Source organism: Hemitrygon akajei, chromosome 7 (genome assembly GCF_048418815.1).
Source record: "Hemitrygon akajei chromosome 7, sHemAka1.3, whole genome shotgun sequence".
Taxonomy (NCBI): domain Eukaryota; kingdom Metazoa; phylum Chordata; class Chondrichthyes; order Myliobatiformes; family Dasyatidae; genus Hemitrygon; species Hemitrygon akajei.
Window position 1 is genome coordinate 41,913,736 of NC_133130.1, and position 144,179 is coordinate 42,057,914.

Genomic DNA, 144,179 nt, shown 5'->3' on the forward strand with positions numbered 1-144,179 from the left:
GTCAATTAAGAACTGGCCTGATATTTTGGAACCTAGAAAGAGGTGAGTATTGTCTGGGGAGGAGTGGTATGGTAGGATGAGGAGATGTGGAATTTTGGAGGGAGAGAATTTTTTTTACTGCTATCTGCCTGTGTACAGCATAATTACCTTTATCTATTCGGATGTTGAGTAATGTAAGGTAGGAGGTCATGTTGCAGTTGTATAAAATATTTGTAGTATTGTAGGCAGTTCTGAGTGCCAAATTACAAGTTTTGATGAGGGTGTTCTCCAGATTAGTGAATATTAGTTATAAGGATCAGCTGGACAAAAGTGGATTGTTTTCACTGGAATATTGGAGGCTGATAAAGTTTATAAAATCATACAAGGCAGATAGTTAGTCTTTTACTCGGCGTATAAGTGTCAAACACTAGAGGGCATAGCTTTAAATTGAGAGGGCAAACTTATGAGGCGTGTTTTGTTTTACATCGCGTGAGGTGGGTGCTTGGAACGTGCTGCCAGAGGAAGTGGTCAGAACAGATATGACAGTAACATTTAAGAAGCATTTAGGCAGACACACAAGCAAGGAGATAATGTTAAAAAATAGACCATGTGCAGACTGATGGGATTAGTTTGGATCGGCATAGAACATAGAAAAGTACAGCACAATAAAGCTCATTCGTAAAACATAGAACGTAGAGATCTACAGCACATTACAGGCCCTTCTGCCCACGATGTTGTGCCGACCATGTAACGTACTCTAGAAACTGCTTAGAATTTCCCTAGTGCATATTCAGCCCACGATGTTGTGCCAACCCTTTAACTTACACCAGGATCAATGTAATCCCCTTCCCTCCCACATAGCCCTCTATGTTTCTTTGATCCATGTGCCTATCAAAGAGCATCTAAAATCTCCCTAGTGTATCCGTCTCTACCATCATACCTGACGGCACATTCCATGCACTTGCCACTCTCTGTATCAAAAGCATACCTCAGATATCCTGCCTATACCTTCCTCCAATCATCATAAAATAATGTCTCTCTCATATTAGCCATTTAAACCCTTTGGATTAAAATAACAATAATAATGATAATGGAATTGGCTCATTCATTCGCCCTCAGCAGCCTCTTGTGATCCTGTGGAGCTTCCATATCCTGGCATGATGCAACCGGTCTGAATGCTCTCCATTCTATAAATACAGGAGTTTACAAGAATCTCTTCAAACTCCTAATGAACTTTTGTCCTCTCCTCTCAGATTTCCCCCTTAGAAACATAGAAACATAGAAATCCTACAGCACAATACAGGCCCTTCGGCCCACAAAGTTGTGCCGAACAAGTTCTCCCTTCTCCAGCCCATTATCTCTTCCACCAGTCAATTTCCTGCCCTGTCCCTCTCTTGATTTCACCTATCACCAGCCACCTTTTACTTCTTCCTCTCCTCCCCCCACTTTCTTATTCTGACATCGTCACCCTTCCTCTCCAGTCCTGACAAAGGATCTCGGCCTGAAATGTCGACTGTTTATTCCCATCCATAGATGTTGCTTGACGTGCTGAGTTCCTCGAGCAGATTGTGTGTATTGCTCTAGATTTCTAGCATCTGCAGTACCTCTTGTGTCATAATGAATATGCCTTGTTTGTCGTTGCATCAATGTGTTGGGCCAAGAATAGATCCTCTACAATATTGACACGTTGGATCTTGAAGCTGCTCATTTTTTCCACCGCTGACACCTCAATGGGCGTTCTCCCAACTTCACTTTCCTGAAGACTACAATCAATTCTTTTGTCTTGCAGATATTGCACGCCAGGTTGTTATTGCAACACCACTGAATTAACAGATCTATATTATTTTTGTGCATCTCCTCATCACCATCTGAGATTTTACCAACAACAGTGGTGTCACCTATGAATTTACGTGTCATCTGAGCTGTGCTTAGCTCCATAGTCATGAGTGTAGAGAGAGTAGAGCAGTAGTCGAGGCACACATCCTTGAGGTGTATCAGTGTTGACTGTCAGCAAGGAGGAGATGTTGTCACCGATCTGTACTGGTTGTGGTCTCTATTGAATGCCGAGCTATAGTTAATAAACAGCAGCCTAATGCATGGTCTACTGTTGTTGAGGTGCTCCAAAGGGGAGTGGAGAGCCAGTAAGACCGGTTGCAGAGTAGGTGAATTGCAAAGGGTTTGGGGCCTTGATCAGGTTGGAGTTAATTCTAGCTATAACCAACCTCTTGAAACACTTCATAATAGAGACTGTGATTGCCACTGGACACTAGTCATTGTGACAGCTTATGTTCAAAAGCTTGAGAACATTATTTATGTTCTCAGTCCTCTATACAGGGTTTATGACCAATGACTTTCATATTCTTGAGGTGAGAGTGACTCAGAAATCTGTGAAATGTGGGCCATCCAGTAATTTCATTGTGCAAGTTATTGCAAAACAACCAGTAAGTTGCTTGCACAAAATGGTCCTCACATGGGGAGAGGTGAGAGTACTGGCCAGGTGGCGAGTGTTGTGATGTTATGGGATGGGGGGATAGAGTAAGCATGGTTCTAGATTATGTATGTGGCGCTTGATAGGTCTCATCCATGCAGGATGATATTGAACACCTACGCATTTTATCAGGGATAGAAAATTAATTAGAAAATAAACCAGATTGTTAGACAGCTCCATTTTATTGTAGGTGTTCGAACATACACAACTCATTGTATTCATAACCTATTTAATCTTTGCCGTACAATATTAGACAAGCACACATGATACTAAATACATATCAATCCCGGAGCCTTTCTTGAGTTTGAAAGAAATTCATGTGCTAATGGCCAACAAAGTTTCCAAGTTAAACTTCAGGGAAGGAATTCTGTTCAATCATTTTCTTGGCCTAAAGGACAAGGACTAAAGAATGATTCAAAATAATTCTGCCCAACATGCTGTGATAAAATAATAGTACATCCCAAATCTGTACATGTGTTTCCTTGACAATGTTAACTCATCGTGCTTCTGCAGTAAATGCAGTATTTCCAAACATGCCTGCCTTCAGATGGTATGGCACAAGCTAAACTATTCAACAGCATTTGCTTCTCCACACCTCAAAAAAGAATTGTTACTGTGGTGAACTACATATACCTGTCTGGACACGCCCCCTGATGACTGCTCCTGTGGCTCCTCCCACAGACCCCTGTATAAAGGTGATGGAGGTCTGAGCCCGGCCTCTCAGTCTCCAGGATGTAGTGTGGTGGTCACTCACTGCTTGTTCCTTCTTCCAGTCAATAAAAGCCGATACCTCGCTTTTACGTCTCAGAGTGAGTTATTGATGGTGCATCAATTTTATTGACTGGAAGTTTTAAAACATGGAAAGTGTTTTACATCCGGAAAGATTGGATTTGGACCCCCAAGGCCCTGAAGCAGCTCTTGCCTTTGAACTCTGGCTTGCATGCTTCCAATCATACTTGGAGGAGGTTAGTGCAACTGACCCCGCTGTTATGCATCGAATTCTCCTCTCGAGGGTCACCCCAAAAGTTTATTCACTTATCAGGGGCCTGTCGACCTATGAAGGGGCACTGGACGCCCTCAAAAGACAGTACCTGCGGCCGGTGAACACCATCTACGCAAAACATCGTTTAGCTACGCGATGACAGCAGCCTGCGGAGTCGTGCGCCCAGTTTCTCCGAGCTCTGCAGACACTCGTGCGGACTTGTGACTGCAAAACACTCACGGCGGAACAGCTTGCGGAGCTGCTTGTACGAGACGCCTTTGTGACAGGAATGAGGCCAGTAGCATTCTTTTCTCATACCCTTCAAGGCTCTGAAATTCGGCACTCCGCGGTGGAGAAAGAAGCCCGGGCCATAGTGGAAGCTATTAGGCACTGGAGGCACTATCTCGCCGGCAAAAGGTTCACCTTGCTGACCGACCAGCGCTCGGTTGCGTTCATGTTCAGCAACCAACAGCGGGGCAAAATCAAAAATGATAAAATTTTGAGGTGGAGAATAGAACTCTCCACCTACAACTATGATATCCTGGCAGACTCAATGAGCTCCCTGATGCCCTATCCCGGGGAACGTGTGCTAGTGCACAACTCGACCAGCTATACGCCCTTCATGTACATCTTTGCCATCCGGGGGTCACCCGATTTTACCATTTCATGAAAGCCCGGAACCTGCCGTACTCCCTGGAGGACATCAGGACGATGACCAGGGACTGCCAAATCTGCGCTGAGTGCAAACCGCACTTCTACCGTCCTGAAACGGCGCAACTTGTCAAGGCCACCCGCCCTTTTGAGCGACTGAGTGTTGACTTTAAGGGCCCCCTTCCCTCCACCGACCGCAATGTCTATTTTCTCAATATTATCGATGAGTACTCGCGGTTCCCCTTTGCCATTCCCTGCCCTGACACCACTGCCACGTCCATCATAAAAGCCCTGCACCAGCTCTTCACTCTGTTCAGATATCCCTGCTATATCCACAGTGATAGAGGGTCCTCCTTTATGAGTGACGAGCTGCGCCGGTACCTGCTAGCTAGGGGCATTGCTACTAGTTGAACCACGAGTTATAATCCCTGGGGAAATGGACAGGTGGAGAGGGAGAATGCCACAGTGTGGAAGGCCACACTTTTAGCCCTTAAGTCAAAAGGGTTGCTGGTCTCTCGATGGCAGGAGGTCCTCCCTGAGGCACTCCACTCTATCCGCTCCCTGTTATGTACGTCCACCAATGCCACCCCTCACGAACGCCTATTCTCTTTTCCCAGGAAGTCTGTCACTGGGACCACCCTACCAGTTTGGCTGACGTCCCCAGGGCCAGTGCTGCTCCAGAAACATGTGAGGAATAATAAATACTCCCCGCTGGTCGAGAGGGTTCACCTTCTACATGCGAAACCCCAGCATGCCTACGTGGTCTTACCTGATGGGCGGGAGGACACGGTCTCCGTCCGCGACCTGGCGCCCGCAGGAGCAGCAGACCACTACCCTGAACACTCCATGGTAACTATGAACCCTGTACCCGAGGTGACACCGCGCACACCAAGCCCTACACAGACTCCTCACGACACTCATATACCGGGAGTCTCGTACGCGTATATTCCAGGCGCCTCGCACACGCGTGAGGGATCACTGACGCCTAGAGGACTGACACCTCCAGTTAGGCTGGAACCAGCACAACCTCCGTCTCCGGTGCAAGCACCACCAGCACCTGTGCAATCACCACCACCGGCATCTGTGCAATCACCACCACCAGCATCTGTGCAATCACCACCACCGGCACCTGTGCAATCACAGCCGGTGCTACGTAGATCGCAGCGACAGATTCGACCACCTGATAGACTTAACCTGTAAATATACTTGTAAGAAACTTCACCACATGGGGACTCTTTTTAAAACAAAGGGGGGGTGAATGTGGTGAACTACATATACCTGCCTGGACATGCCCCCTGATGACTGCTCCTGTGGCTCCTCCCACAGACCCCTGTATAAAGGTGATGGAGGTTCGAGCCTGGCCTCTCAGTCTCCAGGATGTAGTATGGTGGTCACTCACTGCTTGTTCCTTCTTCCAGTCAATAAAAGCCGATACCTCGCTTTTACGTCTCAGAGTGAGTTATTGATGGTGCATCAGTTACTAATATTTATGAGGAATCAATATCTTGACAAATTGTCTGGATTCTAGACTTCAGAAGCAGTTTTTTTGTGAAGTATATATTACTCAAGCACTACCTGGAAACTGGAGGACAATCCCATTATTTACATTGCCTATAAAAATTATTCTCCCCCTTGGAAGTTTTCATGTTTTATTGTTTTACAACATTGAATCACAATGGATCTACTTTGGCTCTTTTTGAGATTGATCAACAGAAAGAAAATCTTGTATTTCAAATTGAAAACAGACCCCTACAAGAGATCATACAAGAAGGGGTCTAGTGCAGGAGGCCACCAAGATACCTATGCCAACCCTGGAGGAGCTGTAAGCTTCAATGCCTAATATGAGAGAGAATATGCATACAACAGATGCCTGGGTGCTTCACCAGTTGTAGCTTTCTGGGAGAGTGGCAAAGAGAAAGGCATTGTTGAAAAAAACTCACATGAAAGTTTGCCAGAAGGCATATGGGGAACTCTAAGGTCAGCTGGTTGGAAGAAGGTTTTATGGCCTGAAGAAACTAAAATGGAGCTTTTTAACCATCAGACTAAACATTATGTTTGGGGCAAGTCAAGCACTGCACATCATCAAAACCACACCATTCCTACTGTGAAGCATAGTGGTGGCTGCATCATTCTGTGGGGATGCTTCATTGCAGCAGGCTCTGGAAGACTTGTGAAAGTAGAGTCAAATGAATGCAACAAAATACAGAGAATTCCTGGAGGAAAACCTGATGCAGTCCGCAAGAGAACTGCGACCTGGGAGAAGATTTGTATTCCAACAAGACAATAGCCCCAAGTATAAAGCCAATGTTACACAGGATTGGCTTAAAAACAACAAAGTTAATGTCCTGGAGTGGCCAAGTCGGAGTCCAGACCTCAATCCAATTGGGAATTTGTGGCTGGATTTGAAAAGGGTTGTTCACTCACGATCCCCATGCAATCTGGCAAAGCTTGAGCAGTTTTGTAAAGAAGAATGGAGAAAAATTGCAGTGTCCAGATGTGCAAAGCTAATAGAGACCTATCCACACAGACTCAAGGATATAATTGCTGCCAAAGGTGCATCTACTAAATACTGTCTTGAAGAGGGTAAATACTTATGCAATCAGTTATTTTCTGTATTATGTTTGTAATTAATTTAAGTCACTTTGTAGAGACCTGTTTTCACTTTAACTTCATCTTTTTCAAATAAAGCCAAATTGAATCCACTGTTGTAAAACAATAAAACATGAAAAATTCCAAGTAGGGTGAATACTTTTTATAGACGCTCTGTTCACTGCTCTTACTGGCCTTCTGATCATCCTACTATGTCGGGAAACTTCATTAGCTTCCTCAACAGGAATCATGGCTTCACTTGCCTGAAATGAGTCGCAATAATCATTAGTCAATTGTTAATACAGCTCTTGCACTAATAGTAAATCAGGGTTGTTGACTTCAATTCAAGATGGTCTGCCTGATTCACATGCTTCTTCACTTCACATCCAATGACACCACCTTGAAAGAAATATACAAAAGAAGGTAGACAACAGAGAAAAAAATCAACTATATTTGAAAATACATTAAAACAAAATGCCAGAGAACATGACAATTAACATGACTCTGGCATTTAAAAGCTGAGGTAGAATAGATGAGAGGACCTACTTTCAGAGAAAGATTAAGATAATAGGGTCCTTTCTCTGAGATAAAAATATGGAAATCAATGCAGATTCAAGTTTGACCAAAAGTGAAATCTTGAAAGGGATGGTTAATAGTTGATAAACCATATTTAAATTTCTTAAAAGCTCTGATAAGTTACTGTTTCCTAAGCTAATCATAAACTCAGAACACATGGAAACAGGGATTAATTAAGTAGCAGAAAGGATAACAAGCTTCCCACAAAATAAAGAGTAGTTTTACTCGAACTTGGAAAAAGATGAGGAATTGCAATTTACAAGATTGAGTGCCAAGATCTTTGATGTTTGCCAATGACATAAGCAATCTGGATATTGGAACAACACTCTTGAAGTTTAAAGATGAAGGAAATCAGAAGAAATAGCTAATACTGAGCACTGCAACAAAGCACAGGAAGTCATAATTTATCTTGCAGATTGGATGCGTCATTTGCAAATTAGTTTCCACACTGACATACCTGATGTGGTGAAACTGTAATATACCTGAGCAAATGTAATAAGCCCACACATATAACTGAGGTAGGAAAAAAGTGCAATTTAGTACAATACAAATCGTTGATACACGTGAATGTAGCAAAAAAAAATCAGAAAAAAATACTCTATATTTCCAGAAGAATAAAACCAAAACCAGAGAAGTTATATTAAATATAATAAATACATAGTATATTGATTTTTAAAATTGATTTAATCTCATATAAAGGTCACAGAGGCATTGGGAAAACAGATAAAACATAATAGAAAGATAATAGACTTAAAAGATTACAAATATCAAGAAAAAGTAGACAGGAGCCCTTTTCCCCAAAAAAAGAGATGCCTGAAGATTAGTCTGATAGAAACCGTTACGTTTAGCTTGTGTAGGCAGAAAATGTTTTCATTTGCAGTTCTAAAGAATATAAAAATAAAATTGTCATTATTAAATCCGTTAGAACTATATGAAAAATGTATTTTCCAGAGAGTAGGTAAAATAATATAACTTTCTATTTTATTGTATTCCATCCATGTTTACGTTGTATACAGTATAAAGTATAATTAATTCTTACTATTATTCCATTTTAAACTCTCTTTCTAAAACCTATTGCTATACCCCATTTCAGCAGTTATCACTTTTGTTATTTTAATCCAAAATCCATTATTCCAGCATACAAGAATAAAGCTGCAATTAAAGTGACCAAGTGTGCATACCACACTGAATATCTTACGACAGTTAAAAGAAAGAAGCGATCTAACAGGTGAGAAAAGCCAAGGCGAAATTGGCAAGCATGCAAGTTCTGATCTGCGATCTCTTGAATTGCACCTATTTGTGTTTTGGCATGTCAGGTTGATAAGAATTTAGAAACAGAAACATAGAAAACCTACAGCACAATACAGGCCCTTCAGCCCACGAGGTTGTGTCGAACAAGTCCCTACCCTAGAAATTACTAGTCTTACCCTCTGTTTTTCTAAGCTCCATGTACCTATCCAAAAGTCTCTTAAAAGACCCTATCATATCTGCCTCCACCACCTATGCCAGCAGCCCAATCCGTGCACTCACCACTCTCTGAGTAAAAAACATCCCTGACATCTCCTCTGTACCTGCTCCCCAGCACTTAAACCTGTGTCCTCTTGAGCAACCCAGTTCTGGAGAAGAAGATTATCATTATAATGCATAACTGAAGTTTGGTTCTTGAAAATCTAGCAACCATCTGGATTAAAGTCTAATCGGGCTGCTGCACAAAAGGGGGCAAGGGGGCAAGACTGACGATCCACTAGAACTGATTGCGATTGGCCCTCTCAGCTTTATCCTTCATTATCTCTCCACTACTCCCCCAACCCTCCACTAACCACTGTTATTTACAGGAAAGGGTTAGATAGAAATTTTGACATATGGTTAGATGGAAAGACAATGCTATGAACTCTTCATCCAGGATGAACTGAACTGCCTGGCTGTTACTCTGAAAACTCAGTAAGGAAGTAAGACTGAGTGTTCATCATTCAATTCATCACGAGTCCATCATTTTGGATATCACCCTGCTCCATACAGTTCAACCACACCCACAGCTATTGAGGTCAGCATATTAGAAAACTGGGGGGGGGTGGGGCGATAACTTTCTGTTAATGGTCATCTCCAATTTTACATCCTGAGCCAAAGCTAAATTTTTCCATTTATAATCTGAAGGAAGTACAGATCCCAAATTATATAGATACTATTCTGTGAAATGAAAAACAATTGCATTATTTTCCTAATTTGAGATTAAAAATTGGATGCTGTGGATGACCTTGTTATTGTATAGTAAAGGCAATATACTGTATAATCTTTAAAAGTAATCTTCTAACAATTGCATTGCCAAAACTTGCTCTGTAAATGATTTGAATTTTGAGTTAAAATACATTGCAATTGTCCTAAATGTTCAGAATCAGTAGTAGTCATACCATCGTCGTGCACTGCTGAGTAAAAATAAATGCAGGGAACTTAGGTGAAGAAATCTAGGCTGCCAGTTCAGTGCTGTACTTAAGGAGAGCTGCATTCTTGGAAGAGCTAACTTCTGGGTGAAATCAATTTAGAGTCAGCTTTCAATATACTTTATCTGTTTTAACATTGCCAGTGATATGGTTCTTTTATGAAAATAATGGTGCATTCATGTTGATGTCTGTAAATGGGTGTACTGCTATATTGGTATGTAACTTAGAGTAAAGTGAAAACAGTTTTCTTCTCAAAAGTGCCCTGTTTTTCTAACCATTCAAGTTGTTCTCTTTTCTGTTATTTTGCGTATGTGCCATTATGAAGATGAGCACCTTTTAGATGTTTTGGAAGATTTTGCATGTTTCAGCTTATTTCATCATGTCTTCAGCCTGCTCTGTGCACCTTCAACCCACAATAAAGCTGCTTATGCTGATAAGAAACAGCTGACAGTATGCATCGGTGGGAAAGAAGGCAGACTTTCTTTTCTAGAACTTGAGGCTGGAGGTTGGTGGGTGACGCAGATTGTGTGTGCTGTTTGTATTAACACAGATCCGCCGGGTACAGCCATGGTTGACTTGTGGTTCAATGTTCCATCAGATACCTTTTGTGAGGATGTAGTGATAAAAACATAAAAGGCAATGTTCCATTTGCACCTGAAAGCAGCAAGGTCTTAGTATATATAATATTCCTCTCTGCTACATTTTTTCCTTGCACTTATCTGAAAGAACTAGCAAAACGAAAAGCATTAATTGCAGGCAGATGACAATATAGTCTGGTGCATGCTGTTACAATTAGATGCTGGAAATTTGAGTTAAAGATTCTGTGTTTGCAAGATTAGTGCTCTGGATGTGAGCCTTTAGCAGAAACCAGTACCTTGTTGAATTGCAACACCTATTCTGGCTAGTAGTTATTCATGCTATTACTTGCTCTGTGCATCCTGATGTACAGACCTTAAGCAGTGCAGCAAAAATTGAACCTCATGCTCTTCAAGTGTAAAGATCACTATGAAATTATTGTTCATATAAAAAGTATTCAACCACACCCCTCCCCCTAGAGGTTTTCATGTTTTATTGTTTTACAACATTGAATCACAGTGGATTTAATTTGGCTTTTTTTACACGAATCAACAGAAAAAGACTTCCGTGTCAAAGTGAAAACCGATCTCTACAAAGTGATCTAAATTAATTACAAATATAAAACACAAAGTAATTGATTGCATAAGTATTCACCCTCTTCAAGTCAGTATTTAGTAGATTCACCTTTGGCAGTAATTACTTGAGTCTGTTTGGATAGGTATCCCTCAGCTTTGCACATCTGGACACTACAATTTTTCTCTATTCTTCTTTACAAAACAGCTTAAACTCTATCAGATTGCATGGGGATCATGCGTCAAAGCCCTTTTCAAGTCCAGCCAACATTTCTCAATTTGATTCAGGTCTGGACTCTGACATGGCCATTCTGGGACATTAACTTAGTTGTTTTAAGCCGTTAGCCATTCCTGCATAGCTTTGGCTTTATGCTTGGGTTCATTACATTGCTGAAAAACAAATCTTCTCCAAATTCGCTGTTCCCTTGCAAACTGCATCAGGTTTAATTCCAGGATTTCCCTGTATTTTGTGGCATTCATTTTACCCTCTACCTTCACAAGCCTTCCAGGGCCTGCTGCAGTGAAACATCCCCACAGCATGATGCAGCCACTGCCATGCTGGCTGGTATCGTTCTGAGGATGTGTGGTGTTTTGCTTATGCCAAAAATAGCATTTAGTCTGATAGTCAAGAAGCTCAATTTTGGTTTCATCGGACTGTAGAACCTTCTTCCAGCTGATTTCAGAGTCTCCCTCATGCCTTCTGGCAAACCTTCAGTTGAGTTTAGTTTTAACAGTGGCTTTCTCTTTGCCACTCTCCCATAAAGCTGCGACTGGTGAAGCACCTGGGCAACAGTTGTCATATGGGCAGTTTCTCCCATCTCAGCCACTGAAGCTTGTTACTCCTCCAGGGTTGTCATAGCTCTCGTGGTGGCCTCCCTCACTAGTCCCCTTCTTGCACGGTCACTCAGTTTTTGAGGACGGCCTGCATTAGGCAGATTTACAGCTGTGCTATATTCTTTCCATTTCTTGATGATTGACCTAACTGTACTCCAAGGGATATCCAGTGACTTGGAAATTTTCTTGTATCCATCTCCTGACTTGTGCTTTTCAATAACCTTTTTGCAGAGTGGCTTGGAGTGTTCTTTTGTCTTCATGGTGTAGATTTTGCCAGGATACTGACTCAACCAGTAGTTGGACCTTCCAGATACAGGTGTATTTTTACTACAGTCAATGGAAACACCTTGACTGTACATGGTGATCTCCATTTAACTAATTAAATGACTTCTAAAATGAATTGGCTGCACCAGTGATGATTTGGTATGTCATATTAAAGGGGCCGAATACTTATGCAATCAATTATTTTGTGTTTGATATTTGTAATTAATTTAGATTACTTTGTAGGGATCTGTTTTCACTTTGACACGAAAGAGTCTCTTTCTGTTGATCAATGTCAAAAAAAAAGAATTAAATCCACTGTGATTCAATGTTGTAAAGCAATAAAACATGAAAACCTTCCAAGGGGGGTGAGGTCTTTTTATAGGCATTGGAATTGATCCTCTAAGCAAAGGAGATGCAATTACACATTTAGGAACAACCTGAATTGTAAGATTTGAATTATTTAGAGCTGATTATCTTTGTTTGTTCCTTTGCTTACAGGGTAAAAGCATTGACTTTAAATGTACCGTAGATTCCGGACTACAGAGCGCACCTGATTAAAAGCCGCTGGCTCTAATTTTAGAAATAAAATCAATTTTTTAATTGTAAAGGCCGCACCGGATTTTAGGCCGCACCGGATTTTCGGCCGCAGGTGTCCCACGTTGTAATATGAGATATTTACACAGAAAGATATTACACGTGAGGATTTTTTAACTTTTAATTAAATCCATATGGTAACAAAAACAAATACATATTGCAAATGCTTTTTTTCGAACCGTGCCCGTAACGCGGCTACTTTTAAATATACGTTGCGTATACTTCTTTACTGAACAACATTCCAATATCTCCTAACGACTGGTAAAAAATATATATACTGCAGCCTACCAGGAAAAGTTATTGATCGCCTTTAACTTAAAAGCAGCGTTCGCTCAGATCCAAAGCCGCTCGCGTAATGCGCTCCCTCCCTCCGTCCTGTTTCATCGCAAACCGGCGTTTTCCCACAAGACACCGCGAAACCGGGTGTGACGTCATAGCATCCCGCGATGTAGTACAGAAAACAAATATAGTTAAAACTCTTCTAACCTTAACTAGAAAATGAATTACTAAGCGAAAATATTATAAACTAAGTAACTGCCATAAGGCAGCACAATGCTTCGAGTGTTTTCCATGTTGATGAGGGTGAGTACAAATGACTGATTTACAATAATTTAATTGTGAAAGTGCGCTTGATTTATCGTACAATTTCATTGGACCTCTGTGAACTACTCATCAATTTTATTGGTCTACTGTTATGAGGCAAAATGTTTACGAGGCGGCATGAAAAAAATCACGTATTAGCCGCTCCGGATTAAAGGCCGCAAAGTTCAAAGCTGTTCAAAATGTGGGAAAAAAGTAGCGGCTTAAAATCCGGAATCTATGGTAGTTGTTTTAAGACATTTCAGCACCTGCTAAGTCGGTTAATCATTTTGCTTTATATTCTTATTACAAGAAAGACACCAAAGTTAAATAGTATGTTTGATTTTGTTCAGATGTTGTTGAGATATACAGGGTTTCTGTGTTTCATTCTACATAACAGGATACATAAAGAGCAGTAGATGTGGTGTATATGGACTTTGGCAAGGCATCTGATAAGGTACCCCATATAAGGCTTATTGAGAAAGTAAGAAGGCATGGGATCCAAGGGGACATAGCTTTGTGGATCCAGAACTGGCTTGCCCACAGAAAGCAAAGAGTGGTAGTAGACAGGTGATATTCTGCATGGAGGCCAGTGACCAGTGGTGTGCCTCTGGGATCTGTTCTGGGACCCTTACTCTTGGTGATTTTTCTAAATGACCTGGATGAGGAAGTGGATGGATGGGTTAGTAAATTTGCTGATGACACAAAGGTTGGGGGTGTTGTGGATAGTGTGGAAGGCTGTCAGAGGTTACAGCTGGACATTGATAAGATGCAAAACTGGACTGAGAAGTGGCAGATGGAGTTCAACCCAGATAAGTGTGAGGGGGTTCATTTTGGTAGGTCAAATATGATGGTAAGACTCTTGGCAGTGTGGAGGATCAGAGGGACCTTGGGGTCCAAGTCCATAGGACACTCAAAGCTGCTGTGCAGGTTGACTCTGTGGTTAAGAAAGCATATGGTGCATTGGTCTTCATCAATTGTAGGATTGAGTTTAAAAGCTGAGAGGTAACATTGCAGTTATGTAGGACCTTGGTCAGGTCTACTTGGAGTACCATGCTCAGTTCTGGTCACCTCACTATAGGAAGGATATGAAACCATAGAAAGGGTGCAGAGGAGATTTACAAGGATGTTGCCTGGATTGGGAAGCATGCCTTATGAGAATAGGTTGAGTGAACTTGGCTTTTTCTCCTTGGGGCGACGGAGGATGAGAGGTGACCTGATAGAGGTGTATAAGATGATGAGAGGCATTGATAGTGTGGATAGTCAGAGGCTTTTTCACAGGGCTGAAATGACTAACACGAGAGGACACAGTTTTAAGGTGCTTGAAAAAAGTTTTTTACGCAGAGTGGTGAGCGCGTGGAATGGGCTGTCGGCAATGATGGTGGAGGTGGATACAATAGGGTCTTTTAAGAGTTTCCTGGATAGGTGCATGGAGCTTAGAAAAATAGAGGGCTATGGGTAACCTGAGGTAATTTCTAAAGTAAATACATGTTCGGCACAGTATTGTGGGCTGAAGGGCCTGAATTGTGTTGTAGGTTTTCCTATGTTTCGTTCTATGTTTCTATACAGGTGGTACCTTTTGGAGAAACTACTTATTTCACTGATCCAATGCAGTGCAAGATGATAGTGATATATTAGAACAATGCAACATGATTAGTGTTACTTATTGAGCTGAATTATACTGATAATATTGATGCAGTTACAAAGAAGGCACGTCAGCAGCTATATTTCATTAGGAGTTTGTGGAGATTAGGTATGTCACCAAAGACACTTGCAAATTTCTACAGATGTACTGTGGATAGCATTCTAACTGGCTGTATCACCATCTGGTATTGAGGGTTGGGGGGGAGGGGTGGTTGGGAATCACTGCACAGGCCTGATAGAAGCTGCAGAAAGTTGTAAACTCAGTCAGCTCCATCATGGGCACTAGCCTTCTCAGCATTCAGGGCATCTTGAAGGAGTGTTGTCTTAAAAAGGTGGCATCCATTGTTAAGAAGCTCTGTCACCCAGAACTTGCCCTCTTCTCATTGCTACCATCAGGGAGGAGGTACAGGTGCCTTAAAGCACACAGTCAATGATTCAGGAACAGGTGTATAAATATATATAGTGAACTTCAATTCATAGCATAGAGGAGACATGAAGAATTGAAATTCTATAAGCATATGGGGTGAAATTTGTGAATGTGAGCTGCAGGAATTTGGTTCAGAGTATCTACAATGCTCTATGCTGCTGAATTCTTTGGAAGAGAATGCAGTTAAACAATTGCTATTCAATACCATTCCAGAATATCATTAAAGATAAGTGCAGGACATGATGTTAAATGAAAGTATTTTCATTTTAGTAATTGAAAATACTTGGTGCTGTGCGTGAAAGCATTTGTAAGGAATGCAGAACTGGTTTTTATGACTTGAATTGAGAAATTACTGTAAGACAATATATTTGTGTTTTGCTGTCAGTATTTTAATTTAAAACTTTAACTCAAAAGCACCTTTTGCAAAATTGATTTAATGGAAAAAGAGGAATTTTAGAGGCTAGATTTTTTGCCTCCATTGCCAGTTATAATGGATTATCCAGTAGTTGCAGAGTCCTTGCTTGTTTGTATAGCCTGTCTGATTTTCATCCCATTGTATTCAATGAAGTAAAAATTGGATGGGTTCTAAGATGGATGTATGGACAAACTGTTCTGACAGCTGACCATCCATGTAATGAACATGGCCCATTATATCCACTAGGTATTCAGCTCTTGCTAAATTTGTGACTGAGTTTGTCTTTGATGTGAGCTCCCTAGACTTCATTGGTATTTAGCTACATGTTTGATTTTTTTTTTATTAGAGTTCTCTTCTACCAGACTTGTTTCTAGCCAGGTTAAGATTCAAAAGACATTGGTATCTATAACCTTATTCAGTTGACCATTCCCTTACAGGCCCCTAGACTCTGAATGATACTTGGCACAAAGGGCTCCAGAAGCAAGCTCAATCTCTCTTCATCTGAGCATTTCCAACAGTAATCAATGATTACCAATCCAAATCAGAAATTCCTGTCTGGCAACTCTGCTATAAGCACTCTCAATTCCTGAATTGAAATTAAGGAATCTCTTTTGGACCCCAGTGCACATCAACCGACATGAAGAAAAGGTGATGAATCACACTGGAAAAGATTCATCTTAGAGTAAGGTGCTGGGCCATATAAACCATTTCCTCACTAAAAGAAAACTGGATTATGTGTTTACAAAGAGAACATCTTCAGATGCTGGAGGGGCTCGGCCCAAAATGTCGAATGTACTCTTTTCCATAGATACTACCTGGCCTGCTGATTTCCTCCAGCATTTTGTGTGTTTTGCTTGGAATTTGTGTTCTTCTGGTTGAAGATAAGTCTGCTCCTCAGAGATTCCATTTTTGAAGAGAAGACACCATATACATATTGGTTACCAGATAATGTACAATTTCACAACGTACTTGCGTTCTCCACATAAAGCTTACCCAAGTTGACATTATCCAAGTTTTGTTCGCAGGTGTGCTTGGCTCACTTTTTATGTTATATATGGTGGTGCTTCTTCATGTTATATGTTACAAAGTGATTTTCTGAAGTTTGTTTTCATTTCACCGATCAACAAAGATAATGTAGCATTTGAAATAAGTACTTTTCATTTTAAAAAATTGACATACTGTTTCAGTGATTACTTTAGATAGGCTGAAATTGAGAATAATTATGTTCCTCACTGGTTACTTGACACTTACTATATGCATACCATACCATCTGTGGAACTATAGTCTAAATAGCAGATTAGTAATTGCCATTGTCTAGAGTTCACTGGTCTATAAAAATGTTCCAGAGTTCCAGTTGTTGCCACGTTAAAGTGCTTTGGGTAATAGGCACAATGGGGCTATGGAAAGTTGTGGGGGCATAAGTAATTACAGATTAGTTACTCCTTATCTGATCCAAAACACCTTAAGAATGGGCTATGGTTGCACAGTCAAGCTGCTTTGCTATCCCGCCAATGATAGTCATTGCCCAGGAGATCATGTGACTCAGAGCCGTCAGAAGCAGGAGAGAACACAGGAGAACAGCTGCCATTGAATGTAATTTCCCTATTTGAAAATGACTAAAGTCTGTTGATTGTCCGAAAAGCTTATTAAAAGAGAACAGCACCACGAAAGCCAGTTCCAGCCAGACCATTTGCTCTAAGTGCTCTATCTCTATGTTCAGTGGTGATAGGACAGCAAAGCTAGTGATATGAATTTAATCCTGGAGGTCCTCAGAGATATTACACAGGTTTTCTCCGAAGATCTTAAAGATCACTTTTGCTCATTTACCAAGGTAACACAGATGAAAGACCTAAAACATGAACTTTATTTACTAGATGTACATTGAACCATACAGTGAAATTCGGTGTTTGCGTCAAATCAAATTAGCAAGGATTGTGCTGGGCACACTTCCGGTGCCATTCAGAGCATGCCCACAATTCACTAACCCTAGCCATAGGTCTATAAGTGTGGGAGGAAACCTGAGTACCTGGAGGCAACACACTCAAGGCAATGATCAAAGCATCCTTGTTGAATGATCAATTTGCTCTGGAGACTCTTTCACAAAGCAAAATAACTCTTTGAGGTGGTCTCCAGTACCACACATGAGTCTGATTATTATTCAGTTCTCTGTCATTTTAGAGGGGCTCATCTGAATCCATTCACCCTGGAGTTCTGCAGATATGCCACTGCAGGACCCCATTTCATTTGTGATTCCTCCAGTACCCATTGTGTTGTCTCGCCACTTGGTCTTATCAGGAAGATTAGCAGGTCACTTTCTTTGAATTGTTAAGTAGGAAGAAAAGACATTGTGGAAAATATCAGATGAGCAAAGGGAGAACTTTGATCATCTCTCTATTTCCACTTCCTTTCCTTCTCAACAGTAAGCTGAATTGAGTTTTCTGAATCTGTTATAAAATTGTGAAGCCTCTGTAATCGAACCGTAATATTCCCACAGGATCGGACATGAGACAAGTGACTTCACTCTCCCACAAAGATTTATCGTTGTGTGAGGTAAGATGGCTGGAGGGTGGAAATGTCGGCCACTGACGATGAAAGGGAAGGGGCTGAGGGCAAGTGAGTTGTGCTGATCATTGGAAGGTGATGGGTAGGAGTGGGGCTTGAGGAGGATAGAAGGGATTTACAGGACTTGTAAATCCCAAATCCATAATCACATTAGGCACATTAGGTGAAGTCCTGTTCAAATCGTTACAGATTGGGTTTGCAGAATAAACACTCTTCTCACTAAATACAATGTTATAAATTCCTTCAAAAATGTTTTGTAAATATACATATCAAGATTCCAAAGGAAAGGACATTGAGAACTCTTTTCCTATCACAGATGCTCTCCAGTGTGTTGAACACTTCCAACATGTTGTGCTTCATGTATTTTTAAATTTGTAATTTTGTTGTTTTTCATATTAAAACAGCTTTTCCCTTGTGTTGATGTAGAAGTCGTTCGAATGGCTTACTGGTTAGTATGTTGCAAACAGAACACACAGAACCTGCAGGGATGTATTTTGTATCCACGTTCATGCTTTTCATTATGAATGGCTAATGACTTAGACTGAAATCAATTTGAGGAGTCCAAACGCTGGGTGTTTGAATTGCTATGAAGTTGGTTAAGAAGCAGTGTAAGTATCGAGACATCCTGAAACTAGGGCGAAACTTCCATTTCCTCCTCACGTTACTAGGCAACTCTAACCAGAATGAGGGTGTGAAGCTGAATTCTAGAATGTTTTGCATTAATAACTACGTTTCTGTAATTTTCTGTACAAATGAATACAATATGTATTGAGCAAATCAGAGTTCATGTAGACGCCAAACTAAATATTCCATTTACTTCTACAATGGCCTAGCATCGTATCTGACGCCTCTGTAACCAGAATTTTCGATTGCAGCTTCAAAATTCTCACCAGCAGCATCAGTGCTTTTCATGTAGAACCTTTGTTGTGTCATCTACTCACACATTAATATTAAAAGTTTGAAAATGGAAGCTTCAATTGCATTGCTCTACATTGCATTGTATTACAGCTGCTCCTACTTCTATCAGAAAAAACATGACAATTCCATATTAATCCAAATGGCAAAAGGTGATGAGGCTGCACTTGAGAACACACAATTTTGGGTTTAGTATTTTGTTTTGTTAATTTGAAATATTTTATACAAGTGTAATCTCAATTGATTAACACATTAATGGGCCCCCAAATTGCTGGATGACAATGCATTGTTACCTGATCAACTAGCCGGTGTCTTTGTTAGAGTAGCTATCAGTTGCAGTTGAAACACCATCAGCTCAATCAAAAACTTCATTGGGATTAATCTAGAAGCTGCTGGTTTTCCAGCTGAAGGATCTACCCATGACTAAATGTTGCTGAGTAGCATATTCCAAGCTCCAGAAGTATTTTCTGCAAGGTATTTTCTAGTTGCCCCACTATAGGAAGGATGTTGAGGCTTTGGAGAGGGTGCCGAAAAGGCTTGCCAGGAACCTGTCTGGATTAGAGGGCATGTGCTAAAAGGAGAAACAAATCTGGGTTGTTTTCTCTAGAGTGGCAGAGGCTGAGGTGAAGACTGAAGGAAGCTACAAAAAGTTGTAAAATTAGTCAGCCCCATCTTGGGTACTAGCCTCTGTAGTATCCTGAGCAGTGCCTCAGAAAGGCGATGTCCGTTATTAAGGACCCCCATCACTGAGGGCATGCCCTCTTCTCATTGTTACCATCAGGTAGGAGATACAGAAGCCTGAAGGCACACACTCAGTGATCCAGGAACAGCTTCTTCCCCTCTGGCATATGATATCTGAATGGACATTGAACCCATGAGCACTATCTCACTTTTAAAAAAATGTTTTATTTCCGATTTTGCACTTAATTTAGTCTATGTAATATACATGTGTATACTTATTTGCTTATTTATCTATATAATCATGTTTTGCATTGAACTGCTGCTGCTAAGTTAACAAATTTCACGTCACATGCCGGTGATAATAAACCTGATTCTGATTCTGATAGAGGTTTTTAAGATTATGAGAGGCATAGATAGACTAGGCAGACAGTATCTTTTTTTATTCCCCACGGTTGAAATGTCTAATGCCAGAGGGCATAAACTTTAAGATAAGAGAGGTTAATTTCAAAGGAGATGTGATGAGCAAGTTATTTTTCCACAAAGAGTGGTGGGTGCTGGAATGCATTGCTTGGTGTAAGGGTAGAGGCAGATAGGGTAGAGGTAGAGGTACCTCTACAGGGTAGAGGTAAAGGTAGAGGGTCTTTTGTGAGGTTTAAATAGGCACATGAATGTGAGAAAAATGGAAGGATAGAGACTTTGTGCAGGCAGAAGGGATTAGTATAGTTAGTCATTTGATGACTAATTTAATTGGTCTGACACAACATTGTGGGCTAAAGGGCCTGTTCCTCTACTGTTCTACATTCTAAGATCAGGAAAATCAAGATGCAGCTTGCTCTGAGGATCTATGATGGATGTCTTCTGAGTAATTCACCTGCATCAAATCTTCTCTGTGTGATGCATTCTTAAAAAGCAATTAGGATTTCTCACTGTAGGGTATTACCTGTAACCCCCTGCGTTAACCCTGTAGATTCATGTTTCTTGACACAAGCACGGTTGGCACAGCTTTGCATTATGGAAAATCATCATGTGGCCCATTTTCTAGGAGTGTATTCCCTGCCCCCTCCCCCCAATAATATAGAGATCCCAGTAACATATAGAAGTTTGACTGAAAGTAGGTAAATTATTGCCATTGTTTTTATGACTTTTTTGTCATAAATTTTATGGAGCTTTTCAATCAATTAAAGTACATGAAATATATCCAGTAAGTATCATAATAGATAACTATTCATTAGTTTTCAGGATTGCTTAGGACTAGAAATCCAAGCTTGAAATTGTCTAATGTATGTGAAACCTCGCAAACTAGAAAGTATTTTAAAAGAAATCTGAGTCATTTGATTTGTGTGAAAATCTCGTGGCTTGAACTTGTCTCGGTTGGTGCAGGTGCAAGGCAACAACAGACAATTAAAAAGGAACATTCAGCATTTTATGCTGGCATTTTTAGGTCTTGTCAGAAACTAATTCAACTGTTACACTTGGACAAAAGTTAAATTCAGAAGTATGAGAATGAGAATGGTCTGTAATGCCAGCAACACAAACAAAATGCTGGAGGAGCTCAGCAGGCCGGGCAGCATTGATGGAAAAAAGTACAGTCGACGATTTGGGCCGAGACCCTTCGCCTGAAACATTGACTGTACTTTTTTCCATCGATACTGCCTGACCTGCTGAGTTCCTCCAGCATTTTGTGTGTGTTGCTTGGGTTTGAGCATCTGCAGATTTTTTCTTGTTTATAGTCTGTAACTTGGCTCTTTTACTGCTCAGTGTATGTAATACAAATGAATGGAAATTAATTAACCACATATGATTTTGTCCTGTAAGTAAGGTTCAAATGGTGTGTCCTGGGAGGGGTAACACCTCTGATGAAGGGGCTTGTCCTGTCCATTCTGGGGCAGCTTACTCACCTTTGGTGCCCACTATACTCTCAGCTCTCACCCATGGCTCCAAGTAGCTGCTTGCACATGGCAGTGGCCATTTCAACAGGTGGGCTGAACCAAAGGAGGGTAGTCTGAAGCCTCATACCCTGGTGAGATAGGGACATATCTGTCCTAGCACGCAAAGTCAGCTCCTGTGGGTCGAGCAGATGAGAATGAAATCCAATGGCCAGGAACATGGCTCTGCAATGCTCCATGGAGAGACAAGGTACAGAAGATGTCATGGTCATCCACTGCAAGCAAGGAAGACCCCAATTTGTGACACTTGTCCATACCATTGGATCTGGAATTCCGAGGTTGATAGAGTGGAACTGGCCCAGTGCAATAGCTTTTCCACTTCAACAGTTCTTCCTGTCGTCATCAGATATGGTGGACAACCTCCACCATCAGATGCTGATAAGTTATGTTACCAGAAAAATCTGGCAAAATTCTACTTCCACCAAGTGCTTAATTGCAATGGTGAAAAGTTCAACCAACCCCTCAAAGATAAGATATGCTAAAGCCATGATAGAATAATGAGCAGTCGATAGAATATACTCCAAGTGCAGATTGTCCAAGAGCAGAGAAAATTCCAACAATAGCACAGAGCAGAAAGATCAGTGTTTGACAGTGAGGATTATTGTTAATTGCTGCTCTTTGCAACAGAGTAGAAAGATTGGTTCAAATCTACAAATAACTTGAAACAGATTCCAGCTTATGAATGGGGAGGAGATGGTACAATGGTGATTGTTAGAGGCAACTATAAAGATCAAAAATGACTAGTAATAACCTACTGTTTTAAGCGGAAATTCATATTATGCAGGAGTATCTGAAGAAAGGAAAACGTCAGCAGATTGATGGAAGATAAAAAAGGCTGTAAACAAATAATTATCTTCATCTCTTGCATATGAGCAATAAGTATAGTGTTGACTTGCGCTGGTGAGATGATGCTATACAAGAATACCAACGTTACAATACCAGTGGCTAAGATCCATCTGAGATTATAATTTACGAACACGCTCACTGAATCCTTCAAGCAACAGGGATTTCCTTTTAGACTGGAGGCATTCTTGGATAATATTCAATTAATTATCACAAGGAAGAAGATCACCTTTTTCCCAGCCCACATTCTTTTGTTGCCTTCATTTGAAGTCCTTGTATTTTTGTCCAAGTGTAACATTTAATTGTTCCCTTCCACTTCTGCCCACCACTTAAGAGTTATTTTGTGCCGGGCAGCTGACAGGATCCATGGACCAGGATGTGTGTTCTGCAACCTCTGATTTTTCTTTGCAGCCTGTACCACCACACTGAAGGCAGGGCCGTTGAACTTCGACTGGAAACCCACCACATGGAGAGATCACAGGCACTCAGTTGTACTGCACTGCAGCACCAGATCTTGAAGTTCTGATATGTTGTGTTTGCATACCCGTTTCTGTTCAATGAATTCCCATTTCAAAAACGTAAATGGCAGGAGAGGCGGTCCTGACATCACATAACACAAATAAAGGGCCTGTAATTACTGTACTGCGCAGAAATTTTCAATCCATTTATTGAAATCGTGCTTGTTCTTCTCTGAGAATGAAGATACTGCTAGTACAATTATAGGAAGTGGAAGCTATGGTTAAAATACAACCAACCAGTTAGTTGCAAATGTGGAAGTCCTATTTCATGCAAAGTAAGCTATGCAGTAGGAAAGAGAGGCCACAGGTTGCTTTCAACCACAAGTTTGTTCTGTCCTTATCAAATTTTCACTTTTCTTTCACTATAACTTGTTCCCCATAGGAGATCAATTTAAATTTAGCCACACGTGGCTTTGAAACACTAGAAGTCTGTATTTTAATTTTGAAGAATGAACTTTTTGTGCAGAAATAAAATCAATAAATACATTTTTTAAATATTTTACTTTTTATTTTTAATAAAATTAAAATAAAATGCTGGAAAAACAGTGTAGGTCAGGTGAAAGATCTTGGAGCTAAATCATTATCTCTGTTGCCCGTTCTGCAGATGCTCCCTGAACTACTGTTTCCGATATTTTCTGTTTTCATTTCAGATTTCCAGCAAAGGCAGCTTTTTCTTGTTCTTTCGTTTTTATGCAGGGTAACATTTACACATATTTAATGCCCATGTGCCAGATTCCCCGCTCAGCAAAAGAGAAACTTAATCAGAACAGGAATTTATGGAAAGGAGTGGGAATTAATGTTCCCTTTTAAAAATAATGATAATTGTCCTGTTTCCTGGTCCATCAAAAGCACTCAATCCATGCTTATTATTTAGCTTCATAAAATAGGATCATATATTTAAAATATGTGTACTGAAGATTTGCATTCTATGTTTGGAAAGCTGGCTGGTGTAGAAGCCCAAATTTCCAGAAATCTTAGGGTAGAAGTCTCTGCGAGGGTCTTGGCTATATACTGTAATTTCATTCCTAGTAAAGGGTCTCAGCCAGAAATATTGACTGTTTATTCCTCACCATGGATGATGCCTGACTTGCTGAGCTCCACCTGCATTTTGTGTGTGTGCTGCTCAAGATTTCCAGTATCTGCATAATCTCTTGTGTCTATTACACCTTCAAATGGTAAGCACACTAAATTTAGTTTGATACATGTTATGTTAACAGAGAACTTGTGAGTGACTCTTGCATACTTTAGGCCTACTGGCCAATGGACTTAGATGGAAATCAACTGTAAATTTATGACTAGAAAGGGGAAGATACTGGAAACACTCAGAAGGTCTTTCAGCATTTGTGGAGGAAGCAACTGAACTAATATTTCAGGTCACTAACCTTTCATCAGAACTCGGCAAATCATCCGGAAAGCTGTTTATCTGAAACTGTTGAATTTAAGCTTGTGCCCTGAGAGCTGTAATTACTGAGTCAGAAGATGAAAAGCTTATGTTGGGCTTCTTAGGAACAATGGAAGAGGAAAAATGAGAGAGGATAGAGTGGGAGGGGAACTAAGATAAAAGATGACATAAAATGGTTCAATTTAATGTCAGAATGCATACAATACAATTGAAAAGTCAGCATCAACCATGTAGGCGTTAAGCAATCTGCAGGTTATCGATTCTAGGTCATAGATCATAGATATGATTAACACAGAAATGAGTCTTTCAGCCTCTGCGGATCAGGGTGCCTAACCATGTTAATTCCGTTTGCCTCATTAGACCTATGCCTCTCTACTCCTTTCCTATCCAAATGCTTTTTAAATATTGTAATGAAATTCATCTCCAGTGTCTCCTTTGACTGTTCATTCCAAATATTGGCTATCTTGGATTTGAAAAATTTACCCCTCAGATCTTTAAATTTATGCGCTTCATAATTTTGTAAAGCTCTGTATAATCACCACTCATCATCTTATGTTCCAGTGAGAATAAGCCCAGTTTACTCAGTTTCTACTTATAACTCCAGCTGTTTATTTCAGGCACACATTGGTAAAACTGCTCTGCACTCTCCATACTGTTACCACATTTTAATGTGCCAACCAGAAATATACACAATATTCTAAATGTTTTCCAGTGCTGCAAAATGCAACAATGCTTTAGCATTACTCCATTGCCCTATCCACCTGTAAGTCCACTTTCAGGGAGCCGTGAACTTCCACTCCAAGGTCTTTCTATGCATCAATGCTCCTAAGGCCCCTGACTTTCACCTCATGCTTGTCTACATTAAGTTCTGCCTGGTACTGCTCCACCCAGTTTTCCAGCTGATCTGTTTCCCATTGTATCATTATACAACTTTCTTTGCTATCTACAACTCCATCAACTTTTGAGCTGAGTCCAATCTTATTAATCATATTTGCTACATTCTTATCCAGGTCATTTAAATATATTACAAATAACAAAGATCTTAACACTAATGTGGCGATAAACCACTTGTTGCAGGTTTGCACTAACAGGGATACCCATCCACCACTATCCTCTGCCTCCTATCACAAATCCAACTTTGAACCCAGTTCAGCAACCTGCCTGGGATCAGCGTACGTTGACTTTCTGAGGCATCCTTTCATGCAGGGCCTTGTCAAAAGCCTTACTAAAGTTGATGTAGACAACATCTGCTGCCCTGGGCTCATTATTGTCCTTAGTTACCTTTCTGAGGTGCAATCTTCCCTGCAAAGAACCCTGCTGACTCTTTCTAATCCTGTCAGCCAGCCAAAGCAGGGAATGTAGAACATAAAACACTACAGTACAGGAGCAGGCCCTTCAGCCCACAATATTGTGCTGAAATAATTAAATTAGTAACCAAATGCCTACTATATTTCATTAGGAGTTTGAGGAGATTTGGTATGTTGCCAGAAACACTCAAAAATGTCTAAGTTGCACTGTGGAGAGTATTCTCCATCGCTGTCTGGTGTGCAGGGGGTGGGGGTGGCGGTGGGAGAGGTACCTACTGCACAGGATTGAAGTAAGGTGCAAAGAGTTGTAAACTTAGTCATCTCCATCATGGGTACCAGGACATCTTCAAGGAGCGATGCCTCAAAAAGGTGGCATCCATCACCCAGGTCATGCCTTGTTGTTATTGCTGCCATCAGGAAGGAGGTACAGAAGTGTGAAGACACATACTCAATGATTCAGGAAAAGCTTCTTCCCCTCCAATTTCTGAATGGACATTGAACCCATGAACACTACCTCACTACTTTATTATTTGTATTTTTGCACTACTTATTTAAATTGACTATTATATTTATTTATTTACTTATTTCTCAGTGTTTGTGTATTTGTGTGTGTGTGTCTGTATGTGTGCGTGTGTGTATATATATATATACACACACACACTAATGTAATTCACAGTTTTTCCTCTATAATTATGTATTGTATTGTACTGCTGCCACAAAGCCAACAAATTTCACACCGTATGCCAGTGATATTCTGACTCTGATGTCTCTGTCACGTTTGTCTCTGCCATTGCTCCAGGCAGCCCCACTCTGCGTAAAAAAACTGGCATCGCACAATTCCAATTGAAATGACCCCCTCTCACCCTAAATCATGTTCTCTGATATTAGACATAGATAGACTCTATCTATGCTTTTCATAATCTTATAAACCTCTGTAGATCTCCTCTCAACCTCTGCCGTTCCAGAGAAAATACACATGCTATCCAAACCAGGCAGTGTCCAGGAAACCTCTTCTACACCCTCTCCAAAGCCTCAACATCATTCCCATAATGACCGAGATGACCAAAATGCAATATTCCATTTGCAGCCTAACTAGAGTTTTATAAAGCTGAAACATAACCTCAGAACTTTTGATTCCAGTCCCTCAACTAACAAACCAAGCATCCCATACACCTTCTTTACCACTCTATCAATCTGTATAACCACTTTTAGGGAGCTATGAACTTGGACCCCAAGATCCCTCTGCTTACCTATACTGTTAAGTGTCTTTCCATAAACATCGTAATGTCTCTTTACATTTGATCTTCCAAAGTGCAACACTTCACATTTGGCTGAGTTAAATACCATCTGCTTTTTGTCATCCCATATCTGCTACTGATCTATATCCTGCTGCATATCTTTCAAAGGTTCAAATGGTCCCGTTTATTATCAGAGAATGTATACAGTATATAACCTTAAAACTTGTCTTTGCAGACATTTATGAAAGATAGAACCCCAAAAATGTCAGAACATCTTCCAAGAGGGTGATGGTGTACCTGGTAGGGCTCTGAAAACCCGTGCCAACAAACTGGCAGATGTGTTGAAGGACATCTTCAAATTCTCACTACTGCAGTCAAAGGTTCCCACCTGCTTCAAAAGGGTGACAATAATACCAGTGCCCAACAAGAGAAGGGTGAGCTGCCTCAATAACACAGTAATGCTTCCATCTATTGTGATGACGGACTTTGAGAGGTTGGTCATGGCTAGAGTCAACTCCTGCCTAAGCACAGACCTGCGGCTGCTGCAATTTGCCTTTTGCCACAGTAGGTCTACAGCAGATGCAATGTTTTTGGTACTCCATTCATCCTTGGATCGCCAGGACAATAGCAGTGCCTATGTCAAGCTTTTGTTTATTGATTACAACTCAGCATTCAACACAATCATACCCTCAGTTTTAAGCAACAGGCTCCAACACCTGGGCTTCTGTACCTCCCTCTGCCACTGGATTCTTGCCTTCCTCTCTGGGAGTCCATAATCTGTGTAGGTCGCAAATATTATCTCCTCCTTGCTGACTCTCAACACTGGCGCATCTCAAGGATGTGTGCTTAGCCCACTGCTCTACTCTCCCTACATCCAAGATTGTGTAGCTTGGGGCAGCTCAAATGCTATCTATAAATTTACTGACAACAAAACTATTGTTGGCAGAATTTCAGATGCTGATGAGGAGGTGTACAGGAATGAAGTAGATCAGCTGGTTGAGTGGTGCTGAAGCAACAACTATGTGCTCAACATCAGTAAGACCAAGCAATTTATTCTGCAGTTCAGGAAGGGGAAGCTGAGGGAACACACACCAATCCTCACTGAGCGATCAGAAGTGGAAAGGGAGAAAGGTTTCAAATTCCTCTGAAGATCTATCCTGGGCCCAACATGTTGATGCAATTACAAAGAAGGCATGACAGTGGCTGTATTTCATTAGGAGTTTGTTATGTCTCCAAAGACACTGGCAAATTCCTACAGATGTACTATGGAGAGTTTTCTAACTGGTTGCATCACTGTCTGGTATGGAGTGGTCACTGCACAGGACTGGAAAAAGCTGCAGAAAATTATAAATTTAGCCAGCTCCTTCATGGGTACAAGCATCCCCAGCATTCAGCACACCTTCAAAAGGCAATGCCTCAAAAAGGTGGCATCCATCATTAAATACCCCTGTCACCCAGGACATGGGCAGTGATGGTGAACAGCAATCTTGTGAGAGATGTTTATTCAGGCCACTCAAGGACATTAATTTTCTTCATTTAAAGCCACTCCATGGTTGCTCTAGGAGTGCGCTTTGGGTCGTTGTCCTGCTGAAAGACAAACTTCCTCCCCAGTTTAAGCTTTCTGGCTGAGGCAAGCAGGCTTTTATCCAGGATCTCTCTGTATTTAGCAGTATTTCATGTTCCCATCAATCCTGACCAGATTTTCAGTCCCTGTTGCTGCCTCCACCATACTTTACCGTGGGGATGGTGTTTCCTGGCTGATGTGCTGTATTAGATTTAAGCCACAAGTACCGCTTAATGCTGAGGCCAAAAGTCCCACTTTAGTCAGAGCGTCTTCCTTGCCACTCTTCCATAAATACTATTTTTGTCCAAGGCCTTAGAGATTGTGGAACCCTGAACTTCATCTCCAGTTGCAGCCACTGACTTCTGCAGCTCACTGAGAGTGACTGTTGGTGTCACAGTGCCTTCTCTATTAAATGTCATTCTTCTCTGGCAATTAAGTTTAGAGGGGCGGCCTGACCTAGACAGTGTGGTTGTGCTTTCATATTTTTTGTACTTTTTCACAATGGCCTGCACTGAGATCTGAGGTACACCCAGTGCCTTTGAGACAGCCTTGCATCCTTCCCCAGATTTGTGTTTCTTTATCATCATTTCCCTATCTTGTTTTGAATGCTCTTTTGTCTTCATTTTCGTTTGGTCTGTTGATAATCTACCATAATGTTGGACGTTACAGAGAGAGGGGGGGATTTCTTCTGTGAATTCATTGAAACAGGTTATCCTCCAACTTTCTACATCAATAAATTAGGTGAGTTGGTAAGACAATACAGTATATTCCACCAGAGGAAAGTTAGTTTAGTAATTACAATTGGGATGAATACTTTATTAGCATTGCAATTTTGATTTTTAATTTTTAGTAAATTACTCCCAGGTTTTGGATTGCTTTTTTGATTTGACATGATGCACAATGTTTTGAAGATCAGGTACAATATTCCTTCTTCAATATATTTTAAATTTATAAAATGAGGCATAAATAAATTTTAAATTTATGAAAATAGTTGTGGGGGTTGAATACTTTTTCAAGGCTCTGTACAGCGTTAGTTGCACAGTTCCTCCATTTCCAAGATATTGTTGAATTAAATTCAGTGGAGGGGAATTTCAGAACTGGAATACAATTTGGTTATGCTAATATTTTGTGTATTTAATACACATGACCCTGGATGCATTTTTACCCTCATAATTCTACAGTTCAGAAATACTCCCGTTGCAAATGTAGGACCCTAACATATTCCCATGAAGCTCTCTTCAATGAGCTATATGTTGTTGATGCAGCAACTCATTCCTTAAAGCAGTCTCCTGCTTCAAATAGCTGTGCAGTGCAGAGCCTCCCTGCCATAGTTGGTAACTCTATCCCCAGATGTGTACCACCTGACAGTCCTATTAGTTTGAAGGAATGCAATAGAACAGTAATGAAAGTATTAACTATGTAATGTAAGAATAAAAGAGATTGTGTGGTTTATTCTTGTAAATTTTTCATTATGAATAAAGTTTATTTTGATTTTTTTTTAAATCCCCTGACCTGCTGGGAAGGTCATGCACCAATCACAAACAAGAGAAATTCATGAGATGCTGAAAATTCAAGCAACACACACAAAATGCTAGATGAATTCAGCAGGCTATACAGCATCCATAGAAAAGAGTACCATTGATGTTTTGGGCTGAGACCCTTCGGCAGGACTGGAGACAAAAAAGTTGAGGAGTAGATTTAAAAGGTGGGGGGAGGAGAGAGAGAAACAAAAGATGATAGGTGGCACCTGAAGGGGGAGGGATCAAGTAAAGAGCTGGGAAGTTGACTGGTGAAAGAGATACAGGGCTGGAGAAGGGTTAGTCTGATAGAAGACAGAATGCTATGGAAGAAAGAAAAGGGTGGAGGAACAGCAGAAGGAGGTGATGGGTGGGCAAGGAGATAAGGTGCAAGAGGGAAAAGAGTATGGGGAATGGTGAAGGGGGGGGTGGCAATACCAGAAGTTTGAGAAATTGATGTTCATGCCATCAGGTTGGAGGCTATCCAGATGGAATGCAAGGTGTTGTTTTTTCAACCTAAGTGTACCCTCATCACGATAGTGGAGGAGACCATGGATGGAAATATCAGAATGGGAATGGGAAGTGAAATTAAAATAAATGGTCACTGGGAGATCCCACATTTTTTGGCGTAGATGCCTATTGAAGCGGTCCCCCAATCTACTCATGTCTCACCGATATACAGGAGGCCACACCAGGAGCACTGGACACAGTAGATGACCCCAACAGACTCGTAGGTGAAGTGTCACCTCACCTGGGAGGACTGTTTGGGGCCCTGAATGGTAGTGATGGAGGAAGTGTAGGGGCAGGTGTAACATTTGTTCCACTTGCAAGGTTAGGTGCCGGGAGGGAGATCAGTGGGGAGGGACAAATGGACAAGGGAGTCGCGTAGGGAGCGATCACTGCGGAAAGAGGGGAAGATGTGCTTGGTGGTGGGAATTATGTGCTGGACACGAAGGCTAGTGGGGTGGTAGGTGAGGACAAGAGGAATCGTATGTCTGGTAGGGTGGCGGGAGGATGGGGTGAGGGGAGACATGCGTGAAATGGAAGAGATGTGGTTGAGGGCAGCATTGATGGTGGGGGAAGGGAAATCCCTTTATTTGAAGAATGAGGACATCTCCTTCATTCTGAAATGAAAAGCCTCATCCAGAAAGCAGATATGGCAGGTCCGGAGGAATTGAGAGAAGGGGATGTCATTTTTACAAGTAGCAGGGTGGGAGGAGGTATAGTCCAGGTAGCTGTGAGAGTCCATGGGTTTGTAATAGACATCAGTAGATAAGCTGACTCCAGAGAAGCACACTCACTGCAAAAACTATCCATCAGCTATGGATATCTGTGATAAACAATCAATATGCTGGAGCAACTCAGTAGTTCGAGCAGCATCAATGGGAAGAAAGAAATGGTTGACATTTTAGCTCAATACCCTGCATCAGGGCCAGAATCTACAGTCTCTTGTGTCTTGGATGAATGTGATATTCATAAATATTTAAATAATCCAAATGGTGGAGTTTCCAGGGCGCAGGCCTGGGCAGGGTTGTATGGGAGACCGGCAGTTGCCCAAGCCACCGATGTTGTCCAAGGGAAGGGCACTAGGACCCATGCAGCTTGGCACCAGTGATGTCGCAGAGCAATGTGTTGTTAAGTGCCTTCCCTTGCTCAAGGACACAAACACGCTGCCTCAGCTGAGGCTCGAACCAGTGACCTTCAGGTTACTAGTCTGTTGCCTTGCCCACTAGGCCACACGCCAACACATAAAAAAATCCAAAAATGATGCAAGATTACAAATGTTATGTTATACTCCCAAATTTGAAAAATCAAATGCATAAAAACAAGCAAACGTTTAAGCATATTTGTTAACAATTAAAAGAACGCAGTTATTTAATAAAAAATATCAATGAGCTGAAACACTTTTTTCCCACAGACCCGCTGGTGCCCATGAAATGAACAGGTTCACTGAATGTGGTGCAGGTGCAACGGCAGACTTTCCCAGTGTGACTGTTAGAAAACTGAAGCAAGTTTTTTTCTGCTGCCAGGCTCCTTGAGGAGTCAAACTTCGGACTGCAGTCAGTGTAACAACAGCAAGGACTGCCCAGGAGGTCCAGAGCAAAATGTCATCGACTGCAGTTATTTCAGGTCTTCTTCACAGTGGAGCATTGCTCACTGACAAAACTAAAGGAGTTTCTGTCTCCCACTTCTAGTGACCTGGGTTCAATTCTGACCTCTGGTGCTGTATGTGTGGAGTTTGCACATTCTCCCTGTGAGCATGTACTATCACACACCCCAAAGATGTGCTGGTAGGCAAGTATTTGGTTACTGTCAATTGCCATTGTGTAGGTGAGTGGCAGAATAAGGGATCATTGGGAAAATTTGCAGGAGCTCTGTGAGCTCCTTCAGTGTCTGGAGATAGGTAATTGCAATCTTTGGATTTCAAATCATCACAGCAAACTTACCAACATGCAGTATCTCTCAGTAATCTCTTGATCTTTCAAATCCACCTCAACTCAAGGGTTACTCATATAGTGGAGCAACTGCCTGAAAGAGACTTTGTTCAATCCTGAACCTGGGTGGCATCTTCATGGAGTTTGAATGATTCTGCTTTGACTGCCTGGGTGTCCTCCAGGTAATATCGACTCCTCCCATATTGTAACAAAGTGAAGGTTGGTAGTGAATTGCACTAGTGTGTAAGTGTGTGAGTAGGTCAGACTGAGACAGAATTTTTTGGTTGTTTTATGTTAACCATTTCTTTCTTCCCACTGATGCTGCTCAGACTATTGAGTTCCTCCTGCAGATTGTTTATCATAGATATCCATAGTTGTTTGATGGTTTTTGCAGTCAGTATGCTTGGTTCATGGCCTTCCCAGCATGCCTGGGGATTTTTAAAAATGTGTTCCCTTCTCATTGTTGTTGCTTTGTGTTGTTCTGCTGAACACTGTGAGTGTGGAATGTTGGTATGGAATGCAGGCACCTGTGTTGGTTGTTAACACACATTACATTGTATATAATAGAGTCACAGAACACTACAGTACAGAAACATGCCCTTCAGCCCATCTAGTTGGTGCTGAGCCATTAATCTGCTTAGTCCCATAGACCTACACTGGGACAATAGCCCTCCATACCCCTCTCATCCACGCGCCTATCCAAATTTCTCTTAAATGTTGAAATCAAGCACACATGCTCCACTTGTACTGGCAGCTCGTTCCACACTCTCAGAACCCTCTGAGAGAAGAAGCTCCCCTTCATGTTCTCCTGAAACTTTTCATCTTTCAGTCTTACCCATGACCTCTGGTTGTTATCCCACCTAGCCTAAGTGGAAAAAGTCTGCTTGAATTTATCCTATTTATACCCCTCATAATTTTGTATACCGCTATCAAATCTCCCCTCAATCTTCTACATTCCAAAAAATAAAGACCTAAACTAATTAACCTTTCCTTATAACTCAGGTCCTCCAGACCCAGCAACAACCCTGTGAATGTCCTCCATACCCTGTCAACCATATTTACATCTTTCCTGTAGGTAGGTGACCAAAACTGCACACAGTACTCCAAATTAGGCCTTACCAATGTCTTATACAACTTCAACATAACATCCCATCTCCTGTATGATGCACCATCTATAACTCTCGGAGACAGGAGGTGAACGATAGGCTTTTATTAGCAGCAAAACGGAGCACGGCATATCGGAGACTGAAGGAGGAGCAGTGCCTCCAATCGCCTTTATACAGGGGTCTGTGGGAGGAGCCACAGGAGCAGTCAGTGGGGGGGCATGTCCAGACAGGTATACATAGTTTACCACATTCACCCCCCCTTTGTTTTAAAAGAGAGTCCCCACGGAGCGAAGTTTCTTACAAGTATATTTACAGGTTAAGTCTATCAGGCGGTCGAGTCTGTCGCTGTGATCTACGTAGCATTGGTGGTGACTGCACCAGTGATGGTTGTTGTGCTGGCTCTGGCCTGACTTGAGGTGCCAGCCCGTTAGGCATCAGTAATCCCTCATGCGTGTGCGTGGCGCCCGGTATGGGAGTGTCGTGAGGAGTCTGTGTAGGGCTTGGTGTGCGCGGTGTCTCGTGGGTATACACCTCGGCGGGTATATTCATCGTCACCGTGGAGTGTTCGGGGTAGGGGTCTGGTGCTCCTGCGGGTGCCAGGTCGCAGACGGAGACCGTGTCCTCCTGCCCAACAGGTAAGACCACATAAGCATACTGGGGGTTCGCATGTAGAAGATGAACCCTCTCGACCAGCGGGGAGTATTTATTACTCCTCACATGTTTCTGGAGCAGCACTGGCCCTGGGGACGTCAGCCAAACTGGTAGGGTGGTCCCAGTGACAGACTTCTTGGGAAAAGAAAAGAGTCGCTCATGAGGGGTGGCATTGATGGACGTGCATAACAGGGAGCGGATGGAGTGGAGTGCCTCGGGGAGGACCTCCTGCCAGCGAGAGACCGGCAATCCCTTTGACCTAAGGGCTAAGAGTGTGGCCTTCCACACCGTGGCATTCTCCCTCTCCACCTGTCCATTCCCCTGGGGATTATAGCTCGTGGTCCTACTAGTAGCAATACCCCTAGCCAGCAGGTACTGGTGCAGCTTGTCTCTCATAAACGAGGACCCTCTATCACTGTGGATATAGCAGGGATATCCGAACAGAGTGAAGAGCTGGCGCAGGGCTTTTATAACGGACGTGGAAGTGGTATCGGGGCAGGGGATGGCAAAGGGGAACCGCGAGTACTCGTTGATTATGTGGTCGGTGGAGGGAAGGGGGCCCGTAATGTCGACACTCAGTCGCTCAAAAGGGCGGGTGGCCTTGATAAATTGTGCCTTTTCAGGATGGTAGAAGTGCGGTTTGCACTCAGCGCAGACTTGACAGTCCCTGGTCATCATCCTGGTTTCCTCAAGAGTAAGGCAGGTTCTGGGCTTTCACAAACTGGTAAAGTTGGGTGACCCCTGGGTGGCAAAGATGTGCATGGAGGGCGTATAGCTGGTCGAGCTGTGCGCTGGCACACGCTCCCCGGGATAGGGCATCAGGGGGCTCATTGAGCCTTCCAGGCTGGTACAGGATATCATAGTTGTAGGTGAAGAGTTCTATTCTCCACCTCAAAATTTTATCATTTTTGATTTTGCCCCGCTGTTGATCGCTAAACATGAACGCAACTGAGCGCTGGTCGGTCAGCAAAGTGAACCTTTTGCCGGTGAGATAGTGTCTCCAGTGCCTAATAGCTTCCACTATGGCCTGGGCTTCTTTCTCCACCGCGGAGTGCCAAATTTCAGGGCCTTGAAGGGTACGAGAGAAGAATGCTACCGGCCTTTCTGCCTGATTGAGGGTAGCAGCCAGCGCGAAGTTGGTGGCGTCACTCTCTACTTGGAAGGGAATGGTCTCATCCACTGCGTGCATCGTTGCTTTGGCAATGTCCCCTTTAATGATGCTGAAGGCCATGCGGGCCTCGGCTGAGAGGGGAAATGCAGTGGACTTGATCAGGAGGCGGGCCTTGTCTGCGTAGAGAGGGACCAATTGGGCGTAATAGAAAAAGAAGCCCAGGCACCGTTTGAGGGCTCTGAGGGTGGTGGGAAGAGGGAGTTCCCCGTTCTCCACGACATACCCAAGGATAGCAAGTCGGGTGGTTCCGAACACACACTTGTCCCTGTTATAGGTAAGGTTCAGGGCTTTGGCCACTTGGAGAAATCATTGGAGGTTGGTGTCGTGATCCTGCCAGTCGTGACCGCAGATGGTGATGTTATCCAGATATGGGAATGTGGCCTTCAGTTGGCACTGGTCCACCATCCGGTCCATTTCCCTCTGGAAGACAGAGAAACCATTCGTGACACCGAAGGGGACGCGCAGGAAGTGATAGAGCCTGCCACCCGCCTCGAAGGCGGTGTAGGGGCAGTCCTCCGGGCGGATGGGGAGCTGATGGTAAGCGGATTTCAGGTCTATGGTCCAGTACACCTTGTACTGAGCTATCTGATTGACCATATCCGCGATGCAGGGTAGGGGGTACGCGTCAAGCTGCGTGAACCTATTGATGGTCTGGCTATAGTCCACGACCATCCTATTTTTCTGCCCGGTCCGAACAATAACCACCTGGGCCCTCCAAGGACTTGTGCTTGGCTCAGTGATCCCCTCCCTGAGCAGCCGCTGCACCTCCGACTTAATGAAGGCCCTGTCCCCTGCGCTGTACCTCCTGCTTTTAGTTGCCACAGGTTTACAGTCGGGGGTCAGGTTGGCGAACAGCGGTGGGGGAGGGATCTTGAGGGTGGAGAGGCTGCAAGTGGTGTCAGTAGCGCGGCTGTTGGCATGGTGCTGGGTGGGATGTGTGGGTCGGTGTGTGTGTGTGTGGTCAGTAGCGGGGTATTTGACGAAGTCCTACAGAACTGAGGATTTCTGACAGTGATTGGTGGGTGGTCATACTCCATTGTCACACTTTTAAGGTGGCTCTAGAAGTCGAGCCCCAGTAGCACAGGGGCACACAGTTGAGGCATGACCAGTAATGTAAAGTCCCGATATTCTGTGCCCTGCACCACTAGTGTTGCTACTCAACCCCCCCGGATGTCTGTGGAATATGATCCAGAAGCCATGGTGACCTTCTGGCTTACCGGGTGTGTCACGAGTCCGCAGCATTGCACCGTGTCCGGGTGAATAAAACTCTCAGTGCTGCTCATGTCAAACAGGCAGCTAGTCCTGTGCCCCTCCACCAGGATGTCCATCATTGACCTTGCAAGCTGGTGTGGAGCGCTTTGGTCGAGGGTCACAGAGGCCAGAGTTGCATCGCCGTCTTGGTGCCCGGTAAGCACCCGAGGATCGGAGGCGGGGCGAGTTGGTGCCGACAAAGATGGCCGCCCCCATGCCTCGCACGCGGCGGGGAGGCAAGATGGCGGCGACCAAGAAGGCCGCCCCATGCCTCGCACGTGGCGCTGCTCGATCCCGCTCGTGGTTTAGACTTACAGGCCTTGGCGAAGTGGCCCTTCTTTCTGCAGCTGGATCAGGTAGCTTCTCAGGCTGGGCAGTGTTTTCGGGGGTGCTTTTCGAGTCCGCAGAGGTAACACTGCGTGGACTTGCGACTGGCAGCAGCTGTGGTCGACTCGCCGGCGGGTTGCAGGGTCTGCGGCGTCCATGAGGCCGGCGGGAGATCGCGCACCTGGACAGCGTCAGCGTTGTGCAGAGCGACCTCCAGCGTGTCGGCCAGCTCAATCGCCGAATGTAAGGTGAGATCGGCGTGTTCCAGCAGCCGCTGGCGCACGTACACTGACCTGATCCCCGTAATGAAGGTGTCTCTTACTAACAGCTCCACATGCTGTTCCGCCGTCAGTCCTCTGCAGTCGCAGGCCCGCACAAGTGTCTGTAGGGCTCGGACAAACTCAGCGCTCGACTCTCCGGCACGCTGCCGCCGTGTCGCTAAGCGATGTCTTGCGTAGATGGTGTTCACCAGATGGTATTGTCTTTTGAGGGCATCCATCGCACCCTGGTAGTCCGTTTGGTCTCTGATCATGGAGTAGACCCTTGCACTGACTCTGGGGAGGAGAACCCTACTCATCGTGGCAGGATTGCTCACATGAATCTCCTCCAGGTACGATTCGAAGCATGCTAGCCAGAGTTCGAAAGCATCGCCGGCTTCCTGGGATTGAGGGTCGAGATCCAGTCTGTCGGGTCGTAAAATGCTCTCCATGTTTTAAAATTGATGCACCATCAATAACTCTCGGAGACGGGAGGTGAAGGAGGCTTTTATTAGCAGCAAAACGGAGCACGACATCTCGGAGACTGAGAGAGGAGCAGTGCCTCCAATCGCCTTTATACAGGGGTCTGTGGGAGGAGCCACAGGAGCAGTCAGCAAAGGGACGTGTCCAGACAGGTAAACATAGTTTACCACACTGTACTCAATACTTTGATTTATGAAGGCCAACGTGCCAACAGCTTTCATTACAACTCTATTTGACCGTGCAGGGTCTATCAGCAGTGGCAAATCAGCTCGACAGATGAGTGCTTCTCACAGGTTAAAGTCGGTGATTTAAAATGAGAGCATCGCAGGCATTAGTCCATTGTGTGGGGCCTATCAGTGGTGGCAACTGAGCTTGATGAACTAAATAAAAGTACAGAAGGGATAGTGGAGCAGCCATTGTCGGGAGTAGGCCAGTGGCAAGAGTAGAAACGACAGTCTTTTCCTCATTCAGGCTTCGATGAAAGTGGGCTTCAGTGAGGTAAGTAGGTAAGTGGACTTCGTTTTTGGTTTTTCTTTGCATTTTTTTGAGGAATAGTGAGCATGTCGGTAGGGTTAGTATTCTGCTCTGGGCATCGGATGTAGGAATCCTGGGAATCTTCCAGTCTCCCAGATGGCCACATCTGCGTCAGGTGCACCGAGATGCAGCTCCTGAGAGACCGTGTTAGGGATCTGGAGCTGCGACTCAATGACCTACAGCTTATTAGGTTGAGTGAACAGGAGATAGAGAGGAGCTACAGGGAGTGAGTCACTCTGTGGCTGCAGAAGTTAGATAAATGGGTGATGGTCAGGGATGGGAAGGGGAGAGCTCAGCTAGTAGAGAGCACCCCTGTGGCCATCCCCTTCAGTTATTGTTATCTCATTTTGGATGCTGTTGAGGGGGGTGACCTGACAGAGGATGACCACGGCAATCGGGTCTCTGGCACGGAGCCTGGTTCCGTGGTGCAGAAGGGGAAGAGGAAGATGAGGAATGTGGTAGTCATAGGGGATTCCACAATGAGGGGAACAGACAGGAGGTTCTGTCAGCCTGATAGAGATACCCGCATGGAGTGTTGCCTGCCAGCTGCCAGGGTACGGGATGTCTTGGATCGGGTGTGGATTATTCTGAAGGGAGAGGGTAAACAGATAGAAGTCTTGGTACACGTTGGTACCAATGATAAGGTAGAAAAAGGGAGGAAGTCCTGAAGGGAGAATTCAGGGAGTTGGGTAGGAAGCTGAAAGGCAGGACCTCTAGGGTAGTAATCTCAGGATTGCTGCTTGTGCCACGTGCTAACGAGCGCAAGGATAGCATGATCAGGCGTATTAATGTGTGGCTGAGAGACTGGTGTCGGGGACAGGGATTCAGATTCCTGGATCACTGGGGCCTCTTCTGGGGGAGGTATGACCTGTACAATAAGGACGGGTTACACCTGAACCCAAAGGGGTCCAATATCCTAGCGGGCACATTTAATAGAGCTGTTAGTGAGGATTTAAACTAATTTGGTAGGGGGATGGGAACCGGAGTGATAGGGCTGAGAAAAGGGAAAACAGAAATAAATCAAAGATTGTGTGCAACAGAGATGATAGAAAGAACAGGCTGGGGATGAGGTTTAATCAAAGCCAGTGGGATGAGTTACAGAGTAATAGGGGCGTGGTGTAGTTAAAATTGAAAGTAACAAATATTGGACTGAGAGTGTTGTATTAGAATGCACGCAGCATTAGGAATGAAATGGATGATCTTGAAATTCAGCTACAGATTGGCAAATATGACATTGTGGCCATCTCTGAAACTTGGCTAAAGAATGGTTGCCATTGGGAGCTGAACGTCCAAGGATACCCGATATATCAGAAAGATAGGTTAGTAGGCAGAGGGGGTGGTGTGGCCCTGTGTATAAGAAATAATATTAAATCATTAGAAAGGGATGACATAGGATCGGAAGGTGTAGAGACTCTATGGGTTGAGTTAAGAAATGGCAAGGGTAAAAGGACCCTAATGGCAGTTCTATACAGGCCTCCAAACAGCAGCCGGGAGGTGGATTACAAATTACAGCAGGAGATAGAAATGCGGTATCAGAAAGGCAATGTCATGACAATCGTTGGGGATTTTAACATGAAAGTGGATTGGGAAAACCAGTACAGCACTGAACCTCAAGAGGGAGAATTTGTAGAATGTCTAAGGGACGGCTTTTTTGAACAGCTTGGAGCTGAGCCCTCTCGGGGATCGGCTGGACTGGATTGGGTGTTGAGCAATGATCCGGAGGTGATAGGAGAGCTTAAGGTTAAGGAACCCTTAGGGAACAGTGATCACAATATGATCAAGCTCACATTGAAAACTGAGAGGGAGAAAATAAAATCCAATGTGTCAATACTTCAGTGGAACAAAGGAAATTACAATGACATGAGAGGGGAACTGGCCAAAGTTGACTGGAAAGGGACATTTGCAGGAAGGACAGCAGAGCAGCAATGGCTGAAGTTTCTGTGAAAAAAGAGGGTAGTGCAAGACATTTATATTCCAAATAAGAAGAAATTTTCAAAGGGAAGAAGGACACTACTGTGGCTGACAAGTGAAGTCAGAGCCAAAGTAAAAGCAAAAGAGAGGGCATACAAGGAAGCCAGAGCTAGTGGGAAGATAAAGGATTAAGAAGCTTTTAAAAACTTGCTGAAGGAAACTAAGATGGTCATCAGGAAGGAAAAGATGAATTATGAAAAAAAGCTGGCGACTAACATTAAAGAATAGACTAAACACTTTTTTAAGTATATAAAGAGTAAAAGAGAGTTAAGGGTAGATATAGGACCAATACAAAATGATGCTGGAGATATTGTTATGAGAGATGCAGAGATGGCAGAGGAACTGAATGTGTATTTTGCATCAGTCTTCACAGTGGAAGACATCTACAGTATACCGGACATTCAAGAGTGTCAGGGAAGTGAAGTTTGTGCAGTGAAAATTATGATTGAGAAGGTGCCGAGGAAGCTTAATGGTCTGAGGGAGGATAAATCTCCTGGACCTGATGGAATGCACCCTTGGGTTCTGAAGGAAGTGGCTGGAGAGACTGCGGGAGGCATTAACGATGATCTTTAAAGAATTGATAGATTCTGGAATTGTACCGGATGACTGGAAAATTGCAAATGTTACTCCACTATTTAAGAAGGGTGGGAGGCAGCAGAAAGGAAACTATAGACCTGTTATCCTGACATCAGTGGTTGGGAAGTTGTTGGAATCAATAATTAGGGATGAGATTACGGAGTACCTGGAGACACATGACAAGATAGACCAAAGGCAGCATGGTTTCCTGAAAGGAAAACCCTGCCTGACAAACCTACTGCAATTCTTTGAGGAAATTACAAGCAGGGTAGACAAAGGAGATGCAGTAGACGTGGTGTACTTGGATTTTCAGAAGGCCTTTGACAAGGTGCCGCACATGAGGCTGCTTAGCAAGATAAGAGCCCATGGAATTACAGGAAAGTTACTAGCGTGAGTGGAGCATTGGTTGGTCGGCAGAAAACAGAGAGTGGGAATAAAAGGATCCTATTCTGGCTGGCCGCCAGTTATCACTGGAGTTCCACAGGGTTTGGTGTTGGGACTGCTGCTTTTTACAATGTATGTCAGTGATTTGGACTATGGTACAGGCAGTCCCCGGGTTACGAACGAGTTCCGTTTCTGAGACGTCTTTAAGTTGGATTTGTACGTAAGTTGGAACAAGAATATCTGGTATTACAGTATTTAGCGTCAGTTAGTCAAATGTTTGTCTTAGTACACAGTATATATTTTGCCTTTCTATGCATATAAAACACTTAAGAAAGGTATGTATTCCAATAATTAAACCACTGCATTGCTTAGTAATAATTGTAGCTTTCATCGGGGCAGGGCCTTTCACATACTCCATTATTCTCGCTTTATCCTTTATACTTTAAAATTGTTCCGATCGTTGACCGACTGTAGCCTAACGCTTTTCCAATGACCTCTTTCCAAACGCTTCATTATTTCCACTTTATTTTCAATCATGATCGCTTCCCATCAATGGAACAGAAACACTGCGGGTGGCGGGTCCTGACCTCCGCCGGCTCCCGAACTCCGCTGGGTCCTAAGGACCACAGCACTGAAAACCCCGGGTCCTAAAGTTCACCACACTGAGACAGGTTAAATGGGACAAGTGGGGGTGGTGCTGGGTTTGGGTATATGATCCTCCTCAATATTCTGTGTGGGAATTTAAACTGGAGGTAGCAGTATTTTTTTTTACGAGGTCGAGTTGCGAGCTCGACATCAACCTGGTGCGCTCAGGAGCGTCTGTCACTATATCAAACTCGGGAACCTCCATTCTCGAGCCTGGCTCTGATCTCGCTGTGCCACCAGCCGACCAGAAAAGTTGGGGGGGGGGGGGGGGGGGTCAGGGTGAGTCTTGCTAAGAAAAATTTAAGCCAAATACAAAGTTACACACTCAACACAGTATCAACGGCAACGACTTAAAATGCTGTAGGCGTCACAATCCGACATAAAGTGGCGGATGCCGTTCTCCTTCCTCGGTTCGTAAGTACAAGTTGTTCATAAGTCGGTCGTTCATAACTCAGGGACTACCTTTATTAATGGATTTATGGCTAAATTTGATGATGATACAAAGTTAGGTGGAGGAGCAGGTAGTGTTGAGGAAACAGAGACCCTGCAGAGAGACTTAAATAGTTTAAGGGAATGGGCAAAGAAGTGGCAAATGAAATACAATGTTGGAAAGTGTATGGTCACACACTTTGATGGAAAAAATAAACGGGCAGACTATTATTTAGATGGGGAGAGAATTCAAAATGCAAAGATGCAAAGGGAGTCCTTGTGCAAGATACCCTAAAGGTTAACCTCCAGGTTGAGTCGGTTGTGAAGAAGGCAAATGCAATGTTGGCATTCATTTCTAGAGGTATAGAATATAAGAATAGGGATGTGAAGTTGAGGCTCTATAAGGCACTCGTGAGATCACACTTGGAGTATTGTGTGTGGTTTTTGGGCTCCTTATTTTAGAAAGGATACACTGACATTGGAGAGGGCTCAGAGAAGATTCACGAGAATGATTCCAGGAATGAAAGGGTTACCATATGAGGAACATCTGGCAGCTCTTGGACCGTATTCCCTGGAGTTCAGGAGAATGCGGGGGGGGGGGGGGGGGAGGGGAGTGGTCTCATTAGAAACTTTCAGAATGTTAAAGGCCCTGAACAGATTAGGTATGGCAAAGTTATTTCCCATGGTAGGGGATTCTAGGACAAGAGGGCAAGACTTCAGGACTGAAGGACATCTTTTGAGAACTGAGATGTGGAGAAATTACTTCAGTCAGAGGGTGGTAAATCTGTGGAATTTGTTGTCACGAGCAGCTGTGGAGGCCAAGTCATTGGGTGTATTTAAGGCAGAGATAGATAGGTTCTTGATTAGCCAGGGCATCAAAGGGTATGGGGAGAAAGCAGGGGAATGGGGATGACTGGAAGAATTGGATCAGCCCATGATTGAATGGCAGAGCATACTCAATGGGCTGAATGGCCTACTTCTGCTCCTATATCTTATGTTCTTATGGACTGTGACACCACTTTCAATGAATTATGGACCTGCATTCGCAGATCCCTTTGTTCTGCAATACCCCCTTGGTATGCCCACAAGTAAGTGAATCTTAGGGCTGTATATGGTGACATATATGAACTTTGATAATAAATTTACATTGTGCTTTGAACTTCCTGGCCTCACTAGCATGTGGCACAGGTGGAAATGCTGAGATCATAATCCTAAGGTCCTGTCCTTTAACTTAGCACCTAACTTCCTGAATTCACATTGCAGGAGCTCATCACTCATCCTACCCATATGATTGGTACTGACATGGTTCACGAACTCTGGCTGCTCACAGCCCCATTTAAGAACGCTGTAGATTTGATCTGTGATATCTCTGGCACCCAGGAGGCAACAAACCATCTGAAAATCTCGTTCTTGTCCACAGAACCTAGTTCTGCTCCCCTAACCGATGAATCCTCTAACATTCTCGCTCTCCACTTACCTTCTGAGCCACAGACCCAGACTCATTGCTGGAGGTCTTCGTTTCAATGTGGAGCTGATAAGTAAATGAATCTGAATCTGTGGAGAGATGATGAGGATGAAAGAAGAATAAAAAGTGAGATTAATGTAGGTTCAGTGTAAATGAGTGGTTGATGATCAGTGTGGGCTTGATTGGCTGAAGGACCTATTTCCGTCTTGTATGTCTTTATGACTCTAGAATTTGCAAATATCATCTCACTTCCAGCAATATACAGAGAAGCAACAGATCAGAACACTAACCTGAACATCTTTAATGGAGATTTTCAGGAACCTTCCACTTGAGGAAGTCTCCAGAAACCCTGTTAGTCACAAATCCATCACCTGACCCTCCACAAGAGTGAAGAATCCTGGTGGAAAGCTCGAAGAGAAAACAGCTTTGTGGACAAATACCACGTAACAAACCCAACAAACTCAATGACGGCATTTGAACCAGCCACAGAATGTGTGGTCAGTCCTAAGCAAGATTAAGACTGGTCACAGTCCATGTGGCCACTTGGTGTTTGACACCTGACAAGCTTGTTTGGTTTCAACAGTAGAAACATAAGTGAACATAGGGCGTAATTGTAACATTTTGGCCCCAATGTGAGTTTCATGTCAATATCTTCTCGCTAAACTTGTCCTCCTGGAAGGTAAGAAAATAACTAGCAGTGCATCAAACTAGTTGAGGAGCTTGCAATTAAATCAATGATTGAAAAAGCTGCTGAATTCTGTAGCTGCTGCTGTGATTTTAGAGGTGGGATTTTGTCCGCTCAAGAACATTCGCAACACAAAGCATCCTTGGTTAATTTAGAAATACTTGTGGGGATGACTTCTCAGGAGAGCAGCGTGGGGTAGGGAAGGGGGGGAATCACTTCAGATCACAGATCAGAAGCGATGTTTCAAAATGTGCATTTTTAGACTGGGAAAGACACTGCTTGGCAGCAAACCTTGAAAGGTATCTAGCAATCCGGGAATGATAGCTTCATAAAATATTTACAGCATATAAGGAATGCATTCAGCCACTAGTATCTGTATGAATGGGGAAAAAAAATGTTAGTGAAACTAGTTCCAATTTCCAGCAATTGTTCTGTTGCATTGTAGTGTGCAGTATTTAGAGTGTTTAACTATAGTAACGGTTTCTGTCTTAACCACCTGTTCATACAGTGAGTTCCAGATGCTCAACTGTCTTGTTGCAGTCCTTTTGCCTTATTTCCCCTCTAATGTTTCTGAGCCTTATTCAAAGGTTGTTTTCATTTCGTACGTCTCTTGACTTAATGAAAGAGAGCTTCAAGTTGTCAGAATCAGAACCAGAGCCAGGTTTATCATCACTCACATAATGTCGTGAAATTTTGAAGTCATTGGGTTACATTTTGCAGTCAGTGGTGGATGGATGGTGCTCCGTAGTCATTGGTTCCCAAAGGCTTTTTCATGGCTACTTAAAGTGATTGGGTGCCGGTGCATCATCACATACTCAATGAACAAAATTAGAATGGTACCTACATTAGTCTAGCCAAGAATTTGACAAGTGGCAGACAAACTGTCCTATGGTATCAAACTGCGCTAAGCACCGGTGAGGGCAGTGCAAACTTTGTTTGGGTTAGAACTGAACAGGAACAGGCCCTGTGGCCCAAGATGGGTCAAGCTTCTGTCTATGAATGGTCTATATCCCTCCATTCCCTGCATATTCATGTGTCTTTCCAGGAGCCCCTTACTTGCTTCCATCATATCAGTTTTCACCACCAATTCTGGATTATTCAGACACTGGAGAATCTTTCTGCAGAGCCTGAGACTCAGGGCGTTGAGCTGTTATAGACCTCCCTCTTGGAACGCATGACTAACCAGCTCAGGAAAGTAAAATATAAGAAACTCATGACCATAGTTTGGATGTTGGGTTACAGGAAAGTGTGGACCAGTAATTAGAGGTCATTACCTAGCTACAGGTAATGGTTGATTTTGGTGATGGATTGGAGATATGATTGGGGTCTTGGATGGATATTGGGTTCAAAGTCGGGAGGCATGGTGGATAGTGGGGGACAAAGTTGAGGGAGGCAGTCAATGGGTGGGAGAAGAGTACTATTAGAGAAGGGTCACTGAAGGAGAATAGATATGAAAACCTATTTGCGGGATCCTCTCTGTTCTCAGCTGGGACCAACTCAGAGAGACATCCAATTAAAACATGGTAACTGGACCATGTACCTGGGGTTATTATCATTTTATTCCAAGTAATTATTTTGTAAATTTTCCTGATTTAGAAGTTGCTCAGTATTGGACATGCTCCAGAACAAGGTGAGATTACTTGCCTGGCAACATGTTAAATGAACATTGCACAGGAAGTGATGACACACCATTCATGACCGGTACAGAAATCACCTAGTGGCTACAGGCCCAATTTGTGACTGGTAGTGGCTACTTGAATTTTCAGAGCAGTGAGAGAGTCCGCTCTGATACCAGCGTGATTGTGTTCCTTGTGAAAATGACCGGGGCTGCAGGTACAAACAATACCAGGTGGCCAAGGACTCATCTATTAATCAGACGTGCAAAGGCTCATGTTCTGCTGAGCGGATCAGCAAAGGGATGGCAAACCATTTCGTGAGGTGCTGGGATCACACCTGCTGCCCGTGGCCAACTAAAAATGTCCACAATGCCCCTGCCCGTGACACTAACAGTTCCATAAGACATTGAAGCAGAAATAGGCCATGCATCCCATTGAGTCTGCTCTGCCTTTTCAACATGACTGATACATTTCCCACTCATCTCCAATCTCCTGCCTTCCACCCGTAACCTTTTACGCCCTGCCACATCAAGAACTTTTCAACCTCTGCCTTAAATACACCCAATGGTCAGGCCTCCACAGCCATCTGGGCAACAAATCCCATAGATCTACCACCCTCAGGATGAAGAAATTCACCCTAATCTCTGTTCTAAATGTATAGCCCTCTTTTCTGAGGCTGTGCTCTCTGGCCCTAGACTGTCCCACCAGAGAAAAGATCCTCTCCGCACTCACACTGTCCATATCTTTCTACATTCAAAAGGATTCAATGAGATCCCCCCTCATTCTTCTAAACTCAAGCGAGTCCAGGCCCAGAACCACCACACGCTCCTCATATGATAAGCCTTTCATTCATGGAATTATTCTTGTGAGCATCTTCTGAACCATATCCAATGTCAGCACATCCTTTCTAAGATAATGGGGCCTAAAACAGCTCACAATCTTCCAGGTGAGGCCCTCATTAGTAATACCAATATTTCATTTGCCTTTCTCATCACTGACTCAACTTGCAAATTAACCATCCACAAACTTAACCATAAAGTCATTAATTCCATCATCCATATCATTGACATAAAACGTAAAAAGAAGCACAACATAGGGCCCTGTGGAACACCAATGGCAGCCAATGGCAGGGTGAGTATCAGTGCATTAGTAACGCAGAATCAAAAAGGATCACAAATACAGTACTCAAAGTGTTATATCTCAATGCACAAAGTATAAGAAATAAGGTTGATGATCTTGTTGCACAATTACAGATTGTCAGGTATCATGGATCATTGGAGTTGGGAGCTGAATATCCAAGGTTGCACATTATATTGAAGGGATAGGAATGTTAAGCAGAGGGGATGGTGTGGGTCTACTGGTGAAGAATGGAATCAAATCAGCAGGAAGATGTGACATAGGATCAGAAAATGTTGAATCATTGTGGGTTGAGTTAAGAAATTGCAAGGGTAAAAGGACCCTGATGACAGTTATATACTGGCCTCCAAACAGTAGCTGGGATTTGGACCACAGATTACAACAGAAAATAGAAAAGGTGTGTGAAAAAGGTCAATGTTATGATAGTCATGGAAAATCTCAACACGCAGGTCAGTTGGGAAAATCAGGTTGGAAATGGATCTCAAGAGAGTGAGTTTGTTGAATGCCTACAAGATGGCTTTTTAGAACAGTTTGTCATTGAGCCTACAAGGAGATCAGCTATATTGGATTGGGTGTTACATAATGAACCAGAGGTGATTAGAGAGCTTAAGGTAAAAGGACGCTTCGGAGGCAGCAATCACAATATCATTGAGTTCAACTTGAAATTTAATAGGGAGAGAGCAAAGTCTGACATGGCAGTATTTCAGTGGAATAAAAGAAATTACAGTGGTATGAGAGAGGAGTTGGGCAAAGTAAATTGGAAGGAGCTGCTGGAAGGGATGTCAGCAGAGCAGCAATGGCTTGAGTTTCTAGGGAAAATGAGGAAGGTGCAGGATAGGTGTATTCCAAAAATAAAGAAATATTCAAATGGAAAAATAGTACAACCATGGCTGACAGGGGAAGTCAAAGCTAATGTAAAAGCAGAAGAGAGAACATATAACAAAGCAAAAATTAGCAGGATGTTTTTAAAATCCTCCAGAGAGCAAGTAAAAGAATCATTAGGATGGAAAAGATGAAATATGAGAGTAAGCTAGCAAATAATATTAAAGTGGATATTAGAAGATTTTTCAAATATGTAAAAAATAAGAGATTTGAGTGAATATGGGACTGCTAGAAAAATGAGGCCAGAGAGAAAATAACAGGGAATGAGGAGACGGCAAGTGAACTAAATAAGTATATTGCATCAGTCTTCACTGTAGAAGACACCATGTGCCAAATGTTGACGGGGCATGTGGAAAGAGAAGAAAATGCAAATATTATCACCAGGGAGAAGGTGCTCAAAAAGCTGAAAGAACTAATGGTACATAAGTCACCTGGACCAGATGAAATGCACCCTAGGGTTCTGAAAGAGGTAGTGGTAGGGATTGTGGAGGCCTTAGTAATGACTTTTCAAAAATCATTGGAGTCTGGCATAGAGCCAGAGGACTGGAAATTTACAAATGTCACTCCACTCTTTAAGAAAGGAGGAAGGCAGTAGAAAGAAAATTATTGACCGGTTAGCCTGACCACAGTGGTTGGGAAGATGTTGGAACCAATGGTTAAGGATGAGGTAATGGAATACTTGGTGACACTGTACAAGATAGGACAAAGTCGGCATGGTTTTCTTAAGGGAAAACCTCGCCTGCCAAACCTGTTGGAATTCTTTGAGGAGATTACAAGTAGGATAGATAAAGGGGATGCAGTGGGTATTGTATATTTGGACTTTCAGGAGCCTTTGACAAGGTGTCACTCCTGTGGCTGCTTACCAAGTTAAGAACCCATTTTATTACAGGAAAGTTACTGGGATGGTTAGAGCATTGACTGATTGATAGGATGCAGTGAGTGGGAATAAAAACATCCTTTTCTGGTTGGTTGCCAGTGACTAGTGGTGTTCTGCAGGGGTCGGTGTAGGGACCACTTCTTTTTATGCTGTATATGAATGATGGAGTAAATAGCTTTGTTGCCAAGATTTCAGATGATATGAAGATTGGTGGAAGGGCAGGTAAAGTTAAGGAAACAGGTAAGCTGCAGAAGGACTTAGACAGTTTAGAAGAATGGGCAAGAAATTGGCAAATCAAGTACAATGTTGAAAAATGCATGGTCATACACTTTGGTAGTAGAAATAATTGTGCAGACTATTTTCTAAATTGGGAGAAAATCCAAAAATCTGAGATATAAAGGGACTTGGGAGTCCTTGTGCAGAACACCCTGAAGATTAACTTGCAGGTTGAGTCGGTGGTGAGGAAGGCAAATGCAATGTTAGCATTCATTTCAGGAGGTCTAGAATACAAGAGCAGGGATGTGATGCTGAGGCTTTATAAGGCACTGGTGAGGCCTCACCTTGAGTATTGTGAACAGTTTTGGGATCCTCATCTAAGAAAAGATGTGCTGGAATTAGAGTGGGTTCAGAGGAGGTTCAGAAGAATGATTCCAGGAATGAAAGGTTTATCATACGAGGAATCATTGATGGCTCTGTGTCTGTACTCACTGGAACTTAGAATGATGGAAGGGGATATTATTGAAACCCTTCGAATGTTGAAAGGCCTAGACAGAGCAGATATGGAAGGACATTTCCATGGTGCGGGTATCTAGGACAAGAGGGCACAGCCTTAGGGTAGAAGATCATCCATTTAGAACAGAGATGCAGAGAATTTTCTTTTGACAGAGAGAATTTGTTGCCATAGGCTGCCATGGAGGCCAGGTAGTGGGTATATTTAAGGCATAACTTGATAGGTTCTTGACTGGACATGGCATTAAAGGTTATGCGGAGAAGGCTGGGGAGTGGGACTGAGGAGGGGTAAAAAAGCTCAGCCATGATTGAATGGCGGAGAAAACTTGATTGGCCAAATTGCCTAATTCTGCTCTTGTGTCTTATTGGCTTATATTTCATCCTTTACCTCTGTATGACTTTTTTAGTTGCCTTCTGATAGTTTTTAAAAGCTTCCCAATCCTCTAACTTCCCATCAATTTTTGCCCTATTATATGCCCTACCTTTTGCATCTATGTTGGCTTTAACTTCTCTTGTCAATCAATCATGGTTGCCTTTAAAATACTTCTTTGGGATGTATCTATCCTGTACCTTCTGAATTGCTCCCAGAAACCAGCCATTGCCATTCTTCCATCATCCTAGCTAGTATTCCCTTCCAGTCAACTTTGGCCAGCTCCTCTCTCATGCCTCTGTAAATCCCTTTATTCCACTGTAGTTTTGTTACATCTGACTTTAGCTTCTCCCTCTCAAATTGTAGGGTGTATCTGAACATTTATGATCACTGCCTCCTAAGGGTTCCTTTACCTTAAGTTCCTGCTTCCCTTTTCCTGCAGATTGTACATGGAGCCAACCATCAGAAGAAGTCATTGAGGCAGGTAGAGTTGTACTATTTAAGAAACACTTGGATAATATATTGAGGGATATGGGCCAAGCACAGGAATTTGTGATTAGCAGTGTGTGTATTCTGGTCGCATAGACTCATTGGCTGAAGGGCATATATTGGTGTTATATTTCTCTATGACTCCTAACAATATAGTAGAACACTCAACTCATCTGTAAAAATTTAATTGGTTTCCTAATTGCACATTGGGATTTGGATTCAGCTGCAATAATGAAATATTTCATATTGTTTCACACTGTGCCTCAAAACTCACCAATGCCAAAATGATAAAGTGGGCATTCATAACAAGTTGGAGGCATGTTCCCTGTGCTTTTGAACTTGGAGGGAGGATTACTTTAATGTTGATGCCACTGGTTCATTTTAAATATTTCAACAACAGCAGAATGGTTTCAGATGTCATGAGCTTTTAAAGTAGAAATGCCAGTCAATGGCTCAGGCAATGTTACAGGTAAGTACATTGCCTGTACTTACCACAGTCAAAGGCTTCCGTACTCCTGATAGTCAGAGATAGTTCAATGTATAGAAATAATTTTTAAAAATTAAAATTATGAAGCATGATTTAAAATTTCAAATGATACATTTAATTAAAGCACCAATCGTATTGATAAAAATCAATTGAAATAAAACAAAGCTGAGGAGTCGGATATGAAGTGCACATGCATCCTCACTTCTGTGAGCATCGCTCCACCACAGAGCAGGTGGCTTGATGATCCAGTTGCAACATGCTTAACTCGGCTCTTCCTTTGTAAGTAACGAGTAAAATCAGGCACAGCACTACAATTTCATTCTCTTACTTTCTTCAACTGCACAGCCCACAATGCTTTGCTGTGAGTAATAACGCACCTTTCTTGTCTCAAAGAGAGCACTTCTGTCTCTCTTTTTAACATCTGCAACATCCCATGCCTATAGATTGGGGAGTAAAAGGACAGAAGAATCAGAATCAGGTCTATTATCACTGGCATGGGATGTGAGATTTGTTAACTTAACAGCAGCGGTTCAATGCAATACATAATGTGGAAGAGAGAAACAAATAATACTAAATAAAATAAGAATAAAAAATAAGTAAATCAATTACAGTATACGTATATTAAATAGATTTTTAAAATGTGCAAAAAATAGAAATACTGTATATTTCAAAAAAGTGAGGTAGTGTCCAAGGGTTTAATGTCCATTTAGGAATTGGATGGCAGAGGGGAAGAAGCTGTTTCTGATCACCAAGTGTGTGCCTTCAGGCTTCTATACCTCCTACCTGATGGTAACAGTGAGAAAAGGGCATGCTCTGGGTGCTGGAGGTTCTTAATAATGGATGCTGCCTTTCTGAGACATCGCTCCCTGAAGATGTCCTGGGTACTTTGTAGGCTAGTGCCCAAAATGGAGCTAACTAGATTTACAACCTTCTGCAGCTTCTTTCGGTCCTGTGCAGTAGCTCCCCACACCCCTATACCAGACAGTGATGCAGCCTGTCAGAATGTTCTCCATGGTACATCTATAGAAGTTTTTGACTGTATTTATTGACATGCCAAATCTCTTCAAACTCCTAATAAAGTATAGCCGCTGTCTTGCCTTCTTTATAACTACATTGATATGTTGGGACCAAGTTAGATCCTCAGAGATCTTGACACCCAGGAACTTGAAACTGCTCACTCTCTCCACTTCTGATTCCTCTGATTCGTCTTACCCTTCCTGAAGTCTTTTGTCTTACTGACATTGAGTGCCAGGTTGTTGCTGCGGTACCACTCCACTAGTTGGCATATCTCCACCATTAAGGACTTATAGAAAAGGATATCAACCTTGTGAAAGACAGTAAAAAAACATATTCCCTGCTTTATTCCTCTGTATCACAATGTTCACATCCTGATTATTATTAGAAACAATAGATGTAACTGGACAGCAAGGATCTCTACCAGAAAACAAACAGGGTCAAAAAGATTAGAAAAGATTAGAAACGCTTATAAGACAATTAAAAGAAAGACCATGACAAAAAACTTGGAGTTTAAAGGTATGAAACATAAGGAAGGAGGGGAATAATATGCTTGGAGGCACTTTCCTCTATAGGAACAATATAGAGTGGAATAACATGATTAGAGCTTTGATGGCAACCCATGGTTTAGAAAGATGCAGGAAAGAAATTCACTGGACAATGGATCCAATAGCAGGTCCGGACACAAAACTTTAAAGGAACCATTACAATTAATTAATTGAACCATTACAAGTGATTCTACGAATGCTAGAAATCTTGAGTAACATACACCAAATTCAAGACAGGCAGCATCAATGGAGGGAAATAACCAGTCAACGTTTTGGGCAAAGAGCATTGCAATGATTCAACCAGTGAAAGGCTAGAGATCTTGTAGCTCTCTAGTAAAGTTACTGATGCTCTCTGCCTCCAATCCTTTAATGAGGACTGGCTTGTGGATGTCCAGTTTTCTCCTCCGATACTCAAAAATCTGCTCTTTGGATTTGCCTAGTCCAGAGGTTGTGGGAACGGTTCAGTGATGGGTTGAGTGAAGTTGAGGGAAGTTATCCCCTTTTGATGGCAGCAGTGAGAGGAGAGCATGACCTGGGAGATGGTGTCCTTGATGATGAATGCTGCTTTCCTGCTACAATGCTCCATGCAGATGTGCTCAATAGTGGGAAGGGTTTCACTCATGATGGACTGGGCTGTATCCACCTCTGATTTTAAGTTCAAGGGCAGTGGTAATGCAGGCAGTCAATATATTCTCTACTACATGTCTATAGAAGTTTGTCAAAGTTTTAGATATCATGCTGTATCTTCACAATCTACTAAGGAAGTAGAGGTGCTGTGGTACCTTCTTCATTACTGTACACGTGCTGGGCCTAAGACAGTCAATAGACAATAGGTGCAGGAGTAGGCCATTCGGCCCTTCTAGCCAGCACCGCCATTCACTGTGATCATGGCTGATCATACACAATCAGTACCCCGTTCCTGCCCTCTCCCCATATCCCTTGACCCTGCTATCTATAAGAGCTCTATCTAACTCAAAATAGTCCATAAAATGACAACACCAAGGAATTTAAAGTTGCTGATCCTCCGAAGAGGAATGGCCCATGGACCTTGATTGCTTCCTCCTAAAGTCAATAATCAGCTCCTTTGTCTTGCTGACAAAGAGTGGGAAGTTGTTGTTGTGGCATTGGTCAGCCAGATTTTCTATCTTCCTCCTACATGCTGATTCATCACCACTTTGATTTGGCCAACAACAGAGGGAAACTTAAATATGGCATTGGAGCTGTACTTAGCCTTATAGTCATAAGAATAAAATAAGTAGAGCAGGGGACTAAACACACAGCCTTGTGGCTATGGTATGAATTGACTACTCTGGTTGGCTGCATATACAGCTGCCTGTTCCTTTCACACACTCCTCATAAACCATGAAATATAACTTGCAATCTTGTGTAAGCTTGGATGATGACGATGATCTGAATTTCTCTGAATATATTTCTCACCCCTAAGATGTGCTCTTGAAGTGTTTAACACCCACAAGCTTGCCAAGGGTTACTGAACTGGCAGACTGCGTAATATTTCCTCAGCTGGATTTCTGATACACGAATACCTATCTTGTGTAAAGCAGATTTCACACAAGTGAGTCAACCGAGGAAGAAGAACATTTTGAAGGGCACTTCTCAAAATGAGAGGAAATGCAGGCTGCTGAGTTTTTTCAATGATCAGATGGAACAGGTCAATTTTCTTTACCTCAAAGTTGAGATTGCAACAAGCTGTCCAAGCGCTCGTGCAAGATGGGGCTGATACAATATTATTTGGTCAAGCAATTTGGAATAAAAGAATCAACATGATGTTGAAAGCCATATTTGTCTCTGCATAGATGTACAACTCAGTTTAAAATTGACTGAGTGGGTAATAGGTCATGTAGAATTGTTCAATAACTGTTTGCTTCTGTCATTGTTGCAGAAGGACAGAATGGTCCCTGTGATAAATCATTGCTCCTATTTTCATAGTGGCACAGCTGCCTGACAGTACCAGGAGCCCAGGTTCAATTCTAACCCTGAGTGTTGTCTATGTTTGTGCATCTCCGTGTCCATGTGGGTTTCCTGCTGGTGCGATGGTTTCCTCCCATGCCCCAAAGAAGTGCAAGTTGGAAGGTTAATTAGATGTTGTAGATTGTCATGGTGTGAAGGTAAGTGTTGGAGCCTGGGGCAGGTTGGGGAGAATGAAAAGTGATAGAAATACAGGATTATTGTAAAAAAGTGGCTGATGGTTGGTGTTGACTCAGTGGGTTGAAGGACCTGTTTGTGTGCTCTATCTGCCTATGACGCTTCACTTGCACCAGCCGGGTGGGGCGTATTAACCTGATTTCAACGCTTAAGAGAAGTTTGGATAGTAGGGGTAAAGAGTGCTGTGGGGCCGGGACAGTTCGATGGAAGTAGGCAGTTTAAATGGTACAACACAGACTAGATGGGCTGAAGGGCCTGTTTCTGTGCTGTACTTTTCTATGACTATTTAGTAACAGCATATTTGTTATAAAAACTATGATTTTTGTGTTCTGAACTTGGCTTGATTTTGAACAGTTTGGTAGCTTCAAGGTTATGACTCCTGAGACTAGTTTTAATTTCAGTTTCAGATACATTTAATTAGTTGAATTGAAATTCCCATCTGCCCTGGGGGATTTGAACTTTTGTCTCTGGTCTGGATCTATGTCTGTTAATTTAGTAACCTAAACAATATTATAGTACTAGAAAACAAATAGAACTGCTGATGCTGGAATCTGAAACAGGAACAGAAACGCAACAGGGAATCAGACTGTCAACCAGCATCTGTGGAGAGAGGAAGCAAGTCAATGTTTCAGGGTGGAGAGGCCCTTCTTCTGAACTGCAGAGTATCACTGTAACCCTGATGAATGGCCTGTGACATCTTAATGCCCAGAAGCTCGCCTGAATCAGGATCAATCAAAGTCAGGTTTATTATCACTGAAGATGGCTTTGGGAGACACAGCAATGCTTTGCAAGTGGCAAACAAAGCTACTAGTAATTTTACTAAGTACATTTCTACAGGATTATGATCACTGCAATCACAGCCTGTAGTTTCTTGCTTGGAAGTGTGCCTCATTCTCAAACCCGGGCCCTGCCACTTCGACATGCTCTCGGGCCTGGGCCTCGCCACCTCGATTCAGCCCACACACAACCTTTGCAATCTGGTCCAACATTTACATCGGTCAAGTATCGTCTCATTGTTCACTCTTTGGTCCATTAGAGATAATTATCAGGAGCGCTTTATATGCAGGGCCCTTAGCCTTGTCAGTCATCTCTCCCATCTTTGATCCTCTACCATCAGGAATGGGGTACTGTATGCATATGTACAGTTGAATGACAATAAATTTGAACTTGAATTTGAACCTCCCAGCTTCTTACTTCATCCCCTTAATCTGGTTTCACCTATTACCTTCTAGCTTGGATTCATTCCCCTCCCCTCCACCGCCTTCTGTATAAGCCTTTATGTGTATTTAAGGCAGAGGTTGATAGGTTCTTGATTGGTCAGAGCATGAAGGGATACGGGGAGAAGGCAGGAGATTGGGGCTGAGAGGAAAATTGGATCAACCACGATGAAATGGTGGAGCAGACTCGATGGGCCAAATGGCCCAATTCTGCTCCTATATCTATAATCCTATAGTCTTATTCCAGCTTCTTCCCCCTTGCTTGATGAAGGGTCTGGACCCGCAATGTTGACTGCCTATTCATCTCCTTGGATGCTGTCTGACCTGCTGAGTTCCTCCAGTATTTCGTGTGTCTTGCCAGTGTTATTAAAACTGATGTTGTTCCTGATTCTGAGACTGGGGGTGAGGGGTTGGTTAGTAGGGGGCTGCAGAGGCTAAACTCAATAGCTCCCGCACCATCACCTGAATGAAAATTTTGATGTGGGATTAGCCAGCAGGCCTAGTTTAACATGAAGCCAGCACGAAGCATTGTCAAGTGATTCATCAACATACCATTCAAAGCCATCTTGCACTACTGCTCCTCTTGAATGGAAAGTATATTGAGGTTGCCAAAAGTGGTGGAGTTTTTTGTTCCAAAGTCAATCAGGCCTGGGATTTTTTTTTTGAGCAGAGCCATTGTGTGGGGAAGAAGGATTCGTGGGATGTGAAGTTCAGTGCCCTTGCATAAGAGTTATGATTGTTCAAAGCATTATGAAATACCATATTCCACCTTCTGAGCCTCTATTCTTAGAAACTGCACAATTAACCATGCAGTCCTCTAATTCTGCCAACAATCTCCTTCAAAACATGGGAAAGTCTGCAGATGCTGGAAATCTAAATCAACACATGCAAAATGCTGAAGGAATTCAGCAGGTCGGGCAGCATCTATAGAAAAGAGTTAACAGCCATTGTTTTGGGCCGAGACCCTTCTTCAGGACTGGAAAGGAAGGGGAAAGATGCCTGGATAAAAAGATGGAGGGAGGGAAAAGAGGCTCACTGGAAGGTGATAGGTGAAACCAGGTGGGTAGAAAAGGTTGTGGGCAGGAAAGGTCATGGGCAGGAAAAGTCAATGGCAGGAAAAGAACAATCTGAAAGGAGAGGAGAGTGGATGATAGGAAAAAGGGAATGAGGAGGGGTCCCATAGGGAACTAATTGGCAGGTGAGAAAAAGGGAAAGGTCAGAATGGGGAACAGAGGAAAGGAGTAGAATTTGTTCACTGAAAGGAGAAATCACTACTCCTTTCCAGACTGAAAGGAGGCTACCCAGACTGAATATAAGGTGTTGCTCCTCCACCCTGAGGGTGGTCTCATCTTGGCACAAGAGGAGGCCATGGATCGACATGTCAGAAGAAGAATGGGAATGGAAATTAATATGTTTATCCATCAGGAAGTGACGCTTGTGATGGATGGTGTGGAGGTGCTCGATAAAGCAGTTCCCCATGATTTACAGTGGGTCTCACCAATGCAGAGGAGGCCACTTTAGGAGCACTGAACACAATAGATGACACTAGCAGATTCGTAGGTGAAGTGTTGCCTCACCTGGAAGGACTGCTTGGGGCATTGAATGGAGGTGAGGGAGGAAGTGTATGGGGAGGTATATAACACTTAGGCCAATAGCAGGGATAAGCGCCTGGAAGGAGATAAGAGGGGAGGGATGAACGGACAAGGGAGTCACAGAGGGAGTGCGGAAAGCTGAAGGGGGGGGGGTTGAAGTAAAGATATATTTAGTAGTAGAATCCCTTTGTTGTTGGCAGAAATTGTGGAGGATAATGTGTTGGATGCGAAGGCTGATAGGGTGGTAGGTAAGGGCAAGAAGGGCTATCACTATTATGGTGGCAGGAAGAAAGGGTGAGTGCAAATGTATGGGAAATGGAGGAGATGTGGGTGAGAGCATCTCTGATGTTGTGAAATGGAAAGTCACATCCTGAGAATAGATGCAGCTGAGGTGAAGAAACGGAGAAAAGGGAATAGCATTTTTATAGGAGCGAGGGTGGGAAGAGGTATAGTTGAGGTAACCATGGTAGTCAGTAGCTTGTAAAAGACATGGGTTGACAGTTTGTCTCCAAAGAGATCAAGAAATAGGAAGGAGATATCGGAGGTGGACCAAGTGAACTTAAGAGCAGGGTGGAAGTTAGAGGCAAAATTGATAATTTGAATCCTTCAATCAGGATTCTCACCTTATGTTCACTGGGTAGTCCAGGCACCAGTGGATATGGTTGCTCAGGAATGAGTAGAGGGCCTGCTCTCCTCTGTCCATTTGCAAAATGCCAGTGGGACAGACATTGGAACGGAAGGCACAACAAAGCAGCTTCTGTTGTGGATGGGATACCCTGAGTAAAAGAGATCTAAAATTCCCTAGGTTCTAACAAAGCCATATTACAGCATTTATTCTCTTCGGTGAGAAATATTGCTTAGCAGTAAAAAAAAGTTATTCATCTCTAACCTACTAGGCTGCTCAACAATCGAAGAGGAAGCAGACTCCAGTTACTTGTAATCTCTCGGCATCCTTTCTGGAATCACTGCCCAGTGTGCGCTCAGAGCCCACCAACAGGACCTGAACAAGAAATGCTGGTTGAAAGCCACCAAGCAGCAACAGTAAATCCTTTGATGTAATCCCATGCACAAATGAGCCTTTTGAGTTGAAGCAATTACTGAGTTGTTAATGCTGAAGGTGTCTTTTAACCCACAAATCTGTGACTATGGCCTGTGGAGTGCAGCCTGATCGCCATAGGTGGGTGCAGCTGCACAGATGTTAAATAATGCCGATTGCTGCCCCAGCAATGAGAGGAAATGTGAGGAGGGCCCAATTGAACTCTCATAATCTCCCTGTCAGCTTTGTTTTATGGTGGCACAAATGCTATCAGCTGCTAACTAGCCTGTGACAGACACAAACAGGAAATTAGCACCCTGCTGGTGTACAGTCTGAGCCTTGAGGGGTTTGTGCTGTTGTTTATCTATAAATGTAATCACTTAGCCTAGTTATACACAAGCATACAGACACACATTGGCAGAGAAAAAGAGAAGAGACTGATAGATAAAGTAAACTGAATTCTGTAATAGAGCTGATGCTTATTTGTAGTCCGTTAATGCAGTCAACGAATAGATTTACTGTCGTTTCATTACTTCCTTGACAATTATTTTCTGTCACTATATCTCTTGTTCAATTTTCTAATCATATTTTCCCTTTTCCTTGTGCTGTAATTGCTTTCCTACTATTGTTCTTTGAGTTATGTACATGCTGCTAAAGTGCAGACAATTACTTAATGCCTTTTGTAAATAGTGTTCTGGGACTAATAATCATTTATTTTGTATTTAAATTCATTTGTATGCAAATGACTTGTGTGTTTGTAAGTGGCCTGTATGTTTGTACAGGTAGGAGTAATAATATGAGAGACAAACTAGTACTTAGCAATTCTCCACAGATGTTACCAATGAAACCAACACTTCTGAAGGATTGCACCTTGCTTCTTCAATGATAGTCACTGTGTTTTTGAACATATAAGAGTACAGCACAGGAACAGGCCCTTTGCCCCTTGATGTTTATGATGCCAAATTAAACTGAATCACTTCTATCATCATATCATTCCCTGAACATTCACCTGCCTATCTAAAAGTTTCTTAAATGTCCTTGAACTTTCCAGGATCCTTCCACTCTGTGTGAAAAAAACTGGCTCCATCTCTTTTATACCTTTCCCCTCTTACTTTAAATAATAACCTGTAGTATTTTAACATTTCTATCCTGTGAAAAGGTACTGACTGCACATGCTATCTAGGCCTATAATAATTTTATAAACTTCTTTCAGGCTGCCAGCCTCCAGCACTCCAGAGAAAACAAATCAAATTTGTCCATCCTCTCCTCTCCTTGGTGCTTATACATTCGAATCCAGTTGGCATCCTGGTAGGCCCCTTCCCTATTCTTTCCAAAACCTTCACATCCTTCCTGTAATGGGGCAAACAAATTGCACTCAGTACTCCAAGTGATATCCTTACTGTTATATGGGATGCTGCAGGAGCTCAGCAGGTCAGGCAGAATCAACAGTGATGTGCAGAGGAGAATCTCTGAATGTACAATATGTCGAACCTTGAAATGGATGGACTACAACAGCAGAGTGCCACAGACGTAGGTTCAGTAGTCACTTTATTAGGTATAGGAGGTATCTAATAAAATAACCACTGAGTGTAAATACACTAAATCAGCTTTCTATAAATCAACTGTTTCATTTAACCCTCTATCTCTACACTGAGATCAGACAATTGTCTCTGCCTAATCCAATGTAGCCATACATGGATTAAGGTGCTTGATTGTAATTTGTAGCTGAAATTTCAGTTGTTTAATTGTGCAACACCTCAACAATCTAACTAGATAGAAGTTTAAGATTTAAAATATGCTGGGATTAAACTATCTTTCCCTAAATACCACCAGAGGCAAAAGAGGATCTTGAATGGGCTTGGTCGTATTCAAGCATAGTCTGGGAGCAGCAGAGAATATTAATAACTTTAAAACGGAGATGGAATACATCATCAGGTTCCTGCAGAAGTTTCAAAGATGAATAGTTGCATTCCACTGTCCTTTCTTGGTACACAGAAACCATAGATTATTTTTTTTTGAATGACTTTTGCTGGATATTTTGACATCTCTTTCAAGATTGCTTCGTTTTTCAAGCAGCTATTTTCCCTAAGTTGATGAAGAAGATCCTGATATTGTTATTTCCTCCTGGAGGTTATTAATTAATGAATGCATTTATTGAATGACATAAAGCAGAAAAAACAGCAAGTAAGCCCTATGCAGCACCAGCATGAGAAATTTCCTTCATGCATATCTCTGAAAAGTCCTCAGAATATCTGAAGATCTATTGATGCAGAGCTTTGGTTACATAAATAAGTGGGGAAGTTCCCAGATCTGTCCGCCTCCCACTACCCCCATATTCCAAAATAGCACAGCATCTATCTCAGGTTATGTCACGAGGACCTTGTTCCACGAGGTCATTGTTACTCATTTGCAGAGAGTTTGCAATGGCTGCTCAGCAAACCTTCACAAAGATCTGACCTGTTCTATGCATCCACTCAAATGCATGAAACTCCACCTCCCATATATTCAGTTTCCCATATTGCTAAGAATCACCCTTTGTTAACTTCCCTTTAAGATGATTTTAACACCCTAAGGTAATTGGCAAGGGTTGATGAATGCAAGTATTTAGAGTTCATTACAAAACAAACTAATCTGTTCTGGCAGTGCCAGATGTTTATGGTTTCAGAACTGGTCCTTTTCTTCCTCCGCACCTCCTTCCTCGCTTCCAGCTTCTGCCGAGATAAGAAGAATGAGAACATAATGAGTTGCCTGCCATTGATTTATACCTTCCTGTAAGGGCTGTGTAAGAGTTCCGTCTCAGTAAGAGCCTCAAGGAAGAGAAGTAATTGGAAATCCTTCACCACAAACATGAACCAAACCATCTGTGGGTGCAGGCCTCCCAGACTTTCTTCTAGTGCTAATGGAGTGTTGCCAGAATTTTTCAAGGCCTTACTTCAGATGTCCTGGATGAAATCCATGCCTGTAGTGCCACATGCCACATTCATGTTTTGAATGCCTTCTGCAACTTGTCCGCCTAGACTTTCCACTGCTGATCATATATCCTCACTTCCACCTCGGCTTTGTAACAGACAGCTGAACCATCAATACAAAGTGCAGTAGCATCACTGTATCATAAACCCTAGAAACATAAAGAGTGCAATTATGACCTGGAATATAATATGACCAACAAGGTAATGACCTTAGGAATGACCAAAGAACTTGAGAAACATTGAAAAACAATGCAAAATCTTAAAGGTAACATGGGGATGTTGAAGGAAAGCTCTGCAGTGAGAAGTGATATGAGAACAATGAATAGGGTGGAATACCCAACATAGCTCAATAATGCTGAGAAGCGGGCAGCAAAATTGAAAGAAAAAGCTGAACTTCAGTCATTCATGTCAGATTATGAGAAAGATAAATGAGAGCTGAAAACAAATTTCAGAATGACTATTGTTTTAAAGATAAAAAGCATAAGATATAGGAGCAGAATCAAGCCACTCGGCCTATCGAGTATGCTCATCCATTCAATCATGACTGATTTGCTATCCCTCTCAACCCGATTCTCCTGCCCTTTCACTGCAATCTTTGATGCCCTGAATAATCAAGAACCTATCAACTTCCATTTTAAATACACTCAGTGACTTGACCTCTATAGCCATCCATGGCACTGAATTCAATAGATTCACCACCTTCTGACTAAAGAAATTACTTTTCATCTCTATTTTAAGTGGACATCCCTGTATTCTAAGGCTGTGTTCTCTGGTCCTAGACAACTACTACAGGAAACATCCTCTCCACATCCATTCTATCTTGGCCTTTCAATGTTCAATAGGTTTCAGTGAGATCCTCCCCATCATTCTTCTAAGCTCCAGCAAGTACAGGCCCAGAGCCATCAAAAGCTCCTCATACATTAACCCTTTAATTCCTAGGCTCATTCTAGTGAGCCTCCTCTGGACCCTCTCCAATGGCAGAACAACTTTGCTTACATAAGGGGTCCAAAATTGCTCAAAGTGTTTGATGTGCTGTCTGACCAATGCGTTATAAAGCCTTATATTCTTATATTCTAGTTCTTTTGAAAGAAATGCTAACATTGCATTTGCTTTCCTTACAACCTACTCAACCTGTAAGTTCACCTTTAGGATTCCCAAGTCCCTTTGTATCTCTGATTTTTAAATTTTGTCTCTGCTTAAAAAATAGTCTATGCCATTATTCCTTCTACAAAAGTGCATGACCACACTACACTATATTTCATCTACCACTTCTTTGCTTATAATCCCAGTCTGTTCTTCTGTAGACGACCTGCTTTCCTGTCCCTCCACCTATCTACAAAGTTGGCCACAAAGCCATCATTTTGTCATCTATATTGTTAACATAAAATGTGAAAAGAATTGGTCCCGACACTGACCCCTGCAGAACACCACTAGTCACTGGCAGCAAACAGAATAGGCCCCTTTTATTCTCACTTGATATCTCCTGCTAGTCAGCCAATCTACTCTCCATGCTGGTACCTTTACTGTAATACCATGGGCTCTCATTTTGTTAAGCAGCCTCACTTTGTCAAAGCCTTCTGAAAATCCAAGTAAACAACATCCAATGACGGTCCTTTTTATGATTCTGCTTGTTATTTCTTCAAAGAATTCCAACAGTTGTGTCAGACAAGATTTCCCCTTAAGGTAACTATGCTGACTTTGGCCTACTTTATCATGTGCCCCCAAGTATTCCAAATCTTTATCCTTAATAATGGACTCCAACATCTTCCCAACCACTGAGGTCAAGCTAACTGGCCTAAATTTCCTTTCTTCTGCTTCCCTCCCTTTGAAAGAGGTGGGTGACATTTGCAATTTTTCAGTCCGCTGGAACCATTGCAGAATCTACTGATCATTACTCTTCCCTCCACAATCTTCTTCAGAATCTCACATATGAACCATTTGTTGAATTTAAGTTAATTTTTTTCCAATGACTATAATGCAAGAAACATCATTGTATGGGAAAAGCTGTTATAGAGAGGATCTTGATTGCGCTTGTTCTTAGATCTTGGTAAAGTGCATTACAAAAGATTAGGAAAGCCGTTTAACACTCATATTTTAGCCCTTTTGAGTGCAGGAGTTTGCAAATGCATTTTCAACAGCAAAACAACACTTTGCATTAAAGCTGTGAAACCACTAGGAGAAAATCAGCTTCTCGTCTTGCATCAGCTATGCTATGGCACTTCCTGCTGAGCATAAACGTGTGAAAGATACTAATACTTCACAGAGCCAGTAAATTTTTGAGAATACAGTTGATATATTTATGCCAAAAATTGTTATTCTTAATACAAGTAAAATATGAGATTACTGGACAGCAACTAAATGTACAAATAACCACAGAAAATAGCATTGACTTTTCAAGAGAGAAATAACTTGGCCCAGGGGTCCATCTCTGGTCAGCACCATTCTAACATGAATTCAAAAACTCAGTTCCTTTAAAGTCTGGAAATAGGCTGAATGCACAGCCAATGCTGTTCATTTTGAGTGTTGAACAGAATAATTCTATTTAGGACATTTCACAGTTTTAGAACATCTAAGACACTTAACAGCCAATTATATATTTTTGAAGTGTAGTCACTAGTAAGTGTTGTTGAACATCTCCTCACAGCAATCCTCCAGGAATGGCAATTCAGATGCTGTTGTGGATTCAAATTTACAAAATATTAAAACTATTCCACCGTGCATTGAGATTTTCTTTTGGAGGAATCTCTGTGACTGTTTAAACTGGTCATAATGTCTTGTGGTGTCAAATGGAACAAAACAAATCGATGATACTACTTTTTCAATGAAACCCACATATTGAAAAAGATAAAAGTGGATAAATGGACAATTACATTTTGTGAGGACAAAACTGACTTTGCACCTCCTCAATGAATCATGCAATTCACTTTCTGTCCCTGTGTACCCCAGACATTAGATACAACACTGAGTCATATCATCTGCTGAAATTCTCTGAAGACTCAGCAATAGTTTTGTGTACAAAGGGAGGACAGGAGGATGAATACAGGGCCCCGGTGGAGGACTTTGTCAAATGGTACAAACCGAATCACCTGCAGCTCAACATCAGTAAGACAAAGGAGATGATGATGGACTTTCGGAAGACTAAGCCTGCCCTGCTTCCTGTTACTATTGATGGGGAGGACGTGGATGTGGTGAGGGCCTACAAGTACCCGGGAGTCACCTGGATGACAGACTTGAGTGGAACGCCAGCACAGAGGCTGTGTACAGGAAGGGCCAGAGTCCCCTCTGCTTCCTGAGGGGACTGAGATCATTTGGAGTACGCAGGCCTCTCCTTCACATGTTCTACCAGTCTCTTGTCACCAGTACAATCTTCTATGCAGTGGTGTGCTGGGGCAATGGCATCAACACGGGTGATGCCAACAGGCTGAATAAACTGATTAGAAAGGCTGGCTCTGTTATAGGAGTCAAACTGAACACACTGGAGGTTGTGATAGAACAAAGTACCCCACGGAAAATCCTGGCAATTCTGGATAACATTTCTCACCCTCTGCATGTCTACTTAGTAATAGACTAAGACTACAGTACTACTCCAAAGAGTGCTGTATGAGGTCATTCTTACCCACGGCCATTAGGCTCTATAATGAGTCAACCTTCTGTTAGACTTTGAGATAACTTGTTTTTTATTATTTCTTACTTCTTTTCAAATATTTGTGTATTTGCTTATCTGTGTACTTGTAATATTACTGTGACACTGTAATTTCTTTTGAGATTGATAAGGTATCTATCCATCCATCTTTCTATCTATCTAATATCATCTGCATCTTTAAAACTAGTTAGAAAATGAGAACGATGGATGCCATATATATATATACACACTCTCATTGTCGATTGATCTATAAAAAATACAGATACGAGTACAATGAGCAAATTAAATCATCAAATTAAGTTACTAAAATGATGAGAAGGTATCAGGGTGATCACTCAAACATCCTGGTAATGAAGCATCAGATGGCAATTCAACATCCTCACTCAGGGTAGATCGATTCTGTCACATTTCTCAGAGATGAGAAACAATTCAAGAAAAGTCATGTTCGAAAAAAGATGAGAAAAAAAGCTTTCCACCCCAGAGTTTTGAATTTTCCCTTCATTTAGAAAATAGTTTACCCTTTTATTTCTTCTGGCATTTCTACTACCTCGTTTTTTTTAATATACAGTATTTCTGTTTTTGCACATATTTTAGAATCTATTCAATATACGTAATTGATTTACTTGTTTATTTATTACAATGTTTTATTTTTTTTATTATTTTTTTTCTCTCTCACTCTCTGCTAGATTATGTATTGCATTGAACTGCTGCTGTTAAGTTAACAAATTTCACGTCACATGCCGGTGATAATAAACCTGATTCTGATTCTGATACCAAAGTGCATGCCCATACACTTCTTGACACTGTATTCTACCTGTTATTTCTTTCCGTCATCCAAATCATTGACTTATAACATAAAAAGAATCGGTCCCAACACAGATGCCTGTGGAACACCACTAGTCACCAGCAGCCAGCCAGAAAAGGCTCCCTTTATTCCCACTCTATGCCCCCTGCCAATCAGCCAATGCTTTATTCATGCTGGTATCTTTCCTGTAATACCATAGGCTTTCATTTTGTTAAGCAACCTTATGTGCAGCACCTTGTCAAAGCCTTCTGAAAATCTAAGTAAGCAACATCCACTGACTGTCCATTTTTTCTATCCTGTTTGTTATTTCCTCAAAGAATTCCAAACTTGTGTCAGACAAGATTTCCCCTTAAGGAAACAAAGTCGACTTTGATGTATTTTATCATGTGCTTCCAGGTATTCAGAAACCACATCCTTAATAATCGACTCCAACATCTTCCCAACCACTGAAGTCAGACTAACTGGCCTATAGCTTCTTTTCTTCTGCTTCTCTCCCTTCTTGGAATGACACTTGCAATTTTCCATTCTTCTGGAAACATGCCAAGATTATTTGATTCTTGGAAAATCATTTCTAATGCCTCCAGAATCTCTTTAGCCTCCTTTTTCAGAAAACTGGGGTGTATACCAACAGATTCAGGTGACTTACCTATCTTCAGACCTTTCAGTCTCCCAAGAACCATCTCCCTAGTGATGGTAACTTCACATACTTCTGCCCCCAACACTCTCGAACTTCCAGAATACTGCTAGTGTTGTTCACAGTGAAAACTGAACTCAAAACACAAAAAATTCCACCAGCATTTTGTGTGTGTTGTTGTCTCAAAACACTTATTCAGTTCATCCGCCATTTCCTTGCCACCTCTCCAGCATCACTTTTCAGTGGTCCAAAATCCACCCTCGCCTCTCTTTACCACTTTACTTATCTGAAGAAACTTTTGGTATCCTCATTAACATTAATTGCTAGCTTACCTTCTTATTCCACATTTTCCTTCTTAATGACTTTTTTTATTTGCCTTCTGTTAGTTTTTAAATCTCCCCAATATTCTAACTTCCCACTAATTTTTACACTATAATATGCCCTCTCTTAAAAGAATTTAGAAATATTTATTTAAATTTTATATCTATCCCGTAACATGAGGGATTAAAAATCTTTGTGTTATGACTCTGCTGCAATGTACGGACATGTGAATTTAAAGGTCTAATGGATTGTGGAAAGTATCTGCCCCATAGCTTGTTGGTCCTGGCTTTAATGCTACAAAACCATTTGCCAGATGAAAGGAGCTGAAACAGTTAATGGTTGGGGTGACTGTTGGTGCCAATGGTCTTCGAGGCCTTCTTTCTGTCCTCAGTGGTAGGAAGTTCACATTGTTGTAAAAAAATACTACTTATAATGATGATTAGTGAGGCACAGAGAGATCTGTATTTACTGACAAGTTCCTTTATTGTTTAAACTAGTGTAACCCTCAGGCTAGGCCCGCACATGTTCGTCTAGGGGAAGACAACTTCTGGCCCTGCCAAAATGAGAAATCTCATTCGTGTGGACGCTGCGTGATATATTGACTGGTTACAAATCCGCGCCGCAAAATATCAGACAGTACATCATATGCAATTAACTGATTGAACTAAATAAATCTTAATCTGAATACAGGGTTAGTAAAGAAAATAAAAATATAAAGGGCTCAGTTTTGGAGAAAAGTCAAAAGTACACGTTGGAGCTCACAAGTACGGCCATCCATCCTCCGAGCGTTGCTGACCTTTGGACACTTGCTCCTGGTCCTCTCTGTCCGGATGTCTACCAGCTCTCTCCACATACGTCTTCCTTCTTCTCCTCTTACCGACCAAAGACTGCGAAAATCTCTCTTCCAGACTCACAGGAAACAGCAACATTTCTCTCATTGGATAGGCCCCCCATTCCAAGCCCTGTTATCTCCAGTCATAACCCAGACATTGCTGCTACAAAGAAACCATTACATTAGCAGTGGAACATTACAGAGAGGCCATTACATTAGCAGTGAAACCTTACAGCACGTTACACTAACAAGTATGTGAATTCATACACTTAATATCTTGTGTGCACACCCGCTAAGTATCCCTGACTCTCCTGAATAGTCAAAGAATAACAAAGGTATTACCCGGACAAAGGAGTTTACACTGGCCAGACGTTCCTCATTATCCCGATTCACTCGCCACGTGTTTCACGCAGGGTTGCTTACACTTGTATCTGCAATGGTTATTCTTCGAAGTTACCATTATCAGCACACACAAAGCATCCACTTTTATATCCATTCCTTATCAATTCAAATATCTCATTCTAGTGTCATAGGCCATTAGTTATGTGACTGTCCTTGAACACCTTGTTATTGGCTCTACTTCAAGCCAGCATCCATTTATTGCCCTTTTCCCATCAAGTGACAGTGGATAATTTATGGCGCTTTGTTCTTAATCAGCAATGAGCTCGAATTACTCCAGGCAGGCATCAACCCCAACATTCACAAACCTGCATGTTATAGCCAATCAAAGAACATCTCACAAATAACTTCTTATTTGAAAATGATCTCCAATTCAGCAGATTACCTGAAGAATCATTGTCTCTTCTTTAAAACAATGATCAAGCCCAGCATGTCAAGCTCACAAAATGGAGAACAGAGCGTCTTCACAAAATGGCAGCCTCCATCCCCAAGCATGTGGCAAGAACAAAGACTGCTTTGACTGTTGTTGATTCATTTGAATTCACTGATTTGTGGATTGTCATTCTTTCTGGCCAACAACATCCACAGATGTGTTGGGCTCTCTGTACCACTCTCTGCAGTGCCCAGCAATCAAGGATGGTGCAGTTTCTGTACCAGGTGGTGATATAGCCAGTCAGGATGCTCTCAATAGTGCCCCTGTAGAAGGTCTTGACTATTTGGGGGCTCATGCCAAACTTCTTCAGTCATCTGAAGTGGAAGAGGTGCCATTGTGCTTTTTTTGGCACAAACTTTGTGTGTACAGTCTAGGTGAGATCATCAGTGATGTGTATACTGAGGAACCTGGAACTACTCACTCTCTCAACTGCAGACCCATTGATGTTGATTGGGGCGAGCTTGTCTTCGTTCCTCCTGTAATCCACAATCAGCTCTTTAGGTGTTTGGATTTTGAGGGAGAGGTTGTTATCTTGGCCTGACTGTGTCAGGGTGTCAACCTCTCTCTGTAGGCTGTCTCATCACTGCTAGAAATAAGGCTGATAAAAGTCATGTCATCTGTGAATTTGATCAGCAGATTAGAGCTGTGTGTGGCAGCACAGTCATGGGTGTAAAGAGATTATAGAAAGGGACTCAGAACACAACCATAGAGGGCACCTGTGTTGAGGGGCAGAGGGGCAGAGGTGTGTAAGCCCATTCTTATCACCTGTCGGCAAGCGGATAGAAAGTCGAGGATCCAGCTGCACAAGGTGAGGTGCAGGCCGAGGTCTCTGAGTTTCCTGTCAAGTTTGGAGGGAATTATGGTGTTAAATGCTGAACAGTAGTCCAAGAATAGCATTCTAACGTGCGCATCCCTCTTCTCCAGGTGAATGAGGATGGTGTGTCGTACTGTGGCTATGGCGTCATCAGTAGACTGGTTCCGTCGGTAGCTGAATTCTAAGGGGCTCAGTGTGTGTGGTAGCAAGCTGCAGATGTAGTCCTTAACCAGCCTCTCAAAGCATTTGCTTATAATTGAGGTGAGTGCCAATCATTCAGGCATGCCCTGTTGGTTTTCTTATGTGCAGGGATAATGATAGACAATTTGAAACAGGAGGGCACTACACACCGGGAGAGGGAGAGACTAAAAACATCCGTAAACACACCAGGCAGCTGTTCAGCACACGCATTGAGGACACGCTCTGGGATGCCGTCTGGCCCTGCTGCCTTACGGCTGTTGACACGTTGGAAAGCTCTATGTACCTCAGCCTCAGAGATGACCAAGGTGCAGGTCTTGTCCGCAGCTCTCCTCCGGGATTCAGTCCTATCAATGAACGTAAAAAAACATTTAGCTCATCTAGGAGAAAGGTGGCGTGTTGGCTGTACTGCTACATTTCCTCTTGACGTCCGTGATGGTATGCAGTTGTTGCCTTATGCTGCGTGCATCACTGTCAGAGTTGTGACTGGATTTTGTCCCTGTGTTGCCATTTTACCACCTTGATGGCTCTTTGGCTTATATGTTTGATTTGAATTCTCTTGTTAGCCATGGTCGTGCCATCTTCCCTTTAGAATACTTCTTCCTCATTGGGATGTATATATCCTATGTATTGCTGCTTGACATCCCAGTCATTGCTGTTCTGCTGTCATCACTGCCAGTGTTTCTTACCAATCAATTCCAGCCAATTCTTCTCTCATGCCTCTGTAATTCCCTTTACTCCACTGTAATATTGATACTTCTGACTTTAGCTCTCCTTTTCAAATTGTAGAGTGAATTATATCTTATTATGATCACTGGTCCCTAATGGTTCCTTTTCCTTAAGCACTCTAATCAACTCCAGTTCATCGCATGACACCCAATCCAGAATAGCTGATCCCCCAAGTTGGCTCAACCACAAACTTCTCTAAAAAACCATCTTGTAGGCATTCTAGAAATCCCACTCTTGGGATCCAGCACCAACCTAATTTTCCCAATCAACTTGCATTTTGAAATCCCCCATGAATATTGCAACACTTGCCTCCCATTGTAATTTGTAGACCACATCTTTACTACTGTTTGGGGGTCTGTATAGAGCTCTTTGTTGAGGGTTGTTTAACCCTTGCAATTCCTTTGTTGTACCCACAGCAATTCAACACCTTCCAACTCTATGTCACCTCTTTCTAATGATTTGATTTAGTTTTTTACCAACAGAGCCATGCTACCTCCTTGATCTATTCGCCTGTCCTTTCGATACAATGTGTATCCATGGATGTTAAGCTCCCAGTTAAAATCTTCTTTCAGCCATGATTCAGTGATGCCTACCACATCATACATGCCAATATGTAACGATACTAGAAGTTCATCTACCTCATTCCGTATACTGCACACATTCAAATATAGCACAGTCAGTCCTATGACCTTTCCAATTTTGTTCATCTTTTACATTGCAATTCACCCTGTTGATTGGAGTTTTGCCCTATCATCAGCCTTTCCTTACTAGGAGTCTCACTACACACTCTGTTTGCAAACCAACTATCTCATCCTCGGCACTATCACTCCAGATCCCACTCCCCTGCCAAATTAGCTTAAATCCTCCCGAACAACTCTAGCAAATCTGCCCCAAGGAGATTGGTTCCCCTCAGGTTCATGAGAAACCCATCCCTTTCATACAGGTTATACCTTCCACAGAAGAGATCCTAATGATCCATAAATCTGAACCCTCGCCGCCTGAACTAGTTCCTCATCCATGCATTCACCTTCCAAATCATTCTATTCTTACCCTCACTGATGCATGGTACGTGGACCATTCCAGAGATTACTACTCTGGAGGTCCTGTTTTTCAGTTTACTACCTAGCTCACTAAAACCTTTCTTCAGTGCCTCCTTACCTTTCCTGCTTATGCCATTGATACCAGTAAATACCGAGTCTCCTGGCTGCTCACCCTCTCCCTGAGAATGCAATTGACCTGATCTGAGACATCCCGGACCCTGAAACCTGGGAGGCAAAATACCTTCCAGGTGTCTTTATCACAACCACAGCATTTCATCTTTGTTCCTTTGACAATGGAATTGCCTATCACTACTGCAGCCATCTCTACCTCTCTTCTCTTCTGTCACAGCATGAGACTCAGTGCCAGAGACCCGGACATTGCAGCACCCCCCAGGTTGTTTTACCCCTGTAAATGCTTTATTTCCCTACCTCTCTGGCCCGACATTCTGCATCTCTTTCAATTTCCCATCTCGGCAGATATGTAAATGTATTGGTCACTGAGTAAGTACCAATGCAAGTTATAGATTGTTACAGGAAATGCACTTAATATCTACACAAGAAGGTAATAATGAAATTGGAAGAAAATGTCATTAATGTAATAACCTTAGACAATCCCTTGATAGCTTGAGCAAGGCTGGGAAATGGAAAGAAAACATATTTAAAGTCCCAGGAACACAGGAACTGGCCTTTCAGGCAGCTGGATTTGTTCTGCTTGGTTTAGTAGTGGTTGATCTCATTTAACTTAACTCTTTCATCCAAGCCAAACTTTCTTTGTGTCAACTTACAGACTAATGCATCAACGGTGGTTGATTTGCTGGTTGAAGCTAGGCTGAAGTGGGCAGTCATGGAGTGGGTATTTTTGGCATTGATTACATTCGTTTGTTTTGTCAGAAACGAGAATGAAGAGATTTGTAAATGGATCTAGCAACTGTACCCCTAAAGAATTTGAAGAAGAGAAAGAAACTTGTGATAGTGCAGCATTTCACAAGGACAAATGTTTGAAGAGCAGGAGAGGAGCGGTGAAAGTAGACATGAAAAGGAGCAGGAATTGTCAGTAATATCATTGAGCATTGGAGCCAGGAATAAAACCTGGGACACCAGCAGTTTACTGAATATATGGTCAAGAAAATGGAAGTGAGTTTCATGGATAATGTGAACTTGAAAGAGGTATGTGAGACAGTGGGAAAGAAAATAGTGTAAGTGTTATGTTTTGTAATTCCAGGAATCGATTGAAAGAAAAATGCAGGAGCCTGGGTGACAACTCATGTACACTTCACTTTTACTTTATTGAGGTGTGCAAAGTGGCGTAATGACATAAGCCATTCACGTATTTTACCTATAAACTTAATGAATGATGTGAACAACAAATAATGTTAATAATAGTTTCTTTCCCCAAACTATCAGACTCCTCAATACCCAGAGCCTGGACTGACACCAACTTACTGCACTTTACTGTACCTATTGTCTTGCTTATTACTTATTGTAATGCCTGCACTGTTTTGTGCACTTTATGCAGTCCTGGGTAGGTCTGTAGTCTAGTGTAGTTTTTTTTTCTGTGTTGTTTTTTACGTAGTTCAGTCTAGTTTTTGTACTGTGTCATGTAACACCATGGTCCTGGAAAAACGTCTCATTTTTACTATGTACTGTACCAGCAGTTATGGTCGAAATGACAATAAAAGTGATTTGACTTGATTTGACTTGAAAATAATACTCCTCCCTGCTTAGCTATAAACTCAACTCAATGTAGAATGCATATCAACTTACACTGTTCTGTAGTTGTGGAGGATTTCTTACTCTTGTGGAATGATGGTTTTCCTGACAAGGTGGGACATTCTGCTTGGCAGCTGAGTCTTGCGGCTGTGAAACAATCTCATGTCCGAATAGAAGAAACCTTTATCGTCATTGTTGAAGACGATGTTTCTGGAGTCTCCTCTGTGGTGGGCGTAGCAGTTGACTCTGGGAGTGCAGGAAGTGGTTCTGATGGCTCCGGACACCTTTCTTCCGGACGTGTTGGCAAGCTGCATGCTCCGCTCATCTATCCCAGGCCACCAGACAATGCTTCAAGTCCACGTTTTCATTTTGACCACACCTAGATGATTGGCACCTAGATCCTCCAACCCTTTAGCTCTCAGCTTGGATGGTACAACAACTTTCAATCTCAACAAAAGCAAACCCCATCAAGAGCAAGTTCATCCTGGCACTGGTAAAAATGGGGGGACTAGAGTTTCTGTTGGACATCCCAGCCATTTTGAGCTGCCACGTAGAGCTGAGACAGTGCGGGGTCTTCTCCAGTTTTGCTTTGTATCATCTCTGCTGCAATTTGCATTAGTGAGAGTACTTTGAGGAGTGCCTCTCTTGTAAATTTTTTAGGCGTTTCCTTTTCCAAGAGTAAATTGACAACACATTAGCATTTCCATGATTAGTTGTCCTCTTGAATTCAATCTTGTAATTGCATCTTCCAAGAAAGAGAGCCCATCTCTGTTGCCATTAGTGGAACACCTTTCCGTGGATTGAAAATGGACACTAGTAGTTGCTGAGGGTAAACAAGTACATATTGAAGCTTTTTTACACCCCACACCAGACCCAAGGATCTCTGTCAATATGTGCATGATTTTTCTCTGTGGTAAGGGAATGTGGTGAAAAGGATATCGGGTGTTCATATGTGACGTGACTGCTGTTATACCATAAGGAAAAGGCAAGCTTCACTGGACGCTGTGGATCACAATGGATGAGTACGGTGTCTGATGTCACCATTTCCTTTGGGAAAGCCACGTCACCCTACTTTGTCGATTGCCATTTCTTCCTGATCTGTAGGAATGAGTTCAGGGGGTGGAGCACAGCAGCTAGGTTTGGCAGGAACCTGTTACAGTAATTGACAACTCCTAAAAAGGACTGCAACTGAGACACGTCATTTAGCCTTGGGGCATCCACCACTGCTCGAATTTTCTCAGCAGAATTGTGTTATGCTTGTGTGTCATTGGCGTGACCACAGTAAGTGATGCTCGGTTTAAAAAATTCACACTTGTTACATGTGATCTGAGCCCATGATCTTCTAATCTTTAATGCTGTCTTGAGATTTTGGAGATGCTCCTCGTCATCCTCACCAGTAGCAATGATGTCACTCAGCTTACATGGAGTGCCTAGACAGCTTTACATCACCTGGTCCACAGCTTTCTGCCAGAGTGTGGGTGCAGATGCAACTTCAAAAATGAGCCTATTACAGCAATATAGTTCTTTGTGAGTGTTTATGGTGAATGCTTTGGACTCTACTTCATTTCCATCTATAGGTAGGCCTCAGCTAAAATGTTTCCCTCCAGAATGGTTTGCGAATATATCCTCAATACAGGGCAGAGCATATTGATCTACTTTTAATACTAGGTTGATGGCGACCGTAAAATCACCACAGATCCAGACAGACCAATCCATATCGGCTACTGGAACCACTGGCATTGTCCATGGGCTCCACTCAACCTTGGAAAGAATTTCTTCAGCCTGTATGTGATCTAGCTCATTGGTCACCTTATCACGAATAGTATAAGAAACTGGATGGGCTTTGTAAGACTTGGGCATGGCATTTCGATTTAATATGGCTTTACCCTCGATATGTTTGAGTTTTCCAAAGCTATTCTTAAACTGCTGTGGCATCATCCAATAATTTACTTTCAGTTGACTCTATTGCAGGGGATGTGGCATACAGATGGTGAATAGATCTCCAAGCAAGTTGTAGTTTTTCAACCAATCACAACCCCACAAAGCTGAACTTCTTGTTTTTACAACATACAAGTCCAATTTGGCTTGTTGGTTGTTGCATTTCACTGTTACAAATATCATTCCTACAGGAGTTATATTTTCTCCAGTATAAGTTCTTACTTGGATATCTGCAGGCTTTAGTTCAGTATCTTTGAGATGCCGTTCCAACTCATTTTGTGGAGTGACTGCATCTGCGAAGCCGGAGTCCAATCTCATTTGATTAATTTGCCATTCAGTCTGGTGTAAGCCATATTGCTTGTCTCCTGTTAGCCAACAGGGTATCAGAGTCTTTCATCTGCTGTGACCAGCCACAGCGAGAAGACATCCTGCAGATAAACCACCTCCAGGTAGCCGTTTGTCAACTTTAGCAAGGAGTAAGCCAGAGTTGTCGGGAGAACAATTTGGTCACTCTGTGGATCTGGTGTATCTTCCAACCCCAGAGAGATTCAACGGCGACCCAGGCTCAAGCTGTGGCTTCCTCATTCAATGCTCATTAGTGAGCTTTGGCTCACTTTGGCTGTCCCGGTTCCCTTTGGAGCACGGAAAGTTGGCCTTCATTATCTCTCTTCTAACTGGAAGAGTCCTGGCCTGGACCACCCACGTTGGAAATGAAGGAAGAGGTTTGCTCGGATTTGGAGGAATTCATGACCGCCACAAGGAAGGTGTTCTATCACCCAGCTGGAGCCAGCTGAGCCTTAGACCATCTGATAAAGATTCGACAGGGCGGATGGTCTGCAGCTGACTACATTATCCAGTTTTGGACCTTGTCCCAAGAGAATGGCTAGAACAGGGAAAGCTAAGCCACTCCATACCACAGACTCTGAGATGAACTGAACAATCCCTCGCCTTGGGAGAACCAGCAAAGGACTTAGAGGTAATCATCAACCAATCCATTTATTTCGATAGTCGTCGGGCAGCGCGTAAGTAGAACCACATCAAGAGATCAAAGGGGCCTAACCTAAACCTGGCCTCAATGCATCACAGTTCCACCGCCCAGTCTTAGACCATCACCAGCCCATCTCCTGCTCAGGAACTTGTCGACCCTATGCAAATCAGTCGCATAAGAATCTCCACCAATGAGAGATTCCGCCGTCAGAATCGAGGTTGCTGCTATTACTGTGAGGAAGCAGGTCATTTGTGGGACATATATCCAAAGCTGCAGCTTTCAGGAGAATTCTGAAGACTGTGATGGACTGTGACGGTAGCAGCCAGTGCCCCCAACCTCACGGATTTTGGTGTCACACTTAGGGTGGAGACTTCTTGGTGTATGAACCGACAAGAGGTGAATGCTTATTTTGGACTCTGGGTCAGCTGGAAATTTCCTGGACCTGGGGATGGTCTGTTGGCTCAATATGTCACTTCAGGAGTTAAGCCAGTCCATGCCAGCAAGTGTCCTGGATGGCTGTCTGCGTGGTTCCAGGCAGATCCAGCAGTAGACGTTGCGGATGAGGATAGAGGACCATGTGGAGGACATTAGTTCTATATCATGGAGTCTCCTCACATACCCCTGATCCTTGGGCACCCTTTGGATATCCCAGCATAACCCTTCTGTGAACTGGAAGGAAGGGCGGATCATTGCATTGTGTAGTTGCTGCCAGAAGGTATTTTTCAGCTTGGTATTCTATCCCCAGACTCTCCCAAGACCAACGGCTGACGAGGGGGACAGACTTCTGTTCGGGGTAACCTGGAGCCTTCAGGAAACTCAGTCCTACTTTCAAAGGCAGACAAGCCAGCTCCAGCCAACAGGCATGTGCAAATTTCAACCCTGTCCAGTCAGGGGTGCGCTGAAACTACATCTCTAGTACAGGGGCAAGCCAAGGAGGTGCCCAAGCAGTCTGGAACTCTAGCAGCTAAGCCAAAGGGCTCCAGTTGTCAGGTCCCATCTCAGGGGAAGGCTCCATAATGGAGAACATTGGAGCCTCGTTCCAGCAGCACAGTGACCATTTATCATGCCTCACCGCCGATGTCTGAGGAGTTGGACTCTGATTTGGCCTTTGTTTTCACAAAAGGGTCTTGTGAACCTATTAAGGAGACACTGGGTTCTGCCAAATCAACTCTGCTACTAAAGAAGCCTCAGGAGTCGCCCTCTGAAGAAAATTTGGGATAATAGCAGAACCCAAGCTGGTAGAAATCCCTTCCATCAACAAGGATATGGAAGAGGTCTTCAGAAAGGGAAAGGCCTCGACTCTTCCACCGCACTGACACTACAACTGCGCTATAGATCTACTTGTCGTCTGCAGGGTCGATTATACACGCTTAGGCCCAGAGAGCAGCATTATGGGGAGTATATAAAGGAAATTCTAGCCCTGGGATTCTTTCAGCCCTCCACTTCTCCAGCTGGTGCTGTTTTCTTCTTCGTACAGAGAAAGGACGGGAGACTGTGGCCATGCATTGATTATAGAGGGCTGAATTGTATAACGGTCAAGAATCATTACCTTCTTCCACTCATGAACACTGCTTTTGATATTCTCCGAGGGGCAAGAGTATTCTCAAAGCTAGACTTGCGAAGTGCATACTATCTGGATTGAATAAAAGAGGACGACAAGTGGAAGACGGCATCAAACACATCGACCAGGCATGAAGGGTACCTGATCACGCCCTTTGGCCTTGTGAATGCACCAGCAGTTTTCCAGCTCTTTATAAATGACGTGTTCTGGGATGCACTCTATAAGTACGCCTTTGTCTGCTTGGAAAAAATCCTAATTTTCTCGGTCCATTGAGGACCACTTTCCTCACCTCAGAGATATCCTAAAGATCACAGATTTTATGTCAAGCTGGAGAAGTCTGAATTTCACGCAACCACCATTTCATTTTTGGGCTTCCAATGGCAATCTCAAGGTGGACCCTAGTAACGTGCAGGAAGTCAGAGATTGGGCACAACCATCCAGTGTGAAACAAGTCCAACGATTCCTGGGATTTGCCAGCTTTTACTAAAAGTTCAGTAAAACTTCAGCTCAGTGGCTGCTCCACTGACAGCACCAACCATGAGATCCTCAGGCCGTTCTGTTTGGACTACCAATGTGGAGGCTGCTTTCACAGAGCTCAAGCAGTGGTTGATGACAGCTCCAGTTTTGGTTGCACTTAAGCTGGACCTTCCCTTCCTCATGGAGGTGAACACCTTGGACATCGGAGAGGGTGCACTGTTGTCTCAGTGGTCACCTTCAGACGGTAAACTGCACCCGTGTGTGTTCGTTTCCAGGTGCCTATCCCCGGCAGAGGTGAACTATGACATCGGAGACAGAGCTCCCCGTGGTCAGGTTGTCTCTGGAGGAATGGCATCACTGGCTTGAGGGGGACCAGAACCCTTTTATCGTATGGACAGACCACAAGAACCTGGCTTACATTCAGGAAACCAAGAGACTGAATTCCAGGCAGGCCAGGTGGTCTCTTCTTTAACCACTTTCATTTCATCCTGATCTATTGTCTGGGGTCAAAGAACCAGAAGCCAGATGCCTTGTCCCACCAGTTCGATGAGCCTGAACTAGTGGAGCAGCCTACCACTATTTTACCCCAAGCCAAGGTGACAGTGACAATTCATTGGGGAATCGACACACTTCTTCACAAGGCCCAGGCATGAGGGTAGATTCCGCAGAACATTCCTCTGGGTCAACTATTCATTCCTAGTTCCATCCATTCTCAGGTTTTTCAATGGGGCTGTGCATCAAGAATGAGTGTTCACCCAGGGATTGTCAAGACCTTTAAGTTCATTAAGAAAAATTGTTGCAGGCCTGGAATGACTAAGGAGGTCCAACAATACATGCAGGACAGAACATGGGTGAACATTTCCTGACTGCAACTCAATCGCATCCCTGTCTGCTCTTTCCGTAGATACAGCAATTTCAACCGCTCTTTTAACTGTGAGTTGTGCTTCAGTTAGGAACCATTTTTGAACGCTTTCTTGCAAGGTTCCACAAACTAAATGAGCTCTCAGTGCATCAATAAGCCCTTCACTGAACTGACAATGCTCAAGTTCTTCAATTCAGCTATGTACACTGAAATTGACTCCCCTTCCTTTTGATTCCAATCAAGAAACCTAATGTGTTCTGCAATCAACAGTGGTTTTGGCTCTAAATGTTCCTGCATTATGTTCACAATATCAGCAAAGCTCATTTCAGCTGGATTGTTTGGAGCAGTCAAACTTCTGAGCGAACTGTATTCTTTTCCATCAATTTCACTCAGCAAAACTGGCACTCATTTCTCATTGACTATTCTATTTCCTTTAAAATACTGCTCAAATTGTCCAGTATATAAAACCCAATTATGGTGTGTCTTGTGCAATTGAATGTATCTGTTTTTCTGATGTAGACATTCATTTCTGCTTCTTTTTTAAAATTTCCTATTTTTATCACCCTGTACTCATTGCTTATGAACTTGTAAATTTTGTTCGTTTTCTGTCTTTTTTTTAAGTCAAACACTTCTCTCCACTTGTGAAGAAAAAAAAGCTTACTGCATTTTTTTGAAACTCAAAAGTCTCACGGAGAGAAAACTTCTGTAGGTACTTTGATTTTACTTCAGTGAGATGCACACTTATGACCGGTGGTGTGATGACATCCACCATTCACATACTTTTACATATAACCAGAAATCTAAACAGAATGCTTAATGAAACAATATATTTACAATATTACTCAAATATTACTGACATATTAAATACACAACAGTAAGTTCAATGCCAAGTCGAGTATTTGTTCTTATCAGCAGTCCTTGGTCCTGTTGAATGCATCATTGTGTGTTAGCCCCTTTAACTTGTCCATCCTAGTCAGTGTGTCAGTCTTTATGCTGGTACTTATCTGTGAAGAAGCAGTGGGTTTGTGCTTCATCAGAGCACTCTCTTTCAATGAATGGACACCTCTGAGATGAACTCACTGTTGTAAAGGGCTCAGAGATAAGAGAGTGGATTCCAGTTACATAGTTGGGGGACATTGAGACCAATGCATATTGCCCCAATTAAACAGCAGCCTCAATTAGCCGATGTTTCAGGGAAATACTTTAAAAGGTCTAAAAAATTATAAACTACCATTTAACTGAGTAACAAATTATGCATTTAAATGAAATGTATTAGTTCCTGAATGGTTTTTGACAGAGGAATTCATCTAGTGTACATGTTCTTTTGATAGACCATAAATGAACAAAATCAATACAGACACCTGGTGCAGATAATGCACTGTCTTTATATTATGCAGTTGATTATACCTTCAAGTGTTTCATAGTTCCTAATTTATTGAAGTAGTGAAGTTGTTTCATTTTCACTCCCATCAATTCCCAAGCCTGGATGCTTGAAACAGCAGTGAGCAAAACAATTCTGACTTGTCTCACTGCTTATTTCTCGCTAACTGTCAGTGACAAAAATCACTGCTTAAAACAGAAATACATGCAACTATTGCTATTTCAAAACTGTTTGTTCTAAGCACAGTATAGTGTCTAACAGCCATACAAATGCACCTGACTGGTGCTAGTTAGAAGCTGTTCGGCAACAGTCTCCTCTCCCAATTAAGTGGCATAGTGTCCCAAATTAATGAAGGAAAATCCGGCAATGTTCTCGATTAGTTTTTGTTCTTTAAGAGTTGGCCCAAACAAGTGCTGCCCTGATTAACTGATGGCCCAGTTAACCAAAATCCACTCTATACAGACATCTGTGCATTTCACTGAGTGATTTTGGAGCAAAATCCATAAATGTGAAAGATATCCAATCTGAAGCTTGCTTTATGGAAGTTAACATGGATACAGAAATAATAATCACATGCTGTTCAATGGATAGTTTGATTAAAATAAAAATGACTAGTGTTTATTATAGAACCGCCACAGATCTTTATATGGTTTGCTATTCCACCTCACTTAGGCCATCTTTGATTGAATTCTTACTGATACCAGCATTTCAGTCACATTGCTTGGCCTGTGATAAATAACGTGTGCCATTTTTCAGCAAAGATCAATGAATGGCAACTTAAAAGAGTGCCAATATGTTTTGTTTAACCTGTTCTGCTGAAAGGAAAAAGAAGCAGGACTCAACGAAGGTGCCGTGGTGTTGAGTTCAGCACCCTCATCCCGAGTGCGGTCTACCTCTCATCTCAGGCAGCACTTGAGTAACTAAGTACTGTAATCAACAAGATACGCCTTCTCCTCCCACCCCCTCCCACCTTTTTATATTGGTTTCTGCCCCCTTCCTGTCCAGTCCTGATATAGTGTCTCAGCCCCCAGTGTAGGTACTGCCTGACCTGCTGAGTTCCTCCAGCGTTCTGTGTGTGTTTCTCAAGATTTCCTGCATCTTCAGAATCTCTTGAGTTTATGAAGGTCTGTGCTGGTGATGCTGCCGTCAGTGAGTTTTTCATTGCATGCATGTAATTGCACGTATGACAATAAACTTATCGTACACTTTAAAAGAAAAAAGTGAACAAAGTGCCCAGAGGGTAGTTAATTTCCAAAAAGCTTCCAAATGATTGCAGGATGGTGCTGTTTCCTGACGTGAGGTAAACAAAGAAGGGATAAGTATGATTTTTGAATGGTTTAGTCTCCCTTTATGCTGGGAAAGGTATTGAAGGACTGCTACAATATGTTCAAGTTAGCTTTTCTGTCTCATGAGTTTATTGAAGCTGGTGTGAACTGCATTCAGGTCTTGGGGTTAACACTTGTGGAACTAACAGCCACTGTTTTCTCTCGTCGTATCCTGTGTGTGTGTCATTTCAAAGTTAGAAACATAGAAAATCTACAGCGCAATACAGGCCCTTCAGCCCACAAAGTTGTGCCGAACACGTCCCTACCTTAGAAATTACCTATAGCCCTCTATTTTACTAAGTTCCATGTACCTATCAAAAAGCCTCTTAAAAGACCCTATCGTATCCAACTCCTCCACTGTTGCCGGCAGCCCATTCCACACACTCGCCACTCTCTGAGTAAAAAACTTACCCCTGACATCTCTGCTGTAGCTACTCCCCAGCACCTTAAACCTGTGTCCTCTTGTGGCAACCATTTCAGCCCTGGGAAAAAGCCTCTGACTATCCACATGATCAATGACTCTCATCATCTTGTACACTTCTATCAGGTCACCTCTCATCCTCCATTGCTTCAAGGAGAAAAGGCTGAGTTCACTCAACCTATTCTCACAAGGCATGCTCCCCAATCCAGGCAACATCCTTGTAAATTTCCTCTGCACCCTTTCTATGGTTTCCACGTCCAGAACTGAGCACAGTACTCCAAGTGAGGTCTGACCAGTGTCCTATATAGCTATAGTTCTTGTCATTCTTTCAACAATTCAACATAAAATAATGGAAAAAATACAAAAGTTCTAAAATTTGATGTCAACATCTCAGAGGGAATGGTCAATGATTGACCTACAAAATCCAAAGGACTGAGGAAGACTTTATGCCTGCAACAGGATTTTCTGCTTCATGTTATACTTGGATCAGGAAATTTACACAATAGGAGTGAACGGAAGGTGCATGGCTGACTAGAATTCCATGCTTGGATCAGAGTTATTCTTGGACCAGGCGCATGTTTATCTATATTCAGGTGAAGCAGAGTTTTCCTGCTGGAACACAAATGAGAACGAGGTAATGAAGACTCTTTTTCTGGATGCTCACAAGGGTTTTGCTGTGTTTTCTCAATTGGCTTTTAACACTTATGTTTTATTTGCAACTGCATTTCTACTGGTGACTCTGAAAGAAGATAGGGTTCTGGATGTTGTGAGACCTACTTTTGTTTCTTTGTGAGAAGCCCTTAGAAATACCGACAAGAAAACAAACGATCCTAAGTTATTCAAACAGGAGAGAAAGTTTAATATTTGGTTTGTGGAGCTTTGCCAATGTAAGGTCAGAATTACTAGGACAAAGGTGTCCTGTGGCTGAGTTAGCCACTTTTGCTTTGCCACTAGTGGGATAGTGTGAAATGAACCAAGTCCCTGTTGAGGTACATATATACTGACGTCAAAGACAAGTATAGTATTAATAGAAATGGACTGCAATTTGCAGTAACACACACAAAATGCTGGTGGAACACAGCAGGCCAGGCAGCATCTATAGGGAGAAGCACTGTCGACGTTTCGGGCCGATACCGTTCGTCAGGACTAACTGAAAGGAAAGATAGTAAGAGATTTGAAAGTAGGAGGGGGAAGGGGAAATGCGAAATGATAGGAGAAGACCGGAGGGGGTGGGGTGAAGCTGAGAGCCAGAAAGGTGATTGGCAAAAGGGATACAGAGCTGGAGAAGGGAAAGGATCATGGAACAGGAGGCCTAGGGAGAAAGAAAGGGGGAGGGGAGCACCAGTGGGAGATGGAGAACTGGCAGAGTGATGGGCAGAGAGAGAGAGAGAAAAAGGGGGGGGAACTAAATATATCAGGGATAGGGTAAGAAGGGGAGTGGGTCATTAACGGAAGTTAGAGAAGTCAATGTTCATGCCATCAGGTTGGAGGATACCCAGATGGAATATAAGGTGTTGTTCCTCCAACCTGAGTGTGGCTTCACCTTGACAGTAGAGGAGGTCTTGGATAGACATATCAGAATGGGAATGGGACGTGGAATTAAAATGTGTGGCCACTGGGAGATCCTGCTTCCTCTGGCAGACAGAGCGTAGGTGTTCAGCGAAACGGTCTCCCAGTCTGCGTCAGGTCTCACCAATGGGAGATCGTCCTGAAAAACGTCTTGTTTTTACTATGTACTGTACCAGCAGTTATTGTCGAAATAACAATAAAAAGTGAATTGATTTGACTTGACTTGAACATCTATGGGGGAGGGGGAATAAAGAGTCAATGTTTTGGCTGAGATCCTTTATTAAGATTCTTCATCAATTAACATTTGCAGGCTCTCTTTCAAAACAGTCGATGACCAAACGGCTGATCAATAACATTACATGTTAAAAAGACCAAACTGGAGTAGTACGTGAAAATAAATCTAACACCAATATGTATCATGAGTCATTAGGAGAACTGACCAGAAATTTCATCAAAGTGGTAAATCCTTAAACACAGGTGCAAGGGTGGAGGAGTTTATTGGGGGAATTCCAGTGTTAACGGCTTGACAGCTGATGATGCAGCTGCCAAGAAGGGGTAGATGAAGATCAGTGATGTGCAAGGAGGAGGATTTTGAGAGGTGCAGAAATCTCAAAGGGTTTTAGGTCTGAAATACTCCATCAAAAGCTAGCAAATCCTGAAGAAAATGATAAGACAGCTTGAGAGTGACCCAATGTTATCAAAGATAGAAATAGATGTTGGGTTGGAAATCAGTCTAGAAATGGCAACAGTGCCATCAAAGCTGCAGATACATGGAACAATAGAGTGCATGGGGTGTCCAGGAAGGGGTACCACCTCCAGTGGAGGGTCTTGACATGTCCATCAGACACTCAGCTCTCACTTGCGTCTCCAAGTAGTTGTTTACCTGTGACGGTGTTCACGCCGTGGTACATCGCTTTGACAGGTGGGCTAAATCAGGTGATGGTAGCCAGCATCATCATGTCCTGGTGTGATAGGGACATGCCTGTCCTTCCATGCAAAGTCAACTGCAGCAGATTGGGCAGATGAGATCTACAGTGAGATCCAGCGACCAGGAAGGCAATACTGCAACGCTCCATGGAGCGCGACAGGCACGACGCAGCACAGCAGACATTCTGGTCTTCGACTGCAACCAAGGAAGACCCCAGTTTGTAACGTTTGTTCATACCACTGGATCCAGCCTTCTGAGGTTGGGAGAGTGGAATTGCCCCAGTGCAACTGCTTTGCCACTTTAAAAATTCTCCCGCACAGGTTTCCTGTCATTGTTGGACATAAACAACAGAAAAAAATATTGGTATGGTGAGCTCTGAAGTTTCAGAAGAATTACGCAATGATATTTGTTCCTTAGTCATGGATCTTTGCATAGCCCTAGGTCAGGCTTGATGTTTTTAAACCATATTTCAACATTTGCTCTTACTGCAAATCTGTCTTTCAAGCCAAACCTAAGCTATCCTGGGGACATTACAGTTATTTAAAATATGAACGAAGTATAAGCAACATAGTGGAAGGTTTATTACTTCCTGTTAAAGATTAAGATACATCATACTAATACAGGAACCGTAAGTTACCATCCCAACTAAAATAAATCTGATTCAGAAGCCAAACCACAATCCAGATTCCAATGTATTACACATAGTCATAGTGCTGTTCGCTTTTGTGGATGCCATATTTCAGATGAAACATTGAACTATCATAAAGATCAAGTTCAAGTTTAATTGTCATTAAACCATGAGCGTGTATACGATGAAATGAAACATTGTTCCTCCAGGACCAAGCTGCAAAGCACAGTACATACAGTCACATACAGTACATATAATCACACATCACCCTCTCATGCAGAGTTTTAAGTTCCTTTTGTGGTTTTTGAAGAAGAGAATGGAAATTCACTGCTAGCATACATTTCATTAAAACTTGAACTGCGCTGTTAGGGGTATGCTGCTTGGTCCTGGTGTGTACTTTGGTCATAAACCTGCCCTTGCAAAGTTTTGGGGAGCCTTGGGCTTAGCAGGGACTATGAATCCTTCACAAAGGAAAAGATTCATGGCGATTTCACTAGGACTGAGTTATAAGGGGAGGCTAGGTAGGCTGGGACATTTTTCCCTAGAGTGTTGGAGGTTTAGAGTGACTTTATAGGAAACTTGCGGGTATACATTTAAGGTAACAGGGGAACTGTTTAAAAAGGACTTGCTGAAAGTTGTTTCACACATAGCGTATCAAGCAAACTGCCAGAGGAAGCTGAAAAGGTTGGTACATTTACAATGTTCAAAAGATATTTAGGTGTATTTATAGGTTGATAAGCTGAGAGGGATATGGGCCGAAGACAGACCAATGGGACCAGATCTGATTGACATCTTGGTCTTCTGTGCTGGATGACTGTAAAAATAGGACATTTGAGGTCAAGGACAAGTGCAAATTGGTTGGGTGTGAAGGGGGGGCAAACTTCTATAGATGTGTGGTAGTTGGCATCCGTCTGTCTTGAAGGACAATGGATGATGATCATCATCATCATCACAAGCCTGAGCAGAGAGTATGGAGATCCCGGGATGTCCAGTCGTCAAGATCTCCCTCTTGGCCTCATCAGTCTAGTCCAAAGGAAAGCTTATGAAGCAATATATTTGGTACCAGTTAGCCGCAGGAGCTGCTGGAAGGATGTCCAATGATGTCCAGCCACCTTAGGGGGTCTACTTGTGATTTTCTGTCCGGGTTTACTCCCATAGCCTTCATCTCTCCCCAGGCTGCCCACAAGACAGTGGGGCTATTTACCCATAGCTGGGGGTCTGGTTCACAAGCACCAGGGTGTGTCCAGACACTGGTGGGCCTCCGTGCTATGTGTGCAGGGGCTAGACCTCCTCCTCGTCCTCTGTCATTCAGGCTGAGTCTGAAAGGACTCCGTGTAACTGGCAGGGAGTGACTTACACTTTAGGCTCTCCTTTTCACAGGACTGCTAGCCACCGGTGGAAGCTGAAAGTCAGAGCAACAGGCCCTACCCACTACACCACCATACTAGATGCATCACAACAACCATTTTGACATAGATGTATAGTGCAGAGTATATTGACTGGTTGCATCCTAGCTTGGTATGGAAACACCAATGCCCTTAAATGGAAAATCCTACAAAAAGTAGTAGATATGGTTGAGTCCATCACAGGTAAAGCAGTTCAAACCACTGAGCACATCTATACAAAACGTTGTCAGAAGAAAGCATCATCCATCTTCGGACACCCTCACCACCCAGGACATGCTCTTCTCGCTGCTGCCATCAGGAAGAAGATACAGGAGCCTCAGGACTCACACCAGCAGGTTCAAGAACAGTTATTACCCCTTAACCATTAGGCTCTTGGATCAAAAGGGGTAACTTTACTCAACTTCACTTGCCCCATCATTGAAATGTTCACACAATCTATTGACTCACTTTCAAGGATTCTTCATCTCATATTCTAGATATTTATTTCTTATTTCTTTATCATTAGTGTTTATTTATTTTGTATTTGCACAGTTTGTTGTCTTTTGCCCAAGTTGGTAGGATATTTCACTAATTCTATTATGGTTATTATTTCATTATGGATTTATTGAGTATGCGCTTAAGAAAATGAATCTCAGGGTTGTATATGGTGACATATATGTATTTTGATGATAAATTTACTTTGAACTTTGGAAATCAGAAGACAATCACATTAAGAAGAGTTATGACTCAGTGTAGTAAATAGGATTGGGATGTAGGAATGGATGAGTATTGGGGCCATGGATTTGGTGGATCAGAGTCCAGGCATGAGGGGAGCCAAATCCAGGGACATTTGAGAGTGTTGTGGGATTAGAGTCTTGGCAGGTTGTGACCTAGTCAAATTGGTTGGATGGGACCAAAGTCCATGGTTGATCTGAGTATTGGGGGAGATGCATAGGTGGGGTGAAATTGGCCCAATACCCTGGAGAACAAGCCTAAAAGTCTGAAGGCAACTAGAAAGTTGCCATGGCTGAGCAAAGCAAAAACATGATTGTCCCTGGAGTGACCGATTGCTTCAGGATTACAAATTTTCACAGCCATATACTAGATATTTGTTGATGGTGGAACAATGCCATTTTACTTCCATCTGTTGCTGAAATTGTTTCAGATGTGTGATTATAATACTATCAAATTTGGCAACAACATGAAACATGCCATCAGCAGTTTGTGGCATCTGTGGTGGTGCTACTATCTCCCAGCTCCAGCATTCAGGATTCAGCCCTGACATCCTGTGCTGTCTGGGAATAGTTTTCACGTTCTCCCTTTGACTGTGTGGGTGTCCTCCACATGATCCAGTTTCGTCCCATATCCAAAAACAACATGCACAGACATCAAAGATGCAGATGCTGAAACCTGGAGCAATGCACAAATCACTGGAGGAACTCAGCAGGCCAGGCATCATCTGTAGAAGGAAATGGGCTTTCAATGTACAGATCTAGACTCTTCTTCTGGCCTGCAGTGAAGGTAGCCAGTGTTCTAGATGAAGGGTCTTGATCTAGAAAGTTGACCGTCTCTCTGAAGAAATGCTGCCTGACCTGTTGAGTTCTTCCAATGTTCTGTGTGTTGCCAAGGATGTGAAGATTGGTTGATTAATTAGCCCATAGTGTGTAGGTAAGTGTAGGAATCTGGGGTGTGTTAATGGGAATGTGGTGAAATTGCAATGGGATGAGTGTAGGATTAATTTAATTGTGTTTTTGGTTGGGCATAGATATGGACTGCTAAGAGATTTGTGTCCACGTTGTGCAACTCTATGACTATGAACATGGACATGGTCATTATTGTATTTCACAATATACAATTTTACTGCCAATTATTTGAGATCAAATAAAACCAGGAGATTTCATTTCTGGGCCTTAAAAATGTTGCGGGGCCACGTCTGTGGTTCTACAGGGTGGTTGTAGAGATCACCTTTGTGGCTTTCATGCCCTGATTTTGGCCAAGGCAAGGGTCACTAAAATAACTTAACAACATCTACCTTCAACTTCTTCCATTCTTTTCCTATTCACAAGAAGATTGTTTTACCTTGGAAAGATGTCTGTCAATCATAGCATGGCTGAGAATGGAAACCAATAAAGAAAAGTAAAAACCAATAGAGAAGTAAAGGAAAGTGAATTCTGTCCCATCCCCTGCTGCCATTGCTTGGAATTCCAGAATTCAGGACAATTTACTTTGACTCAGAGATGCATGAAAGGGGACCAAATGGTATTGAGAGTCTGATACTGGGTTGTTAATGTATCTGCTTCAACTACTTCCTTTGGAAGAAGCACCCTTTACATGAAAAGACTGCCCCTCAGAACCCTATTAAGTTTCTCCCCTCTCTCCTTAAGCCAATGCCCTCATGTTCTTGATTCCCCAACCCTGGGAAAAAAAAGAATATGTGTATTCACCTTATCTATGCCCCCCATGATTTTATACACTTCTATAAGATCACTCGCTTAAACTTTTTCATTCCAATGGATAAAGTAATAGTCTGCTCAGTCTCTCTCTATAGCTCAGTCCCTAAGCCCTAATAACATCCTCATACTTTTTTTTCTACACACTTTCCAATTTAATAGCATCTTTTATATCGTAAGGTGGCCAACACAGAACATTCCATTCCAAATGTAGCCAAACAAACATCTTGTACAACTGCAACATAACATCTTAATTTCTATACTCATTTCCCTACTGATCAAGGTCAGCCTGCCAAAAGCCTTCTACTCCACCCTATCTACATATGGCACCACTTTCAGGAAACTATGTACTTGGAATCCTCAGTTCATCTGTTCTAAGGCGTACTCCAGGCCCTGCCAAACACTGTCTTACTCTGATTTGCCTTCCTAAAAATGTACTTGCATTTCAATCTGAATTAAACTCCTTTGTGATCTCTTGGCCTATTTACTTAGCTGATCAAGATCTTGCTGTGATTCTTGATAATTTCATTCATTGTCTATGACACCTCTTATTTTAGTATCATCTACTTATGCTTTATATGTGCTGATCGAAGTCATTGACTTAAATAACAATCTTAAATTGGTGTTAAGTTCCTCGAGTATGGTAACTGGGACTGACAAATATTTTATGAAGCATGACAGTGAATTCAGTGTCTACAGGATGCATCTTTGGTTCCACACAATTCTTCCAATCCTATGGTAAGAAAATGGGCAAACCTTAGAACACAGGTGGAAATGATCAACTGAAGGTTATTCAATTTTTCTCAAGCTGAAGTGAAGTCACAATGAGATCGAGTGACATAGCCTGGCAGTTAGCGCAATGTTATTACAGCTTGGTGCGCCGGAATTTGGAGTTCAGTCTCTCCATTCTCTGTAAGGAGACTCTGTCCATCCTCCCTGTTGAACACCTGGATCTTCTCTGGGTCCTTCAGCTTGCTCCCACAGTCCGAAGATGTACCAGTTAGGTTAATTAGTCATTGTAAATTGATCTGTGATTATGGTAGGGTTAAATCTGGGTTATTGGAGGCTGCTGGGTGGTGGGGCTTAGAGGACCAGAAGAGCCTATTCTGCACTGTATCTCTAAATAAAAATAAATAAACAATAAACTTCTTGACTTAGTGCTAGCCTAGACATGATAGTCCATCGCAGAACTGTTCATATCTGTTAATCAGAATTAGCTATGAATCAGCCCTCTATCACTTCCGGCCAGCTTTGCCAAGGAATCACAGGTGAGCTAAGCTGTGATGAAGCACTCATGTGGTAGCCTCACAGTTTAATGTGGTTAGAACTTGAGGTCATATCTGGAATGAATCCTGGTCAGATGAGTTCATGTTCCAGCTGTTCCACCCTGTTGCGGGTAATCAGTGTAAAAATAACTGCTTATTCATGAGTTCAAACCAGCATCGATGAAGCAACTGTAATAGTGCCCTGTGCCACATGGTAAAGAAAATGCAAACATAGGAAAAAGAAAAACCATTTTTCCTCTCTGGCTTCTTTCATCTTTCAATGAAATGAAGGGAAATCCGTAATCCAACCATATATATTTGCTATTTCTTAATGCTTCTGATTATTAAAAATATCTATCAAGCTCAGACTTAACATTAACAATTGAAACAAAGCTATTCAAAGTTTCTACCACCTTCTGAATATTAAAATGCTTTCAAACTTTACTCCTGAAATGGTTTCAGTAAAGAAGTTTGCAGTGGGAATGGCCTTATTTACAGACCATGCTCCTGCTCCTAGATTTCCTAGTTGGAGGCAATAGTTTCCTTATATCCATCTTGTTTTTTTTTACCTTATTCTCTTAAATACTTCAATCATATCACCCTTTAAATTTCTAAATTACAGAGAATATAACCTTTGTTTCAAAACTTGCTTCTAATTTAACCGTGTGGGCCCAGATATCATTCTGATACACCTATGTTGTGCTCTTTCCTTCCTAAAGTGTAGTAACCAGAATGCTCATGGCTTCATGTGCGATCCATTGGTATTAGCAGTCTTATGCCAAATTCATCTCCCTACTGAACTGAAAGATTAACTATAACATGCTCAAAAACAGTCCAAGTGCAGAAGCTTCAGAGGAAATTGTTTCTGCTCTCTAGTGGCTGCTCTGTAACCTAGCTCCCTCTGAGGAAAACCACAGAGAAACAAAATAATGTGGATGCTGGATTGTCTTCTATTTACAGGCATTCGCATGTGTAAGAAGGAATGCTAGATAAATAATAAGAGCAGGGAAAGAGTTAATTTAAGGAATAATAGCTTGTATTTATATAGTTATGTAGTTATACAATTTTGAATACAGTAAAACAGACCAAACTAAAATAAAAATAAGACATTTTGCTGATGAAGCAGCATTTGCGAAAAGAGAAATAGTTAATATTCTGAGTTTGCTCATTCCTCCCCCCCCCCCCCCCGTTCACTCAGTGTTTCCAGCATTTTCTGTTTATATTTCAGTTTTCCAGCATCTACAATGTCCCAAGATATTAATGCTGAATATCCCAAGGTGCTTCATTGGACGTCATCAAGCCCCTTCTCATATTAGGAGAAGCGACCAAAATTTTGAACAAAAGATTTTAAGCAGTGAATTGGGTTGTGGAACAAGCTGAGATTTGGATGATTTGAGTGCTGAGCCAGATTGAAATGGTCAGGGTGCGGGCAAGTAACGGACTGTTTCAGCCCACTATGCCATGAGACTTGCTTGCCTTTGTGCTGAACTGAGGCACAAACTGTGTCATACAACTAATGGGTGAATGAATCAGCTGCGGACTCACATTCATGAATTTCAATTCTGAATGTTATTTGCTTACTTTTATTGTTCGCAAGACTTGTTTTTTTTCTGCACATTGGGTATACAGTGATTTTTTTTTAATGGGTTCTATTGGGCTTCTTTGTTTTGTGGCTGCCTGTAAGGAGATGGATCTCAAGGTTGTATATAGTACATGTTGATAATAAATGTACTTTGAACTTCAAACTTTTTGAAAGAGAAGGTTAATAGGGTAAGTGTATGTGTATGGTGGGGTGGGGGGTGGAATTCCAGGGTTTACAGTCTTGACAGCAGAAGGCTACCAATGATAAAATGAAAAAATTGGGATGGACTTTTTGGTCAGAATTGGAGATATTCTGGGCATAGCTATAGATAGGGAATTGTAGAGAGAATGGTGCTCTGGAAGGGAAGAAATGTCAGTAAAAAGAGATAATTTGAAATAATATTTCCTTGTTCCTCATGTTCTTGGTATTGGCCATAAATCCCATCATTGATCACTCAACTTGAGTGATATGTTTGTGGTCTTCAGTTGACATCAGTACCTTTTGCTAATAAAAAGATCTTGAAGGTAGAAGAAAGGGACAGATCTTATCCTTAATTTCTCACATACATTCTGCACATTGCCACATTGACCCGAAATGTTGACTGTACTCTTTTCCATAGATGCTGCCTGGTATGCTAAGTTCCTCCAGTATTTTGTATGTGTTGAAGGTAGTAAGTTAGTAAATGATAAGGCACTGTGCAGAAAGTATGTGAGAAATTAATGATAAGATCTGTCCCTTTGTCCTATCCCAAAATAGATAGGAAGGGAATTTTTTCATTGGACTGAGAGCTGGCTCCTATTGCTGAAGAACTTTGCTTTTATAGTTGGTTGTCTCTCAGCTGAGAGAATCCTTAACATCCATTGGGGACATTCATCAGGAGTGCTGTATACACAGGGGCCTTAGTATTATCAAGGATCCTCCCCATCCATCCATTATCCTCTTTGACTTTCTACCATCAGACAGGAGACTACAATGCATAGAAACAAGAATGGTTAGAATGAGAAACAGTTTCTTCCCCTAGGCCATTAGGCTTCTGAACAACCTGCCACATCGTATTCGAAGCGGCACTGGTTAATCTGTTCTGTACCTTAAAATATTTAATATTAATGCACTTTAATTTGTTAGTTATGTGTGATTCATCCATAGATTTTATCCTTAACTTCATAAGTTATCAGGTGCTATGTGTGTTAAGTCTGCTACTGTGCTTTACACCCTGGTTCGAAGAAAGTCTCATTTTATACACATTATATGATTATATACATGTATATAGTTAAATGACAATACACTTGACTCGACCTTTTCTTTCAAGCAGTCTAATCAAATATGTCAATTATGAGTCCTTAAAACCATAAAATATGTTGTTCCATTTGGCACCTCATCGTATTGCCCTGCCAATAAGTCATTGGCCGAATGAATTCTGAGAAAATGACTAAGCAAAACACATAGCAGACGCACTGTTAATGTCAACCTTGAAAGTGCAATGCATTGATAAATAATGGCATAAATTGGAAGTATAGTGGATGGGTCACAGAAGTGATGTGGATCACATAGACCAGAATATGTCCTTAGTTTCTGAAGAATCGTGTTGTGAAAGAGTCCTATGGACCTGACAATTGCCTGAAGCTATCAACCAAAAGTCTTGTTCTTTAAAAATGACAAGTAATCATTGTCATATAACTGTTGGAATGGCAAAGGAATTCAGCTCAGAAAATGTACAATTTCTTTGAGATAAGGGTGCTTTTCTGACTGGAAGTCCATGACCAGTGATATACTACAGGGATCAGTGTTGGGCCCCTTGCCATTTGTGATATATATTAATAACCTGTATCAGAACGTAGGAGATGTGATTAGCAAGTGTGCAGATAATATGAAAGTTGTGGTGTTGTGGGTATTGATGAAGGTTGTCTTAGGCTAAAACAGGTATTGATCAGATGGAAACTTGGGCAGAGTCGGAATTTATTCCCATCAAGTGTGAGGTAATGCAATTTGGGAAGTTAAATTGTGGTAGGACATATATGGTGGTATATGGTAGGGTGCTAAGGAATGTTGAAGAATAGGGGTTCAAGTTTATAGTTCCCTGAAAGTGGCAACACAGTTAAATAGAGTGCTGAAGAAGGTCAGAGTATAGGTGGGATGTATTGTTGTAACTTTACAAAACACTGGTTTGATGCGCATGGAGTATTCTTTGTAGTTCTGCATAATAAGAAGGATATGGTTGTGCTGGAGGAAATGCAGAGAAGATTTGCAAGGATGTTGCTTCCACTGGAGCCCCTCAGTTTGAGGAGAGATTGGACAGACCAGACTATTAGTCCCTAGAACATAGGAGGCTAACTGGTGACCTGACTGAGGTGTACAAAATTATAGGAAGCATAGACAGGGTAGATAATCATAATCTCTTTTGCATAGTAGGGGTATGAAAGGCACCTGAGGCATAGAATGAAATGCAACTAATGCAGACAAATCAGATTAATGAAAATGATTAAAAAAGGTTGGTGTGGAAGTGATGGGCAAAAGGACCTGTTGACAAATCAGAGGTAGTCCTTCATATTTCCACTGTGATCTGTTATGCTATTTATTGTGCTAGAATTGCACAGGGTATCAGAATGGCTCATGCCATACTTCAGTATCGGATGCATCTGCCTGAATTATTTCCTAGTCTACTGAAGTGTGAGACAAAATTGTTAGCCACTTTGAGGAGTCAGGGAATACAAAGATGGATTTGTGGTAGCTTATTGCATCAAGGTTTAAGTGAGAAGTTTAAAAACAATTTTATATTTCATGTCATGGAAGTGCTATCTCCATATCTTTCAAAAAAAACTACAGTTCACTATTTGAGTTTTGGAATCCTTCCTTAATGTTAATACCGTGATTGATCCTGATCCATTAGGTGGTTTGATTTAGTAGCTGGCCTTCAGGATTTCAGTGAGCTGCAATGGGATCTACTAAGTGTGGAGTTTACTGGCTACACTCGGATGAGGCCTGGCAGTTTCATATCTCTTATTCCCACATTTTGCAGCTCCTATTTTACATGTGGCTTTCATTTTAGATGCTGGTTTTGGCCTGTAGACAGGTTATTTTCCACATCCTGGAAAAGCAATGATATCCACACTGGAGAATTAACAACACTGATGAATTTACTGCAGGGCTATTGACTAAGTGTCTGAAGTTGATTAGTGGGATTTTCTGAGTGCAATAAACATTGCAACATGTGTACTTATTTTCATTTCAATTCGTGGTTCATGAGGAGGTAATTTAGATAAAAGATATCAATCTATTCTCTCCTTTTTTGATGTTTCAAAGGATGGTAATGTAGTCTCACAAAGTTATACTACTTTACTTGAGGGTGCTGGTTCGTGCTGAAGCTTGTATCCCTGTGTGCTGGTACCCTTCAAAGCTGAACCCCCAAAATGTCTTTCCTAGACTTCTTTTGTGAATGAAGGCATCACTCAATGATGTTTACCTTTTACAGGTCTGCGCAATATTACCTTTCCATCACTGAGGTTCACCAAGCCTCAACAAGCTAGTGATAGAGTCCTTGGCCTGCAGTCATTTGATTAACTGAGCTATAGTGAACCTTCTTTATTTCTGTGAGAGGCAGGGAAGTGAGATGGTGGAAAGTGATAGTTGTGCATTCTTCCAAAATTCATCCCTAACATCAGTAAGGAAAATATTTTCTCGCTCAGTAAAGCCATTCCAATAGCAGAAGCATTTCCAGTAAGGAGTCTCCTCCTCATATTACGGTAACTTATTTGCTTCAGAAGAGTCAAGCTGATTAGGTAGAGAAACCTGCACAGCCCAAAATGTATTCTGCACATCATACTCTAGACTTAAATACTTATAAGGCAAGGCAAACAGAAAAAAAATATAGAACTGCTTTGAAAAAAATAGACCCAGGAAGGTTCTTGCTTTCTAAAAAAAACTGAACTGCTTTCTGCTGTGAAAAAATAGACCTAAGAAGGCAATTGCTTTTTTAAAAAAGAACTGCTTTGAAAAACATAGACTCAGGAAGGCAGCTACTTCTAAAAATGCTTACAGAAGATAGTCAAAGAAGGTGTAAAACTAAGAGATTGCAGAGATGAAGTGTTTTTCAGAGTGAGATTTATGGCGTGGTGCTAAAGAAGGATACTGCTTCAGCTTCTGCAATAATTTGCAGTAGAACTATTCAGAAGTCTGTAGACTGCTCAAAGGCCCCAAACACGACTTGCTGATAGGCAGTTAAAATTTGACAATATTGGCCATCCCTGGGTTAAATTTTGATAGTTGTCAGAAGATACACAAAAAAAACTCAATGCGGTGAACGTAGCTCTGCTGTATTGTCACAAATGGCGTCAAAAGCAGGTAAGGCTGATAAGAAAGAGGAAACTAGTTCTGCCATTTGTAGGAACAAACATATGTGCATCAGACCTTTGAATTCAATGTTGTTATGAGAGCTTGTCTGCATGTATGGGTGGTTCATTAGTCAAGTGATTGTAACTTGGGGATGATCTTCAGGTATAATCATATTTGTAAGATCTGATGGTCTATTCCTATTTCTTTTATTTTGTGTTCGTGTTGCTGTGGCTCAGTAATAGTTATAGTAATGGCCTCCGCTGTTTTATTTGCAACACTCTACAAAAGGACTGAAATTTTATTAATAAAATTTAGTACCGAAAATTCAGTAATTGTATTAAAAGCCTGACATTCAAAATCTCGTATGTATGACCTAATTCCAGTGCAGCACTGAGGGAAGGCTGCATACTCCGTGATGCTATTATTTCACATTGGATGGTTATCCAAGATATTGACAATCCACAGAAGTAGGCATAATTGATGTGGAGGATTGTTGATAGTTAGCTTGATGAAAAATCAATGTCTTTATAAGAAGAAGGGAAACTGATAAAGAAAAATTATTAATGCATTGCATTGCATTTTTCAAACCATTAACAGCTTCTTCTGGCTGACATCTTTTGTTCTCAATAAACTTGAGATTATCGGAACCTACTTCTGATGCAGCTTTGTGTTAGAGAGTTATTGAGTAATGGAGTTATACAGTATGGAAAAAAGGCCCTTTGGCCCATCTCATCTATGTCAACCTAACCAGTCGCCATTTGCCTGCATTTGGTCCATATTCCTCTAAACTTTTCCTATACTGTTTAGATGTCTTTTAAATATTGTATTTGTTCCTGCCTTTACCAATTGTTCTGGCAGCTCATTCCATATACTCACCTCTGTGTGAAAAACCTATCCCTCGGGTTTCCTTGGAAGAGAGTCCTACCTAGAGATTTTGGCCTGAAATGTCGACTGTACTCTTTTCCATAGATGTTGCCTGGCCTGCAGAGTTCCTCCAGCATTTTGTGTTTATTCCTCGGGTTTCCTTTAAATCTTTCTTTTCTCACTTTAAGTTTATTTTCTCTATATTTTAGACTGTCTTATCTAGGGAAAATACAGTGGACATTCATCTTATCTATGCCCCTCATAATCTTATATACCTTAGTCTCCAAACACTCTAAGGAGAAAAGCCCGAATCTATCCAGTCACTCTTTATAAAACAAGCTCTCCAGCTCAGATGACTTGGGCTTTGGGTTTACCTCACATAATTTGATGTATTGTTCAAAATGTGATCCATGACCTTGCCTTACACTTTTAGCAATCTTCTCCAACTCCCTAATCCTTTGGAATGTATGTTTCCTTTGTTTCTCGAAATTTAAGTATCAGCACGTTTCATTTCTTTGTCATAGGCTGCCATGCTTACAGCTGTCATTCTCACAGGTTCTAAAATTCCCGTCTTTAACCAGAGTCATAGGCACAGAAACAAGCCCTTCAGCCCACCAATTCCATGCTAACCGCCAAGCATCCATCCTACCAATCCAACTTAATTCCCAACATCTTCCAATCAGGTGCATCCCCTCCCCTAAGAATCTACCTCTCAATTACACAATCAGGCTAAATTACATTAGCCAAATAACCTTACAACTCACATGACTCTGGAATGAGGGAGGAAACAAGAACGGCCCAAGGAAACCATGTGGTGGCAGAGAAGACAATGCAAGCTCCACCCAGACGGCACCAGAAGTCAGGATAGAGCCTAGGTTACTGAAACTGTGAAGTAGCAGCTCTACCAGATGGACCATTATGCCAACCAACTCTGTCCCTCCACCTTTTTTCTAAACAAAGATTGGTCTTAACATGTATCTTTTTAATCAGGCTTTTGATTATCAGCCTCAGTATCTCCTTAAGCGGCTTACTGTCAAACATAGCTAATGCTCCTGCTTTGGGATGTTTAGCTACGCTAAATACCCTGTGTAAACACAAAAACTGCTGTTGTTTTCCTAGAATTGTGAACAGTAGCTGTCTTTTAACCACATACAATAATAATTATGCAAAAAACAAGGATTAGTTACTGAAGATTTGGGTAGGATGTGCTGAGGCTATAAATTGATGGCTAATAATTAAACAGAAAAATAATTCTTTGAAATGCTGAAAACAATCTTGTTAATTGAAGAATAGGTGCTGTATTTTCTTCAATTAACAATACTATCTTCAGTATTTCAGCACATTTGATTATTACCGTATTGCCATCACTTCATTCCACTGTTATCTGACAATGACAGACAGATTTGTGCAGTTCTTCAAGTGCATGATAAAATCTGTGCGGGAGAGTTTTTCAAGTTGCAAACCTGCTGCACTGGGGCAGTTTTCCTCTCGGCCTGAGATGTGCAGGTCCAGGGGTACGTTCATCACAGCTGGTTGCAGCGAATGACCATAACCTCTTCTGCGCTTTGCCGTGCCCTTCACTCTTCACAGAATATTGCAGATTCGTCTTTACGGCCATTGGATCACTGCCCAGTCGACTGGAACTGACTTCGCATGCTAGGACAGGCCTGTCACTGTCTGACCGGGTGATGAGGCCTGCCAGCTACCGTCACCTGGTTTAAGCCGCCTGACACAGCGGTGTACAGTGATCTAGCCACTGCTGCATGCAAATAGCTACCTGAAAGCACAGGTGAGAGCTGAGTGTCCTGTGGGGACCAAAGGTGAGTGAGTTGCCCCTGGAGGAACACATCAAGCTCCTTCAGCAGAGCTGTTACCCCTCCCTGGACACTCCACACACTCCTTTATAGGTGTATAGGTGTAAAATTATTGGCAGAGTGCAATCTACTAACACTAATAGATAGTAAGTTTTGTTCTATTGGCCAATGCTGAATTACTTCATGGCACTAACTAAGCAATGTGGCCACAGTGATCAGATCTGATGTGTGCATACAACAATAATCAAACCGAATAACAGACAAGAGAGCCATGCAGCTCCCATTTCTGAAGACAAGGGGAAGTGCAAATGGTGTAATCTGGAACAAAAACTAGAACTGGAAGAATGTGGGGGGGAGGGTTTGATGTTTATCTTTGACAGGTTCCATGGGCTTCTTTGTTTTGTGGCTGTCTGTGGGAAGATCAATCTCAGAGTTGTATACTGCATTCGCCTTTGATGATAAATATACTTCGAATCTTTGAATTCAATGGGTCAAATAGTATCTATGGCAAAAGGTGTAATTGAACATTTCCCTGGATCAAACTGAGAGGGAAGAGGAAAGATTGTCAGTAATTAGCAGTACAGAGCATGGAGGGAGGCAGGTGGGTGATGTGGAACTAGATGAAGGGGTAGGAGGTTGTTGGTGGCTGGGGCTTTGGTAATGGATAGATGGAAACAAATGAAGGGGGGGGGAGGCATAGAAAAGGTAAACCAAAGGGAGAAGAAATCATGGTGGATAGGCATTGTGAGGATGCCTCTGTCTGTCTAGGTACAATATCCAATGCGGATGTTGGTGACCATGGTTTTCCATTCAGATCTATCTCTTGTTGTTTGGATGATTTCCATTTCCTTGATGTGTAGCCACCTGGCTAGGCTTTTGATGTACATAAGCTGAGGTCTTCCTCTAGGTTTGCTCCCCTCGATCTTTCCAGAGAGTATGAGTTCATCTTTCCACATGATGCGTCCTAGGAATCTGGGTTGTCTTTCTCTTATTGTTGGTATGAGTGACCTAACTGCTTGGGCTCTTCTGAGAACTTCTTCATTTGATGTGTGTGTAGTCCATAATATTTTTAAACATTCTCCTGTAGAACCATAATTCAGCTGCTTCTAGTCTCTTTTCCATTGCTGGGGAAATGGTTCAACATTCACTTCCATAAGTCAGGATAGAATAAATGTAGCACTGCCATATTCTGTTTTTAGTGTACATGCTCATCTTTCTGTCTGTTAATATGGTCTTCATTTTCTGGAAAGCTTCTTTCTCCATTGCTATTCTGTATTTGGTATCTGTGTTGCACCTGCCATCACTTACCATTCACATACTCACTCACTTCTCCTTCTATTCTGACGGGCGCTGACTGGTCCCAGTATAAGTTTCTTAAGAAACGTATATCTTTCCCATCTATGTCAAGATATTGAAGCATTTCCAGGAGATCTTGGTGTCTGACACTGTCAAAAGCTTTTGTGTAGTCGATGAAACATGGGTAGATGTCTTTTTGTACCTGGATGGCTCATTCACAGATCATCTGTAGCATGAAAATTGCATTTCTGGTTCCAGTGTTTTCCACAAAGCCGCATTGCTCTTTACTGATTTCAAGTTTTATATAGCGTTTTGCTCTCATCTTGATTACTCTGAGAATAATTTTTGCCACGTGGCTCATCAGGTTTATTGTATGTTGTAACTCATGTTCTGTTGCTCCCTCTTTCTTTGGAAGTGTGATGAACACTGATTTACTTAAATCATCAGGTATTTCCCCATGATCATAGACTTCATTTGCTATTTCTGTTATTTTCTCTACGCCAAAATCTTCTAAGGCCAGTATCATTTCAACAGTAATGTTGTCTGGACCAGTTGCTCTGTTATGTTTTGTTTTATTTATGGCTGTTCGAATTTCTGATTTTAGAATGTTAGATCCTTCAAGATTCTTCTTTATGTTCGGTTTTTCTCCTCTTTGGTTTTCAAAAAGTTCTCTTATGTATTCTGTCCACCTGTTTAGAATTTCCTCTTTGCTCATAATTAAGTTGCCATCTTTTGCCTTGATGCATCCACTTGCTGAGCAAAGTAATTTCCCTGTTAGTTCTTTAATCTTATTGTGCATAATCTTTGTTCCAGGGTTATGGGTTTGTAGCATTTCTGTCTCTGAACATTTCTCATTTAGCCATCTGTCTTTAGCTTCTCTGCATTTCTTTTTATTGTCTTATCAAGTTGTTTGTTTTCTTTGATGTCTCTTGGTTTGATGGTCTGCTTTTGTTGCATCAGTTGTATTAGATCTTCAGCTATCTATTTCTTCTTACTTTTCTACTCTTTTCATGGGATGGTTTCTTTTGCAGCTTCAACCATGGATTCCTTCAGTATGTCCCAGGAAGATTTGCCTCCTTCATCCTGCAGCAATTGAAAACCCTTTTTCACCTTGATTGTGTATTCTATTTTCAGATGATGGTTGTTTTGTAGTTGTTGATAATCCAGTGGCTCTGATCTTTTTGGTTTCTTTGATTTTCTCACCTTTATTTTCATTTTGCAAATGACTGGTATGTGGTCGCTCCCTCAGTTTGCTCCAGGGTAGCTTTTGGATTGAGTTATCAAATTTTTGAATCTGTTATTGATAGTTATGTAATTGATTTGATTACATGCTCCTGGGCATGAGGATAAACTACATCTGGCTGTGGAGCATTTGCTTTGGGTAATGAGGTTACCATTTACCAGGTCACCCTTAGACAAGGTGTTAGCCTCCCTACCTGGGTTACACTGAAGCCACAGAATGTAGGTGGTGAATGAAGCAGAAGACAAGTTGTGAGTAACACAATCGATGGTTCCTGCTTCTCAGATGTTGAGCAGAAGATCCTTTTAATAAGACAATGGTCAGGGTCACCTGTCTTGAAAAGACACTGCATCGGAGGCAAGCAAGGGGAAGCTACTTCTTGTATTTCATCTCTAGTACAACCATAGTTCATACGTACACAAATGTAAAAGAGAACAGCGTAAATGTGAGCTCAGTACCAAATAGTGTGGACACCTCGCTTGGTACAGGATTTCATGTAAACAGACAGGTGAGCACGGATCGTCATACCACTACTGTCTGCAAGAACAAGAGACTGCGAATTGCCACTTGGAATGTACGAACCCTGCACCAAGCTGGTAAGCTGGAAAACATAAAATTAGAAATGACGAAGTCAGCATCCTAGGCCTAAGTGAAATATGATGGAAAGGCACTGGAGTGTTCCAATCAGATGACTACAGGATGACATACGCTGGAGGAGATAAACATGAAAAGGGTGTTGCAATCATCTTAGACAAAGAAATGTCCAAGAGCCTGCTAGGATATTGGCATATCTCAGACAGAATGATGCTAATCAAACTAAAAGGACAACAAAACACCATCTCTATCATTCAAGTAAATGCACCCACAACGGCAAGCTCAGAGGAAGAAACTGATGCCTTCTACTACTCCCTAGACAAAGCACTAGAACAACGCAAATCACAAGAAGTCATCATAGTCATGGGCGACTTCAATGCAAAAGCTGGTGAGTGAAGAGGGAAGAGAAGACCATATTGTTGGAGATCGGGGATTGGGAGAAAGAAACAAAAGAGGAGAAAAGCTTATATCATGATGTAAAACAAACAATCAGATAATCACCAACACTTCGTTTAAACAACATCCAAGAAGGAAATGGACATAGAGAAGCCTAGATGGGAGCAACAAAAATCAAATGTACTTCCTTAGAAGGTTGGCGTCATTCAATGTCTGTAGTGAGATGCTGAAGATGTTCTATAGGTCAGTTGTGGAGAGCGCCCTCTTCTTTGTGGTGGCATGTTGGGGAGGCAGCATTAAGAAGAGGGACGCCTCACGTCTTAATAAGCTGGTAAGGAAGGCGGGCTCTGTCGTGGGCAAAGTACTGGAGAGTTTAACATCGGTAGCTGAGCGAAGGGCGCTGAGTAGGCTACGGTCAATTATGGAAAACCCTGGACATCCTCTACATAGCACCATCCAGAGACAGAGAAGCAGTTTCAGCGACAGGTTGCTATCGATGCAATGCTCCTCAGACAGGATGAAGAGGTCAATACTCCCCAATGCCATTAGGCTTTACAATTCAACCGCCAGGAGTAAGATATGTTAAAGTGCCGGGGTTGATTGTATTAATGTATTTAAGTAATACTTAAGAACTTTTTAAAAGCTATTATTAATGCTTTTTGAGAGAGTGATTTAGATGCATTTCATATTTTTACTGAGTTAAGTATTGTATGTAATTAGTTTTGCTACAACAAGTGTATGGGACATTGGAAAAAAATGTTGAATTCCCCATGGGGATGAATAAAGTATCTATCTATCTATCTATCTATCTATCTATCTATCTAAATCAATTACATAACAATCAATCACAGATTCAAAAATTCGATAACCCAATCCAAAAGCTACCCTGGACCAAACTGTGGGAACGAACACATACCAGTCATTTGCAAAATGAAAATAAAGATGAGGATGTCTGTTACCTGAAAATGGAAAGTTCAATGTTTATACCTCTGAGCTGTATGATACCCAAGTGAAATACAAGGTGTAGTTCTTCCATTTTGTGTTTTTCAATTGAGAAGGCTAAGGGCTGACAGGTCAATGTGGGAATGGGAAGTATTAAAATGAGTACTTAGAATGGAGAGTTAAAATAAAATTGAAAAATTCACTTCTCTTCACCTTGCTTCTGAAATCTTTGCCCTACAATCCCTGTTCAATTAATGGGATCTCAAAAGCTAGCTGTGGGTTTGATCTGCCACAAGATCCTGTTCAAAAGATGCAAAGAACATTATCAAAGTATGTATGCAGTATACAACCCTGAGATTCTTCTTCCCCACAGACAGCCACAAAACAAAGAAAAATATCAAACATTGAACCCCACCCCCCAACCCCAGGTGCAAAAAAATTGCACAAATGGCAACCCAGAAAAAAAAACAAGCGAAAACACAAACTGTAAAACACAAAAACAAAAGGCATATTTCAGTTTGGCTCAGTATTCATTATCTGCAGGCCACCCCAATTCAAAATTTGGTAATAGAGCGACCATTCATTAAAGCAACTCGCTCAAAATGCTGGAGGAACTCAGCAGTAACTATTCATTAACCTGAATTGGAGTCAAAATCTACAATACGTGTCAAATAAACCTTGCTTTGGCACGATCTGCTGACTGTATCGAGGGAGAAAGAGATCATTCAAATGAAAGGAACTTCCTTTGGGAGCAGTGTGAGTGAGAGATGTAAAAGGTTCCACATTATGAGAAATAACAAGAACTAAGAGTTCTTAGTGTAATAGTTACCGATTTAAATTAGTTAATTGCTTATTTAAGGAGATCTCTATATGAAAACTAATTTCCATTTGTTCCAACACTAAAAGAGTACCTACATGTAATTGCTGTAAAGTACCTGTGTATAAATATTAGTTATTCGTTCTTTAAGAAGCTGACACTGAGTGGCATTTTTAATCTCTCCTTGCTATGGTCGGAAGTTCCCACCTGTTTCAAAGGGCAACAATTATATCAGTACCCAAGAAGAGCTGTATAGTCACTCCGCCAGTAGCACTCACATCTGTGGCAATGAAATGCATTGAGAGGTTGTTCATGATTAGAATAAATTCCTGTCTCAGTAGGGATCTGGACCCACTGCAGTTTTCCTATCACCACAATAGGTCTATGGCAAGCATGATCTTAATGGACAATACAAATACCTATGTCAGGATGCTGTTTCCTGACTATAGCACAGCGTTCAACACCATCATTCCTGGGGTCCTGATCAAAATTGAGCCTCTGTACTTCCCTCTGCAATTGGATCCTCGACTTCCTAACCAGAAGACCACAATCCGTGTGGATTGGAAATAACGTCTCCACCTCGCTGACAATTAACGTTGATGCACCAGAGGGATATGTGCTTAGTCCACTGCTCTACTCTCTCTATACCCATGACTGTGTGGTTAGGTATAACTCAAATGTCATTTATCAATTTGCTGATGGTACAACCTTTGTTGGCAGAATCTCAGATGGAGTCGAAAGGGAGTACAGGAGTGAGATATACCAACTAGTTGAGTGGTGTCTTAGCAACAACTTTGCAGTCAGTTAGTAAGACCAAAGAACTGATTGTGGGCTTCAGAAAGGGTAGAATGAAAAAGCACAAATCAATCTTCATCGAGGGATCAGAAGTGGAGAGAGAGAGCAATTTCATGTTCCTGGGTGTCAATATCTCTGAGGACCTAACCTGGTTGCAACCTATTGGTGCAGCTATACAGAAGGCAAGACAGTAGCTATATTTCGTTAGGAGTTTGAGAAGACGTTGGTTTGTCACCTAAAACTCTTGAAAATTTCTACAGATGTACCATGGAGAGCCTTCTGACAGGCTGCATCACTATCTGGTATGACTGCACAGGATGGAAGCAAGTTGCAGAAAGTTGTAAAATTAGTCAGCTTCATTATGGGTACTAGCCCCTGTAGTATCCAAGACATCTTTAAGGAGTGGTGCCTCAGGAAGGCGGCATCCGTCATTAAGGACCTCATCACCCAGGACATGCCCTCTTCTCATTGTTACCATAAGACCATAAGATATAGGAGCAGAAGTAGGACATTTGGCCCATTGAGCCTGCTTCGCCATTCAATCATTGGCTGATCCAATTTTTCCAGTCATCCCCACTCCCCTGCCTTCTCCCCATACCCTTTGATGCCCTGGCTAATCAAAAACCTATCTATCTCTGCCTTAAATGCTCCCAATGACTTGGCCTCCACAGCCACTTGTTCCACAGACTTACCACCTTCTGACTAAAGTAATTTCTCCGCATCTCAGTTCTAAAAGGGCGTCCTTCAATTCTGAAATCATGCCCTCTTGTCCTAGACTCCCCTACCATGGGAAATAACTTTGCCATATCTAAGCTGTTCAGGCCTTTTAACATTCAGAATGTTTCTATGAGTTCCCCCCCTCATTCTCCTGAACTCCAGGAAATACAGCCCAAGAGCTGCCAGACATTCCTCATATGGTAACATTCTCATTCCTGGAATCATTCTCGAGAATCTTCTCTGAACCCTCTCCAATGTCAGTACATTCTTTCTAAAATAAGGAGCACAAAACTGTACTCAATACTCCAACTGTGGTCTCACGAGTGCCTTATAGAGCCATAACATCACATCCCTGTTCTTATATTCTATACCTCTGGAAATGAATGCCAACATTATATTCGCCTTCTTCACCACCGACTCAACCTGGAGGTTAACCTTTAGGGTATCCTGTACAAAGACTCTCAAGTCCCTTTACATCTCTGCATTTCAAATTCTCTCCCCATCTAAATAATAGTCTGCCCATTTATTTCTTCCACCAAAGTGGATGACCATACACTTTCCAACATTGTATTTCATTTGCCACTTCTTTGCCCATTCTCCTAAACAGTCTAAGTCTCTCTGCAAGCTCTCTGTTTCCTCAACACTACCTGCTCCTCCACCTATCTTTGTGTCATCAGCAAATTTAGTCACAAATCCATTAATCCCATAGTCCAAATCATTGACATACATTGTAAAAAGCAGCGGTCCCAACACTGACCCCTGTGAAACTCCACTGGTAACCGGCAGCCATCCAGAATAGGATCCCTTTATTCCCACTCTGTTTTCTGCCGATCAGCCAATGCTCCACCCACGCTAGTAACTTCCTTGTAATTCCATGGGCTCTTATCTTGCTAAGCAGCCTCATGGGTGGCACCTTGTCAAAGGCCTTCTTGGTCTACCCTGATAGCAATTTCCTCAAAAAATTGCAGTAGGTTAGTCAGACAGGATTTTCCTTTCAGGAAACCATGCTGGCTTTGGCCTATCTTGTCATGTTACCATCAGGAAGGGGGTACAGAAGCCTGAAGGCACACAGTCACTGATTCAAGAACAGCTTCTTCCATTTCTAAATGGACATTGAACCCATGAACACTACCTCACTACTTTTTCAAAATATATTTATGTTTTTGCATTACTTGTATACTTATAGTATTCAGTTTTTTCTATATTTATCATGAATTGCATTGTACTGCTGCTGCAAAGTTAACAAATTTCACGATATATGCTGGGAATATTAAACCTGATTCTGCTATTTAAATTCAAGGGTTAAAGATGAATCCTAGACTTTACCCATTTTGCTCTCATCTGTATTACATTACACTATCAGGTTACAGCATTAGGTTTTCTCAATGCTGAGAAGTGATTGAATCAAAGCACAACTACACCGTGAGTAAGTCTTCTGTTTACATGTCATTGGGCACTAAATGCCAATTTATTAAGAAACCTGTTTTGCCAACTGAAAATATATCCCTTTCCATTCAGTAATAATGTTTATTTTGAAAGAAAAATTAAGTGAAATATCCTGCCCTGTAAGTTATAATTAGACATGTAATTACTATTGTGCATTTTAATTGTGATATGGAATTTATTTAAGGCATGAAATCCACAAAGTAATTACCACACACATTTTGATAATTTTATTTAAGAACTGTGTGAAGATTTTAATCTTACAAACCTTGAGCGTTTTTTAACACAATTGAATATAATTAAAGTCTAACATTTCCCTGTCAAGCTGATTCCTCCATCATTCCTGTAGAACAGGGGTTCCCAGCCAGGGGTTCATGGACCCTTCAGTTAATGTAAGGCCCTTGGTGTAAAAAAGGTTTGGACTCCCTGGTGTTGAACTAGGAATTTCATTGTGAACTTCACTGTATGTTCATATCATCTTTTTATCAGGGATAATCTTTAAGTTTTTAAGCCTTAAACTAGACATTAACAACTCTGCCATCTTTTCTCCTCTCTAGCAATTCAAGCTTCTTGTCCTTTACGTATGCTTCTTGTTGCAAGTAATTGCAAGACATTGCAGAAGCATGTTCTCAGACTTGACTAGATAGAAACCATATGATCATATGACATAGCAGTCTGCTCTGCCATCTGAACATAATAGATTTAATTTTCCCTTTCAACCCTATCCTCCTGCCTTCTCTGTGTAATCTTTGACACCTTTACCTATCAAAAACACATCAACCTCCGCTTTAAATATGCTCAATGACTTGGCCTCCACAGCTATCTGTGGCAGAGAATTCCACAGATTCACTACATTTTAGCTAAAGGAATTCCACTTCATCTTTATTCTAAAGACACGTCCTTCTATTCTGAGACTGTGGCTTCTGGTCCTAAACTCCCCCAGTACAGGAAACATCCTCTGCATGTGAACACCAGCCAGGCCTTTCAACATTCAATAGGTTTCAATTAAATTATTGCCGCCGCCTCCGCCACCACGCTAATCTCCAGTGAGAGTTTAGGGCCAGTGAAGGCTCAGGGCCTTCAACGCTTAACTCTTTTATTCCTGGGATAATCCTCAGAAACTTCTAGATCCTTTCTTTGATATCGGGCCAAAAACTGCTCGCAATATTCCAAGTACGATATGATCAATGTTTTATAAAGCTTCAGAATTACATCTTTGCTTTTATATCCTAGTCCTCTGGAAATGAATGCTAAACTGCATTTACCTTCCTTTGTATTGACTCAGCCTGAAAGTTAACTCTTAGAGAATCTTGCACTAGGACTCTCTGAATTCTGAATTTCCTCCCCATTCGGTAAATAGTCTTTGCCTTTATTCCTTCTACTACCAGTAATTTTTCATGCACTTCCCTACACTGTATTTCATTTGTCAGTCCTTTCCCCATTCTCCCAACCTGTTCAAGTCCTCTGCAGACTCACTGTTTTCTCAACACTACCAGCCCATCCACCTTTCTTTGGCCATAAATGCGCCAATTCCAAAATACAGATTATTTAGCATATAATGTGAAAAGTAGTAGACACAACACTGACCCCTGCAGAATACAATTAATTACTGACAGCCAGCCAGAAAATTTTCCCTTTATTCCCACTCTTTAACTTGAGTTTGTCTCGCATTTCTTTGTTTTCCATTACTACTTCTCCAGTATAATTTTCCAGCAGTCCGATGTCCACTCTTGCCTCTTTTTTTATTCTTTATACACCAGAAAATACTTTTAGTATCCACTTCCATATTATTGGCTAGCTTATTTCACATTTCATCTTTTCTCTCCTTATTGCTTTTTTAATTGCATTCTGTTGGTTTTTACAAGCTTCCCAATCCTTTATCTTCCCACTAATTTTGCTATTGTATGCTCGTTCTTTTGCTTTCATGTTGTCTTTGACTTCCCTTGTCAGCCACAGTTGTCTCATCCTCCTTTTAGAATACTTCTTCTTTGGGTTGAATCTATCTTGTTCCTTCCAAGTTGTTTCCGGAAACTCCAACAATCGCTGATATCCCTGCAACTGTTCTTTTCTCCGCTCTCATGCTCTCCAGTTCCCTTTACTCAACTGGAGTACTGATACACCAAACTTTATCTTCTCCCTTTCGAATGGCATGTTGACTTCTAACATAATATGATCACTGTTTTCTGAAGGTTCCTTTACCTTGAGCTCCCTAATCAAGTCTGGTTTATTGCACAATACTAAATCTAGGAATTACCTTTTCTCTTGTGGGCTCAACCACAAGTTTCTTTGAAAAAAAATTCTTGTTGGCATTCCACAAATTCCTTCTCCTTGGATTCAGTGCCAATCTTATTATTTCAAGTCTACTTGCATATTGAAGTCCTTTATGACTACTATAACCTTGCCTTTCATATACTGTATGTCTTTTCTAACTCCTGTTGTAATTTATTACTCATATTCTGGCTGCAATTTGCAGGTGCCAAGCACATTTGTTCCATTTGTGACAAAAAATAGGATCTCCCAGTGGCCACCCACTTCAATTCTTCTTCCCATTCCCATTCCAACATGTCAATCCATGGCCTCCTCTACTGCCATGACAGAGCCACATTTAGGTTGGAAGAGCAACACCTTATATTCCTGTGTAGCCTCCTAGCTGATGGCAAGAACATCAATTTCTCACTTTTGGTATTTAGATAGATAGATAGATAGATAGATAGATAGATACTTTATTCATCCCCATGGGGAAATTCAACTTTTTTTCCAATGTCCCATACACTTGTTGTAGCAAAACTAATTACATACAATACTTAACTCAGTAAAAAATATGATATGCATCTAAATCACTATCTCAAAAAGCATTAATAATAGCTTTTAAAAAGTTCTTAAGTCCTGGGCGGTTGAATTGTAAAGCCTAATGGCATTGGGGAGTATTGACCTCTTCATCCTGTCTGAGGAGCATTGCATCGATAGTAACCTGTCGCTGAAACTGCTTCTCTGTCTCTGTCTCTGGATGGTGCTATGTATTTGCCCTTCCTCCTCTCCTTCAACATTCCCCTTCCTGTTGCTTTCTCTCACCGCATCACTATACCTGCCCATCTCCTCCCTCTGGTGCTCCACTTCCTTCTCTTTCTTCTATAGTCTTCTGTCCTCTCCTAATAGATTCTCCCTTCTCCAGAACTTTATCACTTTCACCAGTCAACTTCCCAGCTCTTTACTTCAACCCCTCCCCCCTCCTGATACCACCTTGTACCTCTTCCTCCCTTCCCTCCTCTTACTCTGATTTCTCTTCCTTTCCAATTCTGATGAAGAGGCTGGCCCAAAACAGCGTCTCTTTACTCCTTTCCATAGAAGCTGCCTGGCCTGCTGAGTTTCTTCAGCATGTTGTGTGGCCATGAGGGTACCTGGCTGAATATTGAAGACCTGTGTTGATCAATTTGCTGGGATGTCCACTAATATCTTTAAACTCTCACTTTGGCAATCTATGGTACCCACCTGCTTCAAGCAGGCTTCAATTATGCCAGGAAGAGCATGGTAACCTGCTTCAATGACTATTCTCCATTAACACTTACATCCACTATTATGAAGTGCTTTGAGAGGTTGGCGATGAAGCATATCAACTCCCATCTGAGGTGCAACTTGGATTTGCCTATTTTCACAACAGGTCTACAGCAAATGCCATTTCATTGGCTTTTCACTCAACCTTGGATCACTTGGACAGTGAAGGTGCATACTTCGGAATGCTCATCATTGCTAGAGCTCTGCATTAAAAACTATCATCCCCTCAAAACTTATCAATGGACTCCAAAACCTAGTGTGTGCTTCCATGTGTGTAGGAATTTCTATGCCTCTGTTAACTGAAACTGATAATGCTATGGAAAATCCATAGCCCCAGACTGCTAATTCTTCTGAAACTACAAGACAAAGGGTGTATTAGATGCCAAAGAAACCATGGTATTACATAACTGACCTCATATCCCTACTCATTTTCCCTGTCAGTAAGCATGGATATGATTGAACTTCTGGCAATTTATAGTCTTGGTGTGGTGAAACTATGATGGTACATTATAAATTTTACTGGTACTCCAGCTGAGAATGAGTATAGATCTAGTTTAATTACAGCATTTTGTTACCAGTCTCAGGATATAACAAAAATATATAAGTAGTGAATGTGCTTATAGAATGCAATTAGCATTAAAGCCATATCCTTAATGTGGAGGAGCTCTACATGAGCAGATGGTTGGCTGGTTTAGAATTCATTGTCTAACCTTGAATTATCATCAAGGATCACTGATAGCTTCACCTTTTTCAAATGTTAAGAGGTCATTATGACATAAAACCTGATGTCTATCTCTGAGGAGATGTTCAATGTCTGGTGGTGAATGTCTGGGGGAAATTTTACAATATCTTTACTTGTGGAAGGATATCACATCAACTTCCTCATAATGTGGCAGTTTACCATGTGTTACAGAATACATAAGATTTCTATGTGACAAGGCCAAATATAAATTTCTGGGAAATACGCAGAAACTGATTAGAACTCAGCTATAGTTCCAAGTAAACTCATCTCCAAACTCATAAACTGAGACTCAACACCTCTGTTTGCAAATGGAGCCTCGACTTGTTGACCAACAGACCACAGTCAGTATGGACAGGCAGCAACACCTCCACCAGAAATATTCCCAACACTGGTGCTGCAAAAGGTTACTTCCTCAGCCCCATATTCTACTCCCTTTTGACTCACAACTGCCTGTCCATTGGCTTAAGGAAGGTGTGGGGTTGGGGTAAACAGTACACATACCATTTTCAGTGGTACTGAGGTTAAGAGGCTTTATGGCTTGAAGTTTCTCAGGGTGATTATTACCAATAGCCTATCCTGGTCCAATCACATAGATGGCATGGCCAAGAAAGCTTATTAACACCTCTGCTGATGACTAAAGAAATCTGAGATCCCCTTCAGCCCTTAACAATTGTTTTAATCAGTGCACCATAGAAAACATCTACTACAGATTCATTATGGTTTAGTATGGCAACTGCTATTCCCATGACCTCAAGAAACCACAGAGAGTGGTAGATATAACTCTGCACATCATGGAAACCAGCCTCCACTCTATAGACTCTGTCAACACTTCTTACTGACTTTGTAAAGAAACCCGCACAATCAAAGACCTATCCACCACAGGCGTTCTTTCTTTTCCCCCCCTCACTTCAGGCAGAAGTTACAAAGACCTGAAAGCGTGCGCCACCAGGCTGAAGGACAGCTTCTAACCTGCTGTTATAAAACCATTGAACTTGGTACAATAAGCTGGGCTCCTCACATCACAGTCAACTTTGTTGTGAATTTGTGCTTTATTGTCTACTTGCACTGTGTTTTCTCTGTAAAAGTAGCACTTTATTCTGCTTCTTGTTAACGTTTTACCTTACACTACCTCCATGCACTGTGGTAGTGAATTGATCTGCATGAACAGAATGTGAGACAGGGTTTTCACCATAGCGCCACACATGTGAATTAATAGACTAATTCACCAGCTTACCAATGGAATACCACACATCCAAATTATTACAATAAGGGTAGAGATCAAAAATGTTTGCAGGAAGCCCTAAATCAATCATAACATTGGACTCCTTTTTGTGAATTTGGAAATATTTGATATTTTGTTCATCTTAACAGACCTCAGTTTAGTGATGAGACTTGAATATTTTGCAATATGTATGAAAATCACTTTGATAATGTCTGGCCCAGTTCACATTTGCTTTTAGGTCTTATTAACATCGTCTAAGCCAAGTATCCATCATTTGATTAAAAAAGTGGAGGGCTATGAGGGAAGGAAGGGTTAGATTGATAGTGGAGTAAATTAAAAGATTGGCACAACCTTGTGAGCCAAAGGACCTGTACCGTGTTCTACGTTTCTTCTCAGTCAGTTACATAATAGTTTAGGAGCAAATGCTTCAAGAAGAACTAGATTCTATCAGTGATCCATAGTTCAGATTGGCACTCTTTTTCATTCTCCTTCAATATAGCTCAGTATCTTCATATTATCCAATGGGCCAAACAAACGACCTATTTGAATGGTAAGATGAATCTTGACGTGACTGAGACAAGTGTCTACATGGTCCATTAGTCATCAGCTAGAAGTATTGCTGTTTATTTGCAGGATCACTCTTGCCACAACACAGAGTATTGCCTGGCTGATGTGGCAATGGGTCAACAATTGCACACATGGCTGGATGTGGTGCAGGCTAGCTTGGTTGGACAGTTGGAGGCAATACAAGAGGCAAAAGGGCTGGCAGAGTGTCACAAGATTGGGGCAGATAATTGCAAGTGGCAGACATACAAGATTGTTCTGATCAGGTGGGCACTGAGGGCTGTTGAGGCTGGAGCTGCAGAGAGACTGTGGAAACACTCTGAGTTAGGAGCCAAGTGATGGAGATGAGTGACAGGAGTCAAAGGGTATCTGCAGATCAATTGGTACGTGCACATGACACCTAAGGTGATGATCAATAATGTAAGCAATCAGATAGCCTGGATCTGAGCTACAAGACAGTTTCTACACTGTCACCATTGCTGGAAAGGCACCGAGTCATGAATTACAGAAGACCAGCGGATTTGAGGGAAGCTGAAGTGGACACTTCAAGAAAGGCAGAATTCACCTCACAGTGAGGAAAACCTCAAAGGTGAAGAAAATCAGTGGATCACTTCAATTTATGATCAGGATCTTCATGGTATCAGTATCATGGGTAAGTGTTCTACATGATAGGGCCTTGGTACACATTGCTTTTGAGATGATAGTTTACTTGGGTAGTGTTACGATTAGTTTAATGCTAATACAGCTCGGGACGATACAGTTCAATTCTAACATTATCTGTAAGGAGTCTGTGCGTCCTCGCTGTGGAATGTGTGGGTTTTCTCCAGGTGCACCAGCTCCCCCCCACAGCCCACAGACATACCTGTTAGTAGGTTAATCGATCATTGCAAATTGCCTGGTCAGTTGGCTGCAGTTAACTGAAAGGTTGCAGGGTGGCACGGTTTGAAAGGCTGCAAGGGCTGATTGCACACTGTAACTTGAATGAATAAAGATAAAGCTGCAGCAGACTGCTATCTAAGTGAACAGCTGACCTTCAGTTAGTCTCAGACTTCCACCGTACCCTGTGCAGTCAGCGATCCAAGGAGGACCCATCAGTCTTCCCCTTTGGATTCAGCCCAGTTTCTCATCTTGCCAATGGAACACATTTAAAGAAAGAGAGAAAACTTGCATTTTATTTGTAGCCCTTACACAAACTTGGGATGAATCCAAAGTACTTCACTCTATGAACTCACCCTCCACTCTTTATGAATGCCTGACTTATAGTGTGTACAACACAGATGTACTTGTGAGTATTTAGGAGAATGGAAGGACAGATTTGCAGGCATCTTCTAGTGTGTAGGAACTCAGTTTGTGGCAATATCTAAATGGTTGGGTTGAGCATCCTAGACTAACTATGCATTGCTCCTAGGTTAGCACTTACCTATTTATAGTCAGAGAGTCATAGAACATTACAGCTCAGACACAGGCCCTTCAGCCCCTCTAAGTCTGTGCCAACCTGTTTCTCTACCTAGTCCCATCTTCAGTGATGCCAGGATGTACATAAGGTGACAATCAGGATTATAATAAAGTAGTGGTGGAATTAGTGGGTGGAGGTTTTGATCAGTCTTACTGCTTGGGGAAAGTTACTGTTTTTGAGTCTGGCGGTCCTGGTGTGGTTGTTAAGTAGCCTCCTCCCTGACGGATGTGGAACAAACAGTCCTTGAGCAGGGTGGGTGGGATCCTTGGTGATGTTACTGGCCCTTTTCCAGCACCTTTCTGTATTTATGTCCTCGATGATGGGTAGGCTCGTGCCAGGAATATGTTGGGCAGTTTTGACTACCCATTGTAGAGCCTTCACAGTGCAGTTTTCATACCTTCTCTTAAAGGTTACAACTGAATTTGCATCCCCCACTTTCACTGGCAACTCATTCTACACTCACACAATCCTCTGAGTGAAGAGATTCACCTGAAATATTTCACTCTTCACCCTCAGCCTGTGAGCTCTGTTTCTAGTCTGAACCAACCTCAGGGGGGAAAGTATTTACACCATCTATATCCCTCATCGTTTTGTATACACCTCTATGAAAACTCTCCTCGTTTTCCAATGCACCAGGGAACCATTCACTTTATTTTTATTCAGTGATATCGTACAGAATAAGCCTTTCCGGTCCTTTGTGCTGCACTGGCAGTAGCCTCCGATTTAACCCTAGGCTAATCAGAGGACAACTTAGAATGACCAATTAACCTTCAAAGTGACTGCTATGTCTTTGGAGTGTGGGAGGATACTGGAGCAGTTGGAGAAAAACCTTACTTTCAAGGGGAGAACATACAAACTCCTTACAGAGGATGTCATGATTGACAGCCTGATCTGTAAAAGCATTGCGCTAATCACTATGCTACCATGCCCCCCCCCCCCTTAATGTTCTTAACCTTTTCAATCTTTCCCTGCAACTCACTGTCCTCAAATTCCTGGAACATCCTTGTAAATATTCTCCGCACTCTTTCAAGCTTATCGATTTCTGTCCTGTAGATGGTGACCAGATCTGTGCACAATTCTCCAAATCTGACCTCATCGACTTCTTCTACAGCTTCAACATAACATACCATGATTGTACTTGGCAAGCTTTTCTGCAGAAGTCGTTTGCCATTGCCGCCTTCTGGGCAAGTGTCTTTACCAGACGGGTTACTTCAGCCATTATCAATACCCTTCTTAGATTGTCTGCCTGGCATCAGTGGTATATCTAGGACTTGTGATGTGTACCAGCTGCTCATATGACCATCCACTACCTGCTCCCATGGCTTTATGTGATCCTGCTTGGGGGGGGGGTGCTGGGGGGCTAATCAGATGCTACACCTTGCCCTAGGGTAACCTGTAGGCTAGCGGAGGGAATGAGCACCTTACACCTCCTTTGGTAGAGAGGTACCCCCACCCCACCAGCCAAACACGGAACGTAAGTCTGTATACAGTATTAGCATGAGGTGTGTTATCCTGCAGATGCTTACCACATTCATGGCAAGAAAGTATGTTTCTCTGCTCTCATGACAGAAGCACCATTTGTTCAAAAATCACAACACCTTCAAACAAGCAAAGTGGAAATGACGGTAATCATTGAACTCTCTCCAAAATAACTTTGCTTTCCAAGCTGTAGAATGTGATGAGTTGAATGCTAAGAACAATATTTATTAGTTGCTTTTCCAATGTTATTTGACAAAGTTTGCTCCCATCTGTTAATGTGTTTACACTTGCAGTGTATCCTGACTTATTCCTCACAATGAAGAATCTATGCGGCAAGTAAATATGTACACAGTACATACTACGCATCAATCTTTCCCATCTCCAGCCAGGATAGAGTAGTAGATTTACACCAGAGTTGAAATGGTGCAGTGATTTTTATTTATTTAGGTCATTCTGTGAATCTGACTGTTTCATTTGCATGCCCATCTGTTGAAGAATGGCATAAAACCTTCGTGTAACAAATGTTTTCAAAGGATTTATTGGAGACTGTTCTCTGAAACTTTAAGTTTCTCACAATTATTTTCCTGCCTAGTTCCTCCGTCGCATCCTTTCTCCTGCACTTTGCTGCTCCCTTCATTTGCACTGTCCCTGAATCACGTAATACAGTAATAGACCTTGGAGACAGGGTGAAATTACAACACTTCAGCTGCTAGATCAAAGTATTCTAATTTAAACAGAGCATTTTTTTTTATGGCATTAAGGATATTGCTGATGCTTTCGATCAGGGTTGCTGGAAATCTGAAATGAAAATTCTTGGGGATGGTACCAAGAATGCAGAGATTGAGCTGTAAGCACATTTTTCCACGGAGCGTAGGAGGATGAAAGGTGACCTTATGCAAAAACATGAGGGACAAAGATAAGATCAATGGTCAAAGCCTTTTTCCGGGTGTACGGTGTTGTGATTGTGAACAAAGTCACTGGAGAGACACTGAACCTGGTGCATATAGATTATTCAGTGAAACAAGCAGGCATCATACTGGAGACACCCTTGGAAGAAGAGGGCTCCTGACCCAATATTATATGACGTTTTTATATACTAAATATCAAAGGTAACAGCAAGACAATTCTATACTATTGTTACATTGCATTTATACTGCTTCCTTTGATTCAAACACCTAGATCTTCACATCAACACTCAAGACACACTAAATTGATTGTTAATCACTACTGTCTCTGAGCTACATTCATACATATGCAGGCACCTCTGGTCAATAGGGTGTTTCTTGGGCTACGTCCACACTAGACCGGATAATTTTGAAAACGCCAGTTTTGCATAAAATCGATAAGTGTCCACACTATGCGTTTTAAAAAATATCTCTATCCACATTGAAACAGAGATTTTGGCGAATCGCCTCCTCCTGCGCATGTGCAGGACCCATCTACTGAAAACAAGCGACACGTTTGATGTTGAATCTCGCCGTAAAAGTGCACGTTTGTGTAGTTACAGACTAGAGAAACAGACAGCTGTTGGCTTTCGCACAGGAGAACTTAAAAAGTAAAAAAAAACAAATACTGAGTGTACGGAGGCAACCGACAGGGAGTTCATGGACAGATTGATCCGGCTGACGACGAACATTGAAAAACTGACTAACTCTGTTGCATTAATAAAACATCTTGTTAAATGTATAAAACATGTCTGCATCAGTGTTATCTTGTATTTCCATATAATGTTACATTAGGCTATTACACATCTGTTGTCAGAGAAGTACTTGCATAAATAGGTAAACCACCTGCATACGAGCAAGGACAGAAAACAGGGCAAAGTGAGTACAGTATACTTATTTATTCAGTAAGTTATTTGTCAAAGTATTTGGTGAGTACATTTCTAACTCTTCTGGCATCAGTTTTGTTGCCGTCTGTTCTGAAATTGTTAGGTTGCGTTCAAGAAAACAATGAAATAGCGCGCTGCCATCTGACAGCGTTTTTAGAAGTCCCCAGTTACGCTGTCCACACTGATCTGGCCAATCCGGCGTTTTCAAAGGTACACACTTTGGAGAGCGTTTCTGAAAAGCTCCGGTTTCGGGGGACGTAAATGCCTTTTTAGTGTGAACGAAGGGTAAAAATGAAGAGAAAAAGCTTCGGTTATGGATTTATCCGGTGTAGTGTGGACGTAGCCTTGGTTTGCAATCAATCTTGGACTGCAGCTCCAGGTAGTCCATTGTTCTGAGCTGCACTTTAAAGTCAATCTACAATCCACATTCAGATCTGAAGACTGATTGCTGTTGAGATTAATATTTGTTATGTACCATAAATACAGAATGTGCCCCAAAATACGGGAGTCTAAAATGCCATGGTTACCAGTGCCAATTCAATCAATACAAGTGGAACCTGTACAGCATGTACTTCATCCACTGTGGATTGTGGATTTACTATAAACATCTGTGAAGTTCTCTCTCTTGCAGTGGGTGTAGGATGGAGGACATGTCACAACTTCTAAGTATCATTGAAAATACCCTCAGGAATTTTCATATGGGCACAGTAAAGTATGTCTGCCCAGTGGGTTCACTATTACAGGAAAGACAATAGGTGTTCAAAGGGTGCACAAGAACTCTGCAGGGACTTTGTCTGGAACTGACGACAAGTATCAGTTCAACAGCAAAAATAAAATCCTAAAGGGGCCAACGTAATTCCTGAGGCCTGAATCCCTACAGTTTTCACCACTTTGAACCCTTGTCAATGCTGCAACAGGTCCCTGTCACACCAAGAACTGAGAAATTAAGCTTGAAGTGTCCCTTCTCTTACCAATTCTGGAGTCAGTGCCATTGTAAAGATCAAAGGAGGTGTAGCAGATACTGATAGAAGGGTTATATCAGAAAAGCTGAGGAAGTTAATGTCCTTTGCTTTTGCTATTTCCTAAAAATATATAATTTTCAAAAGAACCACAAGTCATTCTTGATACTTTAATTAACTTCCACTTTTCTATAAATGAAAATTTACCTTTAGGGACAGGTTAGATTTTTAGCTTAGGCTCACCCTGATGTAGCTTTGAAATATATTCTTACACAACTTGTTCTTAAACTACACATTATGTAATAGTTTCCTTCCTATCATTCCTGTGGATGATGAGCACCAACAGTAGAGTTTCAAGCTGTTCACTCAAGTCAGCTCCAGCTATTTGGCTGCCTTTGTTTTAAATTAGTGTTTTCCACCTCTACAACATAAACCACTCAGGACTATTCTAAATAACTGAGTGGAGAATACTCAGATTCTGTTCTGCATTTGGTGCTTGCGATTTCATTGTTCGTGGGATGTGGGTGATACTGGCAAGGCCACAGCTCATACCCTTTCCATTTTCCCCAGGGGCATAGCAGTGGCATTCACCTTAAACTGTTGAAGTTTTGCTACTGACTGGCTCCTTCAATGACCCTTGAAGTAAAATATGGTTTTGTTTTTCCATGAATGCAGCATGTAGCTTAGTGCCAATGTGCTCTTTGTACTTAAGAAGCAGATCAATTAGAGTCAAATCCTCATGGATTAGTTTGTTATTTTGCATCACTTTTACTGAGGCAGAATTTATATTTTTAATGACAAGTAGATGGCAACAGCTTCTGTAAAGGTATCCCACTCCCAATGCAATATGTGCCTGAGTTGAATAATTAAACAGGTTTGATAATTTGCAACTTTGCAATCAATCAATATACTTCACAATCAGTTTATGTATATAAGCTATCTTATGTATTTATATTTATTTCATTTTCTTAATTATTGTATTCTTTATCTTATTTTTTGTGCTGCAGCAGATCCAGAGTAACAATTGGCACATTCTTATTTACAATTGTGTACTGGAAATGACATTAAACAATCTGAAATCATCTTGAAAAACGTAATAATGAAATTCCTTCATGTTATAGTCTAGAGTCCAGCAGGACTCAGAGATAACTCAATCTAATTTCATTCCCTCAAACACATTAAGTTACACTTTTTCAAGAATACAAATTGATTGAATTGTATTAGCTTTCAAGTTTCTATATGAATTAATTTTTAGGGGAAAGTCTGTCCTGATGCAATATGTTACTTGTGGCCTTTCAGCATCCAATAAATATCAATTCGGGCTCATAGTAGCAAGGAGTCATGAAAAATGAAATTAGATCAAGTCATATCTGAGTCCTGGTGGGCTCTAGCCTCTAACATGACTCGCTGTTAACACCAGGCTTTCCACATATTTTTATCTGTAGGTGGCACATGGATTTCTTTCAGCGATAGAGCTGTAATGGAGAAGTTGTTTCTTGTTTCCCTTGGATGAAAGGTTAATGTATTATATTGTAGAAGTCTACCACTCCATAACTGGTGTACAGAGGAAGAAAGCTATTTTTATTGGCAGATGGTTTAAGGACCAAGGGTACATATTTAAAATGATGGCCAAAAGATACACAGGGATTGTGAGGAAAAACTTAATGCAGAGCAGAAAGAAGAATTTGGAAGTTACATGTGAACGAATGGGTCTCATACAGATCCTTGAATAGGAAATGGATGGATACTTGAAAACGTAATCTGTATGGCTATGGAGAAATAGTGTGGGACACTGATGGTTGAGACTGATCTACTAAGAGCCGGCGGTGACTTAATGGCATGGCCATCTTCTATGCCATAAAACTTAATGATCCTATGATTCTACAATCTGCTATGATTCTGTACCTGTGCTTGATGAAGAATGTTGATTTCAGTATCTTGAAGTGGGGAAGGTAAAACCAGCACAGGTATTCATAGTTAATTTTTGTCTTGTTTTGTGCTCTAAAGTGAACATATATTATCAGCTTTTCTCTATTAATAGCTTTCAGCAACAAAAAGTAAAATAATATTTTATACGTGTCCATTATTCATTGTAAGTATTAAGAAATGGGAGTAAAAGGTTCCTCTATATGATGACAGATTAAATCTGGGTCATAATGAGTAGCCAAGTGTCTCAGCTAGTTGAGGTATTGCCTTATGGTATGTTTACATACCCAGCACAGCTGCATGGCGGTTATCAAACGCTATTACAGCACCAGCAGTAACATTGTGCTTCAATTCTGGGTGCTCTGGTTTTCTCCCACATTCCAGGACTTGAGGTTAGGATTCGTGAATTGCGAGCATTCTATGTTGGCGACACTTGTGGGCTGCCCAGCACAATTCTCACTGATTTGATTTGATGCAAACAATGCATTTTTCAGTATGTTTCCATGTACATGTGACAAATAAATCACAGCACCAGTGACCCGAGTTCAATCCTGACATTGGGTGCTGCATGTGTGGAGTTTTCACATATTCCTGTGACATCTGGGCTTCTCCAAGTTCCTCCCAACTCCTCCAACATTTTGCAGACATTTTGGCAGGGCAATTGACCACTGTAAGTTGCCTGCAATGAGTGCATAAGGGATAAAATCTGTGGGGAGTTCATGAGAGATGTGGAAAGAATAAATTCTCAACTGTGCTCCTAGCTCAAAATTAGGCTGTGAAAACACATTAGAATTAAGCATGTAAATAAGAAAGATTTAATGGAATTATACTTGTTCTTCTCTGTTTTGAGAAGGTGAAAGCTATCACAATATAACTCCATGCATTTTATAAACAATCAGATTGCAAATCTCATCGCTAATTCAGGAATTCCAAAAAAATAACAACTGAGGGCTATCAACAGGGATCTCCAGTTTAAATCAATAGTATTAGACATCTATAGTTGTCAGATCTGAAACTCTATAAGATTGTGGTGAAAAGGATACGACTAGAATGCATAATATACTGGAATGTGTTAGAGTTTATCGGCAGCATTTCCATTATAAGAATTATTCTATACATCCATATCACATTGCACGGTCTTTTGTATTGTGGAGACAAAAACTTGAGTACCTCAATGGCTCAATAGAAAATGTTTTTGAACTAAAACTATTTTCATGGGATGAACTGTAACCTAGAAAATCACCTAGCACCTTATTAAGTGCAGTTAAAGTACAAATGTGATTCCCTTCTCCCACTCTTAGTAAGGTAGAAGCCACTGATTGAATGTTTTAATCTCCAGCACTTATCCTGTTCCCATTTTATGAACTTCTGCTCTCAATAGAACATAAACACTTACTGACCACAAGTCATCATGTTCCAAAGAGGTCAAATTTGAAAAAAAGCTACCTGTTTTCACAATCTCTTCTCTCCTTTCATTCCTCTGTACCTTCTGATGCTGGGTCTAGCTTGGATACAGTCCTGAATGTTCCCACTACTTCTCACTATCCTGCACAGCAACTATTATCCATATGTGTACCATTCCCACAATCACACTGACATGCAACAAGGCTCTGTGGACAGTCATCAGAAGGAGAAACTCTGGCAGATCTCCCTTTTTCAGCTTGGAGGTTCCTGGGTTGAAATACAGAGTCTCTGTTAGTGTCCTGGTTACAATCAATGATCTCAGTGCAGGTACGCAGTTGATGCACTGGATTTATATAGACTGCAGCTGGTCTAGTCCATTGATGTATAAACAAATGGAACTATCTGTCAGCCATTTCAGAATGATTATTTGTGAGGTGATATATCTGATGGTTGGGACTTAACAAAGAGGTTTCCTTCTATGACAATTTCTATTGGTTGTTTGACTAATATTGAAACAATTGGGAAAAGATGGCTGCAATGTGTTTTAAACATCATTTTTTCAGTCCTTCCTGGCTTTGGCAGTGTTGTAGCATGAACAAAGTCACCAGAGAGACACTGAAGCTGGAGGATGTAGAAGTGTTCTATTCAACTAAACCGAGTAGCTGGCATCATAAAGACCCTCTTGAAGGAAGAGTCCTCCCGACCCAATATTCCATGACATTTTTATATGCTAAAGATCAAAGACATCAGGACATTTCCATAGTTGCAATGCATCTACAATATGTCCTTTGAATTACATATAGTTTTTACACACCTTCTTCAGACATACACATACACTCCAGACACCCAAAATGAATATTAATCAACATTGTCTGGTCTGCAATCAACTCTAGTTCACAGCTCCAGGAAAACTCTTGTTCAGGGCTACATTTTAAATTCAATCTACAATCCATGTTCATGTCTGAAGATTGGTTGCTGGTGAAGTTAATATTTGCTATATACCCTAACTCCAGAATATGCCCTAATGGTAGTAATGTCAGATGATGGCAGTAATGTTAATATTGTATGATTGATAAGAAGGAGAGAAAGAATTTGCTGAGTAATTACAGGCCAATTGTTCATAGCTGTGAAAGATATGATATCATCATATTCATCATGTGCCATGTTGTATGATTTGGGCAATCATGGCCTATGGCCATGATTGTTCTTGGAAAATTTTTCTACAGAAGTGGTTTGCCATGGCTTTCTCTGGGCAGTGTCTTTACAAGGAAGGTGACCTCAGGCATTGTCAATACTCTTCAGAGATTGTGTGCCTGGAGTCAGTGGTCATATAACCAGGATTTGTGATATGCACCAGCTGCTCATATGATCATCCACTACCTGCTGCCATGGCTTTATGTGACTCTGACTGGGTGGGGGGCTAAGTAGGTGCTACACCTTGGCCAAAGGTAACCTTCATTTAAAAAAGCACAGATTAATCATGGCAGTTGACGTGGTTTAGGTGAAGATTATGTCTGACCAACCACAGAGATCTTCTGGGAGGTAGTAATGGTGGTTGACAACAGCAATGCATTTGATGTAGTTCACATAGATTTTAACAAGATTGTTGACAAGATTCCATATATGAAACTGGATTAGCCATAAGAAATAAATGATAATATTGCGAGAGTGTCTGGAGGGCTGTTGTCTCTGGGGCTTTGCGAGGCAAAGTTCAGTCTTTTGTAAAATATATTAATGATATAGATCTAAATGAAAAATGCATAATTAAGAAATGTGCAGGTGAATAAATCATTGGCCTTGTGGTTGACCAATAGGTGGGAAGCTTTAGACTGTGGAAAGATGTAAAAGCTCTGGTCAGCTGGACGGAGAACTGTGAAGTAAAACATGTAGTGGGGGGGGCGGGATTAGGAGGCATCATGTACCTTGGGAAGGAAATGCAGACTAACTGTTTTTGAAGAACAAAGGGATGTTTTAGGGTTCATACACAGGTACGAGATTGATGATACACTAATAAATTGGTTAAGAAGCAGGAGGTACTTGAGGGGAAAGTGGCCAGTGAGTGAGTGGTCCAGTGAAGGAGTGGAGCTTTGAGGCTTGGACTCGAGAGGCTTCGACGAGAAGAGGTGCAGGACGAATTTGTTCCCAGTTAGTCTTTACAATGCCTCCTGAGACGGTGATGTGCCTCTCCTGTGAGATGTGGCAGTCTTGGGGGAACTCCCCTCTCCCATAGAGTCACATCTGCCAGAAGTGGGCAATCTGGAAGACCGTGCGAGGAATCTGGACCAGCAGCTGGATGTCCTTCAACTCATAAGGGAGAATGAGGCAGTCATAGATGAGAGCTACAGGGAGGTAGTCACTCTTAGGCTGCTAGAAGCAGGTTGTTGGGTGACAGTCAGAGGGGGGAAAGCGAAGGTGAGTAGACAGGTAGTGAAGAGCACCCCTGTAGCCATTCCCCTGAATAATAAGTTTACCGTCCTGGATGCTGTTGGTGAGGACGACCGACCAGGTGTGAGCCACGGTGGCAGGGCCTCTGGTAGTGAATCTGACCCTGTGGTGCTGAAGGATGGGATGGAGAAGAAGAGAGCTGTCATCATTGGAGACTCTATAGTCAGGGGAGCAGACAGGAAATTTTGTGGATGTGAGAAGGAAACCCGTATGGTTTGTTGCCTCCCAGGAGCCAGGGTCCGGGATGTCTCTGACCGGGTGCATGACATCCTGGTACAAGAGAGAAAGCAACCAGAAGTCGTGATACATGTTGGGACCAATGACATAGGCAGGAAGAGGGATGAGGTCCTGAAGTGTGAGTTTCGGGAACTAGGCAGAAGGCTGAAGAACAGGACCTCAAGGGTGCCGTTCTCAGGATTGCTGCCAGTACTACGTGATAGTGATGGTAAGAATTGGAGGAGATGGCAGTTGAATGCGTGGCTGAGGAGTTGGTGCAGGGGGCAGGGTTTTAGATTTTTGGACCATTGGGATCCCTTCTGGGGAAGGTGGGACCTGTACCGATTGGATGGGTTGCACCTGAACTCGAGGGGGAGCAATATCCTTGCTGGTAGGTTTGCTAGCATGGTTTGGGAGGGTTTAAACTAATTTGCAAGGGGGATGCGACCCAGAGCGATAGAGCAGTGAAGAAGTGCATGGAGTAAAGCCAGATCTAACATATAGAGAGGCTCTGAGGAAAGAGAAGCAGAATAAAGGGTATAAAGGTAGTAAGGTAGAAGGGCTAAAGTGTGTGTAGTTCAATGCAAGAAGCATCAGGAACAAAGGTGATGAACTGAGAGTTTGGATACATACATGGAATTATGATGTAGTGGCCATTACGGAGACTTGGCTGGCACCAGGGCAGGAATAGATTCTCAATATTCCTGGATTTCAGTGCTTTAAAAGGGTTGTGGGGGGGAAGGGGAGGAGGGGTGGCATTACTAGTCAGGGATACTATTACAGCAACAGAAAGGGTGGGTAATGTAGCAGGATCCTCTTTTAAGTCAGTATGGGTGGAAGTCAGGAACAGGAAGGGAGCAGTTACTCTATTAGGAGTATTCTATAGGCCCCCTGGTAGCAGCAGAGATACCGAGGAGCAGATTGGGAGGCAGATTTTGGAAAGGTGCAAAAACAACAGGGTTGTTATCATGGGTGACTTTAACTTCCCTAATATTGATTGGCACCTGATTAGTTCCAAGGGTTTAGATGGGGCAGAGTTTGTTAAGTGTGTCCAGGACGGATTCCTGTCACAGTATGTTGACAGGCCGACTAAGGGGAATGCCATACTAGAACTAGTATTAGATAACGAACCAGGTCAGGTCACAGATCTCTCAGTTGGTGAGCATCTGGGGGACAGTGATCACTGCTCCCTGGCCTTTAGCATTATCATGGAGAAGGATAGAATCAGAGAGGACAGGAAAATTTTTAATTGGGGAAGGGCAAATTATGAGGCTATAAGGCTAGAACTTGTGGGTGTGAACTAGGATGACGTTTTTGCAGGGAAGTGTACTACGAACATGTGGTCGACGTTTAAGGATCTCTTGCAGGATGTTAAGAATAAATTTGTCCTGGTGAGGAAAATAAAGAATGGTAGGGTGAAGGAACCATGGGTGACAAGTGAGGTGGAAAATCTAGTCAGGTGGAAGAAGGCAGTATACATGAGCTTTAGGAAGCAAAGATCAGATGGGTCTATTAAGGAATATAGGGTAGCAAGAAAGGAGCTTAAGAAGGGGCTGAGAAGAGCAAGAAGGGGGCATGAGAAGGCCTTGGTGAGTAGGGTAAGGAAAAACCCCAAGGCATTCTTCAATTTTGTGAAGAACAAAAGGATGACAGGAGTGAAGGTAGGATCGATTAGAGATAAAGGTGGGAAGAAGTGCCTGGAGGCTGTGGAAGTGAACGAGGTCCTCAATGAATACTTCTCTTCAGTATTTACCAATGGGACGGAACTTGATGACGGTGAGGACAATATGAGTGAGGTTGATGTTCTGGAACATGGTGATATTAAGGGAGAGGAGGTGTTGGAGTTGTTAAAATACATTAGGATGGATAAGTCCCCGGGGCCTGACGGAATATTCCCCAGGCTGCTCCACGAAGCGAGGGAAGAGATTGCTGAGCCTCTGGCTAGGATCTTTATGTCCTCGTTGTCCACGGGAATTGGTACCGAAAGACTGGAGGGAGGCGAATGGTGCCCCCTTGTTCAAAAAAAGGTAGTAGGGATAGTCTGGGTAATTATAGACCAGTGAGCCTTACGTCTGTGGTGGGAAACCTGTTGGAAAAGATTCTTAGAGATAGGATCTATGGGCATTTAGACAATCATGGTCTGATCAGGGACAGTTAGCATGGCTTTGTGAAGGGCAGATCGTGTCTAACAAGCCTGATAGAGTTCTTTGAGGAGGTGACCAGGCATATAGATGTGCGTAGTGCAGTGGATGTGATCTACATGGATTTTAGTAAGGCATTTGACAAGGTTCCACACGGTAGGTTTATTCAGAAAGTTAGAAGGCATGGGATCCAGGGAAGTTTGGCTAGGTGGATTCAGAATTGGCTTGCCTGCAGAAAGCAAAGTGTTGTGGTGGAGGGAGTACATTCAAATTGGAAGATTGTGGCTAGTGGTGTCCCACAAGGATCTGTTCTGGGACCTCTACGTTTTGTGATTTTTATTAACGACCTGGATGTGGGGGTAGAAGGGTGGGTTGGCAAGTTTGCAGATGACACAAAGGTTGGTGGTGTTGTAGATAGTGCAGAGGATTGTCGAAGATTGCAGAGAGACATTGATAGGATGCAGAAGTGGGCTGAGAAGTGGCAAATGGAGTTCAACCCAGAGAAGTGTGAGGTGGTACACTTTGGAAGGACAAACTCCAAGGCAGAGTACAATGTAAATGGCAGGATACTTGGTAGTGTGGAGGAGCAGAGGGATCTGGGGGTACAAGTCCACAGATCCATGAAGGTTGCCTCACAGGTAGATAGGGTAGTTAAGAAAGCTTATGGGGTGTTAACTTTCATAAGTCAAGGGATAGAGTTTACGAGTCGCGATATAATGATGCAGCTCTATAAAACTCTAGTTAGGCCACACTTGGAGTACTGTGTCCAGTTCTGGTCGCCTCACTATAGGAAGGATGTGGAAGCACTGGAAAGGGTACAGAGGAGATTTACCAGGATGCTGCCTGGTTTAGAGAGTATGCATTATGATCAGAGATTAAGGGAGCTAGGGCTTTACACTTTGGAGAGAAGGAGGATGAGAGGAGACATGATAGAAGTATACAAGATATTAAGAGGAATAAATAGAGAGGATAGCCAGTGCCTCTTCCCCAGGGCACCACTGCTCAGTACAAGAGGACATGGCTTTAAGGTAAAGGGAGGGAAGTTCAAGGGCGATATTAGAGGAAGTTTTTTTACTCAGAGAGAGGTTGGTGCATGGAATGCACTGCCTGAGTCAGTGGTGGAGGCAGATACACTAGTGAAGTTTAAGAGACTACCAGACAGGTATATGGAGGAATTTAAGGTGGGGGGTTATATGGGAGGCAGGGTTTGAGTGTCGGCACCACATTGTGGGCCAAAGGGCCTGTAATGTGCTGTACTATTCTATGTTCAATGCTGAAGGCTAGATCTGTGGCATTCAATTCTGGCGACCCAGGCCTGTACCAGAAAACCAGGTATGATTTGTGGAGGGCTATTTCAAGGGTGAAGAGACGATTTCAGCGAGGTTGGAGGTGACATCAGATGTATGACAACCCTGGCAGGGTTTGCAAGACATTACTTACTATAAAGCGAAACCCAACAGCATGAATGGCAGCGATGTTTCACTACCAGATGAGCTCAACGCCACCTATGCCCGCTTTGAAAGGGAGAATATAACTACAGCTGTGAAGATCCCTGCTGCACCTGTGATCTCTGTCTTTAAAGAGGGTGAACCCTGGCAAGCCAAAAGGTAATGATGGAGTACCTGGTAAGGCTCTGAAAACTTGTGCCAACCAACTGGCGGGAATATTCAAGGACATTTTCAACCTCTCACTGCTATGGGTGAAAGTTCCCACTTGCTTCAAAAAGGCAACACTCATACCAGTGGCTAAGGAGAATAATGTGAGCTGCCTTAATGAGTATTGCCCCATAGCACTCACATCGACAGTGATGAAATGCTTTGAGAGGTTGGTCATGACTAGACTGAACATCTGCCTCAGCAAGGATCTGGACCCATTGCAATTTGCCTATCACCACAATAGGTCAGCGGCAGATGCAATCTCAATGGTTCTTCACACAGCCTTAGACCACCTGGACAACACAAACACCTATGTCAGGATGCTGTTCATCAACCATAGCTCAGCATTTAATACCATCATTCTCACAATCCTGATTGAGAAGTTGCAGAAGCTAGGCCTCTGTACCTCCCTCTGCAAATGGATCCTCGACTTCCTAACCGGAAGACCACAATCTGTGGCGATAACATCACCTCCTCACTGACGATCAACACTGGCACACCTCAGGGGTGTGTGCTTAGCCCACTGCTCTACTCTCTATATACATATGACTGTGTGGCTAGGCATAGCTCAAATATCATCTATAAATTTGTTGATAATACAACCATTGTTAGTAGAATCTCAGATGGTGATGAGAAAGAATACAGGAGTGAGATATGCCAACTAGTGGAGTGGTACCACAGCAACAACCTGGCACTCAACATCAGTAAGACAAAAGAGTTGATTGTGGACTTCAGGAAGAGTAAGATAATGGAACACATATGAACCCTCAAAGAGGGATCAGAGGTGGAGAGAGTGAGCAGTTTCAAGTTCCTGGCTGTCAAGATATCAGAGGACCTAACCTGGTCCCAACATATCAATGCAGTTATAAAGAAGACAGTGACTATACTTCATTAGGAGTTTGAAGAGGTTTGGTATGTCAACAAATACTTTGTACATTCAAAAACTTATCTAGATGGAGAGAATGCTGACCTTATTGATGCTGCCTGGCCTGCTGTGTTCCACCAGCATTTTGTGTGTGTTGTTTGAATTTCCAGCATCTGCAGATTTCCTCGTGTAGGCTGTATCACTATCTGGTATGGGTGGGGTGGGGGGGGGGGGAGCTACTGCACAGGACCAAAAGAAGCTACAGAGTGTTGTAAATTTAGTCGGCACCATCTTGGGCACTAGCCTACAAAGTACCCAGGATATCTTTAAGGAGTGGTGTCTCAGAAAGGCAGCGTCCATTATTAAGGATCCCCACCACCCAGGGCATGCCCTTTTCTCAGTGTTAACATTAGGTAGGAGGTACAGAAGCCTGAAGGCACACACTCAGTGACTCAGGAACAGCTTCTTCCCCTCTGCCATCCGATTCCTAAATGGACATTGAACCTGTGAACACGACCACACTTTTTTAATACATATTATTTCTGTTTTTGCATGATTTTTAATCTACTCAATATACATATACTGTAATTGATTTATTTATTTATTTGTTATTATTTTATTTTTTTCTCTTCTTTATGTTATGTATTGTATTGAAATGCTGCTGCTAAGTTAACAAATTTCACGACACATGCTGGTGATAATAAACCTGATTCTGATGCTGAGAAGCAAAAGGCATACACAATTCTTTCATTCATTAGTTGAAGCATTAACTTAAGAGCAGGAAGATTAGGCTAGAACTGTGTGCTTGGTGGTAGATTCTGATGGAGGTGGCGAAAGTTTTGGAGAATTATGTGCTGGACATAATTCTCTGAAACTTCTGTCTCCTCCAACGGGATCCCACCACCAAGAACATCTTTTCCTCCCTCCTCCCAGTTTCTAATTTCTTCAGGGATCGCTCCCGACATGACTCCCTCGTCCATTTGTCCTTCCTCACTGATCTCCCTCCTGGTACTTACCCTTGCAAGCGCAACAAATGCTACACCTGCCCCTACACCTCTTCCCTCACTACCATTCAGGGTCCCAAACAGTCCTTCCTGGTGAGGTGACACTTCACCTGTGAATCCATTGGAATCATTTACTGTGTTCGGTGCTGCCGGTGTGGCCTCCTGTACAACGGAGAGACCTAATGTAGATTGGGAGACCGCTTCACCAAACATCTATGTTCCATCCACCAGAACAAGTGGGATCTCCCAGTGGCCACACATTTTAATTCCACTTGCCATTCTCATTCCAATATGTCTATCCATGTCCTCCTCTACTGTTGTGATGAGGCTATACTTAAATTGGAGTAACAGCACCTTATTTTTTGTCTGGGTTACCTCCAATGGATTAAGCATCCATTTCTCAAAATTCCAATAATGCTCCCTTCTTCACTTCCCATCCCATTTTCCTCTCTCACCTCATCTCACCAATCAACTTTCCAGCTCTTTACTTCATCCCTTCCCCTCCAGGTTTCACCTATCACCTGGCAGATTTTTCTCTCTCCCATCCCTCCACCTTTTATATCTACTCCTCTGTAATTTATTCAGTCCTGCTGAAGGGTTTTGGCCCGAAAGGTCGACGGTATTTTTTTCCCATAGATGCTGCCTGGCCTGTTGAGTTCCTCCGGCATTTTGTAGATTAAAAGTAATTGGTAGAAGTATTCAGGGAATAGAAAAGTGGAGTTCTGAAATTCGCCAGTTGAAATAGTGGAAAAGCAGTAACTCTCAACAACTCTGACATATTTCACTTGGATCTGTACCTGAAGAGCGGTCACCTGCGGGGCTGTAAACCTAATACCAGATGGCAGAATTACAGTTTGCAGCTCTTGTTTGACTGCTACAGGCACAGATCATCTGAATGGCTTCCAATGAATCTTTTACAGGTTTATGGTTCTAAATGCTATTTGGGAGTCATCATCTCTTTACATTGGCAGGTTCATTATTGCCTGGTAATATCCTGCACGAGCTGTAATATGGAAGTGAGTCAGAGATGGCTCAGCCAACCCTTGAATCTGGTCCCACAATTGGAATGACTAGTAACTTTACACGTGATTTACCAACAGTCTGCCCCACCACTCCCACCTCTCCCACCTTCCGCCGTCATGCTATGTTCTCTCCTGGAAAAAATAAACATAAACTGGAAAAATGACTAAGGCAACAGGGAGGAAAAACATTCTGAAAGCTTATCATTAATAACCTTGAGTATAAAAAATAACATGAAGTATCTATTTGACATCAAATAATCTGCTCTTTTTGGGTGATGTAATTTGCCATCAAAGCAAAACCTACCTCTGTTCTATTCTTAAAGTGTTCCGTAGCTCACACACAACACCAGAAGGCAATTGAATGAGATATTTATGATTCTCAGCAACAAGAACTACTTAACATTCGGCTAGCTTAAGTTCATATTTTATGCTCAAGCTACTATCAGAACAACTTTTAGTCTACCTTGCACAATAGCCTCAGCTCATTAAACATGCCTCTATTCTTTTACCTAGGATCATTCATACGGCCCTTCTCTGATATATCGCCACTGTTCATTGGCTGATGGTCTTGCTAAGGCATTGTCTATTAGTATCGAATTCCTGGTTCACACCATTGACACCCTGCGCTTCAGAGGTGAGATGAGTGACATTAACAGCAGTTCAATGAAAAACGATGAATAGGAACAAATTATAAATAAGGAGATTTAACTCATTTATAATTAAGTAAGTTAAATTAAAAGGAGAAAAAACTTACCAGTTCCATCATTCTGCCACTATGCCATGTAGCCATAAAGTTGAAAAACTTCCCTCAAAAGATCAGTAAATTGCAACTTTGTAACAAATCAGTGAAAGTGAGTCTCTGGTCGCTCCACCTGTGGAATACTTTGATATTAAATGCATCAAAATCATCACCACACAAAGTTGACAAAATATTTCCTAGGATCAATGGAAATAATGTCATTAGGGCCTGCAGATCTGTGTTAGAAGGCTTCTCAGATAGAAAGGCCACATGCCACGCCACCACACCAGATCCCTTCTTGTTTTTCTGATATCACTCTACCCTGTACATCCAAACAGGCTCCAAAATCAAAAGAGCTTTTGCAATCACAGTTATGTTGATAGACCCAGATGATTATGTTTAACGTTGAAATTTACATGAATCAGAATCAGGTTTAATATCACTTGCATATGTGATGAAATTTGTTATTATGCAGCAGCAGGTCATTGCCATACATAATAATACAATCAGTAAATTACAGTAAGTAAATATATATATTTTTAAGTTAAATTAAATATATAGGGCAAATAGAGGGAAAAAAGTACTGAAGTAGAGTTTATGGGTTCTATGTCCATACAGAAATCTGATGGCCAAGTAGAAGAAGCTGTTCCTGAACGTTGAGTATAAAAATATATATGTTTCTAAACATTTGGAAAGTTACATAATGTGGAACTGCATGTGGTGCAGGTACTACAATCATCTAAGAAGTATTACTTTGTACAGCCAGGTATCGTTTGAACACACGGTTTCCATTACCTCAAATTATCTTTCTTATAATCTACATTTGACATTTTCATGACATATTAGCTATTTACTTTGCTGGCAATCTTTTCATAATGGTCTCCTTTAATCCAATCAAATTTTGTGAGATCTTCTTACCATGTAAATCAACTTTTGAGATCACTATTATCCTAGTGGTTTACTTTCCAGCAAAAGTTAGCACTTCTCTTGTCAAGTTCTTTCTTGTGAATTCCTTCATTAGTTTGTGCAGGTCACACTTTGCAAAAAAACCCTGGGTTGTCTTGTGGCTTTGGTTATAGTCTCATCTACATTCAACCTTGATTACTAAAGGTATCATTAGCATTAGCTAGATTCAAATGAAAAGATTAACTTGCTCATTTCCTGTTATTAAAGGACTACATCAAAATAATTCCATCTATTTTACAACTGGAGAGCTTAAAATGTTACTGATGGTAAATAAACATACATCATTGTGGAAATTATAACATTGAATTTGCGCCAAAATGTTTTAACACCACATGGCAGGAGATATACCACCCAGCTATTTCAGCAGATACCGTGTTGTAAATGATTCCTTAGACATTTGTGGTGGTGTGAATGCTTACTTTGCTGTGGATTTTAAACCCTGCTTGCGTAGCAGTACAGGAACAGACTTCGTAAAGCGTCTGATTTGTTTTAAATTTAGCAGGTCTGATTTTTTTTAAAATTGTGACCACCACTTGCAAGGCTAGCATTAAATAACCATCTATCATTGCTCTCAAAAAGGTAAAAATGATAATAATGGCAAAATTTATTGAATCACTGCAGTCTTTCTAGAAGCTATTGGTCTGCTCCACACCCAAACCCTATGGGAATGGAAATGGCAGAGGAAGTTGTAGAGCTAGGTACAATTACATTGTTAAAATGCATTTAGACAGGTATAATTTATGTTTAATTTATGTTTTTCCTGTTCATGCTGCTTATATGATGCTATATGCCTGTAAAGCTTCTGCAGGTAAGTTTTTCATTGCATAGGTAATTACATACAAAATTATGAGGGGTAGAATGATGAGGGGTTTAGATAGGGTAAAAACAAGCAGGCTTTTTCCACTGAGGTTGGATGCATCTACAGCTGGAGGTCATGGGTAAAGGGTGAAAGGTGAAAAGTTTAAGGGGAGCATGCTGGTCAATGGGAGTAGGCAGCTTAAAAGGGTTGGCACAGACTAGATTGGATGTAGGTCCTGTTTCTATGCTGTACTATTCTATGACAGGTATTTGCCTATAGAAGTAAACTCAGCTTTAACTTTTGACCATATGGATACAGACCAAATGCTGGCAGATGGGACAAGTTCTAATAGGCTTCTTGGTTGGGTTGGATGAGTTGGGCCAAAAGGGCCTGTTTCTGTGCTTTATGACCTAATGACAGTGCATTCAAATTGGGCCTTTAATCTGGAGGCTGTAAGGAAATAAAAAGCTCATTAATTAAACTGGACTCACATAATTCAAAATCAAAATATTCAATGAAAATATGAAAAGGAACGGAGAATGTTGGAATTGCTCAGCAGGCCAGGCAGCAAGAGTGGTAAGAGAAGTAGACTGAGCATTTTATGTCAATGATATCTCATCATCTGGTTTCAAGTGTTAGAAGTTTCTTTCTCCCCACATATGACTGACCTGCTGAGGAACTGAGAGAAAGAACTGACAGAGAAAAAAATACCGTCATTATTGGAAGATGGCATTGAGGATATAGAATGAAGGTAATCAGAAGGTTGTGTTGGTGCGTGGCCTAGTGGGCAAGGCATCAGAATAGTAACCTGAAGGTCACTGGTTCGAGCCTCAGCTGAGGCAGCGTGTTTGTGTCCTTGAGCAAGGCACTTAACAACACATTGCTCTGCGACGTCACCGGTGCCAAGCTGCATGGGTCCTAGTGCCCTTCCCTTGGACAACATCGGTGGCGTGGAGAGGGGAAGGCCTGCAGCTTGGGCAACTGCTGGTCTCCCATACAACCCTGCCCAGGCCTGAAACTCCAGGCGCAGATCCATGGTCTCTCGAGACCGACGGATGCCACCAACCAACAATCAGAAGGTGATCAATAAGGAAAAGTAGCCTGAGGTATAATTCTTCTGCACATTAAGTTTTAAAATGTGGAATACATTGGCAAGGTAATAATGAAGGCGGATTTAATTGTAGCGTTCAAAAAGGATCTGGATTAGTATTTGAAAGGATAGGTTTTGTGCAGTTACACAGAGAGGATGGGAGATTTGTACTGACTGAATTGCTATTACAATGAGGCAAAATTGCTTCCTTTGATATTGTGACCATTTTGTTGTGTTGATTTTCTATGGCTCCTTACTTCCAACACTTTCTGTTAGCTTGAAAGAAATTTTCTTTCAGCTGTATTCAAGCTGTTAATCAGTGTATTCACTGGGATTAAATAAACGGATTGATGATTTATTCCTGAGTCAGTGCAGCCAGAAGAAAACCCCATGTTAGGAAACTAGCAGAAAGAAAATCTCATGCAGGTTTCATTCGAGAATTACACAAAGGTTTGAGCCCATGCCATTGAGTCACAAACATTGCTGAGTTTGAGGTATAATGCTTCCTGGTGCTTCTTAAAACCAAGGCGTCAAATTTTCTTTAATGTAGGGTTTGAAAACCCTGCCACAGCTGGGGTAAGAAATGTGTGTAGTAATGAAAAAGTACTTCATTGCAAGAAGTACTGTTTCAGATGGGATGTCAGACAGACGTGTTGTCTACCCTCTGGGCTCCGTTGCAAAAATAGAAGGGGATCATGGGATTTCTAGAGGCCTGACCTATCCCATAAGCAAAACAGCTTCAAATACTTCAGATTTTGTGGCACAAATTGCCTCTTGCATTTCATTATTACATGGGCAAGAAAGTATTATGGGGTTTCTTGAAGACAACAGGCATTTTCCTGTCTGTAATGATTTAAGGTTTTGAGAAGAAGGCATTGAAATGATTATTGTGAAGTGAAATCCATAATTTCACTTGTTGGGCCCTCAGATTAGTTTGATTTTGAGCCTTTTGATTACATTTTTTGAGGGTAAATTGTATCATGTCAAAGCAAATGATTTTAAGACGATAGTTAATTGATAAAATAAACAAATAACAGCACCGGGGAAACTGCCTGTGATTTATTTTTACAGCTATGATCAAATGCATTTGCTTTCCACTTCTGTGGTGTTACAAACAGCTTTTGGCTGAAGTTATTTATGTTACCAGGCATCTTAAAAGCCCAGACTCAAGATCTAGCACTGTATAGTGCTTGTTTGGAAGCTGGAAAAAAGTGGACCCCTATCTCATCTAAGCCTTCATGGAATGTTTATGGCAACCAACCCAAAGCAAAAGGGTTAGAGCATGACCCAGGATAAGTCCTTTAATTGTAATTATCTCTGTAATGTAAGACAGGTTGAATGCACAACAGTCATTAGAGCTATTCTAGACATTGATGCTTCACCATGCCCTGACATGCTCTCCTCTTGGGTACAGCTCACATTTCACAAGGATCATGTTCACTGTTAAGAATTATCTTCAGTATGTCTGCTGACAAACAGGATGTGGTGTCCATTATTCAATACATCACAGAGATGTTTATATTCTGAGAAGCAATCTTAAAGCTTCTTCCTTGTTGCTCACAGCCAGGCTTTCAGGTGATTTTCTTCAATGTGCCATGTGCCTATATCCACATTTGCTTAAAGCGTTTCTGATGTCGACATTTTTTGATGTTTCATAGTACTTTCTGATATAATATTTAATGGACAAACTACAATAATGAGCCTTGACGTAATATGTTCAAAATCTACATTTACTGCATTACTTTTCATAGAGCAGGCCTGGGTGAAGATGAAAAAATTCTACACAAATGTGACAACACAAAGCAACTCACACAAAATGCTGGAGGAACACAGCAGGTCAGGTGGCATCTATGGAAATGAATAAATAGTTAACGTTTTGGGCCGAGACTCTTCTTCAGTAATTAAGATGGTGCCGGTGAAGCCCAGCGACTACTTACTGGTGGCAAACAAATCAAAGAATATAACTAAATACTCCATGAAAAATCTGTAAAATTTATAGTGACCGATCACCGCCAGCAATGGAAGGCGAGGTTGGGTCAAGGGCTGAAGCGTGACGGTGCGCAGCGAAGTGGATGTATGTTCGAGGCCGAGTCAGAACGAGGTCAAGGCATACTCGAGGCAAAGTTGGAGCAAGTGAAGCGGAGCAAGAATGGAGCAGAGGAGAAGCAGATTTGATGCCCCTCCATCTAAACCGAGAGCAAGGTTTGATCGATCTAAGCATTAGGCCGTTTCGGAGGTGTCAGCTATGAGCCAGGCTGCGGCAGTGGGGTCCTGGCCCAGAGGCTATCGATGCAACAAAGTCCTAGTGCAAGGAATAACCTGACGTTTGAACGATCTAAATGCCAGGCCAGATGGATTGAAAAGGCAGGGTGTCAGGACAAGGGTTAAGTATCGGCCAGGCTCTGCTTGCAGCTCCGCAATGTTTACTTGGCTCTGTGCTGAACAGAGGCCGGGGCTGTGGCCTGCTCTGGCTGCTACGTGCTTTGTGCCACTGGGCTCTGTAATGTTCAGTCTGCTCTGGGTTAAACTGAGACTGGGGCTGTGGCTTCCTCTTGCTGCTCCGGGCTTTGTGTATAACCATATAACAATTACAGCACGGAACCAGGCCATCTCGGCCCTTCTAGTCCGTGCCGAACGCTTATCCTCACCTAGTCCCACTGACCCACACTCAGCCCATAACCCTCCATTCCTTTCCTGTCCATATACCTATCCAATTTTACTTTAAATGACAATACCAAACCTGCCTCTACCACTTCTACTGGAAGCTCGTTCCACACAGCTACCACTCTCTGAGTAAAGAAATTCCCCCTCGTGTTAACCTTAAACTTTCGCCCCCTAACTCTCAAATCACGTCCTCTTGTCTTGTTTGAATCTCCCCTACTCTCAATGGAAAAAGCCTATCCACGTCAACTCTATCTATTCCCCTCATTATTTTAAATACCTCTATCAAGTCCCCCCTCAACCTTCTACGCTCCAAAGAATAAAGACCTAACTTGTTCAACCTTTCCCTATAACTTAGGTGGTGAAACCCAGGTAACATTCTAGTAAATCTTCTCTGTACTCTCTCTATTTTGTTGATATCGTTCCTATAATTCGGTGACCAGAACTGTACACAATACTCCAAATTCGGCCTTACCAATGCCTTGTACAATTTTAACATTACATCCCAATTCCTATACTCAATGCTCTGATTTATAAAGGCCAGCATACTAAAAGCTTTCTTCACCACCCTATCCACATGAGATTCCACCTTCAGGGAACTATGCACCATTATTCCTAGATCACTCTGTTCTACTGTATTCTTCAATGCCCTACCATTTACGATGTATGTCTTATTTGGATTATTCCTACCAAAATGTTGCACCTCATACTTATCAGCATTAAACTCCATCTGCCATCGTTCAGCCCACTCTTCTAACTAGCCTAAATCTCTCTGCAAGCTTTGAAAACCTACTTCATTATCCACAATGCCACCTACCTTAGTATCATCTGCATACTTACTAATCCAATTTACCACCCCATCATCCAGATCATTAATGTATATGACAAACAACATTGGACCCAGTACGGATCCCTGAGGCACACCACTATCACCGGCCTTCAACCTGACAAACAGTTACCCACCACGACTCTCTGGTATCTCCCATCCAGCCACTATTGAATCCATTTTACTACTTCAATATTAATACCTAACGATTGAACCTTCCTAACTAACCTTCCGTGCGGAACCTTGTCAAAAGCCTTACTGAAGTCCATATAGACAACATCCACTGCTTTACCCTCGTCAACTTTCCTCGTAAACTCTTAAAAAAATTCAATAAGATTTGTCAAACATGACCTTCCACGCACAAATCCATCATGACTATTCCTAATCAGACCCTGTCTATCCAGATAATTATATATTCCATCTCTAAGAATACTTTACATTAATTTACCCACCACTGACGTCAAACTGACAGGCCTATAATTGCTAGGTTTACTCTTAGAACCCTTGTTAAACAATGGAACCACATGAACAATACACCAATCCTCCAGCACCATCCCCGTTTCTAATGACATTGGAAATATTTCTGTCAGAGCCCCTGCTATTTCTACACCAGCTTCCCTTAAGGTCCTAGGGAATATCCTGTCAGGACTCGGAGATTTATCCACTTTTATATTCCTTAAAAGTGCCAGTACTTCCTCCTTTTTAATTGTCATAGTTTCCATAACTTCCCTACTTGTTTCCCTTACCTTACACAATTCAATATCCTTCTGCTTAGTGAATACCGAAGAAAAGAAATTATTCAAAATCTCCCCCATCTCTTTTGGCTCCACACATAGCTGTCCACTCTGATTCTCTAAGCAACCAATTTGATTCTCTAAGGGACCAATTTTATCCCTCACTATCCTTTTGCTATTAATATAACTGTAGAAATGCTTCGGATTTATTTTCACCTTACTTGCCAAAGCAACCTCATATCTTCTTTTAGCTTTTCTAATTTCTTTCTTAAGATTTTTTTTACATTCTTTTTATTCCTCGAGCACCTCATTTACTCCACGCTACCTATATTTATTATAGATCTCCCTCTTTTTCTGAACCAATTTTCCAATATCCCTTGAAAACCATGGCGCTCTCAAACTTTTAACTTTTCCTTTCAACCTAACAGGAACATAAAGATTCTGTACCCTCAAAATTTCACCTTTAAATGACCTCCATTTCTCTATTACATCCTTCCCATAAAACAAATTGTCCCAATCCACTCCTTCTACGTCCTTTCGCATCTCCTCAAAGTTAACCTTTCTCTAATCAAAAATCTCAACTCTCCACCTTTATCCTCCACCTCATTCCATTCCTACTCTCACTGTCGTGTGGCACAGGCAGTAATCCCGAGATTACTACCTTTGTGGTCCTTCTTCTCAACTGCCTTCCTTACTCCCTATATTCTCCTTTCAGGACCTCTTCCCTTTTCCTACCTATGTCATTCGTACCTATATGTACCACGACCTCTGGCTCCTCACGCTCCCACTTCAGGATATCTCGGACGCAATCAGAAACATTCCTAACCCTGGCACCAGGGAGGCAAACTACCATCCAGGTCTCCTGATCGTGTCCACAGAATCGCCTATCTGACCCCCTATCGAGTCCTCTATTACTACTGCCTTCCTCTTCCTTTCCCTACCCTTCTGAGCTACAGGGCCAGACTCTGTGCCAGAGGCATGGCCACTGCTGCTTCCCCCAGGTAGGCTGTTCCCCCCAACAGTACTCAAACAGGAGTACTTATTGTCAAGGGGTACAGCCACTGGGGTACCTGACTCTTCCCCTTCCCTCTCCTAACCGTGACCTACCTGTCTGCCTCCCATGGCCCCGGTGTGACCACCTGCCTGTAACTCCTCTCTATCAACTCCTCACTCTCCCTGACCAAAGGTCATCGAGCTGCATCTCCAGTTCCCTAGTACAATCCCTTAGGAGCTGCAGCTCGGCGCACCTGGCGCAGATGTGGACTTCCGGGAGGCTAGGAGACTCCAGGATCTCCTACATCGGACACCAAGAACAACAAGCTGCCCTCAAACTCATACTTCCCCTTTCCTCAAATAACAGGAAAAACTGAAACCTAAACCTACCTTGCCTTGCTCGCTTCTGCCTAAGCCCATTGAGCCCAATCCCTTAAGCCTTCACTCTGCTCCTGGCTCACTCCACTGCCTGAAATGACGCAGCCCACTGTATAAGGCTGTGTCCTTTTTAAATCTTCCCCGCTTCACTGCCCGCCATCACATGCCTGCGCAGTCCTGCCTCTCTTAACTCCGAATAGAATAAGAAAAATTCAAGACGGCTCCCGCTGCTCTCCCGTTCTGATCCTCCAACTTCCTTCTCCAAATGAAATCCGATTCAGGATTTCTGCCTTTTTAAATCTTCCCCGCTTCACTGCCCGCCGTCACAGCCTGTGCAGTGTCTGTGGACTCACTTTGTTTTGAATGCTATTTGCTTACTTTTATTGTTTGCACAATTTGCTTTCTCTCTCTCTCTCTGCACACTAGGTGTTTGACGATCTTATTTTTTATGGATTCTTGTAGGTTTCTTTGTTTTGTGGCTGCCTGTAAGGAGACAAATCTAAAGGTTGTATAATGTAGGCATACTTTGATAATAAATGCACTTTGACCTTTGAACCTTGAAAGGAACGGTGAAGGGCCGCATTGCAGCACAATGCTTTACAGTACCAATGACCAGGGTTCAATTCCTGTTGCTGCCTATAAAGAGTTTGTATGTTCTCCCCATGACTGTGAGGATTTCCTCCCATGTTCCAAATATGTACCAGTTGGTAGGTTAAATGCTCATTATAAGTTGTTTCGTGATTAGGATAGGATTAAATTGGGGGATCTCTGGGCGGCCAGAAAGGCCTACTCAGTGCTGTATCTTAATAAATAAACAATCAATCAATAAATAAATAAATAAACAAATAAATAGAATGAACCAGTGGGAGGGAGGGAAGGAGGATAGCTAGAAGTGACAGGTGTAGCCAAGTGGGTAGTAGGAAAGGTAAAGGGCTGAAGAGGAAACAGTCTGATAAGAGAGGTGAAGGGGAAGGAAGAAGGGACCCAGGGAGAGATGATAGGCAGATGAGAACAGGTAAGATGAGATGAGAAAAAACAGCTGAGAAGAGATGAGGGGCCAGAGTGGGAAATTGTAAAAGAGGGGAGGAGAGGCAATAATTTTTTATGGGAAGGAGAAATTGATATTCATGCCATCAGGTTGAAGGCTACCCAGGAGGAATATAAAGTGTTGCTCCTCTGTCCTAAGGTTGGCCTGATTGTAGCAGAAGAGGAAGCCATAGACCAATATGTCAGTACGGGCATGCATGGCTAGCCTGGGGTGGAAGGTTGTCTATTTACCTTCAGAATACTACTCAATCCTACTTAAGGATACTTCTATTAACGTGTGACCAAAAAAACTAAACCATTTATGTAAGATATTAATTACACTGGAGATAAATCTGCCTAAGTGTCTATGTTGCAGTCTGATCTTTTCAAAAATAAAAACTGCAATTAGCATCTTGATAATCCTTTTACAGCAGCCAAACTTCCCAAAGTGCCTGACAGGTGCTTGGCAGGTTAAGATAGTGGAGAGATTGAAATATTTATCATAGGATCTTCTGATCAAGATGGTGTCTACATACAACATTCCTTCGGTCAACATTTTCTGGATAGATCACGAAACCATATATTTCACTTCTTTTATATTTTTCACATTTGTTTTTCACCTTGGAGGTGATTCTGGAACAGTTAGAGCCTGTGGTTTGTTGTTTGCAGATTGTTTGGGTATTCCAGTGCTCTGTAGTCTCTGAGAAGAATCCGGGAAGCGGAGGCAGCGTGCGCAGACTACAGGACGGGACGCAAACCAATGTTTGACTCCATTTCCCTGATTAAAGCTTCCATTGCGTGCTGATTAAAGTAATGAGGGAAATTGAAACATTGAGGACATGCTTAATGTGAGCACTGGCTGTGTCTTTTGACCGCTATGGACCGTTCTGCTACCAGAAAGGGGAGAGCCTACAGCTTTGCCTGGAGAATATTACTCAGGTTTTCTGTGTTTTGGATATGGACTTGGACTATAGACTTTTTTCAGTCTCATAGTTTTTTTATATTCTGTGTCATTCATCCATCCATACTCATTTTTTGTGTGTGTGGATGGGGGATTTGGGGGTTGGTGTACCTGTTCTGTTTTGTTTGATTATTTAGTGCAGAGAAGAGGGATTTGGGATTAATGTGTCGGTTTTTGTTCATTTTTTGTGCAGTGAGGGAGTTTTGGGAGTTGATGATTGTGCTGCCTTTCTTCCTTTCTTAGTTTCATGGCTACCTGGCAAAGAATTTCAGAGTTGTATACTTTGATAATAAATGAATCTTTAAATTCTAATGATGCAAAAGTTATTGAGTCCAGCCTGGCTCCCTGCAGTAGAAACTATCTCCAGCTATTTCATTGTTCTTTTCTATAGCCCGGAAAATTACTTTCCATTAAATGTCCATCTAATTCATTTTTTAAAACGCCTGTTATTTTTAAGTTTGTTCTAAAATTCTTTCACATAGTGAGTACCAGATGGTCACCTATCCCTGTATAATTTTGTCTTTCTTCACATTGCCTTTATATTCAATGCCCATCACTTTAAATCCGTTTGTATCATTTGCTAAAGGAAATGTTTTCCGTGTCTCTACAATATTTAGTGCTTGTTTGGAAGCTAGAACTAAGTGGACTCCATCTCATCTAAAGCTCCATGGAACATTTATTTTTTGTTTAACAATGAAATGTGTTGGGATGTTTTGCTGTACTAAAAGTGACATTTAAATTTAAGTTGTTGGATTTTTGATAACCCAGTGTTGGGAAGTTTTATTGTAAGTCATAATAGCAATTTTTTCTCAGAAGTGGTTGTAAAATGTAAATGGACAGTGATTCAAAGTACTCAGGGACCTAAGATAATGACTGAAGATTGTCCTAATGAAATGTGTTGAGATGTTTTGCTATATTAAATGTGGCATCTAAATTGAGGTTTTTGATAACCAAGAGTTGTATCCAGTTCCATTCCTTTCTGTAGTCCTGAAAACTAGATGTCCATCCAATTCACTTTTCAAATACCTGATAAGATAATAATGGATTATCCATGTGAGATGGCTTGAATCTAGTAAACAGAGTTTAAACGGAGGGAGACGTTACTGGAGGAAGTGAAGTTATTGAAAAGTTAGTGAAGATGTGGGTTCAAATTCTAAAGGTTGCTAAATAGTTCACTTGTGGAAATTAAGATAAGAAAAAAGTTACTGTAAAGAAGAAGCAGTTAAAAAGAAAGATCAGGTGGTTAGAATAAGCTTAATGCACAAAGTAGAAGATGTTTACCAGATGAGTAGGAGACAAATCAACAACAAAGAAAGACATAGTAGGACAAGCTGGATATTACAAAGCAAAAGGAAAGAGTT